The sequence below is a fragment of the Sapajus apella genome, unplaced genomic scaffold (genome assembly GCF_009761245.1).
Source record: "Sapajus apella isolate SASKATOON/1434 unplaced genomic scaffold, GSC_monkey_1.0 scaffold17, whole genome shotgun sequence".
Taxonomy (NCBI): Eukaryota; Metazoa; Chordata; class Mammalia; order Primates; family Cebidae; genus Sapajus; species Sapajus apella.
Window position 1 is genome coordinate 3,754,502 of NW_022436957.1, and position 144,179 is coordinate 3,898,680.

At 38.6% G+C, this 144,179-nt stretch overlaps 1 protein-coding gene and 2 long non-coding RNA genes across 14 annotated transcripts; 1 reads left to right on the forward strand and 2 right to left on the reverse strand.

Annotated features, from left to right (window-relative positions):
• Positions 1-2,378: 2,378 nt before the first annotated feature.
• Positions 2,379-39,875, reverse strand: PNPLA4 (patatin like phospholipase domain containing 4). 12 transcript variants are annotated; one of them, XM_032285858.1, is made up of 8 exons: positions 39,794-39,875; positions 38,005-38,197; positions 34,106-34,200; positions 33,815-33,950; positions 23,976-24,041; positions 12,814-12,966; positions 4,824-4,859; positions 2,385-2,817 (listed from the first exon to the last, which is right to left on the reverse strand). In XM_032285858.1, the coding sequence occupies exons 2-8, from the start codon at positions 38,182-38,184 to the stop codon at positions 2,545-2,547; spliced, it is 939 nt and encodes a 312-aa protein (XP_032141749.1). In that variant the 5' UTR covers positions 38,185-38,197; positions 39,794-39,875; the 3' UTR covers positions 2,385-2,544. The 12 variants fall into 12 exon arrangements, with proteins under 12 accessions (XP_032141756.1, XP_032141755.1, XP_032141750.1 ...); XM_032285857.1 differs by having other exon boundaries at positions 39,754-39,840; XM_032285855.1 differs by lacking the exon at positions 39,794-39,875 and adding an exon at positions 38,477-39,362.
• LOC116556623 lies at positions 39,585-76,686 on the forward strand. Its single transcript, XR_004271091.1, has 3 exons — positions 39,585-39,673; positions 40,660-41,532; positions 76,393-76,686. It is a non-coding gene; the product is annotated as an uncharacterized LOC116556623 (long non-coding RNA).
• Positions 57,019-64,561, reverse strand: LOC116556624. The gene is made up of 3 exons (XR_004271092.1): positions 64,548-64,561; positions 62,266-62,269; positions 57,019-57,189 (listed from the first exon to the last, which is right to left on the reverse strand). It is a non-coding gene; the product is annotated as an uncharacterized LOC116556624 (long non-coding RNA).
• Positions 76,687-144,179: the final 67,493 nt, after the last annotated feature.

Below are 144,179 nucleotides of genomic sequence, written 5' to 3' on the forward strand. Positions count from 1 at the left end.
TAATTCATTTTCCTTTCGTTGATCTCTCTGTTGCTTGCGGTAATTTGTGTTGGACTTCCTTCATAAGCAACAAAAAGTTTTGACAATAATCTCTCTTATAAATAATCTCTTATCTATAGATTCGTATAAGAAAAAATAGCTGAGAAAATGACACGTCTACAATAGATAGAAAAATTTGGATACAAACAATCTTAGTAACTGCTTTTAAGTTTATAAATCACCAGTTTTAACAATTGGGAAAATAATAAATTAGCTATGTTTTCAAGGATTTTTTTCCTGTTTGGTTTTTTTTTTTTTTTTTTTTTTTTTTTTTGAGACAGGATCTCATTCTATCATACAGGCTGGAGTGCAGGGGTGCTATCATAGCTCACTGCAGCCTGGAAATCCTTAGCTGAAGCGGTCCATCCACATTAGACTCCTGAGTAGCTAGGAATACAGGTGCACATCACCACACTAAGCTAATTCAAAAAAACATATTTTTTTTTGTAAAAATAGGATCTCCCTATGTTGCTCAGGCTGGTCTCTAACTCCTGGACCCAAGCAATTTTCCTGCCTTGGCCGAGTCACTAGGATTTTAAGCCTGAGTCACCATACCTGGCCAGCTATGTTTTCAGTGTCTAAAATGTTGCTTAGTACCCTACATATATATAATAATTAACACATTGGAAACATTCAGCACTGTATTGCTCTTCCTGGAAAATTTTCAAAAGGTTAAAATAAATGAAAGTAAAAATGAAAATAAAAGGAAAAAGAAATTTCTCTTTACTCTGTTTTCCTAAAATAAAAAAAATCTCCAGCTAGGTGCAGTGGCTCATGCCTGTAATCCCAGCAATTTGGGAAGCTGTAGCAGGTAGATCACTTGAGCCCAGGAGTTCAAGAACAGTCTGAGCAACATGGCAAAGCCCCATCTCTACCAAAAAAAAAAAATAATAAAATAAAAATTAGCATGGTGTAGTGGCACATACCTTTGGTCCCAGCTACTTTTGAGGCTGAGGTGGGAAGATCACTTGAGCCTGGGAAGTGAAGGCTGCAGTGAGCTGTAATCAAGCCACTCAACTCCAGCCTGGGTGACAGAGTGGAATCCTGACTCAAAAGAAAAAAATTAAAAACCAAAAACTCTAATGCCTCTTTAGAAAAATAGGCAAAAGACAGTGAGAGAAAATTCACTGAAGAATTTTAAAAAGTTAAGAAATTATGTATACAACATGGAATACTATGTAGCCATTAAAAAGAAGAAAATCATGTTCATGGCAGCGATATGGATACAGCTGGAGGCCATTATCCTAAGTGAATTAACACAGGAATAGAAGACCAAATATTGCATTTTCTCACTTATAAGTGGGAGCTAAATATTGGGTATTCATTGACATAAAGATGGCCACAGTAGACACTGGGGACCACTAGAAGCGGGAGGGAGGAGAGGGAAAAGGTTGAAAGACTGTTGGGTACTATGCTCAGCACCTGGGATCTGGGATCATTTGTGCTCCAAACCTCGGAAACACCCAATATACCCAGGTAAAAACCTGTACATGTACCCCCAGAATCTAAAATAAAAGTTGAAAAAAATTAAATAGATTAAAAAATTAGTTAATCTTTTTTGGCTATTACTGATCATTTATTCTGTCAAATGAACTTTTTTATTTTTATTTTTTTTTTATTTTTCTTTTTGAGAGAGGATCTCACTCTGTTTCCCAGGCTAGAGGGCAGTGGCATGATCAGGGGTCACTGCAGCCTTTACCTGCTGGGCTCAGGTGATCCTCCCACCTCAGCCTCCCGGGTAGCTGGGGATACAGGCCCACACCACCACACCCACATAATTTTTTGTATTTTTAGAAGAGCCAGGCTTTCACCATATTGCCCAGGCTGGTCTTGAACTCCTGGGCTCAGGCAATCTTCCTGTCTCGGCCTCCCAAAGTGCTGGGATTACAGGCATGAGCCAGCGCACCTGGTCTGCTAGATGAACTTTAACATCTATTTGTCACATTTTGAAAACCAAGGTTCTGAGTGTGATTGACATTTGTAAAATTTGTGGTTTAATATATGAGTACTCGACACCACATACAATGTAATTTTCCCATTTAGCAACATGATAAGTCTAGTATCACATAAGCAGATTAATGTATAGAGTTTTTGCATGTATCTTGCACATTTTCTGTGTATTGGCAATTTTTTTGCTATCGTGATTGCATTTTTCTACTTTTTAAATTTCTGCTGATATGACGTATTAATTTCAATATATTCTTATAGACATTTGAGTGAACTCTTTAACTTCTCATATTACTTTTTCAGTTGATTATATTGAAATATTTAGGCATTCAGTTATTTATTTGTTCCTCAATTACTGAGGACCAGTGGTGTGTTAGGTCATGTGCATGGTGCTAGAAAGAATTTACAAATATAATTATTAGGTTTTGAAGGGAAGGCGAGGGTTAAAGAAAGACACACACACAGAAAGAGGGCAGCTCAACAGCAAATGCAGGCTTTGTGTCCAGCATAAAACCTACAGAAGTGGGGGGCAAGCTTAATGCCAGAGCCCACTGCTGCTTACAGGCTGGGGGGACTTACAGGTATGGGTGGGAGGGTTTTGGGCATTATGACTTGCTGCCCGGCAGGATATTGATAAGATGTTCCTGTGATGAGGTAGTTCTGGTCCTTGTTCTGGTGGGATGTCTTCGTGTTGTTCCTTGGACCTTTGCTGAGCAAGATATGATAGGGATGTTTCTTTAGCTGGGACTTTGTCTGCTTTGTGGTCAGGTGGTTAGGCAGGATGTTTCTTATGGCCTGAGCCCCCATGAAATGTTTCACATTGACCAAGATCTGCACAATAGCGGGGAGCTTACATGAAGGTGCAGTTTGGACTAAAATTCTTGCAAGGTTTGCAAAATAGCGGGGAGCTTACAAAATGGTGCAGATTCAACTAACAGTAATGATTCCAGTATTTTTTCCATTTTATTAGTTTTTTTTTTTTCTTTGTTGCTACATTTTCTAAGTCTTGCAGAAGAGTGTGTGGAATAGCAGAGATTTCAGGCACATGAGCCTTACCCCTGATTTAATGGGAATGCTCCCATGCTTCATGACCCGGAATGAAGCTTGCCATTTGGTTGTGAGTGAGCTTTTGAATGGTATTTTATTGAAACTTCTTTTTTATTCTTGAGTGTAGCTATTTTATTAATCTATCATGCACATTGAAAGAAGAGCATTTTCAAAAGGATGGTCTGCTTTGACCGAATAAAACCAGAAAAGGGTAGTGTTGTGTCTACAAAAGAACTGTATGGGGATGATGTCAATCTCTCCGATACAGCACCTGGAGCATTACAAACACTACCCACAACAACTTCAAAAAAGGCTTTTCAAATCTATTATTATTTTTATTATTATTGATGTTTCTACATTATTTGTGCCAAAAGCGTATTAAACTAATCCAAAAGGAAAATCTTCTAAACATCAGTCCCAATAGCGCCACTACCACCAGACAAAACAAAACTACTGTGAGCTAATGTCTCTAACGACGTTTTCAAAACAGCAGCCGGGTCATCATGGCACAATCCTGTAATCCCAGCACTTTGGGAGGCCAAGATGAGAGGATTCCTTGAATCTTTCCAGGAGTTCAAGACCAACCTGGGAAACATAGCAACACCCTGTCTCTACAAAAAATAAATAAATAAATTAGCTGGGTGTAGTGGCATGTGCTTGTAATCCCAGCTACTCAGAAGGCTGAGGCAGGAGAATCACTTGAGCCCAGGAGTTCAAGGTTACAATGAGCAATGCATTCATTGCATAATGCCATTCCACTCCAGCCTCTGACAGAGCAAGACCCTGTTTCTAAAAATTAAAAAAATAATAAGAAAAAAAGTAGCTGATTATGATTGAGCAGGCATCATTCATATCAAAGTCATTGAAGATATGCATTACAATAGCAAAAATGCAATCACTTCCCAGCAAATGGCAATAAACCTCTTGAGGAAATAGAATCATTTTTTTTGAATTAATGCAAGGATATCATTGGGAGTGAGGATGGCACTGATTGTGGTACGCTTTTTGTGAGGCCATCTTCCCTATGAGTCTATACAACAATAGACTATTTATTTTTGTAATTTAATAAAATCCCCATTTTTAACCTTGGTTATTGACTCATTTACTTGTTACTGCTTTCTTATCCAGTATAACAAATATTCCATTAAGTCAGGAACCTGCTTTATTTGTTCACATCTACATATCAAGTATCTAGCACAAATCCTGGCTCATAGTAAATTCTCAATAAATATTTATGGAATAGACCAGAAAGTAATGATTAAATACTTTCTTTCTGATCCTTCTAATCCATAGGAATATTTCGCAAGTCACTGATATTTTTAAATGTACAATAAAACTACATTGGTACCCTCTCAATCTTCCCAGTTATAGTCAATAATTTAATGACATCATTTAAGATGATATGGAGGCTAACCAGTGAATTGTAGCCACTAAGCAAATGTGATAGATCAATACAGAACATGAATTGTAGAAAGATCTTTAAGCAAAGTATTTTACAATGTTGATTGCATATTCTAACTCCATACACATTCTTTGTTAACAGTTAGTTAATTATATTTCACTAAAAGAGATAGTGAAGGCATTGTAAAACACAATTAAAAATACAATGTATTGTACATTGCTGTTATATAAAATAACAACAACAGATGAAAATGAAATCAATTGCACTTTTTCATGCTAGTAGCCTGGCATACTAAATCGTTCAAAGGCAAATCTAGCCAACTGATTTTATGTTTATTGTTGCAAGGTGACAATGACCTGTGTTAGATATAAAGTATTTGCATACTTACATGTATATTTACTTCATCTGAATGTCCACAATGTGGCTAAAAAATAAGAATACTTTTTGATTTATATAACTAATTGATTAAAGAATTTCACCATGGAATTACTATCACCATTGTGGTAGCTTTAAATAGATGAAATACATAAACTAAGGATTTTTTATCTGTAGCACTCTTATGCCAGGTAGTCAAACACAATGTAAATAGAAAAGAACCATGCTTTTGAGTAGAAATTATTTCTGTGAGACATTCTGTAGCCATAAAGTTAAATAAGACATATCTAAGACTTAAGAGGAGAAAGAAAAAGAAATTATTTCAAATATAGTACTAATTATTTTTGTATGCCATGTTTTTTTTTTAGTCTTTTAAACACAAATTGAGAATTTCAGTGTCTGTGTTGTTCTAAATTTGCATTAGAATGCTTTCAAACTGCAGATTGCGATCCATTAGTGATTGTGAAATTATTTAAGTGTACCATGACAATATTTAAATAAAAATGGAATAAAAACCTCTAAAAACATACACATAATAAAAGAGTGTTTTATAAACATTATTTTTATTTATATAAGTACATATTTACATATTTATATTTGCGTATGTATACCTATATGCATATGGAAATATATGTGTAAAATATATGCATATATGTATTGGATTACCTTATAAAACAGATTATATTGAAGAAAGATTGGAATTCATTGGAGAAAAGCTTGTACCAAACATTAGAATACATAGGTGGCTATAACATGCAACCGAAAACATAGTATAAAACCAAAACCAATTCAAATCCATTCATGTATTCAGTTCTTAGTGTGTGAGGAGGATTTTACAAAGACCCTCAGCCAGAAACAACTTTATGGTGAAATGTAGGGAATGATAATGTGATATCAATTATCACATGTGGAATGATCAAATGTGCCATTTGATCTCCTTCAGCTCCTCTTCTCAGTTTCTAAGTGTGAAGGATGTGGTGTTTGAAAGCGGACGCTCCTACTCTTTTACCGCACACATAAGTTCTAGTTAAGCACCAGGTTCCTAGTTGGGAGACAAATGACAACCTCTCCTGTTTTATAGATACATGTCAGAGCTGCATATCTGTAAATGCCAACCTAATCAAGGCCCCTTTATGTTTCCTATCTTTTTAATGCTTACTTTAGGAGGAAAGACTTTGGTGCACTAAAACAAGCACAACTGTACTGCCCTACACAGGGATTCTTTACATAAGAAATTAATAATTGTTAAGTACTCATCTGCTTGTTCACCAGTTGTTGGACAGATATTTATATACAGTTCATCTTTGTACAATATAAGGGTTAGGGGTGTTGACTTCCCAATCCACTACTCCTGTGGTCAAAAATTCACATATAACTTTTGACTCTCCCAAAACGTAACTACTAAGAGCCTACTATTGACTAGAAGCCTTACCAATAACATAAACAGTCAATTAAGACATATTTTGTATGTTATATGAATTATACACCATATTCTCACAATCAAGTAAGCTAGAGGAAAGAAAATATTATTTTTAAAAATCATAAGAAAGAGAAAATATATTCACTGTTTACTTAGTAAAAGTAGATCATCATAAAGGTTTTTGTCCTTGTCTTCACATTGACTGGCCTGAGGAGGTAGAGGAAGAGGAGGGGTTAGTCTTGCTGTCTCAGGGGTGGCAGAGGCAGAAGAGGTAGAGGAAGTGGAAGGGGAGGCAGGAGAGGCAGGCACACTTGGTCTAATTTTTACTGAAAAAATCCACATGGACCCTCATAGTTCCAATCTGTTTTGTTCAAGGGTCAAGTGTACATTGACACTATCTAAGTGGGGTCCTTCAGCAGCAAGTAATAGACTCTGGCTATCTTAAGTCACACAGAGAAGGTACTGGAAGGATACAATATGAGTGGTCCCCACTATTGGCAGCTGGTAGGGGACCAGGCTTCTGAAACTCAGCTATTTTGCATGAGGTTGGCCATCCTAGGTCACTGTGGCTGCGACTGTTTCTGACATGACATTGGCTTTCCTCAGTTATTCTCTGTTCCATGGTGGCTTCCCTTTCAGGCACAGGTCAGGTGATCAGAGTCCATTTTCCAGTGGCATGACCCAAACCTTAGGTCCTCAGGGATGTGTGCCCTTTCTTCTGCCATATAAGGTTGCAATGGTTTCCCATTAACTATTCCACTAGTGCTGGTCATAGACTGGATAACCGGAGGGGTTACCTGAATTTCATGCACCTTCCTATCCCCATTATATGGCGGCAAATCCATCTCCCCCTGACAAGTACAATAAGGTCATCCATTACCATGATTCTGTTCAGCCAGTAGAAGAAGCAAATGGAAATGGCAAAGTAGACCATATCTTTTCCTTCAATGGGAGTGATAGACCCTAAGTAACCCCTTGGGATTCGAAATTGTCAAGAGATAATTCTGACTGAGGTTGATCAGTAGAGCTAAGTTGCCTAGTTCCATGACCTTGCCAGGAACCAAGTTTTGGGGACACTGTGAAGTATCCCCAGTGTTGATGTGTCTGCAGTGTCAGTAAGTCTAGTGATCACTCCTTGGACCATTTTACCTTCTTCGTGGAGTAACTTCAGGATTTGGACATGTGTTATCCTGAGCCTCTCCTCCAGGGGGTCCTCTTGTGACTGGTAGGTGTCCAGGTGAGTGGTGGGTAATGGGTAATAGTGAAGTTCCTGTCTTGGCTAGCAACAGACAGCAGCACATCTTACTTTCAGATAAAAGGAGAAGCAGCCACCATGCACCTTCCTCAAGCTTCCTGGCCCTTTCACTTTGCTTATGTGGCCTAAATTATCTCACATTTGTTTTCTTGGTTGCTCAGCTGAGCTCTGTGAAGGCAGGGATCCACAAAAGTGCCCAGGGCACTCTTCAAATGGCCCAAGTCCAAGCTTGCAAGGGAGAGTTTATGAATCAGGGATCCACCTGCAGCGTGGGTCCTTCCGAAAAAAAATTAAAAGCATGAGCTTGGTCGTAGCTGTAAGGTCATGTTGCAAAGCCATTGAGCCCATCAAGGGAGGGCTGATATTCTTGGATTGGCTGGAGCTGTGGGACTTTCCAAAAGAGTACTCATATGCACTCTACTAGGTCTGCCCACAAAAGTGATCTGACTGTATAAAGGTTAAAGAGCATTTGTAAACTCAGTGAAATAGGGTATTACATAAATGCTGCTTCATCTTGGCACAGTTAAAATACAGCTGCTGTGACATGTTTTAGGCATGTGCATATGTACATACATATTTATGTGCAAGTATGTTCATATTCATGTTTTTCACAAATTATCTTAATTCAAGATTAAGTTGGATGTGATATTATTATGATTTGTCCGTGACTGTGTACTCAGAAATGCTTTGTAAAGTATGAAAAAAATTAAATCACATTTTTCCCCTCTAAGTCAGTCAAATGGGGAAATTATACTGAGTTAGGGGACACGTGTGAGGAAAAATAAACATATGTGTTAGCATTAAGTAAGCAGAGCTTTGAGAGAAAAAATGAAGTGCAGAACTGAGCAAATACATGGTGAATTCTACCCAAGGAAACTTAATTTGCAAATCAGAATCATGATAACTGTTTAAAAATCTGTCCACTTTTCATGAACTACAATAATTGTCTTCCTTCCTACTTTGAGTTATTTAGATAATTACTTCAACTTTTGATTTTATTTTGCTATCATGTAGACAAAATTTAGGCAAGAAAAATCCTGAAACACTGATCTTCCATAGTTATTGGCTCCCTAATTTTAAAAGTAATAGACTGGATCCAAAAACTTTTTATGACAAATATGTATAAATATAAACATGTTTTATGTAATTGTATTTATGCTTCTTAGTCTTCCAAAAAATTTAAAAGCCTAATCACTAATATCTGTGTATTTTGAGTGTTCAAGCTTGTTTAGAATCAAAATTCAATGCCCAGAGTGGTGTGACTGTATCTTTGAAAGCTTCTAGTATACATACCTTGGACCTGATATTGGGAAGCCAGAATTAACGGTTTCTTTCTTTCTTTTTTTAATATATGGCTTGCTCCTTTACAGCATTATTTAACTTCAAAACCAAATCTATTTTCTCTAACCGTCAATGGAAGCAGTGGGTTACCATAGTTACAAAGTAAAGCGTGTTATTGAAAAGAAGAAAAGGAAGACTAATGACATTTTTAATGACAGATTCAAAGATATAAGGAAATTGCCCCCACAGGGAATTGGGAATTTATCAAGCCGTCAATCACAGTAATTACCCTGCAAACATATCAGTATCTGGGTCAGAAAGTCCTTTCAAATTTTCTGTATGTCAGTTCTACAATGCCTCAAAATTTTGATCCCACAAGTGAGGCAGATCCTGTTGTGAATGCGTATTTTCAATTAGTATGGCTGCATGAGCACACATTCCAGCAAAGATAAGCAGAGCGTGCTTGGTGGTGTGCTCACAGGAGAGTTTGGTGTACCAGTCCCAGAGAATGCCTAGCATATACCAAGTATGTGTTTCATTACATCACTCTATTTCCCTGTTAGAAAGTTGCTGCCAACTGATATGTCAATGATCTTACAATATTTTTAAAGAAAAATACCATCAGCTGGGTGATGAATTAATATTTACAACAAACCCCCAAGACACAAGTTTACCTATAACAAACCTGCACACCTATCACTGAACTTAAAATAAAAGTTAAAAAGAAAAGTACCATCCACCCACAGGGTCAAATACATATGTAGTAGATACAAGATACTTCAAAAAAGTCTTATACTATGAGATTTGGTTTTGCACCTTAAATTTCTGCAATTTAAGGGTACATCAATAAGGAATTTATTGATATACAGTGTAACATACAAATAGAATATCCATATAAAATGATCAAAGGAAGGGGTAAGAAGAAAAGTATTAAAACTGAAAGTTTATCTGGTGAATAAGTGGACATAATAATGAATTGAGACTCCATCCATTTCATATCACTTATGGAAACAGCTAAAGATTAAACTGCATGTTTTCTAGAGTAGGAAAAAGTACATACCACAGGGACCATCATTACTCTAGAGTGGGTCTGTGCAGAACTCCTCAAAAAGAGGCCACCTTTGGTGTTTATGTGCTAAAAATTGTGTATTTTACTTTTGAGAACCATAAAATGATTCAAAGAATAGTTTCAAAGAGTAAAAGGAGAAATCCATGACAATTAAAGACATGCAATTAAACTGGTTTGTCTTTAACTGCCTCTTAGTAATCAAGAGTTCATGCTTGGCGAAATCTCATAAAAACAGATTTAGGATTTAAGACAGTGTGAGTAAATTAGTACAAGCCCATATACAAGTCCTCAAAGTGATGGACAACTACTCAGAAAGTAAAAGATCTGGGATCAGTACAACACGATTTAAAAATGAGAAGTGAATGATTATTCTGGATCTAATTATTATTTGCTAGCTACTTAGTTCTTTGTGTTTAGTAGTATTTTATCTATTTAAGTTCCCACAATAGGTATATCCAGTATATAGACCAATAGCTAAATAATCAGAGAGGTATGCTTTTGGGGAGAGAGAAAGAGAGAGAGACAGAAAGGGAGAGAGAGAGGGAGAGAATGACAACCAGCCTGATAATCTCCTAAAATGGGGGGTGAGGTTTGGGAGGGAAGATGAGAGGGGATAAGCCTCTTCAAAATCTCCTAGGCTTCTGGATATCCACCCCTAACTTAACTGGGAGCACTGCATATACTTGTGGAAAGCAAACTGATATAGTTTGGCTGTATCCCCACCCAAATCTCATCTTTAAGTGTAGCTTCCATAATTCCCACATGTTATGGGAGGGACCCAGTGAGAAGTAATTGAATCATGGGGGTGGTTCTTTTCTGTGCTATTCTCATGATAGTGAATAAGTCTCACGAGATCTGATGGTTTTATAAAGGGAAGTTTTCCTATACAAGTTCTCTTCTCTTGTCTGCTGCCATGTGAGATGTGCCTTTTACCTTCTGCCTCCCCAGTCGCATGAAAGTGTGAGTCCATTAAACCTCTTTCTTTTGTAAATTGCCCAGTCTTGAGTATGTCTTTCTCAGTAGTGTGAAAACGGACTAATGCACAAACCTTTGTTCCTCCAGTCCTGATCAAAGGTCTTTAACCATGAGTTGCCTATTTCTCAAATCCTTCCTCTCCTACCCTGTGGCCTAAGTCAGCCTGAGAGCCTAGTTCCTTCAGTTCCAGAGCTATGGGGACACACCCATGCTTCACGTCAAGATCATGCCACACATTCTCCATGGCACCTAAGTGGTGGCCTTCCATTTTCCACATTCCTCAGTTTACCCAAAGAGCCTATCCTCCTCCATTTTTTAAAGGACACGACTATTCACCAAAAATGATTCCTTATCACCTAAGTGTATCCTTCTTAATAACACTGTCAAATTCTAATAAAGTGCCTCTTATTTCCTTGCATTAAGTAATAATTCAAATATTTAAAATAAACACAAATATTACAAAGATTAATAATAAAATTGAGAGTCTTGATAGATTTTCTAAAAAGGATTTGATTAGAAACTTCCATCAAAAACTGAAACATGTTTTGCATTACAAACTTTTAAGCATTTTATTCAAACCAATTTTCTTTAAGTAAAAACGTAACAGTGTCATCAAAACCACATTGATACAAAGATTCCATTTTCCTCTTGCTTGGGGGAAAAAGGGCTTGGTTGAGTCTCTCCAGATTTGCCAGGGACAACTAGAATAGAAAGACCGAAATTTATCCTGTAGTGTATCAGTGGACATTGCCATACAGGTAAATATACACTATATTTACAACCAGGTTTTCTTATCACAGATACAATTAGTAATAACACAAAAATAAGCAGGAAAAATTTAAACTTCAGAAGTTACCTCCACTGATACACTAGAGGAGGGTTTTTCAGCCTTGGTACTGCTGACATTTGGGGCCGCGACATTTTAGTTATGGGGCAGTCCTGTGCACTGGAGGGCGTTTAGCACCATTCCTGGCTTCTACCCACTGACACCAGTAGCAACAATGGCACGTGATAACCAAAAATGTCTGGGTACAATATCATCCCACATGGAAAACTATTAGACTGGATTAAGGGAATCAGTATTTTTATGTCAATTATTCATTTGGGTCCCTAAGTTTTTCTCCACTGTTTTTATGTATTCCATTATCTCCATCTTTCTAAGCAAATAAATGATTTTATTTGAAATTGCTCTGGGCCAGGCATGGTGGTTGAGGCCTGTAATCCCAGCACTTTGAGAGGCCAAGGCAGGGGATCACTTGAGCCCAGGAGTTCTAGAGCAGCCTAGGCCACAGTGAGACTTCATCTCTGCAAATAATTTTTTAAAAAAGAAATCGAGTATGGTGGCACATGCCTGCAGTTCCAGCTACTTGGAAGGCTGAGGTCTAGGATTACCTGAGCCTGGGTGGTCAAGGCTGCAGTGAGTCATGATCTTACCACTGAACTTTAGCCTGGGGAACAGAGCAAAATCCTGTCTCAAAGAAAAAAAATTTCTCTGATATCCTACCAAGTTTATTGATGTGAAAAGTAACTGGAGAAAAAGAAGTGACAGTTAATAAGCAGCAAAAATGGCAGACATGGTGCATGTATATAATCCCAGTGCTTTGGGAAGCCAAGGTGGAAGAATCACTTGAACCAGGGAGTTTGAAACCAGCCTGGGCAACCTAGTGAAACCTTATCTCTACAAAAGATAAAAAAAATTAGCTCCGCATGGTGATGCACATCTATAGCCCTATCTACTTGGGAGGCTAAGGTAGGAGGGATGATAAAAATAAAAATTAAAAAAAAAATAAAAGCAGCAAAAAGACTTAATGCTGACAGTCCATAGGAACCCAAGTCTCAATGCCTGATACACATTGTAAAGTATTAAACAACACAGTATGGAGAAGATGAAACTCCTACCTACAATTATCAATAAGCTTCCCGTGCTTAGGAAACACGTTGAATTCCATGGGAATTTTTAGTAGATCAGGACTTTTCAAATACCACTGAACATAATTACTCACCATGATATCCTGCTTGGCGATATTAACATACAGATCCAGACACCCTTTGTCCTGTGGGGAGATGTCCAGTCGTCCACTGAAGGGGGAGATGGTCACTGTCCGGCCAACGGGCAGGATGGGAAGACTGTTGGTGAGGCCTCCATCCACCCACTTCTGTGGAAAGAAACATCCCACATCAGCACATGTCAACAACACATACTGCACAAAGAAAAGCAGATTCTAATAATATGTGCAACTTGGATATGCTGTTAAGCTGCCATTTTAAAGGATATTCCCACTGGGGATCTGTTTTGGGGGTAAAACAAATCTTGGTACATATATCACTTACCAATATAAGAATAACTCTGGACAGAATCGGGATATCTCTCCAAATGTTTAAAAGCTTTAACTAGATTATTGTCTGTAAGACTTGAATTCTTACTGATTAGAGTGCAGGCCTAAGAAGCCACGTATAATTAGATTGGGGCTCATTATTTAATCAAACTAAAAAGTCAGATTTACTGTGGATGCTGAACAAAATATCCACCACCAGAGGAAGTTCCATTTTTATCATAATAATTGGAAACTGGCATTTTCTGTGGCAAACTTAAAAGGTAAACACAGCAACTAGAAATGCTTCTAATTCCAAAGTGGTTCCTGTGCTCTTGAAGCAAGGTGTATGTCCTAAAGCCATAAAGAATGGGAGTGCTACATGAAAAACACATATTCCTCAGTAGGTATTCAGTACTCTCAAGTCTACCCCAAAGGGGAGTGAGTGATGGAGAAGGTGGAGGAGAGAAGCCTCCCAAGAAAGAAAATGAAACAGTCGTGGGGCAATGAGGATGCACAATAAGGTGCTCAAGGTGTGTGCAGCCTCGGCCCCGAGCTCTACAGAAGCACACACTGAGAAATGGTAACAGAAGATCCATACAGGCAATATCCCTTTTGCTGTCTATTCCAAGGCCAGTTTCAATGCAGCCATGATCTGATGTATTCACATGATCAGCTACAGCAATCAATAAACACACACATGGAAATAACATCCAAATTGTCTAACTTATATCCATTATTAAAAACAGCTTTAAGATAATATACCAAAAAAAAAAAAAAAAAAAAAAAGTCTGGTAATGGTTAAGAGTCCTGTATGCAGGAATCTTTAGTGAAGTTTGTAAACTGAGTTTTGCTTGAATGTGTAAAATGCAGTGCAGATAAAACATTTGTTATTCAACATAAAGGTGGCATGAAGGGGAGAAACAGGCCAAAATAAAATGTTCTCAACTCACTTAAAACCATGTATTCATTTCTTTCCATGTGTCTTTTTCATGTCCTTCTCATTTGTGTTTATTTCTAAAGCTGGTGACAAAGTGAGTGGTATTACATTATTTACAAAGGCTCTGGCCAGCCATAAGCCCCTCTAAAGGAAATAAAAGTAAACAAAAGATAAAAATGGGTTGAAAATTCCTTTTGAGAGAATTGCATTTTGGTGGAAGAAAGAGTATAAGTAGACTGGATTAAAATAAAACTGACCTGGATAATTTGCATATTGTCATTATTTTTAAAAGAATATAAAAATTATGATATATTATGTTTTGTGTGTATTATATTACATATACTTATTCATATATGTATGTGTATATGCATGTATATTATGTGTTTGTGTATTTATTTGTGTTTATATATGTACCCATACGTATACATAAAATATAGCTGGTTATATAAATGTATAATCTAAAAGGGAGGCTTGCAAAAAAAGGCTCCAAAATATCTGATTCTGTCCCAGAACTTGCTTTTTTTCCCTGATTGCTTTAGGTGTAAATATCAAATTCTGGAATAGGATAATACCCAGAAGGGAAAAGAAAGACAGCTTCCAAAATTATTTCATGTTGTCAACAGAAGCTGTCATCAATGATGTAAAAATTCATATAGGTTTCATCAAGAAAAATTAAAGATCTACAACTTTAAGTAACAGCTCTTCTGGTTTATTCAACTTAATGAAAAGAAGGGCAATCTGGCTCATTAAATTGAAAAGCATTCTAATTTACTGTGGGGTTAATGACTGCTGTTTCAGGGAATCGAAAATCCTTTTTCCAAATTCTGTTCACTCTTGTTAGCTTATTCTGATTAGATAAATGACAAGGGAAGATGTATAGCAGCTTATCAAATCACTTGATTAAACCTGCAGTGATACCAGCTCCTTCACAACCCTTGATGCTATAGCCCCACTGCTCAGATATGCTAAATGTGGTACCTCTTACTCCTGATTTATGCTCTCATGAACTATATCACTCAGGACAACCACATATTCATTTGGGCATGAAGATTTCAACAAAGTTTCTGGAAACAACCATCACAACAACAAATATTCTTCAACCTCCAAATTAAAAGTGGAAACATTTTATATCTTATGCTCTACTGATAATTTAAAATCTTGCATAGTAAATACTTCTGTCCATAAATTCTCTGGCTGTTCACAACATATGGCTGTGAGTCATTCCTACCTTCTTGCTTCATGGGCAGCATTCTACATGCTGGTAGCTACTTCCATGAGCTTCTGTGACTCCAAAATTGTCCTTAAGAAAAACAACTGACGGTCTACTCCATTAGAGTTTTCTTGTATGTTTGTCAGTTTTCATCGCATAGCACCATCATCCTCAAAGGAAAAGGGAGGGCAAGTACATAAAAATTCCAGAGAAAAATAGTTTCAAAATCATGCTTGCTACAGGCCGTCCAGCGACCATCTCTCAGTCCCACTACTAGGCCAACTGTTCTTTAATCTTTGACCATATTCGAAGTGTGTTCCACATTCAAGTCAATGCCTGAGTCCTAGAGATAGAAATGACCAACTGCTCAACAGAAAAACAAAACAGAAACAAAACAAAAACCTCATGCCCAATTGTGGGGCAGACATTTACTGTGATTGTTCTCTGAAAGTTACAGCAGTGAAAACTAGAATTCATGAAATCACTTCTAAAGAGATAAGGCCACCCGTTATACCTAAACAGGCTAGAATATTCATCTGGCAGTACTTGTTAAACTTTGCTTTATACATTGATGTGTTATGGGTACCTATTGAGAACATATCTTACGAATTCAAGTAGCTGCTATTATATAATGTAAGTGGAAAAGTTAAAGGACCTGACAAGTTAACCTCTACTGAAGGGGCCAGTTTGTTCATTCAGCAAGTGATTCCTAAGTATCCAGTATGTGTCTGAATGTGTGGTAGATGCTGGGAATATGTTTGTGATAAAACTTCAATGAAGGGCTCCATTTTCTTAAGGTATATTTTGCTCAAAAAACAAGTGAATAAAAAATACTTTGCAGGAAGAATGAATAAGATGTTGCTATCTGTAATTATTATAAATACCATGGCACAGGGCCTAATAGTTTAAAAGTGATCTCACATGTATAATTTAATATGCGCTTTGCAAGAACTCTATAAGGTAGAAAGGTCATGCTCATATATTCAGTTCCCTCATGTTTCAGAAGAGGAAATTGAGGTTTGCAGGTTTCCTTGCTATAGTTCACGAGGTGGTAAACTATGGCTGGCCAACCATCTTCTGTAAATAAAGTTTTACTTGCACATGACCAGGACCTTTTGTTGAGATATTGCCTGCGGCTGCTTCCCTCTACAATAGCACAGTTGAGTAGGTGTGTTGACAGAGAAAATGCTGAAAGTATTTACTATCTGATACTTTACAGAGAATAAAATATCTACTGCTATAGAATATACAGGCAAAAAGGGATAGAGTTGTCTTTTTACTTCAGGTTTTTTTCTCACACACTGTAAAATTCAGGGATGCTCTATAGGCAAGGCAAATGAGAACTGATTTCTGAGGAATGAGAGGGAAGTAAATGTGGTTTGAACAATAATTTCATATTTGCAATCATATCTCCATTGCTTTCATGAGATAGCCTACAGATAGCCACGCCCAACAATGCTCTTGATTAGCAATTCCTAAAATAGGAGGGAAAGAGACAAAGAGATACCCATCTCCTTGGACACAGGTGAGAATCTCCCAATTATGGTAGGGAGAGGAGATAGATGAGGTTTTCTAATCAAAGAAAGACAAGAAAAAATACAATTCCAAAAGAGAGGTTGAGAAATCTGCCATACTAACCTCTACTAAGTATTGCTTCTTGGGGCATTGCTTTCTTGGTTTTTGCATGCGTGAAGGATGATTACAAATGATGACTCCAGATATCTAATTTTGAGAAGGCTCTAAAGGGTTACTTAGCAGTTGACCATCTATAAACACCATATAGAAAATATTTCCTGGAGGACTACCATGTTGTTTCAAAAATTAAACAGACAATGCAAAAAGTCTAAAAGGTCTCTGAAAAATAAGAGCATCTATTTCAGAATAACTAGAAATTTATATCCAGGTTTCCATCTAGCCAAATCTAGCTGGTGGCAAGGCCAGCTACCACTGTTTGCTATGACAGTGACAGAGCTGCATTTCCATGGAAAAAGTGTAAGCCATGAGGAAATAGGAGCCTAAGGAGCACAGGATCAACCTTATACAAAAGCACAGTTATGTGGAGTATTCCACAATTCTCTTTCCAACAGAAGTTGCAATAATGAAAGGATAAATGACCATAATGCCAAAGCCACATGGACTAGGGTAATACAATGGGACATTTTCATGTTCCTGTAATAGTATTCACTTAAACTTACCTAAAAGGCCAAGAAGCGATCTTGTAATACTACAGAGTCAAAATATTACTTGAATTCCAACTCAAACGAAAGCAAACAATGCAAAATCCTATAGCTTTTCTTTTCTTTTTTCTTTCTTCTTTTTTTTTTTTAGACAGAGTTTTGCTCTTGTTGCCCAAGCTGGAGTACAATGGCATGATCACAGCTCACTGCAACCTCCACCTCCTGGGTTCAAGCGATTCTCCTGCCTCAGCCTCCGGAGTAGCTGAGATTACAGATGTGTACCACCACACCCGGCTAACTTTTCATATTTTTGGCAGAAACGGGGTTTCACCATGTTAGCCAGGCTGTTCTTGAACTCCTGACCTCAGGTGATCCGCCTGCCTCAGCCTCCTAAAGTGCTGTGATTACAAGCATGAGCCACTGTACCCGGTCAATCCTACTGTTTTCTTCTGATCTGCATCTGCCAGTTCTGGAGATGATTCTATTCTGACATTTTAGTCACCCGCCAATGCTAATTCTATCTCTTAAAACAAATGAGTTAAGAATTCCTCTTGAAAATTCTCATTCTTATTCCAAATTGACAAGAATCTGTGAAAACATGGCTCAAATGTATGAACATTCCTGTGGCTTATTCCACCATTGGAAAAAGTCCATATGTAGTAAGGAAAAATCATTACTGAAAAATACAGGACTAAACTTCAATTTATTTCCATTCATTCAATGATTCATCTATTAATGAGTATGTACTTTAAGTAAGGTACTTAAATAGTCATAAGATGAAGCTAGAGAAAGCTACAGAAAGTTTTTAAATGATATTTTTTAAAAAGCAGTTTTCTTTTCTTTTCTTTTCTTTTTTTTTTTTTTTTTGAAACAGGGATTCACTCTGTTGCCTAGGCTGGAGTGTGATGGTGTGATCATAGCTCACTGCAGCCTCAACCTCCCCAGGCTCAGGTGATCCTCCTACCTCAGCCTCCAAAGCAGTTGGGACTACAAGCACATGCTACTATGCCCAGCTAATTTTTGTATTTTTTTGTGGAGATGGGGTTTTTCCATGTTGCCCAGGTTAGAGTGAATCGGCAACCAACAGAATGGGAAAAAATTTTTGCAGTTTACCCATCTGACAAAGGGCTGATATCCAGAATTTACAAAGAACTAAAACAGATTTACAAGAAAAAAACTAACAAGCCCATTCAAAAGTGGGCAAAGGATATGAACAGAGACTTTACAAAAGAAGACATACATGAGGCCAACAAACATATGAAAAAATGCTCATCATCACTGGTCATCAGAGAAATGCAAATCAAAACAACATTGAGATACCATCTCACGCCAGTTAGAATGGCGACATGGACACGGAGGGGAGCACTATACACTGGGGTCAGTTGGGGGGAAATAGGGGAGGGACGGTAGGGAGTGGGGAGTTGGGGAGAGACAGCAAGGGGAGAGATACCAGATGTAGGTGATGGGGAGGAAGGCAGCAAATCACACTGCTATGTGTGTACCTATGCAACAATCTTGCATGTTCTTCACATGTACCCCCAAACCTAAAATGCAATAAAATAAATAAATGGGGAAAAAAAGAGCAATTTTCAAAGATATCATTCCTCTTTAAACCACTGGTAAAGGATTTTGAAAGGACTCATACTAGTATTTGCTGTGATTGAAGTTAAGCTTAAGTATTATTAAAGTACAATACTTCTAAGTGATTAATAAAAAAAAATTTGATGCACATATTGGATCCACAAATATATCTTAATGAAATCTAGTAATACTCACAATGTAGAAATGAGGAGGTCTATGCATTTAACAAAAGTCACAAGTGAAGAGAATAGACTCTGCCCCTGTTGGCTGAGTCCCACTTTCTCTGCCTTTCCTGACTCAGTGCCACAAATATAAGTAGCACTAAGTCACTTTTTCCCCTTCTGCCACCTCTACCTTCCTCACTTCAAAAAAACAACCAAAGACAACAAATACATCAAAACCTGAGCTCTATGAAAACATTGAAATCTAGAAAATGAGACACATATTCAGCACAACTGAAATTTTAATGTAATTTAAATCACATAAAAAGCTTATACCCACAGTAAAACACTGCATTTAAAGATTCTAGAAAACAACTCGGCATGGAAACCCTATTAGACTGTGGGAGGTGATCGGGCTTAAGGAGAGTTAGTGTTAAGCAGAGAATGGCACTTGTAAATTGTTGCTTTCTGGTGTTATAAACAATACAAGGCTGCTGTGGCTCTCTGTCAATCATGTGCATGGGGCCCCCCTTTTTGCAGACTCCATTAAACAACAGAGGAAAACTGAATGCTTTCAGGAGACACAAAGTTCAACTAGACAAGTAATTATGATGTGCCTCCTATGCACAGACACCACATGATCAGCAAGACACAGTCCTGGGACATTGTCCAGGGTCAAGGGGCTTGGGTGGGTCACTTTCCATCTTCCTCACAGCTCTGGGCCTGTGCATTCCCTGCTGTCTAATTGTGGCTGTCACTCTATGTTCATGTCCAAAGCACGCAATCACATCATGGAAAGTTCGCTAGAAACTCAGGTACCTCACTTGTGCCCTTTCAAACATTGCTAGTCTTCCTGTCACACACCCACAATGTGGCACTGGGGCTGGACACGTAGAAAATGAGGAATGCATTGTTTGAAAAGAACTGAAGGGCAAAGTGGAGCAAGAGGCACAGCAAAGATAGAAACGTTAAGGACCATCCTGGGGAAGTTGCCCGCTTCCAAGCTCAGTGACTTTGGTGAAGTAGATTGATGTCTCTACATCTCAATTTCCTCACATGTAAAATTGGAAGTAAGAATCCCTACAGCAGATAGGATTGGATTCCGGTGAATACAATAGTAACAAAAGCTTTAATTATTTTTTCTGGTAACAGGAATATAGAAGGCAGGCTGGTAAGGTAGACTCCTCAAATCATTTAGGACCTGGGTATTTCCAGATGACTATTTGGCCATCTTCAGGGAGTGATCCTTGACCTCATGATGCACAACAGCTGCTGTAGCTCCAGTAATCTTATCTGAGTTCTGGGCAACAGGAAAAATGGAAAGGTACATAACCTTCCTTGTACTGTTAAGTCCCACAGTTATTCGGCTCACATGTCATTGCCCAATAATTAAATAAATGGCCATACCTAACTTCAAGGGAAGCTGGGATACATAACCTAGCTACACAACCATAGGTCCACATAAAAATTGGATTCTGTTACGAACGAAGAAGGTGTATATTGTAAGAGAACCTGGAGCCTCTATCCCCTGCCTCTCCTTCTAAGATAGAAACACTCTTAATTTTTAGGTAAGAGACTGGTGTAATAGGAACACGGAGGAAAAATATTCTAATCTATTACGTGGCAAAGTAATTTTACTTGTCAATTTGACATTTCATTAAGTATTTCAAATGACAGTATTTGAATAGATGGAATTCTACCACTCATTCTCAACCCATTACCTTCTGCTATATCAAAACATACGTTCTCCATATTACCTGAAGCCTGCTATGATTTGCACTAGAGAAAAAAGAAAAAATCCAAAGTTCAGGAGTGCTCAAGGAAAGACAATCATGAGTACTGATGAGATGAGAACAGAGACACTGCCTCAATTATATCAGCCAAAGGGTTTGCAAAACTCAGTGCTTTTGTTGTGAGACCATCAATTCCGTAAGCACAGGCCTAGTGCTGGGCCCTCAAACTGAGTGGGTGAATGAATGAATGAACGAATGATGTTTTTTTTTTCCCCATTTATTTATTTTATTGCATTTTAGGTTTTGGGGTACATGTGAAGAACATGCAAAATTGTTGCATAGGAACACACGTGGCAGTGTGATTTGCTGCCTTCCTCCCCATCACCTACATCTGGCATTTCTCCCCTTGCTATCTCTCCCCAGCTTCCCACCCCTCACCATCCCTCCCCTATTTCCCCCCAATTGACCCCAGTGTGTAGTGCTCCCCTCCCTGTGTCCATGTGTTCTCATTGTTCAACTCCCGCCTATGAGCGAGAACATGCGGTGTTTGATCTTCTGCTCTTCTGTCAGTTTGCTGAGAATGATGGTTTCCAGGTTCATCCATGTTCCTACAAAGGACCCTAACTCATCATTTTTGATGGTTGCATAATATTCCATGGTGTATATGTGCCACATTTTCCCTATCCAGTCTATCATCGATGGGCATTTGGGTTGGTTCCAGGTCTTTGCGATTGTAAACAGTGCTGCAATGAACATTCGTGTGCACGTGTCCTTATAGTAGAACGATTTGTAATCCTTTGGATATATACCCAGTAATGGGATTGCTGGGTCAAATGGAATTTCTATTTCTATGTCCTTGAGGAATCGCCACACTGTCTTCCACAATGGTTGAACTAATTTACACTCCCACCAACAGTGTAAAAGTGTTCCTATTTCTCCACATCCTCTCCAGCATCTGCTGTCTCCAGATTTTTAAATGATCGCCATTCTAACTGGCGTGAGATGGTATCTCAATGTAGTTTTGATTTTCATTTCTCTGATGACCAGTGATGATGAGCATTTTTTCATATGTTTGTTGGCCTCACGTATGTCTTCTTTTGTAAAGTGTCTGTTCATATCCTTTGGTTAAAGCACTTTGTATGTACTCTTTTATTAATAAATATATATCACACCATGGAATACTATGCAGCCATCAAAAACGATGAGTTTGTGTCCTTTGTAGGGACATGGATGAACCTGGAAACCATCATTCTCAGCAAACTGACACAAGAACAGAAAATCAAACACTGCATGTTCTCACTCATAGGCGGGTGTTGAACAATGAGAACACATGGACGCAGGGAGGGGAGCATCACACACTGGGGTCTATAGGGTGGAAATAGGAGAGGGACAGCGGGGGGTGGGGAGTTGGGGGAGAGATAGCATGGGGAGAAATGCCAGATATAGGTGAAGGGGAGGAAGGCAGCAAATCACACTGCCATGTGTGTACCTATGCAACAATCTTGCATGTTCTTCACATGTACCCCAAAACCTAAAATGCAATAAAAAATACAAAATAAATATATAAATAAATATTACACATATATAAAACAAATGTAATTTATTCATCCTGAATATATGCCTGATCTCTGATGTATGCTAAATAGATATTTTATTGGATATATGCTGAATAAATACTTTCTTTTATTATAAAATGTGGATCTCTGGTATGGGTTAAATATCTACTCTATTTGATTACAAAACATATATCTCTGGCATGTGTTAAATAGGTACTATATTTGATTAAAAAATGCATACGTCTGGTATGTGTTAGATACTGTGATTATAAAATACATATAACTGGTATATGCTAAACAGATACCCTATTTGATTATAAAATATATCTCTCTGGTATGTTCTAGATAGCTACTCTAAGTATAAAATATATATCTCTGGAGTGTGTTAAAAAGGTACTATATTTGATTAAAAAATACATATCTCTAGTATGTGTTAGATAACTGATTATAAAATACATATCGCTGGTATATGCTAAACAGATTCTCTATTTGATTACAAAATACGTAACTCTTGTATGTGTTAAATAGCTATTCCATTTGATCATAAGATGCATATTTCTAGTATGTGTTAAATAGATACTGCATTTGATTATAAAATGCATATCTCTGGTATATGCTAAACAGATACTCTATCTGATTATAAAATACATATCTCTGGTGCCTGTTAAATAGCTACTGTATCTAATTATAAAATGCATGTATCTGGTATATGTTAAATAGATACTATATTTGGTTATAAATACATGTCTGTGGCATGTGTGAAACAGACACCATATTTGAGAATAAAATGCTTATGTTGAATGCAGTAAACGAGCTGCCTTGGGTAGAATGGTGAACACTCAGAACAAACTCTGCGTAGATCACAGAAGGAAGCTGGGTCACACTCAGCGCAGACTTTAGATGGATGTCCATGTATAAATTTCCCTGAAAGAACTGGCATCCTGTCTTAAGTGCCTGCCCTAAGTGAGGAGTACTCTCCTCAAACAAAACGGGTTTCGGTCTTGCAGTGATCAAGTGTCTGGGTAAGTAGAGAGCCTTGGAGAGGAGTGGGTCTTCTGCCAGCAGAGGGGCTGAGGGCAGGCTGGAAGGAAACTATGTTGCCTTGTCTCGGGGAAGACAAGGTGTGGAGCCCTGAAGCCCTTTCCCACCCTGATGGTGGTACAACTCTGCTTAGAAGGGGCTGTGAGCAGGACTTTACTAGGTGGAAAAAAGAAATCGCTCACTGTAACAACAACAACAAAAAGATATACATATATATATATACTTCAAAGATGAAAACAAGAGCATCACAGTCAATCATTCCCATACACAAGATCTTCATGATAAGTTACCATTAGCCCTGTATTTTTTCCCTTTTAAAGAGAAACAAAGCTATTTATGAGGAAAAAACACATAAACCGATTTGGAGCCATTAGCATACTTATGAAATTGGATGTTTCAAAAGAAACATATTAATATAGGGAGGACGGTAATTCCTCAGTGATTACAATCTTACCTGCCCTTTGTATTCCACTGGCTTCAGTCCTGCATAAATGGGCACAAAACTGCTGGCTAGGAGGACCTAGATGGATAAAATAAAGAAGGAGCTCATGACTACAGGCATTAACAGACAATACATTTGATGTAGTATTGACTAGCAAAATCTAAATAAATAATCCCCAGACTTCAAGTGCAGCACTGTACATAATTACATAAAACATAACGCTTTTAATATCTGAAAAGACTCCAAAGAGATAGGTACAAGTTGACACACTGAATCAATCAACTTCACCTGGATAAAAATCAGCATTTTAATAGACAAGCAAGTTATTACAAAATGAAATTTAAGGTAAGTTTAAATTTCTGAGTATGTAAAGGTTACAAGTAAATTATTTGTAATGTTCTATCATATACTATAAAAATCATTACAGTGCATTCCTACTTTCTGGAGGAACAAACCCCTCTGATTATGACAGGGGAGATTAGTCCACAGCTCAGCGATGTTCTCATTTATGTCACCAGGATTTGCAAAGGGAATGACACATTTTATGTTCCAGTGATGTGGTCAGGATATGTAATGGAGCCCTGGTAAGCAGTGACACCAATTATAATTTATCTCCCATTTAAAAAGTTGAAAAAGATTGTCATTTAGTAAATTAGAGTTCCTTACCTCATAAGAAGTTGGACTCTGATAGCTTTTCTGAAATGTAAATGTTTTATTTTGCCATGTAGTTTCCAAATCACTAGTGTTCTATTTGAAAATATACAGCATTAGATAGTGAATGTTTTTTAAGCTATAATCTTTCAAATGGTAAATGAAAGACTCTCTGGCTGTTTGATGTCAAAGATTTCATGAGATTTTTTTTTTTTTTTTTTTTTTTAGTAGAGGGAGGTTTTCACTTTTTTCCTCAGGCTGGTCTAGAACTCCTGACCTCGTGATCTGCCCGCTTCAGCCTCCCAAAGTGCTGGGATTACAGGGGTGAGGCACTGTGCCCGGCTGAGATTTTTTTTCATCATACATTATTCAGAAATGGATTATGGCTCAAATGTTGACTTGTAGATTATCCATTTACAATTATTTACAACTCAGAAGGCATTTCCTCCAAAAATCAATGTTATAGGTATGGTTTTTGGGTCAGCTCTCAAAAGCCTATTTATTCTGAACTCTGCAACTAAATTACAGACTCAGTCACCAGTCTAACAATTTCCATAGGAAAATCCTCTTTTGAGCTGCGACCCGACACAGGTGGAACCCACTCTTGCCATGTTTATTTCTGCACCATGTACAGGGAACTTCCATAGCTTTCTTATGCAGTGGTTCTTTCTTGAACATGTCTCCTGTTTCCTCATTACCAAAAAACCCACTGAAAGGACAGGGAATTGTGTCCCTCCTTGTATGTCCAGCCCTTGGCAAAGATAATACTCAACAAACATTTGTTGGGTATCTCTCTCCCTTCTCTGTGATGTGAATGGACACACCCAACACTCTTCCTCCTACCTCGATAGTGGGACTAAAGAAGGTTGCCCAATGCTGTTGTTGGCAGGTTGGTTGCAAAGGCACAGAGCCTGGTTGTAACAGCTCCTACAGCAGCAGGCTCCTGACAAGTGCCCAAAGAAGCGTCTGTGGCCTCAGGTTTCAGCAGTGGCAAATTCAAGGGTAACAACATAACACAGGGACTCCAGCAGGAAAGAAGGTGAGAAATAGCCATATGTGAAAGGATTCTGTTGCACCATACTGGTGCTAGGTGCCAGAACCAGCTAAATAATTTCTCGGTCCAGTGCAAAATAAAAATGCACGACCTCTTGTTCAGAAAGTATGGAGAATATTAAGATGTTGGGGGTGCAGCATTAAACCAATGGTGAGGCCCTTTGGATGGTGGATCCCCATGCAAATGCACAGGTCACATACTCATGAAGTAGACTTTGCCTCAAACATAATGTCTCATTTAATTCTTTCACGACCCTGTCTCAAAAAGATAAAGTTGCTCAAAGGTCTCTCTGCTAGTAAGTGGTTGAGACTGCCTCTGGAACCAATTTATTTTAATATAAAATGTATATTTTTACCAGAGCCAATGTATACATGTGAGATTTATCACAATGGGTCTTTTTTCATCTTTTGGTCAATTTTATGCACATCTATTTCCATCGCTTGTTTATTGAAATATTGAAAGCAAGCTAATTTGGAGCACTGTTTCCCAAAGGAAAGCAGGCACTTTTATTTATTTTTTATGTGCTTATTTATTTATTACAAGGCATAATAACAACCTCACATAAGATCTGTCAATCTTCTACAAAAAGTCAGTGCACACATGCCCTCACGAAGACATTCTTCTCAAAATCTCAGCTTTAAATGGCCTGCATAATGCAATACTGTGACATTATAGCAACCATGTCTCTTTCAGAAAGAGGCAAAGCAGGAGTGAGCAGCACCTTAGGTGATTTGGTGAAGCTCACTTAATAAATCAATGGGAGAGAGAGGACAGAAAGCAAGTATCTTCAACTCCAACCTTCTCAGCTCACCGGTAGCAATGGTATCACTGGCTTCAGAGAAAGGTTGTTTACAGTTAAGGTAACTGCATTCACCCTAACTAAATCTGGCCTTATCATCAATTGGCTATGCTTTAAAAAAAATAATCACAGACCCTGGGTATGTTTTGCAAGCACAATGTAGCTATTTAATGAAGTTATTCAGCAAATGCAACACTGCAAAGCAATAACTAGAACAATTTGTAGATAGTGCACATATTGTGAAATTACAGTACTTAGAGGTCTTTAAAGAACAAAAGACACTCCATAAATATAATGATTTATTTCATTATTCTGCAGAGAAACATAAGGCCTGCAAAAAAATCACTAACCTTAGAAGTATGTTTTTTTTTTTTTTCTTTTCCCCTGTGTCAAAGTATAATGCAGAGTTCACAAGTTAATGTTTGGAACTATTTTGAGATATTTGGATGAAAAATGCTATCCAATTACTTTCCTACAGATAATAACAGTAAGAATCCTTCTGAATGATATGAAAAGTACAGTGAACTGGAAAATACTTGTCACTCCTCCAAATCAATGTATTTGTTTTTGTCATAGCTGACTCTCCCTTTATATGGACTGATGATTTGTATATCAAACTAAGTTTAGTGGGGAAATTAGCTTTAGATAGTTAAGAGCTAAGCAGCTTTTCTTATTTGTAGTCAGCTTACTGCCATTTTATTACAGGCAAATAGGATTTCCTAAGAAAGGAGATAAAGACTGACATTCTAAGGTCATGTCATAAAATATTATGCCTAAACACGTGCTTTTAGTGTATCTTACCTCACAATATTCCCAGTGAAATTCACCTCGCCAATGAACCTCAACATGTCTATAGCACTGGTTCTCAGCTGGGGGTGATTTTACCCCCTAGGGACATTTATCAATGTGTCTGTCACAACCTGGAGTGGAAGGTGGGGGTGTCCTGCTGGCATCTACTGAACAGAGACCAGGAATGCTGCTAAAATTCCTACAAAGCACAGACAGCTATCAAAAGAAATAACTATCTGGGGAATAATCTGGGCCCCTACTGCCAGGAGTGCAGTGTTTGTGGTTGAGAACGCTCATGTAGAAAGCAGGGATATAGTTTTCACACCCCATCACTTGGTACAGAGCTTTAAATGTTGGACATATGTGAAACCACTGATTTGTGTTCTTACTATATACACAATGATAAAAATGAGAGCTAGTGACTTCTTCTAGCAACAGTACAAAACATTGCCAGGTGCGCATTCCTAACACGTTCTGATTGACTCTATTCATTTTGCATTTTGTAGAAAAGAGGTGTTTAGAAAATTAAGTGGCCTAGCTTCCTTAGGGATTAAATTCTCAACAAGTTTCATTTATGCCTAAAGTTTACTGTGGACTTTAATGAGAATCTAACTGCTTATACAGAACCTGCTGGTGTAGTTGAAATTCAAAGACAGATTCAAATTTATCTTCCCCAGTTTTTCCAAGATAATGACCAATCTTAAATTCAGTTCTCATTTCACCTTCACAAGGCTAAATGTGAGAGGATCTTGTTAACAGCATTCTCACACATGCAAAGAAGTTCAGGACATCACTGCAATAGAGACAGGGCAATTTTTTCCCACGAGGGTCAGGACATGACTGTGCAGGAAAGGCTTCCTGGGTACCTCTATCCTACAGCATTCACACATGTCAAAAGACTCTTTCAGAAAACACTTGTGCATCAGTCTTAAAAATGAATAATTCAATGATTTGTACCAATTCAGGGAAGTAGTGGAACTCCACCGCACCATGGCAGTGTTAAATTACACATCACTTCTGCTCAGCCTTGGAAGAGGCATATGACTTTCTTTTCACCAAGGGGCTCATCTCTCTAGTTATGTTTGCTGAAGGCTAATATTAAAATGTGTTTAGATTTCCTGGTTGCATGTATGCTTCTAAAGAAAAACAACTCACAATAAAATCTGGAACTTGAAATGAATGAGTTGCTATGTAAAATGTACACACTTGACACTCAGGGTATAATGTGCATTGTGGCACACCAGGAGAGGTATCAGGAAGGAATCATGCTAAATAACGTATAGTATAAAGAGATGGATATCTGGAGAGTGGAGGCACTTGAAGGTGACCATGCACATCTGGTATCTACTTAAGAGCTGATGAAATACTTTCATACATACTTCATTTGACCTTGTTCTGAAGGTCTCCATCTTACAGATGAAGAAAGCAAGGCTCCAGGAAGTTGAGACTCGCCGAGCACCCCAGAGTCCACCAACAACAGGGTTAGGTGGGTGTACACCACCCCTCCATGACTCTTTTCCATCCCATAAATTATCTGCATTTGCAGGAGCTGATCTCAGCTTGGTCTTGATCTGTTGGCGCCCACAGACATAAAGGGTCATGAATTTGATCCTTAGAAGAAACATTTTTCTGGGTGTGGCACCTGGAAATAAATCTCTCAGATAGATGGAAAATAAAGACAAGATTTTGGAGGGGGGCCTTCTGAAGCTCTGGTTAACTCTATAAAGGGATCTCCCCTCTGCAGGCCGCCTTCAAGTAGTTGAGTAGCAGACATCATCTGTGTTTCCCTTTGTCGGTATAGTCACTATTAGGAAGGAGAGGAATGGTTGGCACTAATGAATTCTGAACAAAGGAATGCCTTAAGGCCTGAATCTGTCTTATAACAGTTTATAAAATAGAAAAGACTGAGTTAAATACCCATGGACGTAAGATTCAAAATTCTGTGGAAATTCAACCCCAAATAAAATGAATAGTTGGACCACATAGTCATCAAGGGTTCCAAGAAAACAATCAACTAGCATCGGAGCTATCAAATGAGTGATTTTCCATGCCACTAAAGGTGAAGCTCATTAAGATAAATTAAGTATGAATCATCACACAAAATTATTTCTCTTAAAAAAGAAGGCCTATAATGATGAGCTGTGAAATCAAATGCCTAACGGTGGCAAAAACTCAGGAGCAACCATTTCCTGAAGTATTATAGATACCAGTTAGCATGTTGTTCATGAAGACAGGTGATAAGTAAGTGGGTAAAGAACAACAATGATAAGAAAAAGTAAGTCCTATTCAGCCTAAAGAAAAAAAAAAGCTGTGATTTAACATGGCTTTAAAATTTCATGACAGATTCATACAAGGGCACTGAGCAGGGGTGTGTGTGACTTATTATTTTATTCATTCATTATTTATGAAATACTGGCTCCATTCAGCATGCATAAATGGGTTTACCATTTAAAACACACTTTCACATGCTTTATCTTATTTATTCCGTACAGCAACACTGGTTAGTATTACTGTGCAAATTATTCCATTTCAGAGATGAGAAAACTGAGGTTTAAAAACAATCAGTCCAAGAGGACAACATTAGGAAACAACAGGCCTAGACATGATCACCAGGATGCCCATAAAACAAGTAATCATCCTTGAAGGCATTCAAAAAGACTTTAAAATACACACACACACACACACACACACACACACACACACACACACATTCTAAGCTACAAGTTTCTAGTTGGATTTTCAGGTACATAGGGACTTTCTGTAACAAACAGCATAGTCAGCTAGTGGGTGATGAAAAACTAGGCATTTAAAAAAAATCAACTATTAAGTAGCAGAATAAATGAGTTAATGATAAAAACACAGAAAATACATGGAGCAAAGTTTAAAGGAGGTAAAAATAATCAGTGTTTAGTATCTCATGCTCTCCTATACTCTTTTACTCTATCTTGAGTTTTAATCAACTGTCTCTTTCTCTGTGTCCCCTAACCACTCCATCTACAGAATATCCAGATACTAAGAAGTAGACCTGTATTACTTCATTTTCACACTGCTGATAAAGACATACCCGAGGCTGGGTAAATTAAAAGAAAAAATAAAAAGAGGTCTCATGGCCTCACAATTCCATGTGGCTGGGGAGTCCTCACAATCATGGTGGAAGGCAAAAGTCACTTCTTACATGGCAGCAGGCAAGAGAGAACGAGAGAGAAGCAAAAGCAGAAACCCCTTATAAAACCATCAGATGTTCTGAGACTTATTCACTACCATGAGGACAGTATGGGATGGGGGAAACTGTCCCCATGATCCAATTATCTCCCACTGGGTCCCTCCCACAACACATGGGAATTATGAGAACTACAATTCAAGGTGAGATTTGGGGTGGGGGGGCACAGAGAAATCATATCAAGACCACAGGCTGTGTGTTCAGAGCCAGGTATGCCAAGCCCTGGGATACCCATAGCGACCTATCATTCAGCTGCTTCAGTACATGGCTTCAGGAACTCGGAGCCTCCTATCTCCATCTAAGCGGAGTGGAGTGACCTTCAGGCAGCCTCCCCGAACCCCAACCAAAAAGGTCAGAACTACCATCCTCCCATGGCACCACCTCATACAACATTCTCCCACCAGTCTCTTCTTTCACTGGAACAAATACACTTGATTATGTCCCTACCTGGCAGGGAGGGTTATTTTACTTCCCCTTCATGCTTCTTCCTTTGCTCCATCATCCCTAGTCTTCCTGCCCTCTCACTCTTTTCTGCTAAATGCTTCATGAGTATTCCAGGCATAGGTTTCACACAGTTTGATAGTCACCATCTGCTATCAAGGAACTAACTATTCATCCTTCCTTCTTTTTAGTTCTGAAAAATGTTAAAACATCCTCCTAAACACGTAGAATGTTTCTTGTGGAACCTAGAATAAATGTCAATTATTCGATATTCTCCTTACAAAGTACTATACATTTATATCAACAATTTCTCTTCTGTTCAATGAACTCAAGTAATTACAGCAATTCTCTGAATAGTTATTATCCAAAACAAAGGAACTAGAAAAACGTCATGTTTACTTAACAGCAATAGTTTTCTATTTCCATTATAACAATTACTACAAATTTAACTGCTTCATAAAAGACAAAAGTATTGTCATACAGTCTGAGGATCCAAAGTCTGGTATGGGTCTCACTGGGGAAAATCCAGGTGTCGGTAGGGCTGTGTCTCTTTCTGGAGGCTGTAGGGGAAAATGTGTCTACTTCAGGGTGTTAGGAGAATTCATTTCCACAGGTTACAGGGTAGAGGGCCCCTTTACTTGGCTGGCTGTCAGCAGGGAACTGCTTTCCTAGAAGCCTCTGTGCTCCCCTGGTATGTGGCTCCTACATCTCCAAACAAGCAATGGTACACAGAATCCAGGAAAGGTGTCCATTTTTCAAGATTTATGTATTTAGTTTGGGTCCACTTGGATAACACGGGATCATCCTCTTATCTCAGACCTTTAACTTAATCACATCTACAGAATACCTTTTGCCAGGTAAAGTTACATCTGGATGGGTTCTGGGAATTAGGGTAACGACACCTTTGGGTGTCATTCTTCTGTCTACCAGAAGACAGAGGATGGATGAGCATTTTATCCAGCATGGGGTATAGTTAGGGAAGAATGCTAGACACATGGACCACAGTCCCAGCTGGGCCCCACCAGCTATGTGATTTTGCCCAGGTCATAGAGTATGGAGGACCCAGCTTCTTTCTTTTCTTTTGTTTTAAATCAGGCCAGTATAACAGATGGCACCTTGGTTCATATCCATTTGTTTCATACATATTACCAAGTGCCTATACAATGACTGGCAGTGAGGCAGGTACTGGGCCGCGGCAGTGAGCAAACCAGAGAAATCCCTGCCTCTTGGAGCTTACATTCTGGTGAAGGAAGATGGACAACACAAGCTAACCAAGACAGCAGTAAAAGAGGTAGCATGCTAAACAGTGATATGTAAATCAGGATTGGATGTAGGAAGATCAGGGGCTAAGAGTTCTGTCATTGTAGACAGAGAAGCCAGCGATGGACTATGTGAGAAAGGGAGGGCTGAGGGCAGAATCCCCCTCATTTCATGTCACAAGAGCACACAGTCTGTTCCGAGGTAAACAAGGAGATGTATGCCTGCCCACCACAAGCCTTCTCTGTGTTGGACATGGATGACTTAGGACTACTTAGCATGGGTTGCCTAGCTCTTCCCTTTACACTGTCAAGTCTACACAATATTGTAATAAGATAATAGAAAAATGTCTTTTTCTAAGATAGAAAGGCTCTTAATTTATAAGTGAGAGACTGATGTAATAGGGACATCAAGGAAAAATATTCTAAACTATTAAGTGGCAAAGTAATTTTACTTGTCAATTCAACATTTCATTAAGTATTTCAAACGGCAGTGTCCAAATAGATGGGATTTTACCACTCATTCTCAACCCATTACTTTCTGCTGTATGAAAACCTACATTTTCTATATTACCTGAAGCTTGTTATGATTTGCACTAGAGAGAAAAACAAGAAAAATTTTCAAGAGAAGTACACCCTTTCTACCTTACAAATATTCAGTGCATTACCACAGTAAGCACACTGTTATTTGGAAATCAATCAGTTGAAGGATTTCCCAGAGATGATGAATTCTCAACCAATCAACTTTCAAATGTGTTTGGACTGAAAGACATTAGAACAAAATGGAAGAAACAAAATGGAACATTAGATTGAAAAGTTAAGAGACCTGGGTACCAGAATTGGCTCCCACTGCCACGCAGGATAATCTTGGGTACATAGGTATGTACATCACATAAAATCTTTCCATTCACTTCTCCGTTAAAAACATAAAAGGCACCAGGCATGGTGGCTCATGCCTATAATTCCAGCACTTTGGGAGGCTGAGGAGGGCAGATCATTTGAGGTCAGGAGTTCAAGATCGGCCTGGCCAACATGGTGAAACCCTGTCTCTACTAAAAATATAAAAATTAGGTGGCCATGGTGGCACATGCCTGTAATCCCAGTTACTCAGGAGGCTGAGGCAGGAGAATTACCTGAACCTGGGAGACGGAGGTTGCAGTGAGCCAAGATTGCACCACTGCACTCCACCCTGGGAAACAGAGTGAGACTCCATCTCAAAACAAAAACATAAAAGGGTCACAATAACACCTGTCCTACTTGATTTACAGAAGGACTTGAAGGATTGAATAAGAGAGTACATGTTAAAAACCCTACATCACTGCTACATAAATTTCAGGAATTATTATTGTTACTAAACTTCACCATCTACTTGCTTCACATAATCAATGTGAGATCTGAATATTGAAGAAAAACACTGACAAGTACAAGGAGCTTCTGGATCACAGTGCATCATGAGGCAGCAGCCTCGGGAGGGATTCTGGTGAATGCTTTCATCAAACACATAATTTACTGAGCATTTAACCATCTATCGGGCCTGATAAGACACAGGACCTAAAGAACGTGGTAATGTTCATTACTTTATTTGAAGTATTGAAATCAGCACTTGCTGATTTCTTCAAATGGGAAATGTGGCTCTGTTACCTTAATAAGGTCCTCCCTGGAGGAAAAATTGGAGACTAAGTAATTTTCTCTGGTTTTGGTGTTGGAGATGGATACGTGCAGTCGGTTCTGAGCCAGCTCGTGAGCATCGGAAGGAAGAATCAACTCCATTCCACTTCTAAAGAAGAAAAAGCAATCTGCATTATTCATCTTTAATTATTGAACACCTTGTAAATATTTTACAAGAGAGAATGCTGAGCTTGCCACAGTTTGTACAGAGAGTCGTCAACACTCTGTCTTCATGTACTTTTGGGCAAAATGTACTCTGTATACCTTAGTCGGGCCATAAAGTCATAACCAGGTGTTACTGCCCCAAAAGACTGCCTTCTGGTTTCTTCAGCAAACTTGTAGGTAAATTGGCTACATTCCTAGAAAAAGAAAATTAAGAAGTGACTCTATGTATTATAAAGAAAGAAATCATTCCACTTCTAAAACTTGAGATTCTATAGACCCAACAGCAAATGTAGGGTGTCACATCATTAAAGGTGTGCAAATTTCCCACCTGGCCAGGGCCTCACCCACCATTCTCAGGCCCTTTGCAAGTTATACATTCTTATAATCCTAATCTTTTTTTTTGTTTGTTTTTTTCCTTTGTAAAGCACCTTAAATGGCCTTTGCCCTCATCTGAAAAATCCTTGAAGGTGCAATCTGAATTTTAATTAAGCACATTCTTCAAAAGGTTTCCTCAGTGCAATTAACCTTCTCTCCTACCCCAGTTTTGTGGTCTCAGCAGCAGTTTGATTACAACCCTAAAACAGAGTTGATTACAAATGACAGCACCAGTGACAGAAATAGGAGTGGTGACATCTATGGTTTGCACAGACTGAATCAGAGTCTTCAGAGATTCATCTTGGACACTGGTATTTTATAAAGTTTCTCAGGGATGCTCGTGTCTACCCTGAACTGGGATCCACAGAGTGACACTGTCAGTTCATCTTCACATCATCCTGCAACGTGGGTATAACCACCCCACTTAACAGATAAGAAAATGGAGGCTTGGAGAGTTCAAGTGCCTGTCCCAATATTTCATTAAAAATGAGTCTCAGAGTCAGGATTTGCACCCAAGTCTGTTTTGTATTAAATAATGAATTAATTCAGCAACTAACTGGGCACCAGGGATTTGGCTAGGCACTGGGATTTGGAGAGGACAAGATGCAAAGGATCTGTGCTCATGAGAATCCTAAGTGCCTCCAAAAGCAGGTCACAGAGGGCTATGAGAGCCCCCATGAGGTGTGTTTGGCTTTCATTTAGTGCAAAAAATAAATAACAACAGGTAAACTGATTTGAGAATATGAGGACATCAAGTCTCAAATTCAGGTAAATTATTCAATGTCTTAACATTGCAGAATTTCAGCTAAGTGGCTATATTATTGCAGAGGTCTCTCTTCTCCACAAAGATGTCCACATTCTAGTCCCCAGAACCTGTGACTAGGAGACCTGCTATGTTAAAAGGGACTTTTAGATGCAATTAAGGACCTTGAGATGAGGACATACTTTTGGATAACCTGGGTAGGCCCAATGTCATCACAGGGGTTTTTGTAAGGGAAGGAGGGAGGTGGGAGAGCCAGAGTTAGAGAGATTGAAGACACTGTGCTTATGGCTTTAGAAATCAAGGAAGGGGTCAGGAGCTAAGGTGCCTGGGCATTCTCCAGAAACTGGAAAAGGTAAGGAAATGAATTCTACCCTGGAGACTCTGGAGAAAGTGAGCATGGACATTTGATTTCGGCCCAGTGAGGCCCTTTTAGACTTATGACTTCCAGAGTTGGAAGATGATAAACACATGCTGTTTTAAGCCACGAACTTGAAAGTCCTTTGTCAAAGCAGCAACATAAAATGAATAGAGTGGGTGTCAACCTCCAACCTCATGGGATGCCAAAGGTTTCCCTCCCATCTGATACCTTGGCTGGGACTTAAATATAAACAGGAATGGGACAGGGGACAAAGGTGAAAGCAGAGGATAGTAAAAACAATAGCAAGAACAACTCTGAGAGGGGCACAGAGCTGAAATGTGTCCCTGTGGTGTGCCACAAGTAGGGCTAAGTCACATGGGGCATTGTGATGCATGCTGAGAAACCCGGGCCACATTATTCTAAGTCAATAGAGAGCCCCTGCCCCGGGGTGGGGGGAGGGCAATGAAGTGATCAGATGTGCCTTTGGGTGACATCACTCTAAGTGCCATGAGGTAGGTGGAGTGTAGGGAGCTTGAATGGATATAGGCTGCAGGAAGCTTCTAGGTGAGAAATGCGGGTAGCCTCACCAAATGTATGTTCATTTTACTGACCTAGACTGCCCATCTAGCCTATTTCTTTGTACTGGTTTTAGTTATATTCAATAATCTACATATCCTAGACCAATTCATCTTTGACTTCCCCACTGAGTCTAGCACCATGGCTTCCTTGCAAATTGTGAGGCCTGAGGAAAGGCTTGCAGCACTGAGCTCTTCCATATCAATGTCTAAATTTGCCTGCTACCTAAAATATGCCCAGCATCAGGTGCTCCTCTTAATTATTCATGCATAAGCTCAGAACAAGATTAATTACACATGTATTTGACACAACAGTAAAAAACTTGAGGATCTTACACCATCAGTGAGAACTGAGTGAACGTAAATCTGAGTAGGTAGAAACATTTGCTAAAAAAACTCAAGGCTATCCTACAGGTAGATTATTTCAAATGCTAAAAATAAAGGAAATAAAATAACCTTAAGTCAAAAGGTTACTACGGCTGAAAAATTATTTTGAAGAACAAATGAGGATGCCCCAAGGAAACAAAGAAAATTATTTTCCACCTTCCCATGGGAGCACCAGATAAAGACACCTTTTCATCATATCAACACCATCAGACAACACAACCCAGCCTCTCATTTGGTGCAAAAAATATGTAACAACAAATAAACTGATCTGAGAATATGATATCAAGTCTCCAATTCAGGTAAATTATTCAATGTCTCAACATGGCAGAATTTCAGTTAAGTATAAGTGGCTGTATTATTGCAGTATCTCCAAATCAGGTTAATTCTAAATCATACATTTTTTAATTTGCTCAGAATTAGAAACCAAGTCTACGTAACTCCAGAGCTCAGGATTTGCCACAGCTGAAGGAAAGACTGTAGTAAAAAGGAAGAAGTGACGCCCTGAGAGTCCTCTGCTTCAAAAACGAAACACAGTTATGGGAAGGAGGTAGCTTGTAATTCAAAGCATATGATTCTACTAGTTTAGGGGAAATTTCCTAACCTCATTTATACCTTGCATGACTTAAGGTTCTCATCCTGTGTAATCTCTGCAGTTTGAAATCACTTTTCTAGTTCTCTGTAAATCAACCATATAAAGACAGGAAGATAAGTGGATTTCTGAATGATTGGCCTCAAACCTAGCTTCCCTTTGATAAGCAGCTCACAACAGATCTGCAATGAGATTTTGATGTTTAAAATTGCATGGTTTTGGAATTTTAAATGTGACTGAAATTCATTCTTGGGCATGAGGGTGTTAAATTGTTATTTCACTATTGTTCAAAGCTGCTAGAGTATGTAATGATTAACAAATATAATATTCTCCAACTACAGAATCCAGCTCTCACAGTCAGCAAATGATTAATCACTGTGTGGATAGCAGAAAACGGATTTTTAAAACATAGATTGCATTAAATAAAATACTCAATGAAGACTCATTTGTATTAGTTCTGGATAAATTGCTTGGAACTCAGAGCTTCCTCTTACTGTGAGAATTAAAAAGGAATTAAATTCCTAGACCACTTAACAGAAACTGAATGCCCACATTTTATTTTATATATCTATTTCTAAGTAGCAGTGAGTACAGACTTGTTGCCCACATGTTTATGACCTTGAAAATAGCCCCCATGCTTTTCTCATGAGCATAGAAACAAATATTCTTTGCTTGAAAGGAACAGAGCTTGAATCTTAAGGATAAATAAAAACTCAAGAGTAATATAAGGCATTTTATTTCCTTATTTCACTGTCACCCAAAATAATCTTTTCCACAACCAGAGCACAGATCCCTAATGATTACATTTTAAAAGAGAAGTCCTAATCCTTTCTGTTTCCAAGGCAAAGGATTATTTCTCTGCAGTGTTAACTTAGTTGAGTCAATGCTCATGTTTGCCTTTGAGTCTTAATTTCTTGATGAGGAACACAGCCTAAATTACTACTTAATTACCTCTATTTTTTCTGGTGCTGTTAACAGAACAGAAGCAACCAAGGATCCCGCAGAAGCACCAGCAAAGGCTTTGACATCCTTCAGAAGCTTTTTGCCATGTTTGCAAAGTGCAGATGCTGCCCCCAAGTGGTAAATGCCCAGAAATCCACACGCTGCAAATGACAAGTTGATGTGCTTCATTCTAGCTGCAGCACTGGCAATACAAAAAACAAAAATGCTGTTAAGATGGAATAGTTTACCAGGTGCTGTGTAATCTTATGCTAATCATTGTTCCAAGGCTTTCTTCTAACATCATCCCCTGTTTTAAGCACAGTCGTTTCAATTAATTCTAATTAAACACAGGAATCTTTCAAAGATTTTCTTTCTCTCCTTACCTGGACCCAAGTCTTCAACAGTGCAAAAAAAAAAAAAAATTACAACATTCCACATTTATTCGGTACATAGATTATCATGCAATCTAAGATTTAATTACTTGTCAAGAAACAGATGTAGGATTACAGTTGGCAAGGGCATTTGGTCTTTTTTCTTGACCCTTTGAAACGTTTTGCCGGGTGGGGGCGGCGCTACAATTATGGAAAGAGAAAATTATTAGAGACTGTATCAAATTCCAAATGAAAAACACATTTGTTCTGGGCAAGTGTATCAGAAAATGTCAAATATAGCTCCGTACTCCCCTTCTCAATTTCTATTATGAGCACCCTTATTTTTATAAACGCCAATACAATTATTCAGTAACGCAATAAGCAATCACTCAACAATGCAATACATTTCTTTGCCAAGTATCTCAAGACAAACTGAGGTCATAACTGGTGAAGGCAAATTAAGGCTCCATGCAGTATCAGCCAGGCCACTTTATACTTGCAACACATCTAAATACAAAATTATATGTTTTCCTATGCCTCAGTGGGCACAATTTGCCCACTTGAATGAAATTGTGATTTCACAAGGCTGTCCATTCTGAGGGTCTCAGGGTTTCCCTGGGGACCCAAGGGCCCCATTCAGGGACCCCAATATTAGGCACATTGCCAGGGCCTCGAATTTAGGGACCTAAGACAGCCTGTTCTGATGCACCCGGCCAGGCCCTGTGAGGGCAGGAGGCTCGGCTGCCGCAGGCTGCGCTGGCGTCCGCGTAGACTGAGTCCCGGTCATCGATCCCGGGCCGAGCCCCAGTTTTGATTCCACTTCTGCAAATGGGGACGGGTAGAGGGTTGAGTGCTAAGCATCCAGGAGGCCAGGCCCGGTCAGCACAGGCTCAGTGCTCTCCGGTGGCTTGGAGGCCGGCGGAGCCGGGGTGGTGCCCGCATCAGTCTCGCAGAAGCACACCACAACCCTCCACGCCCTTGCCAGGCCCCAGGGTTCCGTACCAATTCAGCCCCGGGATATTTCCGTGTTGAGTATGTCCCTTTAACCAGAAGGCGGGGCTGGACCGTCACTCAACCCTCTTCCGTCTATGAAGGCCGGGCTACGCTCGCCGCGAGCCTGCCCAGTAAAGTCCTGCGGCAGGGGTAGGTGCCGCCTCCCGCGCAGGTATGTAACGTCATCGCGCCGACGCAGGCGTCTGTTCGGCTCCGCCTGCTCCAGGTAAACTTCTGTACTTAACGTGGCCGCTAGATCGGAGCGTCCTCCAGCGCAGGCAAGACTTGCTCGTTTAGAGTTATGTTATCTTCGAGTACCTAGAGAGATGTTTAGAGACAGGTCCACACGTCTCTAGGATGTGGACCCTAGAGAGGTGTTTTAATCACTGCGTACCTTTTAACGCTACTTGGCAGTCACCTGCGAGCCTACTGACCTTTAATGATCCTTATTTTCTATGCCCCGGAAGTGCCTGCCTCTTTTCGCGTCTGTTTCCCGGAAGTGATTCCTCTCTCTCCACCTTTCCGCCCGCCTGGGTGGTCCAGCTGCCGCTAGGGGCGGAGTCCAGCGGCTAAGCGGGGGCTGGACCTCCTGCAGCCTTTTAAGGCTTGTCTTTAGTTTTTTTCCGAAGTGCTATCGAAAAGAGAGGCTGGACTATGACCCTGGGGAACTTTCACATCCTTAGTTGACCTCATGCTGTGTGACCTTGGGCAGGTAGCATAACCTCTCTGAGTTTCCCGTGTGCCTCATGTTCAGATTGAGATGATGAAATGAGAGAGCTAAGTTGGAAAGCTCGTTCCACTTAGGGGGCTGTGAGCAGGTGTCTTTTTGTCCTCTGGCACTACTGGCTCAGACTTAAGCAGCTTCAGCGACCTCCAAGATGCCTGCCATGCTCACCAAGGTTTAAAGGACTCTGACAATTCTCTCTCTCCCCAAACTGGGTTTTCCCTATCTAATCCTAATAACCAAGCCTGGAGGAATATTTGGCTTTGTGATTGAAGGCTCCCTTTGTGATTTGTCCTTTGTGATTTAAGGACAGAGATTTACTTTCTCTGAGGCTACAAAGGAGCATCTGGGAGATGGCGAGGGAGTCTCTACCTTAAGCAAAACAGGGAGGAGGGGTGAAGCTCTACAGATTGCCTCTGGCTTGGGCTTTTTTTCTCTTTTGGGGTGTCTCCTCTGGCCAACAGCACCTTCTGTGAGTCCTTGATGTGATGACTAGGAAAGATATTTTGTTTTTAATTCATGTAACTAATCTTTAGAGAAAATAGATCCTGAAAACACCTTGTTTTCTGATCACAGAATGACTCCATTACTCAGAATTCTTTACTTCCACCGGAATTTAGTGAAGGGAAGGCACAACCTACATTAGGAAAATACAGGACACACTTCAGTCCTTAAACCTTCCACAATCCTCTAACTCTTTAAGTCCAATGTGATCCTCCCCAGAACTGCATCCTCCAGGAAGCTCATGAGAAAGGAAGAATCCCAGGTCCCATCCCTGATGTCCTGAATCGGTATCTGCATTTTAACAGAATCCTGAAGCACTTGTCTAACCCTTTGGCGACGTTATGGTCTGAATGGATACCTCCAAAATTCACATATTTAAAAACCCCAAGGTGATGATATTAGGAGGTGGGGCCTTTGGGAGGTAATTAAGTCACGAGGATGGAGCCTTCATGAATAGGATTAGTTCTCTTAGGAAAAGGACCCCAGAGCTCGCTTTCCACCATGTAAGGATACAAGTACAAGAAGATGGCAGACTGCAAGTTGGAAAAGGGCCCTCCTCAGAACCTGATCATCTTGGCACCTTGATCTCAGACTTCCATCTTCCAGAACTGTGAGAAATACATTTCTTTTATAAACACCCAGTCAATGATACTTTATGATAGCAGCTTGAATGGACTAAGACTGGTGGTCTGGTTTAAAGTGATGTGGTGGCATCAGAAGTTTAAGGTGAGACTGGATTCACAGAACTGGAATCTGGGATGCCGTTGACAGAACAAATATCTCTTGCACTTGGACATTGTCAGCAGGTCGATTCAGGAGACAGATGAAAACTTTATCACCGGGCAGCCTGGATGAACGCCACAACTTTGGACTCTTTCACATAAAGGAAAGATAAGAGCATCCACTATTTCTACACCTGGCTGGCAGAGTGAGATCTCACCAAAGGTAAGTCTCTTTGGAACAGCAAAATGCTCCACAATTTAACTCCTAAAATTTTAAACTTGTTTCCTCCTTACTCCCTTCTGCCTCATATCATATCTCCATGTAACTAGTTAAAAGTTCAGCTCCCAGCTGGGTGAGGTGGCATGTGCCTGTAGTCTCAGCCACTCAGGAGGCTGAGGTGGGAGTATCAGTTGAGCCTAGGAGTTCATCTTCAGCCAGGGCAAGGTAATGAAACCTTATCTCTAGAGAAAAAACTAAAAGAGTTCAGCTTTCTCATGTAAGGAAGAATATCATATTCATTCACATTTGTCTTTGTCATCTGATTGCCAAGCCTAGCACTTGGCACATAGTATATGATCAATAAATATTTGTTTTGGATGTTGGATTGAAGTAAATTACCATTGTGATCTGAATATATAGTAATTTAATTGCCCTTTAAAATGTTTTTTTTTTCTGTAATTAATTTGCTTACTTTTGCTCTTCTGTTATCCTTAGTAATTTAGTTTCAAATGGGTTTTTTTAGCCATTTATCATATAATTATTAAGCATCCGTTGTATAGCAAAGGTTGCATTGGTACAGGGCATACACAGTTGAAATAATTTAGCCCTTATCATCAGGGATGCAAGAGTCCAGTGGGTAGGGAGACATCTGATGTGTAATTACAGAGGTGTGATGATGTGGTATTGCAAAGCCACACACAGATACCCTGGGTGCGCACCGGGAGCTACAGAGTAGGAAACCTTTAGCTCTAGGAGGTGCCTAGAGTAGCACCCAGCACATAAACAAAATGCCCCCTTGATGGCTCCTTTTCCTCTCCAGTACTCCCTCCCAGGAGATTTTATCCTGTATCCCATAAAGGGGGAGAAATGGACATGGAAAAGGGATGCTTGTCCACACCTCTGCTCCAGGGACAGGACCATATCTCAGGATCTTTGAGTCTAATCAGTTCTTCCAATCTACTCTGCTTGTGGTATTATTTCATTTTACCCTCTTAGCATCTTAACACCTTAATATCTCTTGTCGATCAACATTGCAAGTATTTTTTTTTTTTTTTAAACAACAAATCTCTTGTCTGTGTTTGCAACTCTTGAGCCTGTGGATGCAAATATAATATTACACGTTGAACTGAAAAATAGAGATGGTAAGGATTTCCTGAGTGTTTCTGTTGTTGTATTAGAATTCCTTAATTACAGTGCTTGCAACTGGTGTTCTGAATAAGTGTAAGATAGAGCAGGTAAGCTTTCAAAGTTTTCATGCATAAACAATGTATTTTATATTCCTGACTTGCTTTCCCCACTACACCTACCCTTTTCTATTTGGTTTACTTAAGTTAGTTAGAATTGAGTTTCTAAAGCTTGCAAACCAAACCGTTCTTACTAATGTAAGTGCTTTTTACATTGCACATGGCTATTTTCCCTCTATTAAAAATATGCTACAAGAACTGACTACTTAAAGGAACACTGGGTAAATTCTTTCTAAATGGAATAATATATTTTTAAAAAATGTGAATTTTATATATTTACTATATTTCATTTACTATATAACATTATTACATATTTCTGTTATATATATGTTTGCATATTTATATAAAACAAAATAAGACTTTTCTTTGATAACATCTGTGTTTAAGTCTGTTCAGGCCGCTATAACAAAATACCCAAAGCTGAGTGGCTTATAACCAATAGAAATGTGTTTCTCACAGTTCTGGAAGATGAGCATTCCAAGATAAGTCACTAGCAGGTAGTGTCTGGTGAGGCCCCATTTCCTGGTTCGTAGATGGCACCTTTTCGCATTGTCCTCACCAGGTCGAAGGGGCAAGGAGCACTTCATTAAGGGTACTCATCCCATTCATGAGGCTCCACCCTCAGGACCTCCTCCCCTCCCAAAGGCTCTGTCTCCTAACAGCATCACCGTGTGGGGATAGGATTCAACAAATACATTTTTGGATGGAACACAAGCATTCAGACCATAGCAATCTGAAAACATAATTGAAAATAGACATCCTTTAGAAATATAATTTATTTATGACTCAATACATCTGATAATATATGACAATCTTTAGGTCTTCTAACATGGTGTTGAAACTCAATATCAAACTATTAAAGAGAACAAATTTTTAAATGTGACATTTATTTTATAAGCTTCCTTTTAATTTAATATGTAAAGGGTTCCAAATGTAATGTTATGCATTGAGCTAAAAACAGAGATAGTAAAGCAGGTAAGCTTTCAGAGTTTTCATACTTAAATGATATATTTTGTAGAAAATGGGTTCAGATCCTTGATAGCCAGGGGGTGGGTGTGTGGTACCACATGTATACATAATCCTAAATATTTTTAAAAATCCCAATCAAATAAACCTGTAGTTTCTGCTCTGTGTACTTTATCGCAAAGCAGCTATACAGTGGACATGGCTGCTAGGTGTCCACGAATTGTGCAGACATAAATAGTCCTTTCTGGCCTTCAAATATTTTTCTTACCATGGAGCTGATTATTGAGGAAATAATATCAATGTCAAATAAGTAATATTGTTGGGTGATAAACAGGTGGACAGCTTCAGTGCCTTATGCTCCATAAAATTCACCAAAATACTGTATTTTAATTTGGAGTACAGGAGCTCGTCATTACTGATGCTGTTATCAAAAGAAATACCCTAACTACTAAAACATTCAATTGTCTAATTACCTCATTTCAAAGAGACAAAATAAGGATTTTGGTCTATTCTTTGTTAGTAAAGTGCCTTGATTTCCTGAGCATCTACTACTATTATTAGACTCTTATTACTAATATTTACTACACTACTGCCTACTCCATGCCAGTCCTTTGTATACATTGTCTCATATCACTTGTGCAATGTTAAAAGATAGAAACATATAATAGACGACTCAAAAAAAGACAAATATATAATAGATGAAAGTTTAAAGCAGCCTTTCCATATCCACAGAGGTTATAAGGCCAGGTTGCCCTGCTCTAAAGCCTTTGCACAGACCTCCCTTCCCTTCCACTCTTTCAGAAATGAATTAGTGAAATACTAAGCTCTAATTATATGCTAAGCCTTGTGTTATTTGGCTACTAAGAGTCTCAGAATCTTTCTTCCGTTAGATCTTTCTCTGTTCATAATTTGTGAATGGTATTCATATTTGGATATTTATAATTTTAAAATGGTAAAAGTCTTAATAGATGTTATATATGAGTTTATTTATAGCAGTTAAAGAACTTGTTTATGTCTTGAAAAGAAGAATAAAGCAAGCCTAGCAATTAATTAAAACTACCATTCTCTATTGATCAATTGCAGCAGTAACTCTTTTTTATTTCTCCTTTTCCTGGAAGCTGTGCCATAAAGTAAGTGATGGTAAAACAAACATAATTTCTATTAGGAGCAATGTTATAAAAGGGGATTATGTTACTGGCTAAGGTCTAACTCCAAATAAATGATATATCTATTCATTTGTCTTCATGCCTTTGCTCTCATTAGATAAACTTTTTTGTCTAATATATAAAAAGAGCCAGGTTAGGCATTAAAAAATATATTTTAAAAGAATCTTAAGGTAAACTTCCTTTAGTTCACTATTTTCTTGCTCAAATGTCCTTTCATATTTCTTTGTCCCATTAAGCCCGACTTTTTCTTCAAGGCCTAAGTCAAACTGTACTTGTGGAATACATTCAACCACTTCTGTTAATCTTAGCCACACCCTCATCTTTGTTACTACGTGTACCTTATTGCTGTAGCATCTCTGACCTTTTATTTCAGTTAGACATATGCTTGCCACCACTTTCTAGGTTCAAAGCTCATTTGGAGCAGGGACTATGACTTGTACTTTTTGGCTTTCTCCAGCACATAGAAGTTACCTAAAGTGTGGTAAATGAGTAAATGTTTATAATAAGAATCTTTAAACTGGGCCAGGCGTGGCGACTCACATCTGTAATCCCATCACTTTGGGAGGCCGAGGCGGGCAGATCATCTGAGGTCAGAAGTTCAAGATCAACCTGGACAGCATGGTGAAACTGCATCTCTACTAAAAAATAAATAAATAAATAAATATATATATATATATACACACAAAAAAAAAAAAAAAAAAAAAAAACTTAGCTGGGCATGGTGGTGGGCACCTGTAATCCCAGCTTCTCAGGAAGCTGAGGCAGGAGAGTTGCTTGAACCCAGGAAATGGAGGTTGCAGTGAGCCAAGATTGCACCATTGCACTCCAGCATGGACGACAGAGTGAGATGCCATCTAAAAAGAAAAAAATAGAAGAATCTTTAAACTGCATGTTTCAGATATCTAACTAGCTTTAACAGAGGAAAATATGCTAGTTTAAATAATCAAGGAGCTAGTGGTATTGCTAACTGCAGATATGGCTGGGTCAGGCACTCAGTGAATGCTGTTACAGCCATGTATTAGTCCGTTCTCACACTGCTATAAAGAAATACCGAGACTGGCTAATTTATAAAGGAAAGAAGTTTAATTGACTCACAGTTCCACATGGCTGGGGAGGCCTCAGAAAATTTATAATCATGACAGAAGGGGAAGCAGGCACCTTCTTCACAAGGCAGCAGGAGAGGAGTGAGCGAAGGGGGAAGACCCCCTTATAAAACCGTCAGATCTCGTGAGAACTCACTTATTATCATGAGGACAGCATGGGGGACATGTTCCCATGATGCAATCACCTCCCTTCCATGACACATGGGAATTATGGGTCCCTCCCTCAACAGGTGGGAATTACAATTTGAGATGAGATTTGGGTGGGAACACAGAGCCAAACCGTAACAGGCCACCATTTTATCACTTCCTCTCTGTGTTTCTCTTTAATAGTTTCATTCTGCAGGCAGCCCCACATCTTCTTAGCTTATCAGTGGAAAAGTCCTTTTATCACTATCTCTGTCCCAAATTTAGAAAAAGACTCCTGTTGGTTCTGTTTTTATTACATGCATGTCCTTGCAGTAATCAATGTGAACAGCACATTATGATACATGATAGTTTGAGCCCATGAGGAGATGAGCATGGGCCGTGCAGACAGTGGGTAAATATGAATGGGTGCACTGCTGGTCCAGAAACAGTTGAGTGGGGAAGTCCTCCCAGGAAGAAGTCTGGCAGACTCAATCTACCTGTCCACTGCAGTATTTGATAAATATTTTTTGAATTCAATGAAAGCAAAAAGGCAGCTGTAATCTCTGTATAAAATGGGACAATTTGCTTTATTCCTTTTGATACATACAACTATGTAGTACATATCTAATTGACACACATTCTTCCAAGCAAATAAGAACACAAGCATGGTGTTTGGTACAATGAAAAGTTAGTCGCAATATTAGATATGTTCAAATGAACAGCACATGTTACTTGGCATCAATGTTGTCCAGCATTGAATTATCTGTAGGGTTGCTTGGCTTCTTTGAATTTCATGGGCTATTTTGGATGTGAGAGGGGGCATAAGACTTGCTCACCAACGTAAAAGTATGATATTTCACTCTGATAAATTTCCCCGTAGGGAGCTGTACTACTTAGAATAGAGGCAATAATCTTATCTTACACAGGATGAAAGTAGATGCTAAGTAAATGTTTGTTTTTGACTTGAGTGATGATAATGATAAGGCTTTTCTGCCAAAAAAATGTAAGGAGTAGGAGGAGATCCCAAGGTTCCTCCATCATCTCTTACTTCAGAACGTAGCATCGTAAGGTACATTGAAAAAGAATATAGTCACCATTTAGTGGACATCCTCTTTTTGTTTTAAAGCCATAAATAAAAATACTATTGACATAAACTTTCAAAAATGTTCTTTGCAACATCTTCACTACATTTCTAACAAAAACAATATAATATCCCAAACTATACAGATGTATTCCCTATTTGGAAAACTACAAAAAGAATAGGTAAAAGTGGGTCAGGAGCCTGAGCTGGAAGTCACAGTTGAATTCTGAAAGGGCCCTGGCTGATGTGTAGAAGATGGCTGTAATTTCAGGCTCTCTTACTATGACTTGAATTCTCAGAAAACCAGCAGAGAAGTAGGGGGCTAATAGAATATAATAATATGTGGGGCAATATTTCTTGAATTTATGAAATGATTCTATTCCTAGGGAAAAAATTCCAAGTTCTAATGAACTGTCATTGATTCCTGTAAACAGCTAAATTTAAAATAATGAAAACACAGAATTCATCCTCTGTGAAGGAAAGAGATGGCAAGTTCAAAGTCATTCCAATAGTATTAATTACATGGGAAAGCCTATCCCCAAGTATACCTGCCTAAGATGTGTTTTGCATTTTTAAAATTCCCACACAGAAGCTGGAGAGGCCTATTTATATTTTCTTTTTAAGCAACAAGCTTTCTTTCCTATATTTTATTCTGTCTCCTCACATTGAGGGATCATGATCCCACTCTTAAGATACATTAGAAATATCATATTAAGAAAGTAAACTTTTTATAATATAAACATTTGAATAGCCACATAGCACCTTCACATCTCACTTAAAAAGCAACTGTAGAGGCCGGTCGCAGTGGCTCATGCCTGTAATCCCAGCACTTTGGGAGGCTGAGGGGGGTGAATCACAAGGTCAGGAGTTTGAGACGAGCCTGGCCAACATGGTGAAACCTTGTCTCTACTGAAAATACAAAAAATTAGCTGGGCATAGTGGCAGACGCCTGTAATCCCAGCTACTAGGGAGGCTGAGGCAGGAGAATTGCTTGAACCCAGGAGGTGGAGGTGGCAGTGAGCCGAGATTGCGCCACTGCGCTCCAGCCTGGGCAACAGAGTGAGACTCTGTCTCACAAAACAAGCAAACAAACCAATAAACAAAACAAAAAGCAACTGTAGAAAGCAGAACACACCATAAATATACCATAAGGTTAAGGTTCTTCAAAAGGCTCTTTATCATTCTGAAATTTAGTTTTCCTGTATCTTCATGTACATCTACATCAAACTTTTGAAAATTCACTGAGCACCAAAGATGAGCACATTTTTCTAGTTTTATCAGAGAAAATATTTGAGATTCTGTAGGGTATAGAAACATTTATAAGATAACATTTTAAAGAGAACAGAGCTTCATTTCGCCATTCTGTGAACCTAGGCAAATGTTACATTCACTTCTGTTGGAAAAGAAACTGAAACGACATTTTTGCTTGTTAAAAGAGAAGTACCTTCTGTTAATGCAGACAAACACAATGGTTCAATGACCCCAATTTTACTTATGCTTAACATCCACCCAAAGTATATTTTCACTAACTATTGATGTGATTGTTGAAATTACAGGTAATTTCCATCATTTACATGTTTTCAGATATCTTTAGTTTTTTTTTTATTTTTTACTTTCTATACTCATTTTGTTTTTTACTTTGTATACTAGAATGGCAAATTATGGTACTATATGCAACACAGTACCTCCCTGTGTATACTTTTAATTTGCTTTACATTTTATGATGTTAGAGGAAAGAGTGCTAAGTTTATGTTTTTTTAATTTACTTAACACACACTTGGATGGTGTTTACTGTGTTCATCTTCTAACCACCTTACAGATATCAGTGCATTTAATCTTCTTAAGAACGCTGTGAGGTAGGTACTGCACTGGCACTAGCATTTTAAGAGTGGCTAAATGATCTACAAAGAGACTAAGTAGCTTTCTCAAGATTGCACAGTTGATCAGTAGCAGAGCCAGGATTCATTTCTTTATGATTTTGCCATGGTGCCTCCCCAGGGCCAAAGTCAAAAGTAGCAAAGTAGACCCATACTCACAGGTTGTTTATGGCTGGCATTTTCAAAGAGACATTGATAAGTGAATTGAGAAATGAGGTTGTCCAGCTACACCCCAGCAGGATCTTGAGAGGCTCATCCTCCTCTACCAAGCTGTTAAATGTTGAGTTCTCAAGACTTAGACTTACGGTCCATTTCCTTGTGCCAACTAGGGGACACCATTCCTGCCCAAAGCTTTGGTACAGTCTCTCAGCCTATGGCCTCCACATCAGCTAGTGTGATAACATGAGGACTCCTAATTTGGACCGCTTATCTGTGCATAGAGGCCAACTCAGGATATAATTCAGGGAAAGTCCCTGCTTAGGTGAGGGGGAAAGCCCATCCTGCCCACTAGCACAGTTGAGGTGTGAGAGAAGGAAAAAGGGGTACTGAGGCAGAAAATTAATGTGCTACTTCCCTCACCTTCGTGGTTCTATGTTGGGAGCATTCTTGTAGACACACACAGGAAGATAAAGGGCATGCCTGTTTTTCCACACATGGCCTTGAGGGGCTATAATACTCTAGTACAGTGGTTCTAAATTCTGCTGCTTTTGATGAGTTTAGGATGGAGCCCAGGCATCAATATTATTTTGGTGGTAGGGATTCAGGGGTAGAGGGAGTTGAGGGGACCTCTCAGGTGAATCTAATGTGTAGCCAGGGTTGAGAACCACTATTCTTAGAGAGGGTCTCTGGTTGGTCAACATAGCACCAGGGCTGTAATGCAGGTTTGGGAGAGGGATATGCCTAGATCCTGAGCTAACATAAGCCTCATCCTGGTGATCAAGGGATCTAGATTCTGTACACCCCGATGAGGAGTGACAAAACAGCTGAGAGAATCCAGGCTGGCCTGAGATGGGGATGCAGTCCTAGGGGTACAGAGAACAGAGGCAAAGATGAGGGCTGTGGAGTCCAGCATCAGGAACATAACTGGTGCCACACATGCCAGGTGCAGCCTCAGGGAATCCCAATCCAGGTGCCAGCCAGACCAGCAGAGCTAGCACAGAGCCTTCTGGTACTTGATCAGACCTCCCATTTCTCCCCCATTCACATAGTCCCAGGAACAATACTAGATACATAATATGCAGGGTCCTGTGCAAAAGGGAAATGAAGAACTTCTGCACAAAAAGCAGGAAAAAAAATTGCCATTACTAGCTTTTTCCTTATTTCTGTGGCCTATGTCCCTCAATTTGTTAAAGAGTTTTAAATTTGCTATTTAATGTCTAAGTAAAGAAAAAAATTAAAATTGTAAATAATTAGCATGAAACTTCACCATTCATGTTTATATTGTATGATGCTGGTTTTAAAGACAAACGTCAGAACATTTAAGAAGGATGTGGGATCATCACAATCACACAACCCATGTTTTGTAGCCTACACATGCACATGCATTGCTGTGGAAAACAAGCCCAACACTTCTGATTCTACTTCTTGATATGCACACATTGCACCAACACTCTCCACCTGCTGAGTGTGAAAGGCCTAAAAGGAAAAGAACTGTGGGCTCTTCTATCTTTTGCTTTCCTCTGTGTTGTCATTTTGAGCTTAAGTGGCTGGCCAATCCAGGAGATGACATGGGTAGGAAAGATTATAACAGGCTTCCTTGGTCATGTGTGTTTCTTAGTATACATTTGCTTTCTCTCTGCTTTCTAAGAAAATTCTGGTTCAAATGAGAAAATGTGGCATATACGGCTGGTAGCATTTCTCCTAACACAGCCGTGAGTGTGGCACCGTCCCTTTGTACTTGCTTTATATGTGATCTCCCATGCATTGTGGGTCTCTTGTTCTGTGCTCATGAAGCATTACAGATCGTATGTGTATGAAGCAGGTGGCTGGGAACAGCAGATGTGCACATTGCCAGTATCCGCTCTGCTCATGTTTATACATCAGTGTCCCATCGGGCGTCCCTTATAAAACACAAGTTCAAACATAAAATTACTACAGATTTCAGGATGGCCACAGTGAAGCATTACTCCAAGTATGGGGTCCTTCTGAGCCCGGGGCCCTGTTTGACTGCACAAGCTACCTCCCCATGAAGCTGGCCCTGCTCAGGGATGCTTCCCAGTATTCCCAGTTAACATCTCACAGAAAATGGGGAGAGAAGAAAGTTTCTGCTCTGCCTGAAGTGAGACTGTTATGATTATTAGATACCAGTCATAACATGAAAGAACAAAATAATTAACTCTTGGCAATTTTTTAAAAAATTTCTATTCATGAGATTCATTGCCTTATTTAAGACTGCTTTGGTTGCTGAGAGGAAAAGTGAAATTATATGTGGATAAAGAAAATTATTGTTACAATATGCTTGGTAAAATGTAGATTTTAAGGTAAGTTATGGAGATAGGCATGTTAATTAAGTCGATGTAGCATTCCACAATGTAAACATACTTCAAAACATATTATACTTGACAGATATGTAAAATTTTTGTCTATTTAAAAAATAATAATATAGAGCCCGGGGAAGGGGAGATGTCTAGTGGATTGGCATTAGGAAGTGGAAAGCCGCCGGAAACCATCTGTCCTCTTTGGATTTCCAGGGTCTTGTGGATTCTCACTTAGCATCTCTTACATCCATTCCAGGAAATCCACTTTCTCTGCTTCTTAGTGTGCACACCATGACCAAACGTGGCTGCCCTCAGCTCTGGAGTTTACACAACCTCATTTCAGGCAAACGACACAGATAGCGTAGAGTCTGATTTATCCTAGTCCGTATTTCTGGCAGAGAGAATGTGATTGGACAAATGTCACTGGTCCTAGCAGTAATGAATGATGATGGCTGGGGGGCTGGGACTTAGAAGCTCATGGGCTGGACAACATTCCTGAAGTTTTCTACAGCACCCTTCGTACTTGGTTAACTGTCCTGGTCATACGTTAACTTTCGAATAGATAAATCATACATCTAGATCTATATCTAGATATCTGGTTTTTCTCTGACTATTATTTACAGTTTTTTGGTAACTGGATCAATACAGAAGATGAACACAACATTTTATAAATAAAAGATAATAAAAATAATCTGGGAGCAGTTGCAGAGCCCACACTGTGTGCCAGTGTCTTTGCTCACCATGTTGTATTCATCATGTCAGTGTCCACAGTAAACACCCTAGAGCTGGATAAAGGCACTCGCCCCAAAACGCCAAGGCACTTTCCCAGGGGCCTGGACAGGAAGGAAGCAAAGCCAGGAAAGAAGTCCAGATTCAAATCAGTGCTCAGAGCCTGTACTTTTTTTTTACTAGAAAACAATAAACACGAGCTGGCTTGATTACTCTGTTGAGGAACTATCATCATTGTAATTATAGCCCTCACTTTCTCCCTGTCTTTTCATTGATTGCTGTCAGAGTTCAGAAAACTTCTGATGCTTTATTTTTTCAAGGAACTCAATTAAAAAGATAGTAGCAATTAAGTACAGCAGAGTCTCAGAAATGTGTGCCCTTAGTTAATGAGTGACTTTCAGAATAGTGCTAGTGTATCCTCCAAGATTACATGCATAATCCCACAAAAATTGATGCCAGGTGGGCCTGACCTGCATGTGAAAGTACATTTCTTGTCTTCAAGATGCCTTTCTATAACTGTTTCCAGTCTTCCCCCTGCTGGCGGATGAGAACTGGATATTGCAAATCAGAGACCCAAGTAAGTAAATGCAGGTGAGAAGCCACAATTCCTTGGGTTGAAAGAGCCAAGGAAGTCTCAATTTCACGTGGCCTTAGTCCATTGAGAAACCAGCTGACTCTCCCACTACCTGTATTTTACCCTTTCCCAAACCAACTCCAGCGAGGCATCAGAAAGTTTTCAGATCAAATTTTATTATCTGTTTGCATCTACATGTGCTGCATGGCAAGAGCTGCTTTATGTTACTTATCTGAGTCATGATTGAAATCTCAGTGCAAAATTAAATTAGTAAAGATTGAAAAGAGAATAACTCAGTGTCATTTTTGTCTTTCTTGTCTCATGCATCCTCTACCTTGACTCTGCAGAACTCTTACTGATTTTAAACATAGATGAATTTGATTTTTTCCAGAATTAAAAATTCAAACAGTCATAGAGTATAGATACTTGTTTAGACTGTTTTTAATTTTTATTTTTATTTAAAATGTTCACTGGATTAGCAAATACTCCCTACTTTATTAAGCCCACTTTATAGATTCATTTTATTTTTTTTAATGAAGCAAACTAAAGGTTAAAAATGAACATAAGACGATTTCTACATTAAGTAGCATAATTATTCATTAGATCTTAACATTAAAGCTACTGCTAATGTAACCTTTAGGATATGAAGATAGGCTTTTCTATTATGTTTGTCTGTAGATATACACACTCAGTGGGGACTGTTCATTTCACAAAAGAAATATACATTCTTTCTATTCTTGTTGGAATTTAGTTTTTTTAAGAAAAAAATTTTTTTCAGTTTCCAAAGAAATACATGTTCATCATAGGAAATTTAAAGAATACAAACAGGAATTAAAAATTGACTACTTATGTAATATTATATGTATGATATATTCACACACATATAGGTAAAAGCATTTTGTAATTTACTTTGTAGAAATTTGTATCTCAAATTTTAATACAAAATATTATGTCAAAACCTACCAATATAAGTTATAACCTAATAAAAGAGCTACCAATAATTTAAGTTCTTACATAGTAAGTTACCTAATATTATGAAATATTCATGACTCCTTTTTACATATTTTGTTTCCAGACATTTTATCAATAACCTAGACTCATGAGTATCATTTTTGCACATAATTGTTATGGATAAGAGACCAAAGATTATATTAGATGTTGGTGTTTGAGTATTTACTAGGCTTTGTCACCACTGAAGTGACTTTTTCTCACCCACTATTTTTAACAACCATGCTGGTAGAATTTGTGTCTTAATAAATGTATAAATTCTGACATGCCAGGGGCCTCAATACTAGAAACATTAAATACACCAATGGCAAGGATGTCTGTAAAGTAATAAGATATATTTTAACACACCTATCAGTACTCATACTTTCAAGCAAGTGTTTCTTCAACATAAATTAAGAGCTTACCAACTATTTCCATAATTGATGAATATGTTTCCAAGAATGTATATATTCCTCAGTATCAACTGAGAGTGCTCTGTGTGTTGACATTTTCATAGGCACTATGGACATAATAATGACTGACACAGGTAGGCCACAGTCTAAGGAGGGTTAAAGATGGTAGCTATTGCAATACAGAAATCTAAGCCTGAAGTGGAAGGTGGTACAAGACAATGTGGGATCTTACCCACTCCAGTCCTGGGGTCAGGTCACATGTGAAAACAACATGATTCCTATGATCAGTCCTGGGCCAATAGAATTCCAGGGCATGGCTGAAGAGTTGAGAAGGTACCTTAATCAGGACTGTGTCATAGTCCCAGAAAAAGGAGGAATTTGGAATTGCCTTCAAAGGTTTAGGGTATTTTGTTGAATAGCCTATAGGGAAATAAATGATCAACATTTGATATAATTTGTATTCTTTTTCTCTAAGCTAAAGTCTAAAATGTAATACCTCTTGCTAGGTCTATGTAGTATTAGAATCACACTGACCTTTTAATAGCTCCAGGGTTTAACAGAGGGACAGGCATGCAGTAGATGTTCAATGGATACTTATCAATAAGTGACTATAAGACAGCTGACAAAATGATTGAAGCACAACTGGAAAATTCTAGTCTAAAACCAGATAGGTGTGAGTGCTGAGACGGATTTGCTTATATAGCTTGCTAATTGATTATGTTGCTTCCAGGAACTCTCCTGCAATAAGAGACTCATTTGAACAAGTGAGGGCAGGTTGCCAATCCGAGTATTGGCAGCCCGAATATGCCTTGACTATTCAAGTTGAGTACTTTGACAAGGGCAATGAGCATTTGGATTTTAACATTCTGATACATTTTAAATCAAACAATTGTGTGTGTGTGTGTGTATATATATGTGTGTGTATGTATATATATGTGTGTGTGTGTGTGTGTGTGTGTGTGTGTGTGTATATAAAGTTCACTTCAAAATTATTCAATTTGCAAGTGTGTTGTTACCTTTACATATGCACACATTCACAGACTACAAGTTTAATTGATGTTGCTTAAGATAAGTCAGCATTTGCTTTTCTTGGTTCATGCAGACTACCTGGTTCAAATCTAGGCTGTACCGCCTATGGCTGTGTTACCTTGGGAAGGTTACTTAACCTCTCTGTGCCTCACTTTCTTTCTTTTCAAAATTTTTTATTTTCAATTTTTGTGGGTACATAGTAGGTGTATATATTTGTGGGGTACCTGAGATGTTTTCATACAGGCATGTAATGTGTAATAAGCACATCAGGAAGAATGGGGTATTGATCCCCCAAGCACTTATCCATCGAGTTGCAAACAATCCAATTACACTCTTTATTTTAAAATGTATGGTTATTATTGACTGTAGTCACACTCTTGTGCCATCAAATAGTAGGTCTTATTCATTCTATTTTTTTGTACCCATTAACTATCCCACCTATCTCCCATCCCATCCCAACTAACCTTCCCAGCCTCTGGTAACCATCCATCTACTCTGGCTCCATGAGTTCAATTGATTTGATTTTTAGATCCCACAAATAAGTGAGAACATGTGATGTTTCTGTGCCTGGCTTATTTCACTTAACAGAATGATCTCCAGTTTCTTCCATGTTGTTGCATATAACTGCATCTCATTCTTTTTTATGGCTCAATAGTACTCCATTGTGTATATGTACCACATTTTCTTTATCCATTCATTGGTTGCTATTGGTGGACACTTAGGTTACTTCCAAATGTTAGCTATTATAAACAGTGCTGCAAAAAACATAGGAGTGCAGATATGTGTTTGATATACTGATTTCCTTTCTTTTGGGTATATATCCAGTGGTAGAATTGCTGGATCATACAATAGCCCAAATTTTAGTTTTTTGAGAAACCTCCAAACTGTTCCTCATCGTGGTTGTACTAATTTACATTCCTGCCAACAGTATACAAGGGTTTCCTTTCCTCCACATCTTCACCAGCATTTGTTATTGCCTGCTTTTTGGATATAAGCTATTTTAATTGATGTGAAATGACATCTCATTGTAGTTTTAATTTGCATTTCTGTGATGATTAATGATGTTGAGTACTTTTTCGTATGCCTGTTTGCCATTTGTATGTCTGTCTTCTTTTGGAAAATGTCTATTCTAATTTTTTGCCCACCTTTTGATTGGATTAGTAGATTTGTTTTCTAGAGAGTTATCTGAGCCCCTTACCTATTCTGGTTATTAATCCCGTGTCAGATGGGTAGTTTGCAAGTATTTTCTCTGTTTCTGTGGATTGTCTGTTTACTTTGTGGATTGTATTCCTTGCTGTGCAGAAGGTTTTAAACTTGATGTGATCCCATTTGTTCATTTTTGCTTTTGTTCCCTGTGATTGTGAGGTATTGCTCAAAAATTTTTTGCCCAGACCAATGTCCTGGAGATGTTCCTCAACATTTTCTTGTAGTAGTTTCATGATTTGAGGTCTTAGGTTTAAGTGTTTTATCCATTTTGATTTGATTTTTGTATACGGTAAGAGATAGGGATAGGGGTCTAGTTTTATTCTTCTAAATATGGATATTCAGTTTTCCCAGCAACATTTATTGAAGAGACTGTCTTTTCTCAAGTGTATATTCTTGGCACCTTTGTCAAAAATGAGTTCACTGTAGGTGTATGGATTTGTTTCCGTGTTCTCTATTCTGCTCCACTGGTCTATGTGTCCACTTTTATGCCATACCATGCTATTTTGGTTACCATAGCTGTGTAGTATTATTTGAAGTCAGGTAATGTGATTCCTCCAGTTTTGTTCTTTTTGCTTAGAATAACTTTGGCTATGCTGGGTCTTTTGCGGTTCCATAGAAATTGTAGGATTGTTTTTTCTATTTCTGAGAATGCTGTTGGCATATTGGTAGAATTGTACTGAATCTTGCTTTGGGTAGTATGGACATTTTAGCAATATTGATTCTTCCAATCCATACACATGGAATATTTTTCCATTTTTTGTGTCCTGTTCAATTTCTTTCATCACTGTTTTATAGTTTTTACTATGGAGATTTTTCACTTCTTTCATTAATTCCTAGGTATTATATTTTATGTGTGGCTGCTTTAAATGGGATTACTTCTTAAATTTCTTTTTCACTGTTGCCATATAGAAATGCTACTGATTTTTGTAGATTGATTTTGTATCCTGCAACTTTACTGAATTTGTTAGTTCTAATAGCTTTTTTGTACAGTCTTTAGGTTTTTCTAAATATAAGATTATGTCATCTGAAAATAAGGATAATTTGACTCTTCTTTTCCAATTTGGATGCCGGTTATATCTTTCTCTTGTCTGATTGCCCTACCTAGGACTTCCGGTATTAAGTTGAATTAACGGTGGTGACAGTCGTCTGATTTTCTTTTCTGCTCTAATAGGACAGCACTGAGTTTAGTGTTGCTGCTGTGGGGCGTGGGATTGGTGGCGTTGGTGATTCAGGACTGTTTTTATTCTCTTCAGTGTCTCTTTCAGTGATATGAAGTTAAAACCAGGTCCTATGAGTACTCACCTGAGTTTTTGTTCTTATACAGGTGTTTTTTCTGTGTAACTATTTGTTAACTTGATGTCCTTGCTTGGGGGACAATCTGTAGAACTTTCTGTTCTGCCCTCTTGTTCTACCTTAAGGAGTCCTGATAAGTAAGTAACAACAAGGAAGGGGCCCCAAGTGGGCAAGGGTCCAAGATCGGGGAGGGCCCCTGGTGAGGAACACAATGAATTTGTAGTGAGAGACAGCCAATCACAAACAGCCCACTGACACAACTACCTCCCTGTGCACATAACCCCAACAGCATGACTTCATTCCACCCATATCCCCCTCTAGCACAGCCCTCTAAGACTTTCCTTCCAGCCCCTGCCTCTCGGCAGACATTCCCTTCTCTGCTGTGCTGCCTGTTACACCCTTGCAATGTATTTTCATACTTTCTCTAAAAAATTTGCCTTTCTTTACCTATAACTGTCTTGGCAAATCCCTTTACCTCACACAACACTGGCCCCAGTACGTCGCACCCATGACACGCCTCCCTCAGTTTCTTAATCTATACATTGTGGATAATTATTAGACCTAAATTATAGAATGTTTATGAGGCTAAATGACTAATATATATATATATAAGGAGCATGGGATACTATTTGTTAAGTGTTCAGAACAGTTTATTATATTGTTATTCTAAATCATGGCAAGATTAACATTAAAAACATTTAACTTACTAGAACAGAATAATGAATAAAATGTGTGGTAAGGGGATAATGATTATACTTAAGCTTTTAAATGTGTAAGTCTAAATGAGTTAATATGTGCAAAGAGTATAGACTACACACAGAAACTGAAACTATTTTGTTATCCTTAACCTTAACAATATTTATATTAAAAACATTTAGATTACCAGATCAAACTAATATTTTGAAATACTTTACTATTTAGCATGAAGATTTTTTATTTAATGTTTTAAATATGTTGAAAAACAAAAATTACTAAATGGTTAATATGGGCAGCAATTTAAAACACCTTTTCTCTCTTCAGATGAAAAATATATCTTCAAGTAATCCAATTCCTTGGAACTAAATACATTTTGAAATTCTAATTCACTTTCCTACAATTTATAGATCTGGCATTATTAAAATATATCTTTGAGCTAATGTGGCTTAACAAATTTAGTTTGCGATACAAAGATGACATAAAAAGATCATGATCCATAATCACTTTTTCCCTAAGCCATATGTGGTAGGCGGTCCATTAAAAAGACAAGCCAGTCAACCTTGTAACTCCATAGAACTGTCCAAATAAGTAAACTATTAGAAAACCAGGAAAATAACAGAATTTTGGAACAAAGTGTTTACCTAGAATTTTTTTTTCATTATTTCTCAAATACGTAGAGTACAACCTTGGGTAGAGTTGTTTAAGATGTGTGGAGATGTTTGAGGCGGTTACTTTGGACCTGGGGGGCTTTTGACCACAGTGCAGTCTGAAACCTGTGAAGGGAAGGGGGAATGGAGGAAGATTGGATAGGAAGATCCTCAGGTGTCATTGTATCTCTGAGGAAGGTTCAGCCAGCCCAGGGGTCTCCAGTGCAAAGATTTTTCATAGGGCAGCAACACAGAAGACAGAAATGGACACACCCTAGTTTTGGTCACCATACTCCACCTTGGCTAGGAGCTCCCCCAAGAAGAGTGTGACTTCCAGGTAAACACAGCAGCTGATCTTGAGAGATTGCAGCTGGAGGCCGCCAGCCAACTGTAATCCGTGAAGCTAGTCAATGACTTCTTTTCCAAAAAGAGCTTCTGGTGGCACATCTCCAAGGTTGCCAGTCACCTATGTTTCTAAATCCATTTGAGTATCTATGTAGAGTCTGTCCCTATGCTATAAATGCCCAGGATTGCCAGAGTTTGGTATTGCTACATTTCTGGGTGTATGCTTCCCTACAGTGTCTTACTTGAAGACTGTTCATGTGTGGTTTGTTTTATTTAAGAATGTGTGTGGGAGGAGGGTAAAGATGACCACAAAGGTCTTCATTGTGATTAAGCGTGTTTAGTTCAAGGGACACTTATTCATATTGTTTGGCTTTGTGTCCCAATGCAAGGCTCATCTCGAATTGTAATCCACAGGTATTAAGGGAGGGACCTGGTGGGAGGTGATTGGATCATGTAGGCAGTTTCCCCCATGCTATCCTCATGATAGTGAGTGAGTTATTAAAAGATCTGATGGTTTTATAAGGGACTCTTCCCCCTTTGCTCTCTGTTTCCTGCTGCCTTGTGAAGAAGGTACTTGCTTCTCCTTCTCCTTTTTGCCAAGATTATAAGTTTCCTGAGGCCTCCACAGCCGTGCAAAACTGTGAGTCAGTTAAACCTTTTCTTTATAAATTACCCAGTCTTGAGTATTTTTTTTTTTTTTTTGGAGACAAGAGTCTTGCTCTGTCACCCAGGCTGGAGTGCAATGGCGCAATCTCGGCTCACTGTAACCTCTGCTGCCTGGGTTCAAGCAATTCTCATGCCTCAGCCTCTCAAGTAGTTGGAACTACAGGTGTGCACCACCATGCCTGGCTAATTTCTATATTTTTAGTAGAGATGGGGTTTTGCCATGTTAGCCAGGCTGGTCTCGAACTCCTGACCTCAGGTGATCTGCTCGCCTTGGCCTCCCAAAGTGCTGGGATTTCAGACGTTGGGTACTTAGAGCAGTGTGAAAATGGACTAATACACTTATTCTGCCTATAATACTATCTTAGTCTGTTCAAGCTGCTATAACAAAATACCATAAACTAGGTAGCTTGTAAACAACAGAAATGTTTTTCTGGAGTTTTAGAGGCTGGGAATCCAAGATTAAGGTGCCAGCAGATTTGGTGTCTGGTGAGGGCCTGTTGCTTGTTTCCGAGACAGCATTTTCTTGCTCTGTCCTCAACATGGTAGATGGGGCAAGAGAGCTCTCTGAGGTCCTTTTTATAAGGACATTCATGCTGTTCATGAGGCCCCACCCTCATTACTTCATCACCTCCCAAAGACCCCACCTCCTAATACCATCACCTTGGGAGTGAAGATTTCAACATAGGAATTTAGAAGGGGTAGGGACACAAACATTCAGACCATAGCAAACAAGGCTTATGTTATGAGTTCTAATAGTAGTAGTCATCATAGTAGATAGTAATTACAGTGGTAAAAGGAGGGATGAAGAATGGAGGAAGAGTAACGATAGCACTAATAGCAATGATTGTTAATATTTATTGGGCATAGTACTAAGACCTTTCATGTAATACCTCATGAAATACTGGCGTCACCGTGAAGCAAGAATTAATATTATTGTGACTTTAGAGATAATGTTTAGAGAGATTAAATGACTTGAACCAATTTATTGAGCTAAGAAAGAGACAGAAGTAGAGTTCAAACCCATGCAGAAGAGGGCCAGGTACCTTCTCTTATCTGCCACCATTTAGAATCAAGACATGGGCTTAATTATTCCATTTGCTCTTTGTATGACTTAAATCTGTGTATTTACGCTTTGTAAGCAATGATTTCCGCTCCTACAAAAAGTTGATAATAATAAGCCAACCTGACTTTCTGACAGGGTTAAGGTTAGAATTTAAAGAAAAAAAGGTGACACTGAGAAAGTGTTTTTGCAAACTGCAAAACACTTTTGTGGTAAACTGCAAACTCTTCCTAAATGAATATTGGTCATTATCTTACTGGATGTGTTCCAGATATGAGAATAGTTTGTAGTTACACAACTTCGCCAATAGCAAGTGCCATAAATTTATGCTCAGAAATTATGATCCTTGAATTTGAAAGCCAGAAAAGGTTTTAGAGATGATCCAGTTCAGTGTGTTTATGTGTGCATATATTCCCCCAAGATGATTCTAATGTATAGTCAGAGGACATAAATGACTGAATTGGACAAACACACTTCTTTCTGATAATTAGGGTAACTATATATTTACCTAGGGCAGTTACAGTTGACACCTGTTGCTCAGTTTCCCTTCTGATGATCCTGCCCTCTTTCACTCCCAGGTGTCACAGGTTGGATGATAAATTGTGTAGTCTCTCTGCTGATAGGAACTGAGGCTTAGAGAGACTGTTTCCCTTCTAAAAAGGAGCTGAATATAGTGTCTGTCCTGGGCTTTCAGAGACTACCTTGTAGTCATGCTAACACCATATGGGTATGCAGGATGCTTCTTGTTATTCTTAAGGTGAGAGAAATTCTTAATTTTTCTGTGACAATAAAACTCTTCAAAACAAAGATATGCTATGTTTCCCGTCACTCAACTGAGTAATGCAATACTGAGATTTGTCATCTGACCCGATTCATTTATGAGGAAATTTGATTATTGCTTACAATTGCTGGAAGAATCTTCTCACGCATGTGGTCAATGTTTCTTTAGGAAATTCAGTTTAGAAAACAAATCAAGAGCTTTATCAACTGCCTCCACACTGGTTTTCTTAACATCATCATGCATGGCAATGTGGATCCTGCTGTATGTGACATGTCTAGTGACTACATTTAATGAAACCTCTAATCAAAAGACTTGAACAAGTGATTTGGACTTAGTGATGCAGTCTTCTTGGTTGAGACCTTTGCAGCCATGTCAAATTTAATTTTAGCATTTAGGTCATAATAATCCGTTATGTGCATGTCTCAGGATAATGAAGATACTTTTAAGATAGTATACAGGAAGTTTGTATTTTGTACACATAGAAATCTATCAATATGGGTATATTTCTACAGTAATAGTGTTTCTTTTCATTATTGGACATATTGTTCCAGTTTGACCCAATCAGAAATGTAGATCTTGAAAAGTGACTTTGCCTCCAGAGGTGTTGCCATTGAAATCCATCAGAATGAAACAAAGGACAGCATAAGTTCCTGTCACCCAGCATTAATGACTTGGCCTACTTGGGGAATCCAGGGATTGTATGATAATCTAAGGATCCAGTGCATCACTCTGCTGGAGACTAGAGTATTCACCCATCTTGCTTATTGATGATTGTGGGTGGAAGCCAGAAACTGATTGAGTAGCAGAGATTCTTTCTGTTACAAAGTCTCAAAGTCTTTGCAAACTACACTGGGGCTTCCTTTGATCTAAACTGTTGCATGACCTCACTATGGATGTTCGGAACTGTGTTATAGCTGTGCATATAGCCCCTCAGCAAACCCTTGTTATTTGCAAAGTGTATTTTCTATTGAGATTTAGAGCCTAGGAATTCTATATTCTTGTAATTACCTAATTTAAAAAAGAAAGATTAAGGGATTTCCTTAGACGGGGAAATGGGACACTTGAAAGTGTTTTTCCTGGTTCATTCAAAGCCTTGCTGAGTGCTCTTCTCTGTATTCCTAGTGCAGCATGCAGATCCCTTTATCATGATTGATAACACATTGTACTGTAATTATTTGTTTGTGAGTCTGTCTCTATTACTAGGCTGGAGAGCAGAAATCAGGTCAGACATATTTGCATACCCTGTACTTAGGAACAAAATTGGAGCACAATGGATATTCAAAAACTTTCAGTGAATTAATAACTGCCCACAAAATGAAGAGCAGATTTAGTATCCAGTCAAGCCGTGTGACCTTGGAATCCTCACACACGCACTCAGGGAACTATAATATTTAGGCTGAAGCCAAAATGGTAAAATGAAATTTCCTATGAATGAGACAGTTAAACTCATTCAATATCTGGAGAGAATCGCCTTCTTACTATACCTGCTTGGAAGAGCAAGGGAAGTAAGAAGGGCTTACCAAAATCTGTTTTTGCTCAAATGGATCAATTTATTTAATGACTCTTCTAAGGATGCTGAAACAGTCATGCCCATCAAAGTGCATTTTGAGTTAATCTAATCTGTGTGGAATGTCTTTCAACATGAAAATGTCCAAAGCTTCATTGATACATTTTCTAGAACAATGTGATTATGAGATCAACTGAAGATGACCTAAGGGGAAGATTTTAAGAAGGCCTAGAAAATTCTGACTCATTATGTGAGTGAAAATCACTGCGTATATAAGAAACAAGGCTGGACATAGTGGCTCCCAGCACTTTTGGAGGCTGAGGCAGTTGGATTGCTTGAGCCCAGGAGTTTGAGACCAGCCTGGGCAACATAATGAAAGCCTGTCACTACCAAGAAAAAAATACAGAAATTAGTCATGTGTGATGGCATGAGCCTGTAGTCTCAGCTACTCAGAAGGGTGAGGTGGGAGGATCGCTTGAACCTGGGAGGGAGGTGGAAGTTGCAGTGAGCCAAGATCACACCACTGCACTCTATCCTGATGGAGTGAGACCTTGTCTCAAAAAAGAAAGAAAAGTGAGTTACTAATGCTACTATCACCTGCCTCGTCAGTGACGGCCCTTTCCAAAAAGGTGGTTTAGCTGTCAACTCCAAAATGTAAGAGCTCTGAGTCTGTTAGACTTTCAACATGTTTTTCTTATACAAACGTGCCACCTTTGAGCCACTGCGTCCCCTACATGGTAAAGAAAAAATAAAAAAAATGTAGAGAGTTAGATTCCAGAACAGAAAGGTGCTTTTTGTAATGTCAAACAGTTACTGATTTCCAAGTGTGTATTCAAAAGAGTATAAACCACCTGACTGAGTTCAATTGTGCCTATCCATAAAATGCCAGATGGCCCCGAGACACCAGTTTTGCCTACTAATCAAAAGCAATGTCACGTATATACCAGCATAATGTGTAGATTGATAAAGTTATGCAATTCTTGTGGGAGTAGGGGAGTTTTATAACCGAACCAGCTTCTATACCTTCACAATTTGTAATGTTTACAGGCTGCTTTGGGATTTTTTTTCTCCGAGGATAAATCAGTCCCTTTAATCTCATTACCATCTATACATCACTGAGGTATTTTGCTCTGTGCTTTTTGCTCGTTTGCAGGATGATGGGAACTCTTCCTTCTAGATGCCAAACCAGCATATGTAAGGAACTATCGGGCAACCTCAGACTCCTGGGAGCCCCCTCACACACAGAGATCTCTAATTCCCGACCCACCAACATTACAAAATAAACTAACAGGGATTTGGGACTATACTGCTGTCCAGAAAACAGATTTAGAGAAAAAATTCCCTGAAATTAGCCCTAGGAGAGGTGGCAGAGTTGACTAATCCATCTCAGTATCCTTTATTTGCCGGTTTGCTTGGGAAGGGTAGTTGATATTTACTGCTAACCACCATACACCTTAAAGAAATCCTGCAAAATAATTAACTTCACAATTTACTGATGACAAAAACTATTTCATGTGACTTGGATAAAAGTGATTATGTTTCTATTTTTCTAAAAAACAGGAGAGATGCAAATTGTAATAACCTTGGACAGTGGTATTAGTTTTAACAGGTATGTATTATACATAAGCTGCAGTGAAAGAATAATTACCTCATCTATTCATGTGAATATTGTTTGTCTCATTTCTGTGCTTCAGTTCTTCATTTTTTTAATCTAATGAAATCATGTATTTTAGAGCTAGGTGACTCTAGTTCTAATTTTCAGGACACACATTTTGGAAGATTATGAAAAAATCGTATTTTTTTGGCTTTTTCATAAGCAATTGAGTTACTCTTCCCAGGAATAAAACCTTTTTTCCATAAAATCTGCACTCTGTAGTCATGATAATATTAATTCCAGTTTTCAAAATGATGAGGAAATCAGCACAGTGAATTAATTTCTAAAGGTGTTGCTATTAGAACTGCCTGCCACTGTATTAATACTAACTGTGTGAATTCTTTCTGCAGTGGAGGTTAGAGTCCATTTTTAAAGTAGCTCAATAAGGGATCTAGGGCGAATGCAAGACCCAGATATCCATTTATATTTTCAGCCTTTTAATGCAATTGTAGTAGAGAGATGCAGCGTCTCACTCCTAGAGAACTAACTGTACATGACCCAGAATGTTTGTGTCTGCTTCATGCTCTTTCTCGCAATAATTATGAATATCCTTTTGTATTTTATAGATCTGCCTGTTCTGCTCAGTTTAAGATTTCAGACAGTGCCTAATAAAACTTGTTGCAGTATTTGATGACTCGCTAGGGCTACTGGCTTGTCCTTGTCCAAACTGTCAGGAAACCATCAGTGCCTCTTTAGATCATAGCACTTCTGCCCATACTCCATGCAGGTGATGGCAGTTCCTGTCTGAGTTGGAGTCTGACTTGATTGCCGCCCTTGTCTGGGCAGACAGTCTATCTGCTCTCAAATCTCATGAAGCCTAGCTTCCTAAGGAAAGCAAAATTCTGTAACTGCAAACATATCTTCTTATCTCTCAAATATATCCAGATATTTATATTAAGCTCTAAGGAATCTCCATCAATTAAAACCAGCAATTACATTCCAATGTAACATGACTGATGATTTGAAGAGATTAGGGCCTTACTTGATTATATCTAAATACAACTTAATTCTCTTCTTGTTCAAATATCCTGTGTTCTCTGTCTTGGTTTATTGCATAGTTTCTTTACAGAAATTCTGACTCAAAGTCCTTATTTTATGGGTTATTTTGTGAATCCACTCTGTATTCTAGGTCCAGACCCGTTTCTGTATGCTGGCATTACCTACAAGATGCCCCAACTTGCAGGCACCTATTTGAACCGATACTCCACAATCCACCAGAACCCATATTTCTTTCTTTTTATCCAAATGTGTGGAGTTTTAATAATTTCCTAAGTACCCACTATGTGGCAGGTATACACACTAGACACTATTTTATTATTTATTCTACCCAAGAGCCTGAGTGAAAGCGGGGCAGTCATTTGATCCCCATTTTAAGATCACACATTTGAAGTTCACTGAGGTTAAATGACTTTCCTAAGGTGACATAGCTAGTGATTTGACCAACCAGAATCAAAGATCTGTATGATTCCAAAGTCCATACCCTTCACATTCACAATGCCTCCTGGTTAAGAACTTTGCTTCCATCACTTAATTTCTACCAGGTCTAATGAGGTCTGATTGGCTGGGGCACTCAGCCACATTTTCACCAGCAACATTCAGTGCCTCTCTCTGTGTGTCCTGCGTTTCAGTGTCATATTCTTTCATGCATTCATATTTGCACACATGGCTCCCTGTGTTTTCCTGCCCATTTTCCTCTGACCTGCCCATTTTGCTAACTCCTCCTCACCTGCATCACGCAGTTAGAAATTGCCTACTGTGTATCACTTTCTTGACTTCCCTACTGGCTTCCTCATTCTAAGCTCTGTGGCATCCCTCCATATGTTGAATTGTGGTGGCTTAAGGTGTGTATCTCTCTATTCTACCACGAATTCCTTAAAAACAGTATCAGGTTTCAATCATCTTTGTGTTTTCAAGATCTCATACAGTGGTAAGACCATAATAATGATGGAATATATACTTGCTTGTTTCATTTGAATTAACATTTCCTGCTGCTTTGCTCCTACAGCTCTGTTCTGACTCTGATTTTTAGTCACGTTACCACAGGGTCACATCAGCTAAGAGCATGCTTCCACAGTATCTTCTCCATTCTCTTAAAATGGACCCATCAACATCTCATCACTTCTGGTGTGGGATGTGGGCATGTTATGAGCAATCTGACCTCAAACTCTTGTTCACCTGATTTTCCTTGTCTGGAAACTCTTGCTCTCCCTCCCACTTCATCTGCCTCCATCAAATTCCACTTGTCCTACTTTTCCATCCATGTCTACCTTGACCTCCCATTTGCCTTGTACTTCCCTGGGAATGGTTCTCAGTGATGCTTATGACTCTGTATAATTTGTTTACTTGCATGGTTGTAAGGCCATGTTAATCTTGACTTTCTGCTTTCCCAGAGAGATACAGGAGCTTTGAGAACAGAAACACCTGTGTGTTTTTCACCTCTTTGTGAAAGTCTTTATCAGGAATAATTATGTTCCCCATGTCACTCTGCAATAACCTCCAATAACTGTGTATTCAGCACCTGGTGAGTTATTGTCAGATCTCTGTAATTCATGCTCTCTCCTTCTCTCCATCCTTGAGCCTCTTTCTCTTCATCTCTCTCTATATATATCTCTCTCCCTCTGTCTCTTTATCTCTCTCTCCCTATTCTTTCTTCTCTCTTTGTTCATTTCTCATTTTAAATGTTGATCTTCTACCTTCAAATTAAGAGCAATAAGGAGGAGGAGGAGCGGGAAGCATTGGTGAGCACTTATGAGAAGAGCTCCTTTTTTATGCCCCTCCCTGACTTTAGCACCATCTCTCTTCACCTGGCACCCTCCCATATATCACCTGCCTAATCAACCTATATTCTCAATGTACAAGGATCACAAGTTTTCTTGTGCTTCTCTGCCTTTGCACAAACTGTTTACTTCACTTAGGATGCCCTCTGTATTAGTCTATTCTCACGTTGCTGATAAAGACATTCCTGGGACTGGGTAATTTGTAAAGAAAAAGATGTTTAATGGACTCACAATTCCACGTGGCTGGGAGGCCTCACAATCATGGTGGAAGGCAGAAGGCATTTCTTTCTTTCTTTCTTTCTTTTTGAGACGGAGTTTCACTCTTGTTACCCAGGCTGAGGTGCAATGGCATGATCTTTGCTCACCGTGACCTCCGCTTCCTGGGTTTAAGCAATTCTCCTGCCTCAGCCTCCCGAGTAACTGGGACTACAGGTGCGCGCCACCATTCCTAGCTAACTTTTGTATTTTTAGTAGAGACGGCGTTTCACCATGTTGACCAGGATGATCTGAATCTCTTGACCTCGTGATCCACCCACCTCGGCCTCCCAAAGTGCTGGGATTATAGGCGTGAGCCACTGCGCCCGGCCAGGCATTTCTTACATGGCAGCAGGCAAGAGAGAATAAGAGCCAAGTGAAATAGAAACCCTTTATAAAACCATCAGCTCTCATGAGACTTATTCACTACCTCGAGAACAATAAGTTAGAAACTGTCCCCATGATTCAATTATCTCCCACTGGGTTCCTCCCACAACAGGTGGGAATTATGAGAGCTACAATTCAACATGAGATTTGAGGGGAACCCAGCCAAAGCATATAACCTTCCTTTCTCCCCTGTCTTGTTTGTTTGCCTTGGAATCTCCCTACTGGTCCTTTGGACCAGCTAAATTCCTCTTTGAGTTGGTGTCTCAAATTACATCCTTCCTAGATGAGGGAGAAATAGAAGCCCCCTCCTGTCTATGTTCTTGATCTTCTATTATAATGCTTATCAATTGGTTCATTACGGTTATTTTCATACACATGATATTTATGTAAGTCACTGCTGATTTACATACATGAAACTGCCCAGATTTTGGATTTTTTTCTTGTTCCTTCTTGTGTCCTAATAGCATGCATTGTACCTGGTACATCCCAACCACAAAATAATGACTGAAAGTACTTCCACTGCAGGCAGACTTCAGGGCCTTGACTATGTATTCAGCCTTGGGCTTCCTTTTGATTGAAAGGAGGTGACCTTCCTTCATGAACAGTAAGCACAGACAGCATCAATAATTTTTATTTTAAGAATTGAATTGCTTATTTTTTAAATACATCCTATTTTTATGAGCTTGCCATATCTTGTAAACAAGCTAGTGATTTTCTTCCAGACTATCATGAGAGTACTGGTAATTTTCTTTAGGTGTACTTTGGTAGCATTTCATTAGGATGGAGTTATACTACTCTTTAAAAAGCAAATATTATGAATATGAAGTGTTGTGGGGGGTCCTGTTTTGAGCAGTTCCAGAGGGCCATGGTGTAGTGGAATCAGATTAGGCTAGTTTTGGGGTAAATGAAATTGGAATCTCAGTTTTGTCTTTAGCCTGATGTATGACTTGGTCATGTCCCCTGAATGTATAGTTCCCTTGTTTGTATAATATAGTATGCCAGAATTTTACAAGAAATCATTTGAAAATGCTTTGTAAGCATAAAGCAGAATAGAAACATAAGGGTTTAATAATATTGAGTTTCTTAAATTTATTTCACTGTATTTTCCAGTATATAAACCACTGCTACTTATTATTGTTGTCATATTATTTTTGTTTCTTTTTCCTATTTTTTTCTCTACCTCCTCCTCTTCCCTTTTTCCTGTTCTTCTTCTCTTTCTCCTTCTTTCTCTCTTCCTCCTTCTTCTTCTTGTCCTTCTCTCATTTCTTTTTCTTTCTTTCCTCCTCCTCCTTCTTCTTCTTTTCTCTATTTCCTTTTTTTTTTTTTTTTTTTCTCCTTTTCCTTCCTCTCTTCTTCCTCTTCCTTCTCCTCTTGTCTTTTAAGGTGATGCTTTTTGTTGACCTGTGCTCCCTTGGATAGGAGGTTTTTGTTCAACAGCTCAGTGGGATGCTCCCTGCAATAAAGAGCTTGAGGAATTTTTGTTTGAATACATTTTTTCATGGAAAGGGGAAACAAAAGATAAAATAAAAGGTAGACCGTATTGATGGGGCAACTCTACATCCCAGACACTGTTCCTACTGTTTTCCACAGTGATTCATTCGATTCTGTGAGTAGCCCTTGTGGTAGACACAACCAGCTTCCTTTTATAGGAAGTTACATAACCAGCCAGCCATGGGACAGGATTTCCCCTATGCCTGTAAAACCCAGAGCCTGTGCAAAAGACTTTAATACATGCTTTTGATACACTTAATCATAGAGAGGTACTCAAAGGGTAATTTGGAGGTCCTAGTTAAAGAAATCAAAATAAGACAAAACTCAGTCTGTATGGGTGAACACTTCTAACATGTGTACTTGGGATCTGTACCAATATGTGACCTAGACGCACCCCTGGCTCTGTTCTATAATATTGGGTCCCTGTAATTTGTTCTGGCTCTCCATCTTGCTATCCCTGATAAGCTTAGTATTTAGTTAAAAGAAAATTCCTACAGAGAAAAGTATTACTGACAGTGGGTCTCCTAATTCATGTTCTTTCCTTTCTAGTATCTTTGTTTTATTTTGACTGACATTTTAATGTGAAATATTCTTCTGTCTAAAGTAAAATATCTCTATTTAATTTCCTTCAAGGTAATGAATTCTTTACAAGGAAGTGCTGTTTTCTTTGGGACATTATTTCTATTACTTTACCTTGCTGCTGCTTTGTAATTTATTTACAGTTCTGTTCTTTGTTTGAGAACATTGCTTTGCCATATGTTTCTACCTTTGTTTTTCTTGCAGATGGCTTTTTTTCCCTTCTGTTTAGTTTCTTCGAGATAGTTGTGTCCTATGTATTTTCATATGCACCTCATTGTTTTTTCATGACACTTCATAAACCATGATTCATGTCACACTGAGCAGAATCATTACATGAATTTTCTAAATCTGTTTCTTGCATAACAAATGCGTGCATCCACGTGGGAATTCTGTGGAATGTCTGATACTGATAAGGTTGGTTGACACTTCAACAACACTGGTTTTCAATTTTTTCCCTAAATGTTTACAGAAACTCATAAAAAGCAATCATGCATAGCACAATATGTTTTTATTTTTATTCTTAAAAAGATTGTCTTGCCTATTAGACATGACATGCACCCTCATGATTCAGTTCCCTACATGTAGGTCTTCTACAGCATTTGTTTTGAAAAAAGAATCTAAAAACTTTTAAAGATATTTAGTTGGAAAGTAAAGCAGAGATATTGTGAAAATATGACTATTTTAAATTTAGCTATTGCAGATAGTCAGCTACAAAGAGTAGTGGTTCTAAATTTTACCATTTTGCTGATGCCCTGTTTTTCTCTAACTTCAAACTTTGTCAGCGCACCACATTCTTCCCTAAGGAGAGTCAATAAATTGGGCAACTTTGAAAAAGTATTTGCTTTTCAGCTAGGAGATGGGAAGTACACAGACATGCACATGCCTGCACATATACATATACATGCACATATGCATACACACACATATCCACACCTGAATGTGTCTGTGTATATACAAACATATATCTAGGAGGGTAATGCATGGTTTGTCTACAGCTTGACTAATATAGTTGACAGTAGGATCTGTGCAGAAGTGAAGAGGAACAGAAGGGCAGAAAAGTGAAGAAGCCTCTATCACCCCAGTTTTTGGCTAATTTGAGGGCAGGACAGAGCATGAACCTAGGGTCTGGAGCAGTGTGTAATAAGAGCTTTCTGGTAGCTTCAGTGGATAGAAGTTGCCTTTGAAGGTTAGAGATTTCTATCAAGGTTTAGGCAGGAGAAAGTAGAAATCAAGTCCCTCTGGGAGGTGGGAAGAATGCTAGCAGGAATAATCCCCATGGTTTCCTTGGCAGAGCCACCTAGACCAAAATTTGGGCTTATTTTCTATTTCCAGTAAGAAAGTAAGTTGGAAAGCAGAATTAAGGCAGAGCTCAGCAGGAAGGCCCAATTTTAAGTGGCCCATAGCCCAGCATTTTCTGAACTTTCTTGCTATCAAGGCAGTGCATATTCACTGAGAAAAACACATTTCAAAACAGATAATGAAATGGAAAATAAGTAACATCCAAGTAATTACCAAGATTTACATTCAAGTTTTATTTTTCATTAATTAGAGATGAGTGGGCATTTTCTCTTTGGGGTAGTTTATCGATGTGCCATGTCAGAAAATCAGGGTTGTGTACCATTGAGGGAGAGCTCATTGGTCTACAGGATGCGGATGGACTGAGACCCAGGGGATCAGCGCAACATCAGCTAAAGTGTTTGGACTGGGCTTGTGGGCAGCAGGAAACATGTCACATGCATGGGGAAGGTGGGGATGAGGAGAGCTGAGCTAGTAAAATGTTAATTGTGTGTGGAAGTGTCAAGGATTCTGTGAAGGAAAAGCACAGGTAGCTAACAAGTTAGCTGGTAGTTTGAGTCAGGGAGAGTTAAGAGCACCTGAATTAGAAAGATGAAGGTGGAAATAAAGAGAATAGAAAGATTTGAGAGCTCTCAGGAAGCAGAATGCAGATAATATGGATGCTGATGAGAGCTGTTGGGTGAAGAAGGACAGATATTGTGAGAAATGAAGTTCTGTGTCCCAGTGACCAAAATGAGTGGAAGCTGACAGCTCTCATATGGATTTAGCTGGGAGGCAATCATAGGCCTCAGTGTTGGACATTCAGGGAAATGGAAAAGACATGAGAATAGGCTGTGGCAGGCTAAGGAACTAACTTCATTTTGGAAATGGCTTCAAGGAAAGGTGGCCCATAACCTATATTCCTATTGTTCATACAGGTACCATCTTTTATTTCATTTCTACTTACTCTATATGATCAAAAATAAGATACAATGTCAAAATAATGACATGGTTCATGAGATCTGTATTTTCACGGCTTTTCAGATTCCTTTGCTATCTTTCTTGGGTTCAGCATTCTTAGAGCAGCGTCTAAGTCTCAGGTTGGTAATTCCAGTTTATCAAGGAAAGCTGGCATTGCATCCACACTCCAGTCCATATAATAGTTGAAAGCTATTATGAGAGAGCCAGAGAATGTCAAGAGGAATAGATCAATGTGCTAAAGTACAACATTAAGATACACTCTGCACAGTGTTTCCAAGCAGCTCTTGGAAGTAACAGATGGCTTCTATAAGGGAGTGATATAAGAAAAGTACCTAAGTCATTTTCAACTTTGGCGTGCAGGGATTTTTAAGTCTCTAAATATAAATTCTATTACATTATGAGAGATTATAATCTCTAACATCAAGCTTGATGCTAGAAGGGAATTTGAAAGTAGGTCCTCCATTTCAACTCTTCTACTTTTAAATCCTGACCATACCTTTTAAGACAGGATTTAAAAAAAAAAAAAAAAGGATTTCAAAGGAATCTCATAATTCAACCTGGTCTGTTATACAAAATGCATTGAGAGATTCATCCACCAATCCCATGGGGCAATGTAGAAAAGAGGTAGATCCTGAAATAACAGTGCTCCTTTGTCGGGTGTTTTATGCTCAGACTACACACTATACTACCCTGACAACCCATTCATCTCAGCCTTCTCTGTCTTGCATTATGTTTATAATATCTTCAGTTAGGCAGTTGTGGTAAATCGCCTAAATTTCTAAAGTCTCTGTAGGTAAAGATGAAAAAATTAGTAACTGGTTAAAGTAGATTACAAATATAATCAAGTACGAAATCATTACATCAAGCCCTTATACTTATAGCATTAAAATATAAGTGAACTAGCCATCATTTTTGAAGTTAATTCCATAAACATTTTATGAATTTTAAAAATGATAGAAAAACGGGTACAATGATGGAGATAATTTACCTTGTGTATTTTCCACAGGAGGAATTTTTTTTTTTTTTTTTTTTTTTGAGACAGAGTCCCACTCTGTCACCAGGCGCCAGGCTGGAGTGCAGTGGAGATCTCGGCTCACTGCAACCTCTGCCTCCCAGCTTCAAGCAATTCTCCTGCCTCAGCCTCCTGAGTTGCTGGGACTACAGGCACACGCCACCACGCCCAGCTAATTTTTTGTGTTTTTAGTAGAGACGGGGTTTCACCATGTTGGCCAGGATGGTCTCGATCTCTTGACCTGGTGATCCACCGCCTCAACCTCCCGAAGTGCTGGGATTACAGGCGTGAGCCACTGCGCCCAGCCAAGAGAAATTTTTTGTAAGTTAATTTTTTAATACTGTGTGAAAGGGCATAAAATTTTGAGTTACAAGTCTTCGGTTTGTGTTCTGGGTCTACCATTTAACTCTGATTCACAGAAAGATCATTTTCAAGTAGGACTTTCAGTTAAATCATCTATAAAGAGGAACTGCTAATATAAACCCTTCTGTTGGGTTGCTGCGAGAGCCTCACAGATAGCTAATGAGTGTGAAAGAATGTAGTCAGCTGCAGAGCTCAGTACAAATTTACAGCTGTCATAAAAGCATATAGTCATTGACTTAAATAGTAATATATATACATTTTTCTTTTAAAACTTTATTCATGAGAAATTAAGTATTCCTTGAGTAGTAATTCTAACTCCTTGAACAGTAAAACTGAGTGCACTTTCTTTTCTTGTAATACCCCATTTGATAGCAAGACAATACTGTTTAAGACTTTCCAAGGTTTAATGGATAATGGAGATTAGAGCTCCTTTTAAAAATGATCAAATTTGTCCTTGAATAGAAAGACATTGCAGTCAAATCACTATTTGGTTTGCTTGTCTTATTCCAACTTTCTAAGCTATTTCCTAGAGAATCATTGAATATTTGCCACCTCTTTTGAAATTCACAAATGATATTTAGGAAAGAATTTTTATTTTAGAAAGATAAATGGTAACCAGCATTGAATGAGTATGTCTGGTGTGCAGAATATCTAGATAATGCTATATGACAGGAGGTCTGATGGGGCCAAAAATGAGAATAATAGAGAATTTTCAATGCTGGATAATGCTTTGATCTCCCTACCCACCTTCAATTAATTTACATCAACTGATCAATCTAAGGACCTAGGGACACTAGGGGCAGGACAGGAAGCCTTAGGGCCAACAATTACAATACATAGACATGTGTGTGGTGGCTTGCAGGGCAGGAGTCAAGGAGGGAGAAGATATGGAGGGAGGGATTGAGACATCTTCAAGAGCCAAATTTCCAAAGTTGAAGATGTATCTCCTGAGGACACACTCATCCTACAAGGAAGAACTCAGCAACACTGTGGAAGTGTTTTAAGGGAAACACAGGTTTATCCACTATCCTGGCTTCTGTAAGAACTCAGGGAGTAAGAGATAAAACAGCTATTTCTGGTGCTAAGAGCCACTAGGAAGCAATTGTTCCTCTTTTCCTGGGTGATAGCCAGTCTGCCTGTGTCATGTAGAATTCTGGTTGCTTCTTTTATGCCATGAAGGGCAAGGACGTCTTTGTGCTACTGCAGCTGCTATGGCCTTTCCCAGGCATTTCCTGTTCCACAAAATTGTAATTTTCCTGATTATGAAAGCTGTTTGAAGATTTCTTGATGTACAGTGGAAATCGTGCTGAATGATAAAAATTTCTCTCCTGTAAGAAGAGTGAGATGTTAGAAGACCCAGGGAGAAACGACCAGGATCATTTAACATTGCTTGAATCATTTCCACTGCTTTCTGTATTGAAGGAAAGATTGGGGGTAGAGAAGATAAGAATCATGGCATTGTTTCTCTTTGCCTTTCCTTTGGTCAGCCCCTATTCCTTGATTCTGTCTCATGTTCCCATTTTAAAGATAAGCAGTATTGGTTGCTTGAGGATAGTTTGTCCTATCACAATCCTTAGATAATTGATAATACATATTCAGAGAGAATCCATTCCATGCAAGGTGAAACTCCAAGTTCCTGGGAAGCCAAAAACCTCAAAGGAAAAACAGAAATCTTATCAGGATGAGAATGTTCTTCTGAATGCATTTAATATTCTCAAAGGATTTTCTTGGAAGGATGGCTAGGGAAAGCATGCCACATTGCTGGCATATGGTCAGAGGCATGGAGGAGACTTAAGAATCCTAGGAGAGGACAGGACTGGATTACTCTAACATTATATTCATTCTGCAGGCCAGGAGCTTATGAACATGCATCACATGAAAAATAAAGACTGTCTCAAACAGAAGATAAAACATTGCGAGACATCCTGGGCCATCTTAGAATTTCTATGTCCTGGAAATGATTCCCTCCAATTTCTATCCAGTGCTGTGATTCTCTGCTTGAATCCAGTTTTGGCAGAACTTTTTTTATGCCCAGGGTGTCAGAATTAAACTCAGGGCTGTGATGTTTATCTTACAGGAAGTCACTGGCACATTCCCACTCTTGGTTTGTTTTCAGATTTGTCACTTGGCTGACCTCCAAGCCTGCCCATCAGCCAGAAATCAAGAAGCCTGCAAGTCACAGCTGGATCCATTGGTGGAACAAAGCTCAGCTGCCAATTTCAGAAGAGAAAGCACTTTCTGCTCAGGAGTCACATTTAATTATGCAGAATTTATGTATTTTATTTTTTTGTAACTCTTGCATATTAAACCATAAATGTGAGCTAATGAAAGATAATATGTGTGAAACACCTAGCAGGGTTAGGCAGAGAGGAGACACAAAATGAAATCCATCTTGTTTCTTCCTCTTGTACTTCTCTCTCCCTTACTTCACAAGTAGAGTAATAACTTGTTAGAGATGGTTAATTAATGTAAACTTCCAAAAACAGTATCAACACAAAATGGTGCTCATATGTTTGTGAACGAAGATAGGAGGATACGATTAGAAAATGTAATCTACTTTCACCAAAAGACCCAAGATGAATGTCCAGTTGTACATTTTCATAGTGGGCTAGGTTAAGCTATATAAAATAACAAGAGCCTTCTAATTATTAGAATGTAACATGTTTTATAAAAGTATAACTCCCTGCCCCAATCAATGCTACAGCAAAATCTAACAACTAATCTTATTTCGAATATAATTTTAGAAATATGTTAGGAGCATCTGAAGTACATGCAGAGCAAATGAGGAAACTAAGAAGATGCATTGAACATCTAAATAGCTCTATAGCCAGTCAGTAGGTTTCGGAATTCAACTCTGAAAACTTCACCAATGCTTTAATCTTCTTCCCATTGTATATTTTCCATGATCTTATTCAGAATGTAGAAACTGTGTTCCTATTGTTAGTACTGAGGAAGAAATAGATAAATATACATTATAAACTAAAAATTCACAGAATAAACAGATGATCAACAGAATGGGAGAAAATAGTTGCAAACTATACCTCTGATAAGGAACTTGTATTAGTCCATTTTCATGCTGCTGATAAAGGCATACCCAAGACTGGGCAATTTACAAAAGAAAAAAGTTTATTGGTCTAAAAGGTCCACATGGCTTGGGAGGCCTCACAATCATAGTGGAAGGTGATAAGCACATCTCACATGGCTGCAGACAAGAGAAGAGAGCTTGTGCAGAAAAAGTCCCTTTTTTAAAACAATCAGATCTCATGAGACTTAAACACTATCACGAAAACAGCATGGGAAATACCTGACCCCATGATTCAATGACCTCCCACGGGTTCTACCCATAACGTGGGAACTCAAGATGAGATTTGGATGGGGACACAGCCAAACTACATCAGAACTAATACCCAGAATCTACAGGGAACTCAGATCAGCAAGCAAAAAAGCAAATAATCCCATTGAAGTGGGCAAACTACATGAACAAACACTTCCCTGAAGAAGATATATAAATGGCCAAGAAACATATGAAAAAATGCTCAACATCGCTAATCATCAAGGAAATGCAAATTAAAACTACGATAACATACCACCTTATCTTAGCCAGAATGGTCATTATTAAAAAATCAAAAAACAATAGCTGTTGGCATGAATGTGGTGAAAACAAAACACTTATATACTGCTGGTAGAAATGTAAATCCCTACAGCCTGTATGGAAAACAATATAGAGATTCTCAAAGAATTCAGTGTAGATTTACTGTTTGATCCAGTGATCCCACTACTAGGTATCTATCCAAAGGAAAAGATGTCATTATATTTGAAAAGCACCCACATACACATGTTTATTGTAGCACAATCCATAATTATAAAGATATGGAATCAACCTAAGTGCCCACCAATCTATGTGTGGCTAAAGAAAATGTGTTTTATACATACACAAACACATACACACACACACATACACACACACACACACACACCCCATGGAATACTACTCAGCCATAAAAAAGAATGAAATAATATCTTTTGCAGCAACTTGGATAGAATTGCAAGCTATTATCCTAAGTGAAGTAACTCAGGAATGGAAAACCAAATGCCACATGTTCTCACTTGTAAGTAGGGGCTAAGCTATGACTATGCAAAAACATACAGAGTAATGTAATAGACATTGGAGACACAGAAGAGAAGAGAATGGTAGGAGGTAGCGGATGAAAACTTACCTGTTGGGTACAATATATGCTATTTGGGTGAGGGGTACACTAAAAGGCTGGACCTCACCACTGTACAGTGCATTCATGTAACCAGAAACTACTTGTACCCTCAAAGCTATTGAAATGACAATAAATTAATAAATGCTGTAAGCAAAATACAATATATGTCATAAATACACAGAGCATGTATGTGATGCATTTATGTGATTTTAGCCATATTTGATGATTTGATATATGAGGTTAGGAGGCCTTTAACTAGAATATACCTGGATTTTGGAGACGTGAGTTCCGTACTTCCTGTGTACTATGAAGTTTCTGGATGCAAAACTTCTTAAATTTTGCAGTGCACAGCAAAATGGAACCATCTTTTCTGGGCACATGACAGAAATTAAAAGGAGCAGGGGCTAAGTTCAAAGGGATATAATTAATGTCCTAAAGGGGTTAAAAGCATAAACTTAATCATTCCATCATCAGGTGACCTGCCAACATGAGAACATTGCTGAATCTTGTACAAGTTAGATTCGGAGAAAGTGGTAATTCTTCCATGATTGGAATTACTTGTCAGGCTCACTTTAAGGATACATAAATCTGAGTTTTTCCTGGTGACAACCAGCCCAATCAAAGAAAGCATGTGTTAAATAGAATGAAATTACATTGTAAGTCAATAAGCCCAAATTAGAATAGCACTGTACAACTTCCCTCAGTATTGTGATTCCAAAGTTTTGTTATACAAGTGAAGTTAGGAGACAGATTGGGAGACAGACATCGTAAATGTTAAAGAATGGTTGTGATGGAGGTTACTAAAGAGCTAGCTATGTTGATAAAATGCATCAGATTATTTATACCTAAAATGTATGGAAATACAAATGTTGGAAACAAACATCTCAATGAAGCTTTCTACAATGGTTTTGTGTGACTCCATTTAAACACAGATTACTAAAATTACTGTAAACTAGGAAGTACAGTATCTCTAGATAAAAGCTGAAGAAAGCATTGAAAGGGCATAATTCACATAAATCATGATCTGGGAACATCACTTAAAAGATGTAACAGCATTTTCTTATCACAGGGATCCTTGCCCACTGATGAACACAGAAACTTTCTGATGCAACTGTTCCTTACATTCTTTCTACCCTTTTATCTTGGAATGCAGCCGAGGATACTTGGTCATAATGTGTTGTACAGTGACCACTACACAAATTGTGAAACTGACTTTGCAAAACTTATATCAATGAGAGAATTATGACAGTGAAAGAGATCTGAGCTAATCCACCCCCGTCTTACCTTTCCCTTAATTATTCCTGCATTATTGGGCCTAGCTGATCAATCAAGGGCATGGTCTGCAAACTATCTCAATAATTGATCTTGGGTTTTACAATAGCGATGTTATTCCCAGGAGCAATTTGGAGAGGTTCAGACACTTGAAGCAAGAGATTGCATGACCCCTAAAACTGGAGAGGTTCAAACACTTGAAGCAAGAGATTGTATGACCCCTAAACTGTAATTTATAATCTTGTAGCTAATTTGTTACTCCTACAAAGGCAGGCAAGAAGGGGGTCTATTCAGGAAGGAGCCATTATCAATTTTGTTTCAGAGTTAAATGAGAAACTAAATTTCTTCCCAAGGTTAGTTTGGCCTATACCCAGTAATGAAGAAGGACAGCTTAAAGGTTAGAAGCAAGATTGGGTCAGTTGGGTCTGATCTCTTTCACTGTCATAATTTCCTGTTATAATTTTTGCAAAGGTGGTTTCAAATCCATACTTACTTTTATCAGAAAATTCTGTGAAGTATTGTTCTGCGATTTCAAAATATTATGTTAGCTTTTGGCAGCTTGGGAACACACCCATGCTATAAATTATGGCAAACTGTACTTGCCATGGTTTCATATTTCATTACATCACATGATTATCATGACAGTTTACAGTCTTATTTTCCTTTCTTTTGAGATTTGTTGTTAGGAATTGCATCTTTTGGAATGTCAATTTCAGTGATACTTATTGACTACTTACTAAGCAGGTATTACGTAGCTACTAAAATAAGCAAGCATCTATCTTGGAAAGAGCAAAATAAAACCAAATGAGGAAAATGCAATAGGAAAGGGGTGTAAAAATGCACTAAATATTTTCCTGAACTCTACATTCATTGTACTTATTTTTCTTTGTCACTGTTTGTATAATACAGGATATAATTAATTGGAATTTGGGTTTTTTTTTTTTTTGTATTGTTTTGCCCCTGCCTGTGCCTGAAACTGCCTTTGCAAAATTATGACTGAGACAGTGAAAGAGATCTAACTTAACTGTATCTTGCTTCCAACCTTCAAGCTGTCCTTGTTCATTCCTGGGTGCAGGCTGAACTAGCTTTGGGAGAAACTTAGTTTATAGTTTAAAACAAGGACCATAACAACTCTTTCCCAAAGCAGGCCTCTTTGCCTGGGGGCCAGATTGCCTTTGTAGGACTAACATTAGCCACAAGATTAGAAATTACAGTTTAGGCGTCATGCAGCTGGAAGCTACAAGATTCTGACCCTCCCTAAACTGCTCCTAAGATCAGTGCCTGAGGTGTTTTGCAGACCCTGCACTTGCTGGATCAGCCGGCACCACCCAGATCAGTAAACTGGATCAACAGATCTTGTGGCCCCCCCACCCAGGAACTGACTCAGCACAAGAGGACTGCTTCAACTCCCTATGATGTCATCCCTGACCAGTTAGCACTCCTGGCTCACTGGCTTCACTCCATCCACCAAGTTGTTAAAGTCTCTGCTCCTGGAATGCTCCTAAGACTGATTTGAGTAATAATAAAAGTGTGAATTGCTTTGTGTGAATTGCGTTTTCTCCGTTGCAATTCCCATATTGAGAAGTTGATGCTGTCTGGGTAGCAGGCAAGGTGAACCATTGGGAGATTACAAATTTGGTTGCTCATCTGGGATTGCCCTTGTGGCTGCCTCTGCCCATGGTTTGGTACCAGTCTTTTTTAAGGCTTCCCTTTTAATGAAAATAAGCCCCCAAAGCATTTATTTTCTAACAGAGAGCAGCCTGTAAAATCGAGCTGCAGACATAGATAAGCAAGCTAGACACTTACACAGGTGAATGATGGCAGCTATGCTAATAGGAAAAGGCTACTAAAAGCTAGGCATGTCCAACATATTGGCTCCATCTTCCCTTTTCCTTGCCAACCACATGTGCAGTAGGTTGTTTTTTTTCTGCCTTTGCTCCATCTTGGCCTCATTTTTTTCAAGCAAAGTATGTGACTGATGGACCTGCCATAATAATAATATTGCACTGAAATCTGGCATTAAAAAATTTAAGTAGGTATTTGGAGCTCCATGTATTGATTACAGTTTTTAAATTTGAAATAAATAACCAGCTTCCTTTGAATATGAGAAGCTGTTTCCTTTTGACATTTAATTTGCCCTGTTTACAACTTGAGATGTAAAGTGATGGTTTGTCAGTGAACTAGACTTTTTGAGTATCGAGGACTTGGAAGAGCATCATGAAATAACTCTTTGGTGAAGAGTGTCAACTTAAAAAATAAATTGCTGTATTCCAAAATAAAATTATGTCAGAGACTGTAAGTAGTGCTTATTTAATCTTAATAACTCAAGATTGATATAAGCACTGGAATGTTTTATTTGCAGAAATGTGTATTACAATTACTAAATTTCTTTTTTTAAAACAGCCGCAGCAAGAGTTGGCACTTAATCAGTTGTCTCTTCACCGTCTGTTATTCTGATGACTGAAGGAAAAACTTGAACCTATGTTATATGATACAAACATAACTTGAGCTACACTAAACCATATGACGGTGTTTTGATAATTCTTGTATAAATCAGTATATCTCTTCTATCATTAGTCTGTTAAATGCTAGACCTTGTTTCTGTTATCTTTTGAATGAAACCAAAACAGGTCTATGAGAAAGTAACAATTGCAGAGTTATACACATGGTCAATTAAATTTTAACATTAAAGATAATGTAGTTTTAGATTTCACCTCTGGATCTGTATCAGTTCCAAAAATGTAGAAAGCATGGGCATGGAAAAGTACATTTTTCTCTAATAAAAAAAGACAACGTGGCCAGGCACAGTGGCTCACGCCTGTAATCCTAGCACTTTGGGAGGCCGAGCGGGGTGGGTGGATCACCTGAGGTCAGGAGTTCAAGACCAGCCTGGTCATCATGGTGAAACCCTATCTTTAAAAAAATAAATAAATAAGTAAATAAAGACAAAACCTATTTTATCTGTGCATTGTTTTGTATTTACTCATTAGGTTAAAGAAGCAATTCCAATGAAAGTATGGCTTCAAAAAATTATAGATAATCTATGGCCTTAATAAAATTATTAAAAGCACCCTAACATCTGTGTTCTTGAAAAAAAAAATAAACTGTAAATGATTAAGACAACTGTGATGATTAATACTGAGTGTCAACTTGATTGGATTGAAGGATACAAACTATTAATCCTGGGTGTGTCTGTGTGGGTGTTGCCAAAAGAGATTAACCTTTGAGTCAATGGGCTGGGGAAGGCAGACCCACTTTTAATCTGGTGGGTACCATCTAATCAGCTTCCAGCAAATATGAAGCAGGCAGAAAAATGTGAAAAGGCGAGACAGGCCTAGTCTCCCAGCCTACATCTTACTCCCATGCTGGATGCTTCCAGCTCTTGATAATTGGGCTCCAAGTTCTTCAGTTTTGGGACTCAGACTGGCTCTCCTTGCTCCTCAGCTTGGAGACAGCCTATTATGGGACCTTGTGATCATGTAAGTTATGTTTAATAAACTCCTCTTCATACACACACACACACACACACACACACACACACACACACACCCTATTAGTTCTATGCCTCTAAGAGAACCCTAACACAGATTTTGGTACCAAGAGTAGTTCTAGAGGAACAGAATATTAAGGATGGAGTTCTTTTGTTGGTTTTGGTGTTTCTGGAGTTGGGTACCTAATATGATTCGACCCAAAAATGCAAAGAACTCTACTTCTAATAGTATGGAGAACACTGATAGTCCTTGGCATGAACTGTTTAGAAAGTTATGCAAAATAAATGCATTTGACACTCCTGATTCACTACTCATGAAAGGGAAGGAGTTTAGTGACTCTATACTATAAGACCTTTGGCCATATGTGGAGAATCAAGGAACATAATGAAGCTGGTTTGTTGCTCCTAAGTTCAGTGGACAAAGTGATGTAAGAAAATAATGAACTCAGGGATTCTGTCTTCCAGCTTCAAAAGCAGATACTGAGCCTCAAATCTGCTAACATTGCCCTGAGTGAAAGTCTTACCTCCTGTAGAGAAATAGCTGAAATTGTGGAAACACATACACATGTGAGTGGCTGACCTGCAACAAAAGGTGCATGCACAGCCTCGCCAGGTGTCTACTGTTAAAGTGAGGGCATTGATTGGAAAAGAAGATTATGTACTGATTCATGGGCTGTACCCAATGGTTTGGCTGAATGGTCAGGGACTTTAAAGAAGCATGATTGGAAAATTGGTGACTAAGAAATTGGGGGAAGAGGTATGTGGATGGTCCTCTCTGAGTGGTAAAAAACTGAAGATATTTGTATACCATGTAAGTGCTCACCAACAGGTGAAGTAAGCAGAGGAGGAGTTTAATAATCAAGTAGACTATGACTCATTCTGTGGATTATACTCAGCCTCTTTCCCCAGCCATCCCTATCATTGTCCAATGGGCCCATGAGCATAGTGGCCATGGTGGCAAGGATGGAGGTTATACATGGGCTCAGGAACATGGTCTTCCACTCGCCAAGGCTGACCTGGCTATAGCCACTGCTGAGTGCCCAATTTGCCAGCAGCAGAGACCAACACTGAGCCCTCAATATGGCACCATTCCTCGGTGTGATTAGTCAGCTGCCTGGTGGCAGATTGATTATACTGGACCTCTTCCATCATGGAAAGGGCAGAGGTTTGTCCTCAGCGGAATAGACAGTTATTCCATATATGGGTTTGCCTATCCGGCATGCAATGCTTCTGCCAAGACTACCATCTGTGGATTCATGGATTGCCTTATTCACCATCATTATACTCCACACAGCATTGTCTGTGACCAAGACACTCACTTTATGGCTAAAGAAGTGCAGCAATGGACTCCTGCTCATGGAATCCACTGGTCTTACCATGTTCCCCATCATCGTGAAGCAGCTGGATTGATAGAATGGTGGAGTGGCCTTTTGAATTCACAATTACAATGCCAACTAGGTGACAATACTTTGCAAGGCTGGGGCAAAGTTCTCCAGAAGGCCATATGCATGCTCTGAATCAGCGTCCAATATATGGTACTGTTTCTCTCATAGCCAGGATTCATGGGTCCAGGAATCAAGGAGTGGAAGTGGAAGTGGCACCACTCACCATCACCCCTAGTGACCCACTAGCAAAATTTTTGCTTCCCGTTCCCATGACATTACGTTCTGCTGGCTTAGAGGTCTTAATTCCAGAGGGAGGAATGCTACCACCAGGAGACACAACAATGATCCCATTAAACTGGAAGTTAAGATTGCTAGGACACTTTGGACTCCTCTGACCTTTAAGTCAACAGGCTAAGAATGGAGTTACAGTGTTGGCTGGGGGGATTGACCCGGACTATCAAGGTGAAACCAATCTACTACTCCACAACAGAGATAAGGAAGAGTATGTGTGGAATACGGGAGACCCATAGGGCATCTCTTAGCATTATTATGACCTCTGATTAAGGTCAATGGGAAACTACAACAGCCCAATCCAGACAGGACTACAAATGACCCAGGCCCTTCAGGAATGAAGGTTTGGGTCACTCCACCATGAAAAAAAAAAAACAACCTGCTGAGGTGCTTGCTGAAGACAAAGGGAATACAGAATGGGTAGTAGAAGATAGTCATCAGTACCAGCTATGACCACGTGACCAGCTGCAGAAGCAAGGATGGTAATTGTTGTATTTCCTCCTTCTTTTGTTAAAAACATGTTTGTGCATGTATACTCTTGTACTAAGAAATTATCTTTGTTTTCCCTTTATCATGTGACGTAAGATTTATTGACATCATATCAGCATTTTAAGTATCGTTAACTTTATGTAATAGTATTTGGATTGGGGATTGGTGTGTTTCTGATTGTACAAAGGATAGTTGTGTTACGTTAGGCATAATTATGACCTCATTATTGTCTTTATTTGAAGATTATGTATGACCTCAGGAGGTGTGTATGGGTTCAAGTTGACAAGGGGTGGACTTGTGATGGTTAATACTGAGTGTCAACTTGATTGGAGGGAAGGATATAAAGTATTAATCCTGGGTGTGTCTGTGAAGGTGTTGCCAAAAGAGATTAACATTTGAGTCAGTGGGCTGGGGAAAGTAGATCCACCCTTGATCTGGTGGGCATAATCTAATCAGCTTCCAGTGAATATAAAACAGGCAGAAAAATTTGAAAAGGCAAGACAGGCCCAGCCTCCCAGCCTTCATCTTCCTCCCGTGCTGGGTGCTTTCTGCTCTTGAACACTGGACTCCAGATTCTTCAGTTTTGGGACTTCAACTGGCTCTCCTTGCTCCTCAGCTTGGAGACAGCTTATTATGGGACCTTGTGATTATGTAAGTTAATACATACATATATGTGTGTCTGTGTGTGTGTGTGTGTGTGTGTGTGTGTGTGTGTGTGTGTATTAACAAAGGGGAGCATTAACTTATATCCTATTAGTTCTGTCCCTCTAAGAGAACCCTGACTAATACAACAACTGAGCAGCATATCAGCGCTGAGCCACTGCTTTGTGGGTCAGTCATTTCCACAAACACATCAAAATGTCACTTAGTTTTGGTGCACCATTCAATGATACGTCCCTTTAGCATTGAGTGCAAGTATTTTATTAACATTTATGTATGTTTACAATTATTTCATGTATGTGGCAAGGTAAATTATGCAGAGTGCTTTGTTTTTTAAGTTTAATATTCGTAAAGTATGTGGAAGTTTAAGTATATATGCATCTAAAAACTTGAATAATGAATTCTCCTACCTTTCCTTTTGTAATGTGCAGTTTTTGCACGTAACAACATACAAAATGTTCATTTGGAAACACTTTATTTAGTAAATATGAAATTCAGAATATATTTAGAATAAGTCAGTTAAATATTTTCTTTTGCTGAGTTTCTGAAATTGTATTCATGAATCGTTCAAAACGCCGTACCCCCATTGGGAGGAGAGGAGTGACTTCCTCTCATTTTTGCTTGTTTTTTTCATTTTAGTTGGCACCTATATACCACTCTTATCTTTTCAAGATTCTACATGTTTAAGAAAAGGGGGAAAAAAACCCCAGTTCATTCAGCTTCTGTTTTTCTGCCTGCAATCATTTATACAGGAATAAGTGAGTCCTTGTGGGGAACATTTAATTCCTAAAGTTTGAATTTTCATAATGGATTTTCCTTTTACCCAAATTGTGTGTTGGTATGTAAGTCTAAGTACTACTTCAGGTTTCTAAGAAGATCCTTCGTTGAGACCTCTTTCAGTAGTTACAGAGGCAAAATAAGCATGTGAGAGTTTTATTGTACATACCCGACTCTTTGACTATGTATTCTATAGTGGAAGGATGAGAAAAAGGCCACGATGTGCTTAGGGATGTAACAGTTGATATTTATGCCACCCCTTACTACCTCAAGTTTGTAACTGTGTACTTGAAGTCACTTTGGCAGATATTCTGAAGGGAAAAAAGTTTTTACCCTTAAAAGTTATTAGCGATGTGTGTATGTGTGTGTATAAATGCATGTATACATATAAATATGAGTGTATATGTATGTGTATATGTGCATATACATGTATGTATACATATAATATGCATATGTGTATACTTATATGCTTATGTATAATGTGAACATATGGCCACACACACATATATATGACTTTATTTTTTAGAATTGTTTTTAGTTCATAATAAATTGATCTGAAGATCTAGAGATTTCTAATTTACCCCCTGTTCACCCAACATGGCATTTTCCATTATCCATATCCCCCACCAGAGTGGTGCCTTTCTTACATCCCGTGAACTTACATTGACACATCATTATCATCCCAAGTCCATAGATTATTTCAGGATTCACTCTTGATTTCTTTTTTTTTTTTTTTGTGACTATTTTTCTCATGTCACCTGTGCTATAGCCCCTGTTTTATTTTTCATAAAGAGAACATTTAATTTATACTTGTTTGTGACCATGAAATGTTAGGTTAGAATATCAGAAACAAGTTGTACTAAAACAAACGTGAAGATTCACTTTTCTCCTGAAAATTTTAAGACAGATAACATTTATTTACATACATATGCTTGAAAAATTGTAGTTAGTGCTTTTAAATTCTAGATTGAAGCACATATTTTCTTTTGTTCCATAATAAGCACCTCCTTTGAAGAATGGCTCACATCAAGGGCATCATGTCTCCTAACACTGTCTCACTCAACAGCTGAATGTTGAAATGTACAGTCACAAAGCACTAAATATATTCTTAGAACAAGGATGCAGTGAACAAAATTCAGAGGTCATATGCAAAGACAGCTCCCAAGAAAGTTTGCCCACAGACCAGTGGCAAGTCCTTTCCTTCAGCAACTGGAATCCAGGAGAAACAGAGTCTCTTGCCTCTGTCTCTTGGAGAGGGGTTCTCCTGATACCGTAGGGAAACGGCCATCTCATCTCCCTGATGTTAGTTAAAATTTCATCTTGGATTGCTAGGTTCATATCTGTGAAGATATCCAAATTAAGGTGATGCAGTCAAATCGCAAAATATTCGACTCTCAGGAGGAGCTTAACTCTGTCCTGATTTCTGTGCACACACCTGATTTATTGCACTCACAAAAGCTCTGACATGTAAAATTGAACCAGGAAGCGCATTGCATTCTTATCCAGGTGAATCATGGCTCTCTCAGTGCTGCCCACCCAAAGCACATTGAAATCAATTCTTCCTATATATTTGTAAAACAGTGATGATGGTTTCTGTGTCAGAGGGTTCCTGTGAGTGTCGGGAAACAAGGATGGTGAGAAGGTTAGACACGCGGTACATGTTGATTAAATGTTAGCTATTAGTTACCGATATCTTCAGGATTATAATTGATATATAATAGTTGTAAATATGTATGGGGTAAATGTGATATTTTGATATAAGAATATGTAAAGATCCAATCAGTGTAGTTGGGACATTATCACCTCAAACTTTTATCATTTCTTGTGTTGAGAACACTGCAAATCTCTTCTAGGTGTTTTGAAATACAGGACAAATCTAGTTGCTCGCGTGTGATACTGAACACCAGAACTTATTTCTTCTCTCTAACTGTATGTTTGTACCCATTGTCCAGCATTTCCTTTTCCCTGTCATTCCCACTACTGTTTCCAGCCTCTGGTTACCACCATTCTGCTCACTACATCCCTGAGATCAATTGTGTCCAGGAATGAATAGCAAGTAAGTGGTAAACATGGGCTAGCTGATAGTTAATAATCAAGACTGGTCTAGTCTTTGTCTGCTAAACTTTCTTTCATCTATGTGCGGCAAGTGCCTACTTACCCTTTAAAGATTTGTGTCAAAGACCACCTTGTTCTTCATCTTTTCTGGAATCCATTAGTTGTCAAACAAAATTGTGCCCCTTTTTTTCTCTTTTAGTGGTTGTGTACCTCTCAAACCCATATGGTGGCTGTTACTTAACTGTTACCCCTGAGAGTAAAACTTTTATCATAGTCCTAGTTTTATTTTTGGAATCTTGCGTGTTTCCAGACATGCAGCAGGTGCACAATACACATGTACTAAATAAATGAATGATTGGTCATTTGGAAGAATAAGTGTTGACTACACAGCAATTCTCCAATCTCTGTGTTTATGCAAACACAATAATTAAATTTATTTGCCTAATTCAAACATTACCTTGAAATTTATTTAAATTCCTTTTCCATGAATTAAGTAGACATCCGTTGTTACTAGTTTTTCACTAATCAGTTAAATCTCTTTTGCCTCATATAATTTTAAAGGAGCATATGGAATAATATCAGACAACTTAGGTAGTTTACATCTCTTGAGGTCACTATTTTAAGGAGTAAAGTTGACCCTGCCGCTTGCCTATCTGTCTCAGTACTCACGCAACACTTGCATCAATGTCCTGCTAATGCACATTAAATCAAATATCCATACCTGCTTTTAAGTGTGACCTAGTCAACAAACAGGTAACTTGGTTATCATTATCTTTCATCCCGGATCAAGATAAAATATGTGCCAGAGAAAGATGTCCTATAGAGATTCTCACGATGTACTAGTTACACATAAACAAATTAATTATTGAAGCAGACATTCCTACCTTTTAGAAAGAGAAGACTTGTTAAAATAGGAGTTGAGAGTGAAGAAAAGTAATTCTTGTTGAACTGATAAATGTTCCTTCTAGATAGTTTACGTTGCCATTAAAGTATAAAGTTGCCATTTTTCTTTATCTGTCAGGTACTTATTGCACAAGCTATTCCGGCTTTTCAAATCATATCTTTTGGTCATTTGCCAAGTGCTTGGAGGCTGGGTACACATGGAATAAATTATCCAGTAAAAAACATCTCAGAACTTTTCAGCTATTTTTGATCAGGTACACCTGTAAATCTTAAGAAGCCTATAAAGAAGTACCTAACTATCATATTGGATACAAGAGACAAAAATCTCACATAGGACAGTAGTAACTGAAGTTCCAAATGTTAACTTAGGAAATTGCAATCGTTAGGGGGAAAATCCTTAAACAAAGGCTTAAAATTCTAGTAGGCGGTAACCACGGTTTACACACACATGCATTTCCCTCTTTGTATTTGGGAAACTGATGGTCATGTTTCCTTTTTAGGATGGAAGAAATAATTCTCCATTAAGAGAAGGGAAGGAAAATATAGGGAAAAAAACCCATTCTTTGAAGACACCTATTGTCCAGATCATGAGGAAGAGCTTGTAGTTCTGAGTTGCACAAACATGCTTTAGTTGTTTATCTGTAGGATGCCGGGCGAGGTCACCTGTTTCACAATAACTGTGTCCTCAGACACAGTGTAGGAGAAGGGTAAAAAATGTTGATTGAATAAATGTGTTATATTGCTAGTTCATACCTCTCTGAGCCTCTCTTGAAGCCGCTGCAGGAAAAATTTCTCCATCTTTTCCTTGTTCTGTCACTTGCATATGGGGAGCCTTTCCTACTGCCCTCGTTATGCTGCTTTGCTTTATTTACAGCATGCATTTTTTCCATTACATATGTTTGTTTGTACTTCCAGGGTCTCACATATAACTGTGCTCAATAAATATCCAATGAATGAATGAATGAATGAATGAACACATGAGTTTCAGATGTCCTTTACAGCCTTTTCTCATTGAAGTATATGCTTGTTCTTTGCCTCTTCAAAAGGGGTGTGTCTCAATGACAATAGGGTTGCCAAATGTTGCAAAACTAAGCATAGTCTTAGAAAACTAAACATAGACATGCCACATGATGTAGAAATTATACTCCTTGGTAATTACTCAAATGAATTGAAAACTTACGTCCACATAAAAACTTGTATGCAAATGTTTAAGCAGCTTTATATATCATCGCCAACATTTGGAAGCAACTAAGATGTCTTTCAGTGGGCGCGTGCATAAACAAATTGTGGTACATTCATACAATGGAATACTATTCAGCAATTTTAAGAAATGATCTAGCAAACCATGAAATGATCAGGAGGAACCCGAAGTGCATATTGCCAAGTGAGAAAAGCCAATCTGAAGAGGCTGCATGCTGTATGATTCCTGCTATATAGAGGACATTATGGAAAAGGCAAAAGTATGGTGACAGTAAGATGAGTAATGTTTACAGGGGTTGGGGACAGGAAAGGATCAATTGGCAGCACACACCGAATTTTTTAGGGCAGTCCAAATACTGTGTATGATACTATAATGATGGCTACTTGTCATTATACATTTGTCACTATAGTGAACCCTAATGGAAACTATGGACTTTAGGTTATAATGATATATCAGTATTGGCTAATCAGTGGTAACAAACATACCAGTCTGATGTGGGATATTGAAAGTGTGCATGTGGGTTTGTTGGGGAAAGAGATACATAGGAACGTTATGTACTTACTGCTCAATTTTACTGTGATTCTAAACCCATTCTAAAAAATAAAATATACCCAAAAAGTGCAAGGCACCCAAATAAATGCGAATTTCAGATACACAACAAATCCTTTTCTTCTTATAAGTGTGTCCCAGGCAGTCTTGGGATGTGATTGTACAAAAAATATTTCATTGTTTACCTGAAATTCACATTAAACAGAGTCCTGTATTTTATCTGGCAGTCGTACTTGAGAGAAGACATCTGATCTGATCATACAGCTTTTTGGTGTTCACCACAGTGTCAGGGGAGACGTTGGGGGCTTTGGTTATGCTTCTTGGAGAGCTGCATCAGATGACCTCAGGAATACTTTGCTCAGTTCAAGACACCACACTTTTGAAAAAAACCTGGGTGAACTGAACACACTTTGAAGAGAGTGACGAGAAAGATGACTCAAAACCAAGTTTCAGGATGTGTAGCCGAAGACACTGAGGTTATTTAATCTGGAGAAGGGATGATCCGGGAGTAATGGGAAAGTTGTTGCTAAGACATCTTTCTCATAAAGATTAATAAAGCCATTTTCTAAAGCTGCAAGCGGGTGGCACTGGTGCCAGTGAGTGAAAGCCATAACAAAGCCCATTTCGGCTGCTTGGTAGGATTCTTTTCTAATAGCGAAAGTCATTCAACAATGGAAGGGGCTGCTTTGAAGGTGGTGCCTTGCTCTATCCTGAGGGTGTCTGTACGTAAGCTGGATGATCCCATGGCAGGGTGCTGATGTGAGCATTAGCACATGAATGTGTAGCCTGGCTCGTGACACGTTTGTGTGTGTGCGCATGCACACAAAATAACATTAACATAGTACTGACCTTTTAATTCATTTTTATTGAGACATTGCACATGGTCCAAAATTTACCACTTTAAACTATAACTTTTCACTAGTTTTTAGTATATTCACAAGGGTGTACAGGTATTACCATCACCACTCTCTAATTCCAGAACATCTCCGTCACCTCAAAAAGAAAACCCATTAGTAATTACCCTCCAATCTTCCCCTCTCCCAGTCCCTGGCAACCACGAATCTTTGGATTCTGTCTGTATGGATTTTGGACTGGTTAATATTTAAGGTCCCCTTGAACTTGGGGATTCTCTGTCTCTATAAAGAGACCCTTGGGATCCACCACCCAAACACAAGGAGGTCATTCCCAAAGACAAAAGGATCTCAGCACACTGGAATCACTGTTAAACTTAGACGCTTAAGAAGTTAGAATGCACCACCTTTAAATCCCAGTCTTATGGCGGCACTGTCTGTTCAAATAATGGGTATTTTCTTTTCGTTCCATATAAACATGCACTGGTGAGCCTGAGACTTAAAGGAAATGCCCTGAAGTCAAAATAGTGAACACTACATTTTACTTTGTCAACCTAAATAACAGAGAGTCTCTCCAAAAGAAAAGATGTTTATTTGGGAATAGAGCATTGCAATGGGAACACATGTGCCATAATAAACTGTAGGGATATTCAGGGAGGTAAAGGAAGACAAAAGGTTTTTAAAGGGAAAAATTAGGATGACATAATTGTTTGCAAATAATTATCTTTGGCTGCAAAAATCAGTAACAAAGGTGACACCAGTCCGGGTTTGGACAGGGAGTGCTTAGCAGATGTCCTTATAGAAGTATTTTTTGTGTAAGGTTGCAGTGACCTTTGTGCAAGGCTGTGGTTTTTGCAGACTTTTGTGATAGTTTTTGTTATCAGACCTACAAACATGTGAACCTTCTCTTCATGGTTTTCCCTGGCTCTGTTTGTCAGGATTTTCTTAACGTTAGTGACCCCCATTTCATTCTCACAACTTTCACAAATCGTAGCCTCACTTGTGTCTTCAATAAACCTTCGTTTCTCTTCTTTCTGAGTATTCTGCAGTTACAGATGGGATAAAGTTGCTTTCTAGGGTCTTTTTTCTTTTATTTCTTTTCTTCGTTACTAACTTGTGATTCTGAAAAGAGGAAGTAGGAAAGTGCAACCTTGTTTGTACTAAAACTTGACATTGCATGATTAGAAAAACTGTCCTTGGGTACAACTGTGATGAAGACATGAGTGGGTTCTCTCTTGTATCATCAGGACAGCTGATAAACTCCCCCACCTGTGCTTGTAGCCTTTCTTTTGGTGGGGCATGAAAAGCTCAGCTCCAATACATCATCGTCTAGCCTAAGACGTTTATGATCAGATATGTTTTATGAGGGGAGCATATTCAGGGTATGACGAAGACATCTGCTTTTTATTCTTAATGTATTGCATCTGAATTAACTATTTTGCAAAAGTATAGAAATGTTATTAAAAATGAATTTGAGCTCAATGGTGGCAAGAGCCGCAGCTGAAAACATATGACAGGTTGAGAGTTCGCTGAGAAATTCAGGGCTTTTATTTATTTATTTTAAAGCTATGGCTAGGAAAGTGCTTAGGGGCCAAAGGAAAATACTCTGCAGTGAGACTTGAACACTTTCCTTAACCCTGTTCCTGCTCCTGTGTCTGCTCAGAGGACTTTATGTGTATTTTGAGTCAGGAAGAAGTTCACATGCTATAGATGTGTAAGGAATGTTCTCTTTGATGAAATAAAGTGTGGTGTTGACTTGATGAACCCACTCTTTTTCTTAAGGAAATACCTTAGTATTTAGTGTATTTGAGGACAAGTAGTAACTCATAAACCTGGAGCAATATGAGGATCTAATAAAATCAACTCCTTTACCTCATACATTCCTAGTGGATGCTCCACAAGAGTTCTGGGGCTACTCAGGGGAGCAAAGCTGTCCTCACGGGGTTCCCAAGAATTCTAGACAAGGATAGAGTCATCATTCAGCATTCCTCAGGCTGCACTTGCACCCACTTCCTACAAGTCCCGTAGCACTAGACCCTGACCATTTGCATCCTGTTGTTCCTATCGAAAGAATCTCTGATGTTAGAATCACAGGCTCCTGTTTAAGAATTGCTTCAGCAGATCCTCAATTCCAGTGAATCTGCTGACTCCAACCAGTTTGAAAACCCCCACAGAGGAACCCCAGCAGCATGAGAACACAGCTTCTTCATGCCCCTGTCCCATGACTTCACCCTACATTTTTCTACCAATCAGTGATCTCCATACTTCAGCCCACACCAAAACCCTTAAAGCCCCTAGCCACAAACTCTTTAGAGAGATGGATTTAAGGTTTCCTCTCATCTCCTCATTTGCCAGCCCCATGATTAAACCTCTTTCTCTGCTGCAACCCAGTGTCTTAGGGCAGTGACTTACCACACACATGGGGCAATGGACCTATTACAGTTACAGGAGAACCTTGACCTACAGAAATGTGGAAAACAAACAGCTAAAGGGACTTGTGGTCACATCACTAAGAGGACATTCTGTACAATCATATCCTCCCAAGTTGGCCTGGCAACAGAACATCCATACCCAAATATACAGGCTCTGGGATCAGTTAACAGTGGAGGATGCAGAAACAAAGATGAAACCAAGCCAGGTGGCTGCACCATCCCTAAGCAGCAGTGTGGCAGCCCTTGCTAGCTTGGCTTGCCATTGTCCCATGAATTTGGCCAGTAAGGAGATGATGAGCCAAGAAGGATCCTGACAGTGTATGACTTATACATACATGTATCCTCCAAAGTTCATATGCTGGAACTTAGACCCCAAAGGGATGGTAGTAAGAGATGGGGCCATTAGCAGGTGATTAGTGCCCTTATAAAAGGGCTCTGGGGAACTATCTCATCTCTTTTGCCTTCTGCCATGTTGAGGATGCAGTCACAAGTTGCCTGTCATCGTGGAAGCAGAGAGCAGTTCTCACTAGACACTGACTCTACGGGTGCCTTAATCTTGGACTTTCCAGCCTCCAGAACTGTGAGAAATAATTGTCTGTTGTTTGTAAATTACTAGTCTTAGCTGTTCTGTGACAGCATCACAAACAGACTAAGACATTCCCCGCTACCCACACTGCCAGTTATTTGCCACAGACATCTCCAAACTATCCCTTTCTCTCTTTTGAGAGGGAGTGATTGCATTGTCATCAACACCTGGGCACTTGGCAGCCCTCAGTTACTTGGGAGCCAAGGTAAAAAAGATTTAAACTTGACAAGTGAATGAGAAAGAGGGATGGAGATATAACATCTCCCCACCATCTGGCTCAGCCAGCTGAAGACTAAGATAGAAGGTCTTATTGCAGCTGAACATCTGGTCGAGTTTGTGGGCTCACCTGGAGATGGACTCTCCAGTAAGACCTGCATCAAAACTGCTCTAATTATTCTCATCAGTTTTCTCTGGCCCATCTCAGTGGGTTGGCTTTTTTTTTATAATTGAGAAGCTCCTGTCTTAACTTCTATGTCAGTCATCGTGATAAAACATGTTGAGTATGCCCTAGAATGATGATGTATACATGCTTAAGATGCAAATTGCATCTGTGTTCATGAGATGGAGGTCAAACCCAAGGGTGTCCTCTCTTGAACCTCCACCACAAGACATAAGACCCCCAGGGCTTACTCATGCTTGACCCCGAGGGTCACCAAATCATAACAGAAGGGTCTACTTGGATTTTATCCTTACTTAGCTACTTTTAGATGCTTTATTATTGTTATTAGTTATTTATTCATTTTCTTTTAGCATATTATTTAAATAATTTCTATATTGCTCCATTCTATTGCCATATCTTCAAGAGATAAAGAGAGCATCAAAAGATGATTTGAATCTCCACATTGAAAAGGCACAATCAGTAGCTATGAACATCAACCCCAACCCCAAACAATAAACATTGAGATATGCTGTGATAATATTATAAGACTTTAAAGAAATTGAAACAGAAAATCCTCCCCTAAATCCTCCAGAAAGGAATGCATCCCCACGAACACTTTGATTTTAGTCCCGTGAATACGGTTTTGGACTTTTGATTTCCAGAACTAGATGATAATTAATCTGATTTGTTTTCAGCCACTAAGTTTGTGGTCATTTGGTATATCAGGAATGGGAAACCAACACAGTGTCCATTTTCTTTGTGTAGTTTAGTGAAAAGACTTATGGAGATTTTTTTTAAGCCTCACTATTGTCATCTTGTTTTGTCTAGGATGTTGTTTTCTAAATTACGATTTACTTAAGCTTTAGCACATTGGACTAAGTTGACTGAAAATTATTAAATATATTTTTGTCCCCCAAACTATTATTGGAAGCAATATTTTATAGGAAAGAGCACAGGGTTCATGATACTGGCTCTTAAACAAAATATGTGTTTTTATAGAAAATATTTGGGCTTGCTCATTGTTTATAGCAAGGGAAGAGGAAACTTGTGTTCCATTTTTCACTCCCTTTTACTGACACATTTGTTATGGTTATTGAAACTATTGCTGGTGTCTTCCCTGTAAGTGACACATTTATACTTTTCCAAAACTGTTCTAGAGGTATCAAAGATATGAGCTAGTGAAGAACATCTGTTTGTGAGCGAGAAGAAATGAAGCACGATTACCTCCATTTTTCGGGATTGCAATGTATGAACCGTTCATTGAAACTGTCTTAAGAGGTGAATAAATATGTGGACTTCTGGAAAATGTCTTTGCAGTGTAGTGAATGTGGATGCTCAGTTGATGATGTAAAAAATAGACTCATATATTATAGTGAAATGAGCTAATTAAATATGTGACATTGACTGTGGCACAGATGTAATAGATAAAATCTTTTTTTCCATGTTCTTCCTAACCTCTTTTCTTATGGTTAAGCCTTTTTTGCTTAAGACTTAAAAAATGACACCTCTAAAACCTCTAGCCTGTCTTCTTATTTGCTGTTATAGGACACTGTCTTCACTACACCCTGTCAAAGCCCTAGTGCCCTAGAGAATTTTTGGGAAAGGATGGCCTGCTCTCCCTGACTTTCCCTTGTGACTTTCATGAAAAGCATGTGGCTGACAGTGATGTGTGTCCCATAGGAATAGTCATCTGGAACTGGGAAATCTTCTACACAATTCATGTCACTTTTCTAATTGTGATAGAAATCTCATATGTGCATCAGAAAAATAACTTTAGGGCCTGGTGCTGAGCCTAGATTCTAAAATCATAACTCAAATCACACCAAATACAGCTTGGGGACTAGAGTACAGATTGAACTCATACCAGTAGAGCAAGCTTTTGCCATTGGGTTCACCACTGAAGATTCAATAACCATTGAAATGTTTACCCCCGAGTCTGGTGTCCAAAGTATTCTCATATCTGAGACATTAACGTGAAACATATTTCTCTCTCCCTCTCTCTTTCACTGCATATGTTTTTGCAATGCTTTTTAAACTCATCCAAAGACTCTATCATTAATCCTTTTTCCATCAGCCCAATGGAGTAGGCACGCAAAGGCATCTTATTTCAGTAGAGATTGGACTAAGAAGGTCCAGAAAGGATTCAGAGTTATATTGTAGTAAATATATTGTGCTATATGCATTTTATCTGTGTGTGTGTAGTTGTAGTAGTAGTAGTAGTAGTGGCAGCAGCAGTAGTAAATTAGTGATGGAATGATTGAGGCCACACTGGGCTGATTCACCTCACTCCTCTGCAGAATGCTACAGCCTTCCTTACCATAAAAACACACAAAACAAAACAAAACACTTTTTTGCCATACATTTACGGCTTCATCAGTAATTATTAAGCAGCAAAATAGAAAATTACCTGAAGAGCCCTTCCTGGGGACCACCTTCCTGCCATTATTTCTCCCTCCCTTACTGCATTCTCCATACAGAAAATGATCCAAGCTCTCCCAGCTAGCCTTCTTGCTTCCAGCTCTGCCTTCTGCCCCAATGACTACTTGATGCTTCCCCTGCACATGCCAGGGTATGCGGGCTCTGACTGCTTCTCTCTTAGCACAAATCACTGACCCTCATCCAGTGTCTTTTGAATTCAGATTTTATTTGCATAGGGCAAGTCCAGAAGGAAGCTCATTGTAAAATATTTGAGACCCAGGTGTGTGTGTCTCATACTTTAGTGCATCCTCATGGCGTATCTGTTATGATACTTTGAATCTAGTAGATGTTTCAAGATTATGTATTAATTAATTGGTTTCTTGAATTAGCACAACTAAACAATGAACCCAAGAGGAAACCTGACCTTTTCAAATATCAGCATCTTTATCCTACCAAAGACTCTAATTGTGGAGATCTTTTTGGGTTTTCTCCTGCTACTTTGGCATGCTTACAGCTCACACTGCATGCCTTTGGATATGCACAACCTCTGAATCCACTCACCAAGAAATAATCAAACTGGTTGTGTGTTTAAGCACACCGCTGCCCAAAAATCATGTGGATATTATTGAGATTTTATTACTCAAATGTAATAGGGAAATATCCTAATGGAAAACACTTCACTCATTTTCTGAGAAAGGTGTAACTGTTTTGAAGATTGATTGGGCTGATCAATAAGCATGAAGGGATTAGAGAAAGGCAACCATTTATAGAAACTCATACTGATAAGTACCAGGTGAACAACATGTTTATTAATCCCACTGATAAAAAACAAAGCATGTCTCCAGCTTTGGCTAGAGGTTTTCCAGTTTGTCTTCCCATCTGATGCTCATAAACACTATGAAAGATATAATTATAAAAATAATTATATTCACACTACAGCTGGCAATGGTACACAGAATTCCCTTGCAGAAAGTCATGCAGTTAGTAAATGGCAGAACAAGATTATCACCAAGCCTTCTGACTCCAAATTCAGTGTGTGTCACCCTGGCTACCAAATTGCAGGACCCATTTAATCTCCCAGAACCTATGGATAGACATTAGGGAGGCTATAAACACCCAGAAACTATATGTGCACATCCATAATTACCTTTTTCTCAGGGAATGCACCTTGATATTTCAAATTTCTTAAAAGGCTTTATGACCTTTACAGACCACCATCAATAAAAAGCATAGGAAATGAAAACTATAAGACTTCAAAGAGGCAGCTTTCAGTCTTTTCTGTTAGAATACTTGCTTATCACTCCCACAGAGTGTACCCTCAGAAAAACTCTCTTTTTTACACTAGTGGCTTATTAATTTCTTTATTGACGGTAATAGGGGTTGTGATAATGAAAGTAGATAGAGTTGCTTTAGTTACATGAAAATATACTATATAAATTGTGTTACATTTCCAATAGCCAAATATTAGATAATGATTTGTCCTGATATAAATCACTAATAAGATTCACTTGTCTCTCTGCAAACACCAGCCTCTCGATATGAAAAGGCATCTCTGAGCCACTGCTGTGGACTTACAGATATTCTTATTGTTCAGTAGGGATAGCATCATCATACTGCAACCAGTAAGAATGGCACCACTCTTAGAAGAACGGTTCATACAGAGCAATACTACACAAAGTGTGCCCCTGGTATTGGGCAGTACACAATTGCACAACCTCACCCAGTGACCCTGACTCTGTGAGCAAAAATGGAAAACAATATCAGGGCAGGAATCTGAGAGCAGGTGAGCTCAGGAATAAGAAGCTAAACACTGGATACATGTCAGATAGAGACTGGACAATACACAAGTGTGAAAGGACACAGTAAATGAATGATTGACTAGACAGTTGTCAGGCTGCCTGTGAAGGTAGGATGCTCTCCTTCAGTATGTGGTCTACGCATTCAAAGATTGAATATGGTACCATGTCTCCAGTGAGAAGATGACATGGGTCCTGAAATGAACAGATGAAAGTAGAAAGGTCCCCACTCACCATTGTTCCCAGTGGCCCACTGGTAGACTTCGTGCTTCCTATTCTTGCAACTCTTGGTTCTGCAGGATTGGAGGTACTACTAGTCCCCCAGAGGCAGCATATATATGCCAGGGGATAGGAAAGAACCCTGTTAATTTTATAAGCTACAGAGGCTGCTTGGGCACTTTAGGCTCATTTTTTATAATACACAAGTAGAGAAGGTAGTGCCATCTTGACCTTCATTATTAGAAGAGATCGTGATGCTGTTACACAATGGAGCAGGGAGAAAGAAGGGTGTCACCTCAGGATTTACTATGACCAAAATGAACAGGGACAACATCCCTGGATTTCAAAGAACATAGTGACTGGGCTCAGTGACTCCCAGGAGGGAGGAATTGTGTTACTCCAAGTCACCACCAGCAGAAATGGTAGCCAAAGATATGGGGTCTAGAAGCGTTTTGAGAGGAGACAGGAGAGGAATGTCTCTGAGATGTGATCCTGAGATGAGATGTTGCATTGGGGCTTCAGTTTTTTCTCTTAACCTTTCTGTGCTTAGTTTTCCCCTACAAAGAGAAGCCTGCTGGGATCCTTAAGAGAAGAGTTCCCCGAACAGAGATGGGTGCCTGGGATGGAGTGTGGTGGGCTCATGACATGCCATCCAGATCACCCTTCAAGGATGGTCTTGGCCGGGGGCAGTGGCTCACGCCTGTAATCCCAGCACTTTGGGAGGCTGAGGCGGGTGAATCTCGAGGTCAGGAGTTTGAGACCAAGCAGACCAACATGGTGAAACCCTATCTCTACTAAAAATATAAAAATTAGCTGGACATGGTGGCGTGTGCCTATAATCCCTGCCCCTCAGGAGGTCGAGACAAGAGAATCACCTGAACTGCAGAGGTTGCAGTGAGCCGAGTTTGCACCACTGCACTCCAGCCTTAACAGAGCAAGACTCTGACTAAAAAAAAAAGGATGGTCTTACTGGCCAGTGCAGGTATATGGTTAGAAGACAGATCCTTTGGGGTTCCTTTGGCTGAAGAAAGACACATCTTTCCCAGGGTGACCCACATCCAGAGAAGGCATCATGCAGAGATGTAAAGCTCAGTCCTTTTAATCCAGCATAGGACAACACTAACAGGCATTTACTTCCTAGCTTCTGTGGTTCAAGGCTGCATTGCAGTTCATCTTTTCCCTGCACCCCATCCTGTCTCCATCTCCTCCTTTCACTTGTGTTGATCCATAATAAATACCTTCCTCCAGGATCCATTTCAGTATCTGCAAGAAGAAATACATTGAGTGATTTTCAGGTTTTATATTATCAATTTTTTTCTTAAACCCCTCTTTTCAGAATCCGTACAAGAACAGACTAGACTAGATTTCCACCCAATAGACTAGACAAAGAATAGGGTACCTTTGTGGGATTATATTATCTACAATACATAAAATATACGGGTAGTTGGTAACATATAACTAGATAAAGTGTTGTCTTAAAGCAAGAAAAAATATGCAAAAAACACTGATATATTTGGATCAGTTCTATGAATGTGGACCTAATTTCTCCAAGGAAGGGAGATGACAAGCATTAGTGAAGTTTAGTTTGTGATTTTTTTTACTGCTTTCAAGGCGGTTTGTGTCTATTAAGTGTATGTGGTTAGCAAATAGTTTCCCTTGGAAGAATTTTGTTTTGTTTTTTGTTTTTGTTTTTTTGAGGTGGAGTATCACTCCATCACCCAGGCTGGAGTGCAGTGATACAATCTCGGCTTACTGCAACCTCCACCTCCCGGGTTTAAGTGATTCTCCTGTCTCAGCCTCCAAGTAGCTGGGACAACAGGCGTGTGCCACCACGCCTGGCTAATTTGTGTATGTTTTAGTAGGAACAGGGTTTCACTGTATTGGACAGGCTGGTATCAAACTCCTGACCCTGTGATCTGCCCACCTCGGCCTCCCAAAGTGCTGGGAACATGAGCCTCTGCTATTGGCCAAGAAGGAGGCAGAAAAATTTTTAATATGTAGTTTAATATTTTCTTCTTAAGACGAAACTAAAGATTTAGTTCTGCACATTACATGTCACCTGAATAGGTGTTACAAATATAATATGATTTCAATATGAAATAGCCTAACAGACTTCTCACCTGCCTATTACCTTAAAAATTAACCAAACTGAACACAAGAAAGTTAGATTGCTGAAAACCTTCACTCTGAAATGAAGAATGTGAGTTGTTCCTGCAGGTGGCACTGTCCTACAATAAAAAAGACCAATCTATGACCTGCCCTTTTTATGCATTCAATACTGGCTTTCTTTAGCTAATGTTTAAAGATATATTTTCTGTAGTATGAAAATGAACTTTTTTGTTTGTGGTAATACTTATTAACAATAGTTCTTGCCTTTATTCAAATGTAGATATTTAACTTTCACTATTGAACGTTAGATTGTTTTTTATTTTTTTAAAGGTATTAGTGCAATAATGTCTTAGACTTCTTGAGTTTATATATTTATCATTATTATAAATTTTCATGAAACCAAAAAGCCCTGGATCATCCTGAATGCAGCTGAATTCTTTCTCTCTAGGTAAAGACGCTTGAGAGATGCCTGACCACACATACTTGGTCAACCTGTGGGTTTGTCAGAAGCACCCCAGTCCTTCTCTTTGGGCAGGCACTGGGGCTTTTCTTGAGTTAGATAAGAGGTAATTCCTTGGCAAATGGTATGTTCTTTAGCACCTCACAGGATTTAGGAACTTCTTTTTTTTTTTTTGAGATCAAGTCTTGCTGTGTCACCAGGCTGGAATACAGTGGCGTGATCTCGGTTTACTCAGCCTCCTGGGTTCAAGCAATTCTCCTGCCTCAACCTCCCAAGTAGCTGGGACTACAGACGCCCGCCACCATGCCAAGCTAATTTTTGTATTTTTAGTAGAGAGGGGGTTTCACCATGTTGGCCAGGATGGTCTTCATCTGTTGACCTCATGATCCGCCCATCTCAACTTCCCAAAGTGCTGGGATTACAGGTGTGAGCCACTGCGCCCAACCAGGATTTAGGAACTTAATTCTATGCCCTATACTTTGGCCCCTGTCCCCTTGGAAAGAACCAAGGTGGAAATATTGTTGCCAAATTGACTTTCCACTTCAAACTGAAAAATAATGCTTGTCACTTTCTGTCTCCTCTGTTGACATTCATATTCAAAAATGACTTTTCTTGTTCAACTAAAGTAGGGAGACTGAGTTCTTAAGAGTTCAGAGATTCCAGAAACTCAGAGGATACCTTCATTTTATAGACCCTTTTAAATTGTTTCTCAGTGTCTTAATTCACTGGATCCATGCAAGGATGTTTAATGTGCACTCTCAACAAAAACCAGCCCGAGAACCAGGCATCTGATGTCCTGGTGCTAGTGCTCTGTTACCTTTTTACATCTGTTTCAACACAAGCCTTCATCTACGCCCTCCAGCCTTCCTGCTGAGTACCCAAGGCTTTGTGCTGGGTGGCTTGTTCTTTCTTCACTCAAGATACATCACCCAAATACTTCATGTATCCAGGCCACTTTTGTGTTTAACTTACCCTCTGAATCCAATTTATTTGAAGATACAGACTCTATGATTTTAATGTATAGTATGCCTCCAGAACCTTGTTTAAGACTCAGTCCTTTAAGGGTGCTTGTGGCTTGGTTTGGCTCTTTTGAGCATTAGAATCTTGCCTCCCATTATTAGGAAGGTTCATCTTTTCAGGTACTTCTCTCTATAATAATTTAAAGAGGATTCTATAAGATCCAGCTTTAAAAATATAACAAAATGCTGAAGATAATGAAGTCCACATTCCATTCTATAATAAAACTCAGTAGCTTGCCAAATGAATATTCAAATACTTGTGTGAATATTTTCTAGATATTTAACAGATTCTATAAGGTATACAACAAGTTGAAATAAGACTCCAGGTTTCACTTACTGTTGAGATGGAGACAAATCCTGCCAAGCAACAAAAGTTTGTGCTTGTACTGCTTCCTGTGTGGTTATGAATTAATATTGGTTAGGAGCAAACATTGGAGCACCTATTTGCCCTGCATCAAGACATGTTAGGGAAATATCTTTAAAATTCCTCTAGAAATACTAGCTCTACTTTAATCAATGTGTGCTTTTTCAATTTACATTCAGTGCCCTCTGGTTTATAAAGGCAAATAAATACTCAACAGCCATTCCCGTCATATTCTTTCCATGCAGAGGCTTTGGAAGGGATCAACCCACCCTCATTAATAACATGCAAAAAGGAAGTATACCTCATATAATGTCTTGACCACATCTTCATGGACCCAAAAAAAGGCCTTCATTGATCCAGAAATGGAAACAAAATTCAAAGTAGTAGCCATATGTGGGTGCTTCAGTTCATACTCTTAACAGTGTGAACTTTCTAGAACCATGTAGTATACAGTAGGAGGTGGGACATGGGTTAAGGGTTAGAAAGGAAATGGAATCTCAAAAATAAAGCACTGTTGTAGTCTGCATGTTTTATCTTCTAAAATTTCTATGTTGAAATCCGTATTCTCAATATGATGGTTTCAGGAGGTGAGGCATTTGAGAGTTGATTAGGTATAAGGGTGGGGCCCTCAAGAATGGGATTAGTGCCCTCATATAAGAGATCTCAGAGAGCTCCTTTGCCCCTTCCACCATGTGAGGATACAGCAAGAAGGTGCTGTCAATGAACCAGGAAGTAGGTCCTCACCAGACACTTAATCTACCAAGTCTTGATCTTGGGCTTCCAGCTCCAGAACTGTGAGCAATAAATGTCTGTTGTTTATAAGCCATCCAGTCTATGGTATTTTCTTATAGCAGACCTACTGACTAAAATAGGACCTTACATAATTATTTTTTTTTCCAGGACAGCAGATGGGGAAAAAAAGCATATCAAGGAAACCCAAAATGTTATAGATTATATAATATATAGTCTGTGAAGACACTTCTGCAAGCATGGTCTATAAATGCCTGAGGTGCAGTGAGCTAAGTTTTTAACATGGCTCTGACCGCTCTCTCTAGATTGCATGGATCCTGGCCCACTGGGGACCTGGGGACTTCTTCCCCTATCCTCTAGCAGGGAGCTGCATGCAAACTCAGCTGCCCATGACAGGAGGACCTGTAACTACCCTTTAGGTTCCAAAGTCCCCAGGTGTCCAGAAGCTATAAATGGCTGGTGCCCAGTTCCAGATGACCAGGCAGCCTAGAAGTTTGTATGTCATTTCACTGATAATATTGCCTGCCTGCTTTTCCTGTGTTATTTCACTGATAAGGTTGCCCGCATGCTTGTTGTATACACAGAGGAGAGCAACCAGGTGGCAGGGTGTCCAGCCTAGACCTTCATGGTGTGTCTAGCCATGGTGGCCTCTGAACACCTCTCTGTAAGATGATGAGCTGACAGAAGCAATGGCTTTGCATCTCTCATTGACCTTGGCTTTTGAACGTCCCTCAATCTCCAATGAAAGCTATCCCTTCACCCTTGCTATGTCATTGTCAAATTTCTCATAAATGCTGATGCAGCAGAGAAACTGACCATGCAGTCACTCATCCTGCCGCAGTTACCTAAGTTAGAAGCAACCAGAGATCTTCTAAAAGCACAAATTTCTGGTGCTTTGGCACAACCTGTTGAATCAGGATGGAGCCTGAATTTTTAAACAGGTTATCAGGCGAGTTCTACATACAAAGGGACTTCAAAAACTAATGATCCAAGACATTGTTTCTCAAACCGTCAGAATACCTGAAGGGCTTGTGAAAACAGATTGCTGGGCCCCACACTCAGAGTTTCTGCTTCCGTTGATCTGGGGTGGAGTTCTATAGTTTGCATTTTATCCATAGCTTTGGGGTGATGCTTTTCCTGCTGATCCTGGGGATTACATTTAAATAACCACTAGCCTAAGTCTTAGACTCTAAGACAAAAATGGTGCTAATATAGTCACAGTAACCTTTGAGGAAGCTAAGAATTTTTTTCTGGTGTCTACATTCCTAAGACAAGAGAAAAATGAAATACACATTTTGAAGCAACATACTTCTGGTCGCCTTACCAATATATCTGGAAAATGGGGGGAAAAAGACAAAGATAGAATGGCACAGTCAAAATTTTGTGGGAGAATGTGACAATATGTTACCGTAATCACTACAACAGAATGTTTTGTACACATGGCATATACCAAGAACAAAGCACTATTTAGTAGATTTCCAAATATTTCATACACTGGGAATGTGTAAATGCTGTAAAACCAAAATATAAAGGCACAAGTTATTTAACAGAATACACTACATTTCCCCTCTTCAATAAAGATCAAAATACAAATGTAAATGTCAGAGTTATGTAATCCATGTATATAATTCCTTTTTCATTTATTCACTCATATTAATGAACCTTGGAATGCATAGCTTTTAAAAACAAGTATAATGATACAAAAATTAGCTGGGCATGGTGGCAGACGCCTGTAATCCCAGCTACTTGGGAGGCTGAGGCAGGAGAATTACTTGAACCTGGGAGGCAGACGTTGCAGCGAGCCAAGATTGCACCATTACAGTCCAGCCTGGGTGATAGAGCTATCTCAAAAAAAAAAAAAGGTTAATCACATAGAAAGGGTTATTTGATACTCACTTGCCTTGTCTGTTCCTACTTGTATTTAAGTTCAGCGACATTCAGGGGCAAGATATTTGCTCAATAAATGAACACATGATTAACAGTATACATTATATAGTTTACAAAATTGAAGGAATAAGGGAGAAGAAAAAGAGTACCCATCTTTCTTTTCTTCAGATGGTTTTATTGTGATATGCCACTTAATTCAGTGATTTAAATTGCACAATTCTGTGGCTTTTGCTATTGTGTTAGTCCCTTTTCACACTGCTGTAAAGAAATACCCGAGACTAGGTAATTTATAAAGGAAAGACATTTAATGGACTCACAGTTCTGCATGGCTAGGGAAGTCTGAGGAAACTTACAGTCATGGTGTAAGGTGAAGGGGAAGTGAGGACCTTCTTCAAATAGCAGGAAAGAAAAGAGTGAGTGAAGGAAGAACTTGCCAAACACTTAGAAAACCATTGGATCTCATGATAACTCACTATCACGAGACCAACACAGGGGAAACCGTCCCCATGATCCAATCACCTGCCACTAGATTCTCCCCTCAACACCTGGGGATTACAATTCAAGATGAGATTTGGGTGAGGGACACAAAGCTGAACCATATCAGGTATATCCACAGACATGTGCACCATTACCACAGTCAACTGTAGAATATTTTTATCATGTCAGAAAAAAATCACATATCTTTTAGCCATCATCCCCAGTGATCCCAGCCTTCTCGCAGTCCCTGGCAACCACTAATTTACTTTGTTTTTATTGACTTCTCTATTCAAGACATTTCATATGAATGTAATAATATACTATGTGGCATTTTTATGCCTTGCTTCTGTTAGTCAGGATGATGCTTTTAGGTCCATTCATGTTATAACTTGTATCAGTAGTTCATTCTTTTGTAGCTAAAAAGTAATGATTATATAGTTACATGACATTTTGTTAATGGGCATTTGGGTTGTTTTCAATCATTAGCTATTATAAAGTACCTCTCTTATTCAATGGTAAGATATTATGGTAATAATTTTAAATGAAAATATTTTATTTTAGTTTCTAAACCCTATAGCGTGGATAAATTGAACATCATTTTTTTTTTTCTTGAGTCATGCAGTTTTATTGGGGTTGACTTGGTATCCTCTTAAAAATATATATGCATAACTTTGAAATAATAATTTATAAATATATATTTAATTTTGAGATGACATGCTACTCATATATTATTTTGAAGCAGTCAAAAACTTACAAAAAAATTGGGTATAGAATACAAAGAGCTTTCTTTTTTCCTAAAACATCTGAGGGTAAGTTTCCAATCTGATGCCTCACATCCTGAATACTTTTGCATGCATTTCCCCAGAAGAGGATTGTTGTACACAGGCATAGCCAAGACCTAAAAATCGGGAAATGGGCACGGATATATTTCTACCTTCTTCTAATGGTCAGACTGCATTCAAATGCTTTGTGGCAGAAAGAGCCAGTTAGAATTATGCTTTGCCATGAGTTTTCATGTCTCTTAGTCTCCTTCAGTCTGATTTTTCATCTTTCTTTGACTTTCTTGGTCATAGCACAATTAAAACATACCAGCCAGTTATTTCATAGAATGCCCCTCAATTTGGGTTTGTCTGCTGTTTCCTCCTGATTATATCTGTACTGCAGACATTTGCCAGAAGTAGTGCAGAAGTGATGCCCTGTTCTTTTCTTCACATTCTGTTACATTCTAAGCAAATGATTTTCAATTTGTCCTATTATTGATGAGGATTTAAAATGTTCCCCAGTTTTAACACTCTTTCTTTAAGTAATATGAAATCTTTCCTTGATGCTAGCTCAATTAACAACCAAGACTAGATTCTATAATAAAAAAATTCTATCAAAATTTTAGACATGAGAAACATCAGTTCCTCTTTTAATATATGACAAGTACTCCTAATATCTAGAATGTAGAATGACCCCTTTCTCATTTTTTATGTAGATTCCACTATTAATTTTGAAATCCAAATGGCATTTTATAGGAAATTGAATAAAACTCATCAAATTTTGCTTAACTCTTGAATCTTTTCTTTCCTGAAAACTCATCAAACTGAAATGACTTTGTAAGAACTTCTTCACTGTGTCTTTCAGAAAACAGAAAGACACATTCTGTAAAAAGATATAAACAATATTAGTTTCTCAAAAACTCTAATTCAATATATATAAAGGACATACCTTCACATTCATTAATCCTATTATGTTCAAAGTTTACTCGTTTTTTAGTTATTCTTATTCCTTTGTTCATATTTATGTAGAATATTTCAGAATAAGTAATACTTAATTTTAAAGAATATATTTCACAAGGTTTTTTTCTGATGTTCTAAACTTGTTTTATCAACAGAAGATACATGCTCAAACTAAATTGTGTTTTTTCAACCTTGGCACTGCTGAAATGTATGTTGGATTGCTTTTTGTTACAAGAGGGCCATCCTCTGCATTACAGGATGTTTACCAGAATCTCTGGCATTTACCCATTAAATACCAGTTGCACCCCAGCTCCAATCCTGACAACCAAAAATATCTCCAAACATTGTCAAATGTCCCCTTCTGGGGTATAGGGGCAGGGGTGTGTGTGTAAAATTGCCACTGGTTGAGAACAACTGAAGCAAATTTTAGAATATTTATGTAATTTTAAAGACTTTTAATTTAGTAACTATGGAAGTAATTATAGATTGTAACAGGTTTGTAGTGGAGTACAATTGTCAACATTTATGTTATTAGAAGTATTAGGTGTTATAAATTTCAAGAGAAAAAACTTATAGGGATACATTTAAAATATTTCTGAAGATATGTTTTTGCAGCATAATATATATTAAAATAGATGATATAGAATTAAGTGTTATTGTTAAATTAAACCATAGTTTGGACAAAACGCAGTCCTTTTTCATGTCAGTTAAGCAAGTTGCCTTATCTATGAATAGATTTTGATATAATTTCTTATCAAATACAAGAATGAATCCTATGGAACTGGAGTCATCAAGATTGCAGTCATTTTAACTGGTCAAAAAAGCATTTATTCCTGATAAGAACTTAGGTGGGAATATATATATATTTAACATATATATATTTACTATATATTATAATATATATATTATATATATATTTACTCTGGGCAGTTTACGTCAAATCAAGACCTGCTACAGCTATATTTTAATGTTCCCAATTCAAAATTTCAATCCTTTTCTATCAGATTGTGACTGTGCATATCGAATTGTAAGCAACTAAAAATAATTTGATATGGCTGTATACTAACTGCATATAGCCTCCTTTTGGCAAACAAAATATTTTTACTAACTTTTCTGTAGGTAGTAGGGAGAGTTGAGAAACAAATAATTTCACACAGTATCTACTAGGTTCTTGATTAGGTCAAAAATTCAACATAAGCAACAGCAGGCGTTTAGAAAAGATTGCAAAAAATATATTTGATTTTTTTTGTCCATTTTGCAGGTATTTGTTTTATTACTGCAATTGAAATACTTTTAGAAATATTTTCTGGCAAAGCAAACACTTATTTTGGAAATATTTGCTTGGCTTCTAAGGTTGCTATTATTCAACTGTTTGCTTAATAGAGGGGAAAAATGTTTGGGAGGTGCCTGATTGTTCTTTTATTCCCTCTAAGAACAAATCTGTGGGGTTATGTGAGTGTTAAAATGGTTCAGGAATCAATTAAATATCTGAAGGAGTTAGAATAAGCCAATCTGTTTGACACAGGAAGGGGACAGGTCCTGGCAGAGGGCTAAGAATTTTTTTAAAAAAGAGGAAAAAAAGAAAACACAAAAAGCTTAAAGGTAAAAATTAGATGATAACCACAGACAGGTAGAGACTAAGGGAAGTTAGCAACAGAAGGAGCTTCAAGGGAATATGGAATTTCCCTTTGTTCTAGGTTTCCATTTTTCACATTTTTTTTTTTTTCTTCTGGCCCACCTTACTGTCAGAAGCAATCAGGAAAAGTCAGAAGCTAAGAGTGTGATGTCGGTCTTGGTTAGGTATGAATATAAGTTTCTGCAAAACTGGATTTATGGATAAAGGAGAATTTGTCCTACAGTAGACAAGAAAAAAAATCAACTTAATAGATTCTATGGCATGTCTGGAGAAAAGAAAATTTAGCAATTGCTATCACTATATGGCAAGCTGAGTGTAAAAGCCAGGAGGTTAACAGTAGTGAACTAAAACACGTGAGCAAAATACAAATGTTGGTAGTCCCTGAAAGACAAGGAGAACAGCATGATGAATTCTGAGTGACGAAGACCAGGAGGGTTTTCCATTTGGGGTTGGATTGCTTGTTTCAGCTGCTACATAAGTTCTCCTATGATGCAATCAAGGGATATGGAGTGACAAAACTCAGTACAGCAAAGACCAGGAGAAAAAGAAGTATTCCATCTAGAGACAGATTATAGAGATGTGGGAAAACATACAAAGTTTTATTTTGTTAATAATCTTTATTGCTCATGCAGTCAACTCAAAAAAAAGTTCAGATCACCTTCTACCCACAGCATCTCAGCATCAATTTGTGGAGTCTGACAGGGAAACTCAGGTTATATACAAGTATGGGTCTTAGTTCCTATAGATTTTATTAGCTTTACTCAGAAAATTAACAAATAAAACTTCCACTTTGAGAAGTTTCCATCTTATGACCTGGAGAGACATAAATATAATTAGTAAATTTTTGTTTCTAAAGTCAGATTGGTTGTGCTGCCCTCCCCTCCATCCTCTGCAAGAACAATCTGTTTACCCCCACTTTGCTTTCTTCCTTGTAATTTCCCTGCTCTTCTCTGGATGTCTCTAACCCTAAGTTCATCTCTATTCTCTTCTGATCCAGCTGGATGTCTTGGTTTCATGGCCTTCTTATACTTTTGACCTTGTTTACAGCCCTTACTTGGCTGGTTGTAATTAACTTCCAGCCTGTGTCCAGAATTATTTTTTAAGCCTTTTCCTCATCAATTACCATTCTGTTAACTTTTTTCCTTTGACCAGGACCACAAATGCATGGCTGTGTATAAGGGAGAGCTGCAGGAGAGAGAAGAGTTGACCTGAAGTCATGTTCTGTTCGTTGTAGGAAAAGTAATGTTGCTGGGATGGTTAGATCACATGAGGTTTGAGAACCTAATGTTCCTCATTAGCACCAACTGGATGTTGACATTGGTTCAAACTCCTTCTTGTTTCCAATCACATAACCACTGCCCCGAGCTAAAGACAACATTGCTAGGATACAGATGGTGTGTGAAAAGCCACATGCTGGAACAAGGTTCTGAATCTTTCAGCTGATATGAGTAATTAATCTAGCTTTTCACTGGACCCTAAAACATGATTTTCCAAGAATAAAGGAGAAAGCTCTTCTTTACTCCTTTTGTTCCTTTATTCTCTTGATCAACCCGCCTCTTCTGTGGCTCATAAAAATATTTGATTTTACAGTCATTGTCAGTGCCTTGTTTTTTTTAAGAGGTATTATTACAAGCATAGGGGTAGGTGCCAATCAAATGTGGCCATGATCATGAATACAAAGAAGTGATTTCTCCTCTTTCTTAGGCAACTTAGCACAAGTACCCCCAGCTTACATTTGAAAGATCTCTCCTTTTTTGTGCCTGTTGAGTGAAAATACTTTGATGACTCCTCATGAATAGCAATGTGCATGATCGTTTCACATCCATTTTTGTGTTTCCAGAGCCTTTGTGCACAGGGTTAGTGCTAAAAAGATATTGATTGAAATGAACTAAGCTCAGATTAAATTGCTCTCCATGAAGCTCGTGGTATAGCTAAAATTCAGAGTCTGAGAGAATGGGTGGCGTCTGTCATCATGGAGATTAGTATATCTAATAAAGTTTAAACTCTTGAGGGGTTTGTCTTCATTCCAAGCCTTCTGTTAGGACTTATTCATAGGTTGAGAGAAGTTGAGAAGTCTTGTCAGCACCATATGAGGAGGGACACAGATGGGTCCTTTCTACCCTGAAATGTTATACATGGGCCCAGCAATAATAAATGGCTGTTGCTATCTAGTAGCATTTGAAACCCCAGGTTAAGAAGGAGCTATGCAATGAAGCACTGATACAATCAGAATTTTATTACAGAATGTCCATCCTGGCAATACTATCACCTCAAACAAGTAATGCAGTAGTCACCTATTTCTTAGATGAATGAGAACAAGTTCGATCATATGAATAACTCAGTGCTTTGTGTTCATGGAACACAAAAAGCTAATGCTTTAACTTTAACTTTTCTCATATGATGATTGAATATTCTGGCAATTCTGATATCTGGAATTATTAAATAATGTATTACGACACAAGATTCTTTTAAAACTTCGTTGTTACCTTTACCATTCCGCGTTCAATAAACAATATGCCTGAGCCTAACACTTCACATTTCTTTACACTTACACCAGCTGAATTTCCTTTAATTCTTACTATCAAACTAAATACGTGTTAACTTGGCTAATAAATATGTCACTGATATTTCTTAAGAAAATGTAGCTATGTGACTGTAGATGAAAATGGAGTTCATTTGTAAATACGGAGCCATACAAAGGTAAACACAGGTCTAGATGAAGGATTTATATGGGAGGAAATAAAAGCTGAGAGTGTGAACAGGTTGTGTTTCAGATGGTATAAATAAAGAAGAAAGAAAGATCAAAAGAAATAGCAACATTCTCTAAAATAGTGTTCAAGGACCTGAGAAGGAGTCAAAGGAGAACCAGTGGTTCTCAAACGGGGCTTCAGTGTTCCCTAAGGGGTATTTATATTGGGATGGGGGCATATTTGCTTGTCACAATTAGAAGGGGACTGCACAGGCAATGCATGGAAGGATTCTGCTCTACAGAGAAGTATCCATGTCACACACAAGTTTTGAATGACCCCCAGGAGATAGTTGTGTGTCATTCTCCAACACTAACAACAAACTTCAGTTTACATAGAAACCTCAGGCATTCTATATCTTGTTTTAACATATACTGCATATTCTAGCAGAGCAACCAGCAGGTAGCTTGAAGAAATGTGTTTGATTGCTTGTTTTAGAGACAGGATCTTGCTCTGTCACCCAGGCTGGAGTGCATTGGCACAATCACAGATCATTGTAGCCTCAAACTCTTAGGCTAAAGTGATTCTCCCACCTTAGCCTCCCAAGTAGTAGCTGGGACTACAGGCAGCCATGTGCCACTAGTCCTGGCTAATGTTTAAAAAAAAATTTTATAGACTCAGGTTCTCAGTATGTTGCTCAGGCTGGTCTTGAACTCCTGGCCTCAAGTGATTTCCCCATCTTGGCCTCTCAAAGTTCTGGGATTACAGGTGTGAACCACCATCCCCAGCCTTTTTGTTTGTTTTTGAGATGGGGTCTTGCTCTATTGCCTAGGCTGGGTGCACAATCAGTTCATTGCATCCTCCAACTCCTGGGCTCAACTGATCCCCAATCTCAGCCTCCCACGTAGCTAGGAATACAGGCACACACCATCATGCCTGGCTAATGTTTTTTATTTTTTGTAGAGATGGGGTTTTAGTATGTTGCCCAGTCTGGTCTTGAACTCTTGTTGTCAAGTGATTCTCCCATCTTGTTCTCCCAAAGTGCTAGGATTACAGGTATGAACCAGTGCACCTGGCCTTGAATAATTATTTTACTCTATTTTATTCGGTATGTCACTAAGAGTGTTTTTCTGCTTGAGAACATCATATCACTTTTGACAGTGCCTCTTGTCTGAATTGTTGCTTTATACTCATACATTAGGCTGCAGGTGAAGTTTGTATATTTATGGCACATTTACAACTATGCACAAATACACTTTTGTTTTCAAAATATCCGTTTTTTTAAAAAATTATTATTCAATTGAAGAGAGTGTTCTTTTTAATAGGAGCAAGCATATAACAATCTTATTCTGCATTCGAGTGCCATTGTGCCCTAACATTTACATATTTTAAAACATAACTTGTAAATGATATTGTCTTTATTTCTGCTTTATATTGCAATGGGCCTTATTTCCTGTAATGTTTATAATAATGTATGTAGGTCCTCTATGCTTCCTATGGATTCCATTTCAAGAGTTAAAAAGGAATGAGGAAATATTTTTGGTAAGGAGTAAAGAACCACTCGTAAAAAGGCCTACAGGGCTTGGGAGGAACTGCAGGGAGTGGAAAAGTCAGATCATTAGTGGCGTTCTAGAAAAAGCATTGGCGCTTAGACTTCTTAAAAGATTCATGTGCTAGTTTGGAGAGGCAGGCCTACTAACAAAGCCTGTGACAAAGAAGCAGTCTCCAGCAAAGCGTAGGAATGGAGCTCCTCTGAGAGAGACTGCTAGCAAAATGTTAAGCATAAATTTGAAACAAAAAAAGAGATAAAGACTTTTTTAAAACCTAAATATTACTTTTGCACCAACCTAACAAAAATCACCTGTCGGGTGCCAGGCTGGTTTTTTGCCTCAGGTCTGAAGATGACCAAGACAGATCCCTCCTAGAAAGGAGTGTGTATCCTAGAGTGAGTGAACTACACAGATATGACACAGGAAAAGACAATCTGTTCCCAAGGTTAAGAGTACAATTCACTTTTGCGAAAAACATGCCTGGGGCCGGGCCCAGTGGCTCACGCCTGTAATCCCAGCACTTTGGGAGGCCCAGGCAGGTGGATCACGAGGGCAGAAGATCGAGACCATCTTGGCCAACATGGTGAAACACCATCTCTACTATAAATACAAAAATTAGCTAGGCATGGTGGCAGGTGTCTCTCACAGATTACATCAATAAGTTACTGTTAAATAAATGATAAATGGATAAATGAGTGGATACCTCCATTAAACAAATGCAGATAAGACATGGCAAGGCATGGGTGGATCAGAACTGTCTACTTCTCTCCAGCCAATCCAACTTTTCTATGTGCCTTGCAACTTCTTGCCTATATAGGTAAATTTAAAATGTGCTGTCTTGTCATCAGTTACTCTAGATGATTCCTCCTCTCCACCAGTTCTCTTACTCTAACCCCTTCCCAGCCAGGCCTTGAACCTCTGATTCAAAGTTCCCTGCCTTGAACCTGCATTGGGTCTTCAGGTTTGGAATTTTTATGTTAGCGTCTGTATTCTAACCTTTATTTTCCATGAATGTCCTGGACTTAGGTTAACCCTGGTTGTTCTCCATGATCTGAAATACAATAAATCATTCAGCAGAAATATTTGAGATCCAATTCGTTTCAAGGGAACAATATTTTTGAGTTAGATACTGTAAATTTTGGCAGATAAGCTATGATATTTAGTGCAGAATTACAGTATTATAAGCAATATGTGATTTTTTTTTCTCTTTCAAGATGAAGTTTTGCTTTTTTGCCCAGGCTGGAGTGCAGTGGCACAATCTCAACTCGCTGCAAGCTCCACCTCCAAGCTTCAAGTGATTCCCCTGCCTCAGCCTCCCAAGTAGCTGAGATTGCAGGTGTGCACCACCAGGCCCAGCTAATTTTTGTATTTTTAGTAGAGAAGGGATTTTGCCATATTGACCAGCCTGGTCTCGAACTCCTGACCTCAGGTGATCTGCCTGCCTCGGCCTCCCAAATGCTGGGATTACAGGTGTGAGCCACCACGCCCAGCCAAATATGTGAATTTTTAAAGTTGCTATGCATCCAAAACCTATTATTTTATACATGTTTAAGACAGAAATTAAATAATGGCAACAGAATTTGTTAGTTTATATTAAGTAAAAACAGTTGGGGTTATGTGAAGATGGGAAAATAAACACATTATAATAAAATCCTTACTATTTATTGAGAAATAAACAATGAACTAATTTTATTTATAAATTGTCCTACCCCTAAATTAGAATTTGCAACCCAAGTGCCTTACCCAAAACTGTCAACACAGAACAACATTGCAATAATAACAACATCCAAGAAATTATTATTTGCCCAGAAATCTTAGCTGATTTGCAAATGGAAGTAGCAAAGTCTCTTGTCCTCATGATTGGTTGTCACAGTTTTACACTACCTGTGTCTTGGAAAATCTCTTAAATGTTTTATGCCTTATTTTACTGCCTTCTTTTCACATGTTCTCTCCCTGCCTCTAAATGTCTTCTGGTTCATGAAATGTATGGCATTTTCACAGCCTGAGAGACGTGGAGATCAGCATCACTCTGTTCATAGATTGTAGATTGTGCAGCTCTGGTGGCTTTGGCAGCCAAAGTCCCAAAGATCACATTGTCAATCACTGTGTGCAGTCCAGAATATTAACTTTTAGTAATTATAATTATGTGGTTTTTGAAAGGATATAAAAAATAATATCCTTTTAGAATACTTCTGTAGTATTCTGATTTCTCAGCGGAATTCCTTACTCTTCTTTGAGTCACTTGGAATCTACTTCTAATCCAGTCACTTGGACCATAGGACCCAACATAGTGGGACCTGCCCATGGTAACCCTACCCCAAAGTGGGTGATTTGCATAAGAACCAAGTTCAGTTGCCCTCAGCTGCAGCACTACTGACATTTGGAGCTGGATCCATCCTGTGTGGTGGGGTTGTCCTGTGCCTTGTGGATGTTTCGCAGCATCCTTGGCCTCTACCCACTGGATGCCAGGAACATCACCCTCAATAGTGATAACTAAAAATGCCTCCAGACATTGCCTAATACACCCTGGTGGACAGCATCACCACTGGGTGGGAACCACTGAGCTAGATTAATGCCCTCCTCATATCAAGGCTTGCACTAACTCTTCAGTGTGGGAGACTTGGCAAATTATATCACAACAGTGTATCGAAGCTGTGCATAGAATAATCACTCTAACATAACTTTTATTGCCCAGTTAAAAATTTGTCCGGGGGTTACTATAGATACCTATCTAGGCTTTTTGAACTCTACCTGACTATGCACTCAAAGTTAATGTGCCTTGAGATACTATGATCAAACCAGCTTGTGCACTGATCATTGATGTGAAGCTATTTGGACTTGAATAATATATGTTCCATATACATGCATGTCAATTTTTAAAAATCTCCTTAATCAGATTAAACAGTCTCACTCTGAAAAAAATATTCTTAAGATAATTGTCCCTGCAGTATAGCTACTTATCTTTGCTTTTTTAAAAACAATGTAAAGAAAACAAGGGTATTTTTTTCCTCTAAGGCAATATTCCTTCATTCATACTTCTTAACAAATTCAATTTCTTTTAATAGCTAGTATTTTTTTTTCTGCAGACATAGAGATTTACTTATTTCCCAAGTTATTCCTAGTGACTGTGAATGTGTGTATTTTCACCAATTTATTAACAAAATATTTCTACTTAATCAAAACTGATTAATCCATGTATAATATATATTTTTAATTTGAAATACTCTTAATCTTAAGAATAATTTTTTAAAAGTCCATGAACTTTTGTTTTTCCTAAGCTATTTGAAGACAGTTGTTGACATACTTGTGTGTGTATTTTCTACAAAGAAGGACATTATCTTATATAATCACAGTATAGCCACCAAAATCAGGAACTTCAACTTGGCATGTAACTGCCACAGATCCCCTTCAAAGTTTGCCAGTTGTCCTTATAATGTCCCTCACAGTGGAAAAATTCAGTGCAGAATCATGCATTGTGTTTAGTTTCATGTTTCTTTGGGGGGAGGGGGCAGGGCTCTCTTTCAATCTGAAATCATCCCTCAGCCTTTCTTGGACTGTCGTTTTTGGACCTTGACATTTTTGGTTTCATGCCAGTTAGTTTGCCTGTTAGGTTTGCTCATGATTAGATTTGGATTATGCGTTTGTAGCAGGAACACTACAAATGTCATTTCTGTGTTCTCTCTGCATCCCATCTGGTGGTAGATTTGTCTCCTGGCTTGGTAACCTTGATCAGTTGGTTAAGGCAGGGTATTCCAAGTTTCTCTGTTGTAATCAATAAGAATTTTGTACAGAGGTACTTTGGTACTATGTAAATATTCCATTCCTCATCAAATTTGTACCCACTCTTTTTAGCATTAATTGATATTTCTTTTCTTTTCTTTCTTTTTTTTTTTCTTTTAGGCAGAATCTTGCTCTCTTGCCCAGGCTGGAGTACAGTGGTGCAATCATAGCTCATTGCAGCCTCCAACTCCTAGGATCAAGTGGTACTCCTACCTCAGCCTCCCAAGCAGCTGGGACTACAGGCACAGCCAACATGCCCAGCTAATTTTTTTTATTGCATTTTAGGTTTTGGGGTACATGTGAAGAACATGCAAGATTGTTGCATAGGTAGACGCATGGCAGTGTGATTTGCTGCCTTCCTCCCCTTCACCTATATCTGGCATTTCTCCCCATGCTATCTCTCCCCACCTCCCCACCCCCCATCCATCCCCCATGTCCCCCCAACAGACCCCAGTGTGTAGTGCTCCCCTCCCTGTGTCCATGTGTTCTCATTGTTCAACACCCGCCTATGAGTGAGAACATGCGGTGTTTGATGTTCTGCTCTTGTGTCAGTTTGCTGAGAATGATGGTTTCCAGGTTCATCCATGTCCCTACAAAGAACACGAACTCATCATTTTTGATGGCTGCATAATATTCCATGGTGTATATGTACCACATTTTCCCTATCCAGTCTATCATTGATGGGCATTTGGATTGGTTCCAGGTCTTTGCTATTGTAAACAGTGCTGCAATGAACATCCGTGTGCATGTGTCCTTATAGTAGAACGATTTATAATCCTTTGGATATATACCCAGTAATGTGATTGCTGATGTCCAGCTAATTTTAAACTACTTTTGCAGAGACCAGGTCTTGCTGTGTTTCCCAGGCTGGTCTTGAACTCATGCCCTCAAGCAATTCTCTTGCATCAGCCTCCCAAAGTGCTGGGTATTAATATTTCTTGAATGAATTTTTACAGTTATCATTATAAAATAGTAATATTCTAATTCCACCATTTCTTCTATATTCTATCAATTGACATTTTATGGTAAAGAAGACTTTTATTGTATCCCTATTCATTTATCTTAACCTGGACTCATAGATTCCTTTTTTAATTAAACAGATTATAATCTATTTCTGTTATTATTTATTTTTATTTAATGCTTATTTCCTGCTGAATCCATCCAACAGTGTATTCATCCATTATTGCAGGTATTCACTCTTTTTCTAGACAGTGCCTCTCTTAGATTTTTCCTGTCACTTTTTGGCCTTCACTTGTCTTTTCTAGATTTTAAACTTGTATACATTGTAAGATTAATGCAGTGCATCCCTTCTGATTCCATGAGCCTTCCTTTATTCAGTGGGTGAATAAATGACCCAGGCTTTCCCTGGGCTCTTCTGAGCAATGTGGTGCTGCCTTCGGAGCTGTTTCATTACCTGCTCACTCCAGCCTCAAACATGTCATAAAAGTTCCAAGACATGAAGGAATCACATCACATGCAAGTTCTCACCTTTCCATATTCTGATTCTTTGTACCACTTAAGCAACACAATGGCCACTGCCAAGGGCCATCCAGCATTCTAAGCAATCACACATTCACCCCAGCCAGGCCAACCTTGGACTGTGTTAATTGTCATGCTGTTAACACAAAGATAAATGGGGTGACAGCTGCCATTCTTTAACCTAGAGGCGTGCTTGAATTCTATGTTTTTTTTCTCTAAATGGTTGTAGGGTTATGTGAAGCAAATACATTCCCATGCAGCTGCTATATCTATGATTAAACTTTTTTTTTTTTTTTTTTTTTGATGACAAGCTTTTGAATAAAAGTGCTGGTAAGTTTCATGAAAACAGTTATGGTAACAGAGTTGAACATTTATTCACATTATTTCCAAATGTGCAAAAGAGAAGAGCAACCAATTTATTTATCTATCTCCCACCTCTCTTTGTAGCAGAGGAATTCACACTTGTGTACCAATAATAGCTCATCCTCTTCCCTGCTAAACTGTTGTATTCACTTAACTTGCATTCTATTCATAGACTGATTTTAAAAATATGACTCTTTAGTTTTCTGCAGAGAATCAAATCTTCTCTATAAACAGCACATAATAGCTAGAAAACCTAATTTCCAATTTAAAATATTTCAGTCTCTTGCTAAACAAGTTCCTTTCAGTTTAGATATCTGGTCTAGTAAAGTGGAATTGCTTAACACACTGTTTTAAACAATCAGTTATGGGCACCTTAGACCCTTTGGGTAGATGCTTGGTTGATGAGCACTCTACTCACCTTCCTCTTCCTCCAAGATGGTGGATGAGTTTATGAGGGCGTCACTTCATACAAGGGGATGGGGGCCCTGGACTCTTACTGGTCCTTGAATGTGCATGGCTGATTTCCACTGGGTGGGATTTGTCTTGATCCAGCCACAAAATCTCCTCCATTTGATATGCAGTTTTGTCCCTGGAATATTTCCTGGTCTTGTCTCTTCCAGCTTGTTGGAGGACTGCTGGTCTTCCCTATGGACTTAGCCCTACCTCAGCTCTTGCTGCCACTAGATATCTGGTGGGGACTTCTCTTCCATTCCTAGCCCAAGCATTCTGCTCTGCCTCCTGTTGCTAGCAAGCAACTCAGCCTGCAGCAACCCTGTGGGAAGTCTGCCAACCTGTATTGCCTGCCATCTGTACGCCTCCCCAGGGATCCAGGGAGTGGAATCTTAGACATATTGAATTATGCTGCCTCCACAGGTGGCCACCCTGGTTACTGTGGGACACCTGTGTAAATGTCTCCTCCTGCTGTCCAAAAGAGTAAGAAGCACTAAACCCTATCTTCCATCAGTGTGACTCAACCCATACATGTGCACCTCGGCAGTAACCAGAGAACGGAGATAAAGTGTATCAAAAAAAAAAAAAAAAAAAAGTGCATCAGAATATGGCAAGTGTACTGTCAGCTTTACTCACATTGATATCTTCTCCCTGCATGTCCCTGGGATGGAAGGAACAGCTTGGTTTTTGTCCTACATCAGTGGTTGTTAGACTTTACTGTACCAGGGAAGCTTTTTAAAAATGCTGATGATTGGGGCCTGCAGATTCTCAGTCACGGATCTGGGTATGTCTTGTGTGTAAGAGTGTTTTGTAAATTGTTTCTAATGTGCAGACAGGATATAAAACGTTATCTTGTATCCTCAGTTCTCTCTACTCTTGGCATAAAATTAAAATCTGTTATATCTTGTTGTGTATGTGTGTGTCTGTGTATGTGCATGTAGAGAAAGTGGCCTTGTAACATGTTAAATGATAACTCTTTCGATTTGGGAAGTTTTGACTGAAAGAATCCTTTTGTCCCCCTCAACAAAGTATGGTCTTTACAGCTGTTGTCTTGAAAGAAAGAAAAATCCCCTGTGCCTGTCAATAGCTCAACATGGCCTCTTTCTTTCCCTTTGCATTTTGCTTAGTAGCTCAATATTTTGCATTTTGCAGCAATAGTTCAGAAGCCCCTCCCCACCCCACCTCTGCCTTAGGACCCTGGATACCTCAGAATGCTTCAGGATGCCTGGCAAGAAGGATATGCTCACAGAAAGGCAAAAATGGAAACTATATTAGTAGAGTTTACAAATTATAACCTTTGCATCACTGCTAATATCCACCCCACAGCAAATGAGGCACTTCTAGGTGAAGGGTACATTTATTTGAGCCACATAAAACAAAGATTATAAGATTTTGAAATATAGAACCAATAGGGAAATAAATTTATTTTTAAAGAGACAAAGGGACTTTCCCAAGGTAGCACAATTATATAAGGATTTAACCAAACACACCATTTCCATGGAAGTCAGGAAGGTCTGTAGGAATAGAGCCAGGATGATGAAATCCAAGTGGCTTAAAGGTGATATAGGAGCTTTCAACAGAATATAGAAAGAACGAAGAGCTGGGACTGTTTTCTCGCCTTTTTGATACCTCCATGAAGGCTATTATTTCACCAGCCATCTGCAGCCTAATGATGTAGGGGGCATAGGAACAAAGGATGGAGTTTCTGCCTGTGGGTTCACCTGTGGTGTCGTTATTTAGTTATTATTCACCAAAGTGCCATTGATAACCATCTTTTGCAGCAATGGCTCAGCAAACAAACTAAAGCAGCCTTGGCAAGGTGGCTCATGTCTGTAATCCCAGTACTTTGAGAGGCTGAGGTGGGAGGATCACTTAAGGTCAGGAGTTCAAATCAGCATGGGCTACATAGTGAGACCTCATCTCTAAAACAGAAAAATAGCCAGGTGTGGTGGCCCGTCTTAGCTACTTCTCAAGAGGCTGAAGTGGGAGGAATGCTTGAACCCAGGAGTTCAAGGCTGCAATGGGGTCGTGATTGCACCACTGCACTCCAGCCTAGGTGACAGAGCAAGATCTGTCTCTAAACAAAAACAAAAACAAAAGAAAAAGAAAATAAATACAGACATTTATAAGTGTAAATGCTAATGATTAACTGACTTTTTAATATTTTGTTTCATATGAGCGATATTTTAGCAGCCACTGGATTGCTTATCTATTAGTGGTTCTAAACCAGAGGTGATTTTTCCCCTCCCAGGGGATATTTAGCAGTATCTGGAGACATTTTACATTTTATGGTACTTTTCATGTTTCCCAAAGCTTTTGAAAAGCTGATCTTCTTAATTGATTACTTATGACACTTTCAAGGTTCAAATTGTTCCATCGTAATTCAACCTTCTCTGTTTCATTGTTTATTTTCTCTTCTCTGACATTCACAATTTTGGCAAAGTTAAAAACTTATGTTGAGTTACAGACCACTAAGATAGAGGCCTAAGCCTAATTATTAGCAGCTTAGGTTGTAGAAACAGCTCTTGTATTGACACTAGCTGGATTTATTTTGTTTAATTGTTTTGGAATGTGTAAATATTATGCAGTCGACATGCCTCAAGGACCATTTTCTTTCACTTTTTAAAGTACAACTAGAAGTTGATATTTTTAGCATTCAGTATTCTACACTTTATGTACAAATGAACTTAATAATGAAAGATGAAGAGCAACTGTGCCTTAAGGAAAAAAAAATAGCTTCATCAAAACTAGGTAAGAATGTCCTATAGTGGAACGTTTTATATTGCTCATTATATTTTACAAGTCATAGCAATGCATTATGCGCAGCGATGTATATTGCTGGAAATGCACTTTATGACTTCTTTTGTTATTCCAAGAGGATATTAATACTTGATTATCTTCTACTCAATTGTGAAAACATTTATGCTTTTGGCTACAGTTTTACCCATCATATGGGCTAGGCTGGTTTCAAAAATATCCATATGGTGGTTGCTAATTATAGAATCTCAGGAACTTTTAAAAATAAACACGGACACCAGAATTTGAGAAATAAAGAAGCTGATTAGGAATAGAAGCACATTGAGACCTTAGCGCAGTTGTCAAAATCCATGAATTTGAGCTGATTTATAGAGCATATTATTACAGAGTGGTGGTTTCCTGTTTTCTAGCTTCCCACAGTGCACTAATTAATAATGTGTATCTTATCCACAGGCAGTAGAGGTCCTCCCCTGAACTATTAGCTTCAGCAACTTGCTCTCCTGTTCTTTTTTTTTTTTTTTTTGAGACAGAGTCTCACTCTTGTCACACAGGCTGGAATGCAATGGTGCAATCTTGGCTCACTGCAACCACTGCCTGCAGGGTTCCAGTGATTCTCCTGCCTCAGCCTCCAGAGTAGCTAGGATCACAGGTGCTGGCCACCATGCCTGGCTAATTTTTTTGTGTGTGTTTTTCGTAGAGATGGGGTTTCACTGTGTTGGCCAGGCTGGTCTCAAACTCCTTACCTCAAGTGATTTACCTGCCTTGGCCTCCCAAAGTGTTGTGATTACAGGCGTGAGCCACCGCAGCCAGCCAACAACTTGCTGTCCTGTTTTTGTTTAAACACATGCCATAACTTGATCTTGAATTCCTTCTTTAGAACAAAAATCAGTGTGAAATATTTGTCAGTTCCATCTGACCTCATCAATCTTGAGCAACTCACCAAGTCTCATGTCAGGGTCCTGGCTGATGTTTGAAAATGTTTGAGGTTCCAATCATAGACTATGAAAGAACATGGTGCCCGTTAACACTTAGTTTTCCAAATACATAAATAGTTCTTTGTATTTGCGTACATTGTTTTACATTTTATAAAATATGCTGTACTACCTCATTGTATTCTTTCAAATAACCACAGTGCATTACAGTTATAATTTTAAACATGAATAAAATAGGGTACAGCCATATTAAATCCAATAATTGGAAGTGGCCTTTTCCAGAATGTTGCCTCACATTTAGGGCATGCTTAATAGCTGTTTTTTGAATAGATACATATTAGTGCTTGGAAGTAAGAAACATTATATTGTTGTTGTTTTAATAATAGTTGTTTTTGTTTATGGCATAGATAGGTAGGCAAGATATATTAACTAGGCTTCAAAAGAGATTTAAATATCAATTTTGTTGTTAACAGCATTGTGACCCTGAAATTCTCTTAACTTTTTTTGGCACTTACTTTACTTATTTTTGGAAAAACGGTCTTGGGGAAGAAGTTTGAATAGATACTGTATAAGATTATTTTCTTTTCTATATGTCCAGGGTCTTACATTTCACTGAGTAGAACAAAGCTTTAATTCAAACAGTTTCGATAAAGATGTAGAAAGACAATACAGTTTTTTGTTTGTTTGTTTTGAGACTGGGTCTTGCTCTGTTGTCCAGGCTGGAGTGCAGTGGCACCATCACAGCTCACTACAACCTCCACCTCTTGGGCAAGCTCATGTCATCCTCCTGCCTCAGCCTCCTGGGTTGCTGGGACTACAGGTGTCCACCACTACAGCTGGCTAATTTTTTTGTAGAGATAGGGTTTCACCACGTTGCCCAGGCTGGTCTTGAATTCCTCAGCTCAAGTGATCCACCTGCCTCAGCCTCCCAAAGTGCTGGGATTACAGGCATAAGCCACACAATGCAATTTTTTATTGGGTTTGTAAATTAGGTTTTCTTGTTCATAACTAAAGTATTTACCTAACAATATCACCTGGCTGTGGAGAAGTTATTCTTTACGAAATTAAAAATAGTTATTGTTCATCTAAAGCTCCCAGGATTTACAATGCTCAGTCCTGGTGTATGAAATATGTCAGGTAATACAAATAATAGAGCTTTACTGGGAATTCTCATTTATGTTATTTTTGGGAGTTTTGCTCATGAGCTTTGTATTTAAAGTGCAACATATTCATTTAGGTCTTACTGAAGGGGCAAATTATGGAAGAGCAAATGAGAATCTTATTATTTGATTCACAATTACTCAAAATTTTATTTATGTTATCCGTTAGACATCTCTTTAGTGCCTGCTATAGACTGACACTACATGAGGCCCTCGGATCTTAGAGAGAAGCTAGACATGGCCCTTGACCTCAAGGAATTACAAAGAATGAAGAAATCACTTCTACATGGTGCTTGAGATGATGTTTAGGAAAACCTTCACAGCAGAAATGATATTTGAACTCTGTCTTAACAGGTAGATAAGGATATCTAGGCAGCCAGCAAAAAAGTAATTTTGGTACAAGTTTCAATGTGAACACTGACATGGATGCATGAAATAATTGTGAATTTTGGCAAATGGAAATTGTCAGTATGTCACATGTATCAGTAAGTAATGGAGCATCACAAAGGGAGGAGGCTGTGGAAGTTGATGGGGAAAAATAATATAAGGCTGTGCAGACCATGTTTTGTTTTTTGTCAAGTAGACACTTGGGAGCCATTGAAGAATTTGACTTGAGGAGACCCATGGACAGTGCTAAATTTTGGAAAACCCCTCTATTGGCAATTTTGTGTGGTTGAGAGAGAATATTTATGGGATGATAGACAAGGAGATTTTGAGAAGCAGAACAAATATAGTAACAGTAGGATTGGATTAGAGAGATGATGTAGGCACATGTTAAGGAAAGTCAGTGGAACCCATTTGTTAACTGGAGGTGAGGTTAAAGAAAGGGAAGTGTGGTGGTTTATTGTACGTGTCAACTTGATTAGATTAAGGAATGTCTAGATTGCTGGGAAAACAGTTTCTGGGTGTGTCTATAAGGGTTTCTCTTTAAGAGACTGATGTTTGAATTGGTGGACTGAGTAAAGATCTGCCCTCTATGTGTGAGTGGGCATCCTCCAATCCATCAATTGCCTGAAAAAAGAGAGAGGAAGGGAAAATTCTCTCTCTCTCCTTGAGTTCTGTTTCTCAGGCCTTTGGACTCAAGACTGAATTACACTTCTGGTTTTCCTGGTCTTCTAGCTTGCAGATGGCATATTGTGGCATTTCTCAACTTCTGTAATCATATGATCCAATTCCTATAATCAATCTCATCTTCTATCTATCTATCCATCCATCCATCCATCCATCCTTCTGTCTCTCTCTCGATCCATCTGTCTAGCTATCATATTTCTATGTATGTATCTATCCATCCATCCTATTGATTCTGGTTCTCTGGGGAACCCTAATATAAGAAGAGATAATATAAGACTAATATAAGAAGAGAAATGCACAAGATTCTGATTTGAGTCACTGGGAAAACAGGAGGGGGAGGAGGATGTCACATAAAGGAAGTCAATAGTAGCGTTACACCCCAGTTTGGGGTATTGGATAACATTTCTTTGGGTAGATCTAGTGGGTAGTTGAACATACAATTTGCACAGCACATGGAAACTTCCAACCCTTCAGCATGTTGTTGGAGCCATAGTGAGATACTAAAACCTTATTATGGAGGAATTAAGAAGGCACCAAGGATAGAGTGTTGGGCTGGGCAGGATTACAGGAGTACACAAAGGGAGCTGAGTTTACTATTTAGCGCCCACATTATGTTTTGTTAACTTATGGATGAAAAGTTCTTTCAAACTATTGGGGAAAATCTTGGGATAAAATAGTACCTGGAATTAAAATTTCTGCTTTCCAGCTAAGTAAATTCAAATATAGTTTAGAGAAAGAAACTGTTGAAAGATAGAAAAGAATATGGTAGAGAGATCTTGATTCCAAAACCGATTTGGTTTTCTTCCTTCTGATCTAGAACTGGGCTGTACCTTCCTCCTAGCCACAAAGCCACTACTCTCTGCATTCATGTCTCTGTCCTAGTGATATCTTAATTCCTGAGGGAGCAAAGGCTTGCCATATCTTAATCCTGCTTCTGGCCCTATAAGTGTACCCAGTTATTCCATGAAGTCTGCTCCACACTGTTCTAAAGCCAGGCTCCTCTCAGCTTGCAGGTGGTAATGGTTTAGACCACTGACTGACCTGCCTCTGTTGTGTGGCTTCCCATGGGTTCACTTCTGCTGGTGTGAATTTACTGGATTATTTCTTACACCTCTCTTTTGGGTCTGTGGCTCCTTGGGTTGATTTGTCCATTTCTAACTTTATACCCATGGCTCTGCATTCTTTAGTCCTGTAACACTCATAATCTGCTTAGCTTCTTAGTATTTATCGTATGCCTTATTGTGCTACTCTGTTTTTAAAAGCTTTTGCCTTTAATCTAAAACACCTGTTGTACTAGTCTGTTTTCACACTGCTGATAAAGACATACTTGGGACTAGGCAATTTACAAAAGAAGGAGGTTTAATAGACTCACAGTTCCTCATGGCTGGAGAGTCCTTACAATCACGGCAGAAGGTGAAAGGCATGTCTCACATGGCAGCAGAGAAGAGAAGAGAGCTTGTTCAGGGACCCCCCCTCCCTTATAAGGCCATCAGATCTCATGAGACTTACTCACTGTCATGAGAATAGCATATGAAAGACCCACCCCCATGATTCAAGTGTTTCCCACAGGGTCCCTCCCACAACACCTGGGAATTATGGGAGCTACAGTTCAAGTTGAGATTTGGGTGGGGACACAATCAAACTATATCACCTGTGAAGTTAGAGATGAAGTATTACAATTCTCTCATCACTCTCTTCCCTAGTCCCCTGCATAGGGAGTATTTGCCAAGTGGTAGTGAAGGTGGAGCTGATCTAGGCGCAGATGGGGGATGAATTATTTGTGATCTCATCTCAAACAGAAGTAGCAGCAAGATTCACTTTATATTAATTCATCAGGTTATTTTGAGCTCCTAACATATGTATAGGAGAGTGCTGAGCACTGTGGAAGTCTGAAAACATAGGAACCCTGCCTTAAAGAAAGCTGTGGCCAAAACCATAGATTATTAGGGCTAGAAGTCATCCAAGAACATGATAAAACCTCACATTATTCTCTTTTATTTGTTAAGTTTAATTTTAAATTAAAACCAAATTTGTGTTCATCCTTAGTTTATACATGTAATTAAAGCAATAACTACAGGCTTCAAACAACAGTTACAAGAAAACCCTGAAAATAAAAGGACACGTGTACACTTGTGCTTAGAGATGGTAGGCACTGAGCCAGTGACTTACATTTTGTCATGTTGACATGGCAGAGGTCAGTAGTTATACAATGTTATAAAACATTAAAGGTAAGCCTATCTTTAGTCTGAATTTCATCATCACAAAGTTAAAAGTTTGACTAAAAGAGCCAAGTTAACATTGAAAGATATTTTTCAGCATTTCCAAAGATCATTGACTCATAACCTTGATTCTTGAATATACTTGTTATTGACAGTGACATCTTTTAGAGTATTTGCTTTAGAAAACTATTTTTGTTCACTAAGATTTTGAAACACATTTGCTATAGGAGGTGCAGTTGCCCACTAACCTGAGAGATAATTAATTTTTGATGACCTTACTGATCTAGTTATACTCACACTAAGCATTTTTTTTGTAAAAAACACTTTAAAAAAAATAAGTGACTCTAAAAAAGTAACTTGGAAATAAAATGCAGGGTCTTCTTCTTTTTGTCTGAGACGAAGTTTTGCTTTTGTTGTCCAGGCTGGAGTGTAATGGCGAGATCTCAGCTCACTGCAACCCCTGCCTCCCAGGTTCAAAGGATTCTCCTGCCCCAGCTTCCTAAGTAGCTGGGATTACAGGTGCCCACCACCAAGGCCAGCTAATTTTTTATTTTTAATCGAGACAGGTTTTTAGCATATTGGCCAGGCTGGTCTTGAACTCCCCACCTCAGGTGATCCACTCGCCTCAGCCTCCCAAAGTGCTAGGACTATAGGTGTAAATCACTGTGCTCGGCCCAGGTTCTCCTTCTTTTTTAAAGTCAGGTCCTAAAACAAATGTGAAAAATTACATAAAAGGGAATTTCCTGGCCAGAGGTAAAGTCAGTGTTGCATACAATGAGGTGTTCATTCATTGATTGGTTTATTCATGCATTCATTCATTTGTCCATCTATCCAGTTGTCCTTCTGTCCATCTACCAACCCACTCATTTCTACACCCATCCATCCATGCATTCATCTGTCTACCCATCCACTTATCCTTCTGTCCATCCACCCACCCACTCATCCATCCGTCTATCTATTGACCCATTCATTCTTTAATCCACCAACTCATCCATCCATCCATCTACTCATCCATTCATCTTTCCATTTATCCATCCATTCACCCACTCATCCTTCCACCCATTCCTCCATCTATCCATTCATTCACCCACTCATCTATCGATCCATCTTATCTATTCACCGACCCATTCATCCTTCCTTCCATCCATCTATGCATCCACCCATTCATCTTTCCATCCACCAACTTATCCATTGATCCATCTACTCACCCATTCATCTTTCCACTTATTCATCCATTCTCCCACCCATGCTTTCATCCATCCATCCATCTATCCATTTATCCACCCACTCATCCATCCATCCATCCGTATATCCATCCACCTACTCATCTTTCCTTTCATCCATCCATGGATCCACCCACCCACTTATCCTTCTATCCGTCCATCCATCAATTTATCCACCCACCTACTCATCCTTCAGTCCTTCCTTCTTTCATCCATCTACCCACCCACCCATCCATCCATCTATCCATTTATCTACCTACCTACTCATCCTTTATTGCTTCCTTCTTTCCATCCATCTACTTACCCACTCATCCATGCATCCATTCTTTCATTAGTTAATGAAAATTCTCTGCCAAGAGCACATATTATAACAGTGTGTCAGGAATTGTGTTAGTTTCTGGAAATAGAAAGGAAAGATGCTTTTTTAGATCAGTTGTTCTAAAGGTGGGCCTTCAGAGGAGTTTCTGTATATAGCATAAAGAGTTCCTCAGTAGAATTTTGAGATTTACCATATAATTTCACAGGCGCATTTACTAAATCTTCCTACTAAAGTATCTGGATTGCAAGGGTTAATCCACTTACTTGTTTAAGAGAGTAACCGTATGTGGTAACTGCAAAAGGAATAAAATGAGCCTTTTTATGGCCCACTCCAACAACTTTCGCCCTAGTCAGAATGGCATCTGACCCAGTGAAGCCAGAGGCTCCTAAGTAACTTTTGGAATGATGTGTTAACAGTCCATAGCTGCCAAATAGGAGAACCATATAAAAGACCAAGCTTGAGGTTTGGGGCTCCCTAAGCCAAACACATGACAGGAGTAATGAGGTGTTTAGCATTTGAAAGGGACTGACAGCCCTCTCCTGGGTACCTGGAAGGAAAGGCACTGGATCCCATTCTTTAGGAGCTGTGCTTCTGTGAAATAGAAGTTGGGAATCAAAGCTAGTGAAATATAAATTGAAGATGAGAGCTGCAAAAAAAACTATAGGGAGAATAAAGATAATTCAATATTTGAAGTCAGCGGTGGCTTTCGGGGAAAATGATGAAAATTCATTAAATTGATAGTTCATTAAATTAACAGATTTTAATGTGTACTGGCATTTGTCCTTGTATTTATTTATTTTATAGAGATAGGGTCTTGCTCTGTTGCCCAGACTGGAGCGCAGTGATGCAATTACAGCTTGCTGCAGCTTCAAACTCCTGGGCTCAAGTGATCCACCCACCTCAGCCTCCCAAGTAGCCGGGACTATAGGTACACACCACCATGCCCAGCTATTCATGTTGTTTTTCATTTTTTACAGTGATAGGGTCTTGCTATGTTAACCAGGCTTATTTATCCTTTTAAGATGAGACATCTTTGTCTATATTTCTGTTCCTTTTACAACTTTCAAGAAAGATACAAGACTCCCTGTATCTTCCAAATATGACAACAAATATGTCCTAATAAAGGGACTAAATAAGATGATAACTTTTAGAAAATTAGGTTTTCAGAGTAAACTTTTTATGGATTTGTAAAATTTTATTGCTTAGCAGTGTCAGTTCTCATATGGGTGGTTGGGAAATACTGTTGACTGATTTCCTGAGGTATTTTTAGAGCTGCTGGGGTGAGTTTATAAACTTATTCAATTCATCTTATTGGAAACTCTCTTGTGATTGCTCTCAAATGTTTTAAGAAAACCTTTCATGATTTTTAAAAAATAGATTTAAGGGGTAGAAGTGTAGCTTTGTCCATGGATATATTGAGTAGTAGTGATATCTGAGCTCTTAGTGTAACCATCATCCAAATAGTGTAAATTATACCCCAAAGTTAATTTCTTATGTCTAACCTCCCTCCTATTCTCCTACCCTTCTGAGTCTCCAGTGCTTATTATTCTACTCTCTGTGTCTATGTGTACTCATTGTTCCGCTCCCACTTATAAGTTGAACATGCAGTATTGTACTTCCTGTTTCTGAGCTTTTCATTTAAGATAATGACCTCTAGTTCCATCCATGTTGCTGCAAAATATATGACCTCATTTTTTTTTTTTATGGCCAAGTATTTTTCCATGGGGGGTGTGTGTGTGTGTGTGTGTGTGTGTGTGTGAGAGAGAGAGAGAGAGAGAGAGAGAAAGAGATTTTCTTTATCCATAGAATCAACTTAAGTGTCCATCAGTGGATAAAGAAAATATCTATTGATGGACATTTAAGTTGATTGATTCTATGACTCTGCTATTGTGAATAGTGCTGTGATAAACATAAGAGTACAGATGCCTTTTTGATATAATGATTTGTTTTCCTTTGGGTGGAAACCCAGTAGTTGGATTTCTGGATAGAATAGCAGTTCTAATTTTAGATTTTTTTATATTGAAAATTAAATTAGGCTGAGTGCGGTGGCTCACGCCTGTCATCCCAGCACTTTGGGAGGCCAAGGCAGCTGGATCACCTGAGGTCAGGAGTTCAAGACTAGCCTGCCAACATGGTGAAACCACATCTCTACCAAAAAACAACAACAGTAAATAAACAAACAAACGAACAAAAAAGCCAGGCATGGTGGTGGGTACCTGCAATCCCAGCTACTCAGGAGGCTGAGGCAGGATAATTGCTTGAGCCCAGGAGGCGGAGGTTGCAGTGAGCTGAGATCTAGCCATTGCACTCTAGCCTGGTAACAAGAGCAAAACTCCATCTCAAAAAAGAAAAGAAAAAAAGATAATTAAATTAACCGGTTAGTTGACCGTTATCTACTAGACTTTCTTTGTCCAGAATGATATTTAGATGCATCAGAAAGTTAAATCCACCATAAAAGATTAAAGGGGTACCACTGATCATAGTTTTTAAAATATCCTTCAGATGTAAGGACACTGAAGGAGGAGAGAATCCAAAAATGAAGGAAGGAAGGGCAGCATTATTAAATAAGTAAAGCATTAAAGATGACTATTTGGATGGCTATGATGGTACTCGATGTGTAACATTCAGTGTGTTTGCCAAAAAAATTATCTCCCTCTTTCCTTAGAGACACACCTTGTAAATAGTTTAGTGTCTTGGGTTGTTTTGATGTCATGCCAGGGACATAAACAACAGTTTTTAAGAGGTAACTCCCTCTCTGCCAATTGACCAAGATTCTATTCTCACCCTCTCCCATTCCTAAGGTGCTCACCAAACTACCTTAGACAGCACCCAGCTGGCTCCATGTACTTCTGTGCCATTATCAACTGGGGAACACCTTCCCCAATCCTATGCCATTATCGGTTGGGGAAGACCTACAATCAGTGCTTACAGAAAAAAAAAATAAAAACCTTTACCAATTTGGAGAAATGTCCATTTAAATATTACTGAACTAAACTAGCTAGCAAATGTTCTAACCATCCAATGCTGACATTCCCTACCTCAACATTACACAAGTAAAGATTATGGTTTTTTTAATATGGTGCCTTGTAGCCAGGTGTTTAGTATTGCATTTGGTTTCTTGGTATTTGGAATTTTTATGGTCGTCATTACAGTAGGAAATTTCAAGGGAATCATTTTATGGTATATATTTTACTTCTTACTCATGTCTTGGCTTCCAACTCTACAAGACTCACTTACCTTTACCTTTGTGAATTACGTGCAAATATTTTCAAACCCTCTCTGTGTTCTAATTGTTTTTGGCTTCAATATGTTATAGAAGAGCCAAGCAGAATAGAAAAGTAAGTTTTAAATAAAAATTAGAAACTATTGGATTCGCCAAATGCTTTCTCCTTCATTTACTTGGGAAATAGCCTTGTATTTTGCCAACATTTGAAACAAAATTCTAATGACCTTTAATACATCTCCTTTTCATCACTTGGCTAAGTGTTCAACATTTTTCATGTGCATTCAAAGAGAGGGAAATGTTTTCATTATAAAAGTGGAGTTACTTACATACTCTGGTTTCTACACTTTCAAAGAGCTGTAACAACAAGTTATGGAATTCTATAAGTAGAAGAGCCATGGATTCTCCTGGTCCATTCAGCCAGGATGTTCACTGTGCACAGACGAAAGTGGAAGAGAGATGATGAAAAGAGGGAAAGAACAACAACACAAAATTTTGATTTTTAATCTTGGGAAATTCATAGCTCATAGAAGCAAAGATTACAGACTGTCATATTTAGAAATTATGTAATTTTTCCAATTCAGCCATGTACCCCATTCACAGACACTCTCACCAAAACCCCTTACAGAATCCTTCATTCAAGAATATGAGAACTCACCACCTACTGAGATGGCCACTTCCATTTTTTAACAGCTTTAAAGTTTCTGTTTGTTCTGAAATAAGATGTCTCTTTGGAATTATTCTTCTCTGTTTCTTGTGCTGACCCTTCCAGCAATATTGAATATTTAAAAAGGTTTCTGAATGAAACAGCTTCTGATGTTTTGAGTTTATCATTGTGCTTCCACTCTAGGCCTTTCCTCCATTTTCCCAAATTCCTCTATGAGTAGAGTGCTTCCCGTTCTCTCACAATTAGGTTCACCCTTTGGAACACCTGCCCCACTTGCCAATATTCATGTCAAAAGGCCTAGAACTGGATCCAGCACCCTAGGGGTGCCTTCCACCTCTCTGATTCTGCTGCTCTGCCTGCCTCCTTTCCATTTCAGTTTCCCTACTTCGTAGTATGTTCTTTGATACATCCTGGGGTTAGTGGAAGTGAGAATGAAGGGAACATTGAGCGTGAGGAGTTTGAGACACTGCAAGGCAGCAAGGGGTCAGGACCGGAAGAGCAGGCGATGTGTGCAGGACTCAGCTTCTCTGAATGAAAACGGGCGAGAACTAGAAGGTCAACAACCTTGTGGAGACTTTGCAGCTATTTGCTCTGGACTCCACTGCAGCGTCAGAGCTCGAATAATCATGAAGCTCAGGTGCTGTACCCAGCCCAGCATAAGCTCTGACACCAGTTGTTCTTTTCAGCTTCAACAAATCCCTATGGACCCTTCCTGTGAAGACCCATCCTACATAACCTTCCACCACAACCCTCTTTGTTTGCCATTCATAGTTTCCTGCATTCTCCGAACTTGGACTTCAATCCTTATGATTCCATTTGAATGGTTCTTGGTGGGGCGTTAATTAGAATTTCTGCATAACAACATTTATATATATAAATATAAATATACATATATTGTCTAAGTGAACATTGTCACCTTGGGGACTTAGATTTTATATATTAATGTATTAATATAATTTCTATGTATAATTATATTAATATATTATTAATATACAATATGTAATATATTAATATAATTAGTATATTATAATATTAATGTAATATTATAATGTAAATATATATTTATATGTGTGTGTATGTGTATTATCTAAGTGAACATTGTCACATTGGGAAATACTGCATGGGTTCAATATAAACAACCAGACGTGAATGGTTTGTCAAAAAGGAATGAGCTGTGCTTTCTCCTTCATGCTGTAGCACATCTATCTTAATCCATTCATTATCACCATACATGCAAAGTTTAATGGGAAATATTTGGAGACATTTGGAGGCAGTCAGTATAACACATATACTTGAGCTAACAGCATATGAAAAATGTCCTTCACTACCCACACTCTTGTTAACTGAATACTTGCTATTTAAACTTATAAAACAGAATTTTGGAGATAGGATGAGATAGGATTAGGATTATTTGGAGATATAGGATTATATATAGCTATAGGAAATATATAGCTATAGGAAGTATATATATATACATATATATATATACATATATATACTTCCTATAGCTATATATATCAGAAAGGAAAGATTTAAATATATATCAGAGAGGAAAGATTTAAATTTTCTTATGCAGAAGTTCTAGTATACATAAGTTTACATATAAACTTACATATACGTAAACATATGCATATTTTACATGTTTTACATATATATGTTTATACGTAAATATTTACTTACAGTTAGTTAATTTTTATTTATTTTATTTGATTTCATTTTTAGAGACAGGGTCTTGCTCTGTTACCCAGGCTGGAGTGCAGTGGTGCAATAGGTCACTGAAGCCTCAACCTCCAGATCTCAAGTGATCCTCCCACCTCAGCCTCTCACGTAGCTAGGACTACAGATATGTGCCACTATTCCTGCCTAGTTTTTAATATTTTTTGTAAGGATGAGGCCTCTCTATGTTTCCCAGGCTGGTCTTGGACCCAGGCCTTAAGCAATCCTCCTACCTTGGCCTCCCACAGTATTGGGATTACAGGCATGAGCCGTCACACCCAGCCTATATTTACATATTGATATAAATTATATATACATAAAATATGCATGCATAAATAAGATACAAAGATACAAATATCAAATATAAATACATATATTTTATATAAAAATATCTATTTAAACTACTGAATAAAAAAATACTGCCTGGACTCAGTATAAACAACCAGAGTTGAACGGACTGTTGAAAACGAATGATCTGTGATTTTTCCTTCACACTGTAGCACTGCATTCGCACACCTATCTTATTCTATTCATTATCACCACACATGCAAAGTTTAATGGAAAACATTTGGAGACATTGCAGTAAGTATAACAGATATATATGCGCTAATAGCATATATAAAAAGTCCCTCACTACCCAAGATCTTATTAACTGAATACTTGCTATCTAAACTCATGAAACAGAATTTTTGAGATAGGATTATTTGGAGAGTGTTTTCAAATAAGCACGCCTAAGAATTGCTATGCTAGCAGCTATGGGAGTATGAACAAAATGCTGTTGCTTCTGACTTTCAAGTTGAATAATGAAGCGTCTACAAATGGAAAACTGCTGTTTAAATACTTGGATAACATAAGCCTAGTGCTGGCTCTAAAATCGTTAAGCAGATTCTTTTCTTGGCACAAGCGAACAGAGAGAAGAGTAGTTAATCATCTGTGGATTGATGATTAGTACAGTGTGATTTAGAACTAGCATGGAAATTCCTCCTGTTTGTGAGCCAGTTTAAAACCAGTTTTGTTTCATTTCAGTGAGCTAAATGGCTACATCTTTTTCAGATAAAGTTTTATCAAGTTTTTAAAGTGTCAGCTCAGAAAACATTCTTACAGTGTACAAATGGAGACATATAAATGTTAAATACAGTATTTTTCATTTTCTTATATTAAATTAGGCACCTGAAGAGGCAAATTAATATTTTTGGTCATTAGAAGACTACTTACACTGCAATAAAAAGTGGGGGGTGAGGGGAAGCAAGCATCTTTGTTCATCCCAGTTTATTCAGCATCATAGAATAATTAACTGAGATTTCCCATACGTGTAAATTTTGTTGAAAACAGAAGCCTTTTAAAATGTGTAGTTATTAAAGTGTATTCATCCATTTTGGCAGAAAAAATATTTATACAATATATAACCCATCTCCTTGCCTCTGCAATAGAACCTGTAAACTTCATTTATATATTGGTCAATTCTATTTAAGCCTATAATACAGAAGTCATCCTCAAGGTAGATTGGGCTGCATATGACTGTTTGCCTTTGTATTAAATGGTCCCCAAAAGTCTTGTTTGTTGATTAATGGTTTTATTTTATGGTTTTCCTGTTTCCTGTTTCACTTTCAGTCTTGAGACTGCTATATTCTTGCAGTTGATGGAAGCTGCAAGCCCTTGTGACTTGCCAGCATTGTTTGTTTCACTATATAACTGAAACAGAATTTAATTGAGACTCTTGCAATGTATCCGGGAACGTCACTACACTCATTTTTAGGAAATCCTTGGTTTAAAAGGTAGAAACTTTGCTTCCTCAATAAATCCCAAAGTAACAGGCAGCATGGGACCTGAGAAGGTCTTACCAAGGTTCCTGTGCCAGCACAGAGAAGGCAGAGGGTTCCTGTGTTCTCCAAGTTGTGAACACCAGGAGGAGTGATTCCTCCAAGTTTGAAGGGTCATGAGGACATGACTTGTTTTTCTAAATACCCCTGGGTGGACCTATGTCTGAATCCCAAGGCTTCTGCATCAGTTAGCATTATGCAACAGGAGGACACAGATAGCAGCAGGTTGGACAAGTAAAAGTTCATCTGAACTCACGTAAAGTCTGGAGGAGGCAGTATAGCTGTGATACCGTGGCCTCATTAACTCATCAAGGACCTAGGCTTCTTCCAGGTCTCCACTCCACTGTGTCTTGTGTGCTGAGAGGGCTGTTGTAGCACTAACCTTCACATACACATTCGGCAATGCAGAATAGAATGAGAAAAAGTGGAAGGAGGCTATCCCTCTTTACCCTCTCATGCTACTATCCAGAAGTAACACTTTGTTTTCACACATTGACAGCTTAATCAGACAGCCACATCTGTTTGCAGTGGAGGCTATGAAATTTTACATACATATAGAGATTCTGTTACTAAAATTCAGGGCAGAATTACTAGAAGCCTCTGCCATGTGGGTCCCTGTATTGGCTTTCATGAAGGGCAGAGACACCAATAATTGATATGGCTTTCAGTCTGTCCTTGTAGGCTCCAGCCCCTGATCTCTTCCATGTCATGTTCCTCTTCCCTTCCTGAAGTCCTGCCCCGTGGATGTCTAGCTTAGCATCAAACACAAAGACAACACCAAAGCCTTACAGAGACTGCTCAACCAGCTCCACATGTGTGCAAAAGCAAAGCTCTGTCATAAAGACCTCTAACTGTATGTATAAGTATCTAATGACTGTGAATAGATATAGATAGGTGGATGTATATCTGTTATCAATTAATAAATTTGTCTACCTCTAGGCATATATGCATATATTTATGTGTAGTATATTGATAAGAAGATTTATATTCATGTGTCTGTGTGTGTCCATATGTGTGTGCATGTACATGGTATAAATATAGAGTATATAGAGGACATATAGATAGATGGCTATGTCATATATTTATGAGATATAGAAAATATCGATATCTATATATCATATTTCTATGAATCTATATATATATATATCTGTAGATATGTAGATATATTTTTATGGCATAGGCACTCAATCAGCATACCATTGATATAAATAGCATATATATGATCATATCTATCCATCATTCTATATCTCCTGTAGATCTAGATTTAAATATAGATATATAGGTATCAATATTTTATATTCAGTATTGATATTGTAGTGGTATGTTTCTCTTGTGGAGCCCTGACTGATGAACTCTCCCTCTAACAGCCACCTGACACCCACTTTTTTATTACTATGTAAGTCCCAGAATGTAAGCTCTAGAAACTTAGGAGAACCTTGGGAAAACAGGATGAATGTACCATCCTCCTGCACACAGAAAAATGAAGCTAACTATTCTATCAGCTCCATGAAATATAGGAATAAATAAATATGAAATTAAATTATGTGAAATAATGGTGATTCAATTACGTGTACCCTTGAGTTTATGAATTAAGAAGTATCTTTGCAATAATATTTCCATCTTCTCTCCCATGTCAATTTTTTTTTTTTTTTTTTTTTTTGAGACAGAATCTTGCTCTGTCACTCAGGCTGGAGTGCAGTGGCGAGATCTTGGCTTACTACAACCTCTGTCTCCTGAGTTCAAGCGATTCTCCTGCCTCAGCCTCCTGAGTAGCTGGGATTACAGTCATGTGCCACCATGCCTGGCTAACTGTTGTATTTTTAGTAGAGATGGGGTTTCGCCATGTTGGCCAGGCTGGTCTCCAATGCCTGACCTCAGGTGATCTGCCTGCCTTGGCCTCCCAAAGTGCTAGGATTACAGGCATGAGCCACTATGCTCAGCCTCATGTCAAATCTTAGTAGCTCAGTAGAATAGTGAGGTAAGATCAATTCTTCAGATGAATACTTAAATACTTCTCAGATTAAGGACTGTGTCTTCGAATTTTAGATATAAAAAATACCTTGTAATAACTATTTATAAAAGTCCCTAAATTGTCCAGGTTAAATGTTGTTTTCTAAAAATATGTTTTTGAAAGAAAAAAAGGCATTTATATAAAATTTTCATACAGAAAAAAAGATGAATTCAAGGTAAATTTGTTACCAGTTTTAAAAACAATTTTAAAAATAAAAGTAATTTATGTTTGAGGCAAAATAATGGATTGAAAAATAGTAAAATGTCTTAAAGAATCATTTGGAAAATGAAGACTAAATTGAGGAAACTTTAATGATTATGGGAAATCACACAGAAGTTTTCAAATGTACATGAAGTTTTGGAAATGATGTTTATTGAATTAAACTGACTGTAGAGAAAGGAAACCTAGAGATAACATTCTAGAAATATGTTCTACAATTTCTGTATTTCATAAATGAATTAACTCTAAGGCAATTATGAGGAAGATGAGATAAATAATTTCTTTTCCTTTATCTCTTTCATCCTTTCTTCCTTCTCTAAGTTGTAGTACCTCAAGCAGGGCCCCTTAAAGGCAAAAACTTCCCACCTGCTAAAATACTTATGAAATCTAATGGGTTTGTCTTCTGACGTTTGGGATTTCATTTTATTTTGCTTTCTATAGAGAACTCAACTGTCCAAAGGCCAGACTAGGATGTCTTCTTTTAAACTCTCAGGCTTTCCTGTCTTCGCTCAGTATCAAGGTGTAGCTTTCACTACCACTTAACTAAGGCTACTGATTACCCAAGTATGGCAGTTGTCAGAAAATACTTGCTACATAACACTGGAATCATTGGATACTGAATAGGAGTTAAATAAGGTGGATTAACATAACTCATGCGTTCAAAGAAACATAGAATTTTACTTGCCTACTTAAATAGATACCATATTTTTCTATGAAATTTGCAAATAGACTTATTTTTTTATAAAATGACCTAAATTCTATAAATAATATATGAATAACGGGAGTTTGTTATTTAATATTTAATTGTCTACTATGAAGACAGCTTTTGGATGTTAACCCCCTAAATACCCTAAATAGTCCCTTGTTAAAAGTAAAAATCTGAGTCTCAGACGAGTTTAGACACTTGCAAAGGCCAACTTGGATGCCTTATGAAGACAGGAAGGGATGTCAGCTAATCAGAGTGTGGGTAAACAAGGCGAACTGTAGCTCAGCTATTCCCCAGTGAGAACTCCCCATGAGAGGAAATTAAGGAATTTCTCTGCCTTTATATGAAATGCTGCTATGTAGTACCCAGCACACCAGTATGCCATAAGATTTGTTAAAGCCCATTGCTGTGCTGGGGAATTGTGGGACCACTTATATATGTGGCAGGGTACTTAGTAATAGTTAATTTGTTACTGATGCTAGTCAGATAATCTGGGATTAATTCAGAAGCATACTTTTTAATTATTTTTTGTTAAAGTGTATATTTCTGAGTAATAACTTGGATTTTAATTTTTTACCCCCTTTCTGCAAATAAAAACCTATGATTTGAACACAGCTATCTTTCTTCATTTTTCACATTATTATCCTGTTTTAATCAAGTTTAACTTGATTTAATAATATGATTAACTTGATCTAATATTCAATAATACTTGATTTAATAGTATTATTAAATGATATTAATATTAATCATATTATAAAATCATATTAAATCAAGTTAATCATATTATTAATTTAAAACACACACACACACACACACACACACACACACATATATATATATATATATATATATATATACACAATGCAATGGAAAATACCTAAGTTGTATAGGCTGTGGTTTGTGATAATTCTAATGATGTCATTTATGACTAAGTTGATGGTATTTCAGGGCAGAGGTCACCTGCCGAAATACTTGTGAAGTCTGTGGGCACACATCCCATTGTTGTTGAGTGTGTTTGGTGTGTGTATGTGTATGTTTGTGTGTATATTTCTGGGTTTCTCTTGACTTTACAGTCCAGTATATGGATGGCTGCAAATGCATGAGCCCATTCTCTCCTTTGCTTTCTCCTGTCAAGCCTAAGTAGTCTCTAGGGTGGTTGTGAAGCTATTTACTGAGGGCCAATCATGGGCCACTGCACCCATTGAGCCAGTTGCTTGCTACTCAGCAGGCACCATTCTGTCTCAGAATATGGAGTGACAGGTGTGAGGTTGAGCACACTTCCTCATTAGGTCCTGCAAGGATAGTGCCCCTTTATCAACAGCCCTTATCAGAGAGGGATCAGTAAACAGGCAGATCCCATGGCTGAGCTGGACAGCATTAAAGGCTCCATTGGGAGAGGACTGATGACACCTGCCCTATTCTACAAAGAACTCTTCTTGGGAAGGTGACAAAAGGATTGCATTTCAGGGGGATGAAGGCCTGTAGGGATGTCTTTCATCCCTCCCAAGCATTCTTTCCTGGCACACTCAGCAGATCTTGGGTTTTGAAGGGAAACCATTGAATATCATGAAAGAGCAAAGGGCCGCAAGGCCTCCTTCTTTCCTGTCCTGTCCTGCCTTTGCTCATGAGACCTTCCTAAGAGTTTCCATTGCTAACTCATTCGCAGCAGTACCCGTGTTCTCCTTAGAAGGCTGCACTAAGGAGAGGAAAGGGGTTAGTTTACAGCCCATTGAAGGAACAATAAACCCATCCACAGACAACTAGATTGAACCCCTGCACAAAATATGATACCTGCTCTAATTTGGTACATACTGAGTACAGTTCCTTATCCCAAACTAGAAAGAGCAGAATCAGAATGGGCACAGGACCAAGTCATACAGTGAAAAGATATAATGCTCAGGTTGATTACAATGAATAAGCCTACCTAGATTGCCGAAACAATCTGGACCACTTAATCTTCTGCATTTAATAATGATATATGGTTAATCTGGCAGTTTTATCCACATATTTTGGGAAAAATATGTAATTTTTATAGTGAAGCTAAGTGAGATGGTTAGTTTAATGACTGTCACTATTCAGAGATGTCGTTTATTAGCTTCTCAACTCTTAGATGTTGGAGAACAAAATTTGCAAAACAAGATACTGAATTGATGGATGAAAGTGGACCTAAAGAAAATAATCTAGAAAGGTTATATTTATTTAGTTTCTTTTTACTTTTGATTTTCATAAGTTCTCATAGTTGAGGATGGAAAATTAAAAACACATAAAATTTAATGATACATAGTTGTTGTGCAGCACCAAAATATGTTGCACACCAGCCATAACAGCAGTATGAAGCCAGAGCTCCTTCACGGAGGAGGGCTTTGATAGATTTTTTTTTCTCATGTAACAAGAACTCGGGATGTAAGTAGGCTGAGACTTTTTTGCTGATCGTGACTTGGGGCCTTAGAACTTTCCTACTCTGTCATTGGGAATTCTTGTATGATGGCTCCTGTACTTCCGAACTTAGGTGTAAGATGTGGGCAGGCAGAAACTGGGTCACAAGAAAAGAGACACATATCCACAAATCTGCCTTTATCTTCCTATGGCTATCCCCGGCTGCAAGAGAATCTGGGAAGATGCGTATTTTAATTGGGCACATTGTCATCCTCAGCATTATGGTTGTGAAATAAGGAAGAAGGGGAGGGTGGCTTTTGGGTGTTATAGTACATTCAAATGGCATGGAGGGTAGTGCCGTAAGATTTCAGGAAGAGGACAAGAGAGTATTCACATAATCAGAAATGACACCCCCATGGTGGTGGAACTTAAAGGGCTTTGAAATATGTTTACGCTTCTGGAAACACAACGATTTTTCAGAGCAGATGTTGTGGGGACTAACGTGAGAGACAGGAAATTGCGTTATGCCAAAGACATGAGGCAACCTCTCTTCCCAGTATAAAAATGAAGGATTGGCATTATAATGAGGGGAAAGCTGTTACTGGAATGGAGGATACATTAAGGGAATCACAGGGAAATTATAAAAGGCCTTGAAAGACAAGCAGAGGTTCGAGGCTGGAGAGAAGAGGAAATGAAATGAGTCCTCATTCAAGCTTCCGGCCTGGTTAGGTGGAATAAGGTTACAACATCTCTAGATACAGGATAAATGATAGTCTGTTCAGAAAAATGGG

What these genes read in the sequence shown, in the direction of transcription:
- PNPLA4 (XM_032285855.1), bottom strand. Translation starts at nt 38,517, where the DNA reads ATGCCCTTGCCAACTGTAATCCTACATCTGTTTCTTGACAA. An exon ending in CCAGGGAGGACCTTATTAAG is followed by an intron (nt 24,042 to 33,814) that starts GTAACAGAGCCA and finishes TTATCCATCTAG; the next exon opens with GTCCTCCTAGCCAGCAGTTT. An exon ending in CAGATGAAGTAAATATACAT is followed by an intron (nt 2,818 to 4,823) that starts GTAAGTATGCAA and finishes GCTATTGTGCAG; the next exon opens with ATCTTGGTCAATGTGAAACA.